We start from the raw sequence: 144,179 nt of genomic DNA on the forward strand, positions 1-144,179 counted from the left end.
CACTCTCTTCAAGGATGCTCGTAAGTATGTCTTTTCTTGTGACGAATGTCAAAGAATAGGTAATATTAGCAAATGTCGGGAAATGCCTATGAACTATTCACTTTTCATTGAACCATTTGATGTTTGGGGCTTTGATTATATGGGACCTTTTCCAAAATCCAACGGGTATACTCATATCCTAGTTGATGTTGATTACGTCACTAAGTGGGTAGAAGCTATCCCCACTAGTAGTGTTGATCACAACACTTCTATCAGGATGCTTAAAGAAGTTATTTTCCCTAGATTTGGAGTCCCTAGATATCTAATGATCGACGGTGGTTCACATTTCATTCACGGTGCTTTCCGTAGAACGCTTGCTAAGTATGATGTCAACCATAGAATTGCGTCTCCCTACCACCCTCAATCCAGTGGTCAAGTAGAGCTAAGCAATAGAGAGATTAAACTAATTCTGCAAAAGACTGTCAACAGGTCTAGAAAGAATTGGTCTAAGAAGCTCGATGATGCACTGTGGGCTTATAGAACTGCTTATAAGAATCCCATGGGCATGTCTCCGTACAAAATGGTGTATGGGAAAGCATGTCATTTACCTCTTGAGCTAGAGCATAAAGCTTATTGGGCAATCAAAGAGCTCAACTTTGATTTCAAACTTGCCAGTGAGAAGAGGTTATTTGATATTACCTCGCTTGATGAATGGAGAACTCAGGCATATGAGAATGCCAAGTTGTTCAAAGAAAAAGTTAAGAGGTGGCATGTAAGAGGATACAAAAGCGTGAGTTCAATGTAGGTGATTATGTCTTGCTATATAACTCTCGTTTAAGATTCTTTGCAGGCAAGCTTCTCTCTAAATTGGAAGGTCCCTATGTTGTTGAGGAAGTATATCGTTCCGGTGCTATCAAGATCAACAACACGGAAGGTAATTGTCCGAGAGTTGTAAATGGGGAAAGAATCAAGCATTATATCTCAGCTACTCCCATAAATGTTGAAAGCAATATTATCAATACCACAACTGCGGAAGAATACCTAAGGGATATTTATCAGCCTCTTTCAGACTCCGAAAATGAAGAGGTATGTGAAGTAGAAAACAGAGTCCAAAACTTTTCCAGTAGGAAATTTTCTCCGTTTTGGAATATTTGAAAAAATACAAAATTGGAAGTAGTCTAGAAAGTGCGCGAGGAGGCTACAAGCCTGCCCGGCGCGGGCCCACCCCCTGGCCGCGCCGGGGGGCTTGTGGCCACCTCATGCGCCTCCCGGACTCCGTTTTCGTGCGGAGTACTCCTTCTGGTCTGGAAAAAATCATTATATATACTCCCGTTTGGTCTGACCCGTGCATCACGCAGATTTCCTTTCTTTTCATTTCGAGCCTGTTTTCTGCCGCGGATTTAGGGCAAGATGTCTTCTCAAGATTCAGAGGGGGGGAGCTTTGTGGCAGATTACCTTGCTAATCCCAAGGTCTATGGGGACTTGGATCCTTATGGCTGGACCACTGATGAGCAAGAAGATTATGATCCGAAGGGGAAGTAACAAACAAGTTCCGGTGAAGAGGAGGCTCCTCTACCTCAACCTGGACACACGCATGTGGAGTTCAAGAAGTCAAGCCTCCCTGACTCAAGGAAGAAGTCTAAGACTTTGTTTATCCCTTCTCGTTTCTTGCAGGAGAGTAAGCAAGAATTATGCCAAAGGGTGTTGAAGCTTGAAGAGGAAAATGATGATCCGAGGGAGCAGAATTTTATGCTCAAGTGGAAATTAAACAAGCTCAAGACCTCTGCAACAACTCCTCCACCATCACCACCAAAGGAAGACAACTAAACATGGGTATGGGCAATCCCCTTGGCTTGTGCCAAGCTTGGGGGAGTTGCCCCGGTATCATATCACCATCACATCTTTTGCCTTTACCTTTGTTTTAGTTTTCCTTTTCAGTTTTCTCTTCCTCTTATAGATTAAAAGTCTTAGTGTTTTAGTCTTGAGTGTTGCTTTGTGTCACCCCCGATGTATTCGAGCTCATGAGCCATATAATAAAGAGTGTCTTAGTTGAAGGGCTTTGCCTCTTGCCATGATCAAAAGAGTGAGAAAAGAACAAAAGCATGAAAGATCATGTAATGATCTTATGGGAAGTGATGGCTTCACATATAAAAAGAATGATGATTGAAACTTGTTGAGGGTAGGCAAACGTAGACCTTGGTCATTCTTGCAATTAATAGGAAGTGATAAAGAAGGAGAGGTTCACATATAAATATGTCATCTCTGCCACCATCTATGATTGTGAACACTCACTAAACTATTGCATGCCTAGAAGTAGATGTTGGACAAGGAAGACAACATAATGAATTGTGTTTGCTTGGCTCCGAACAACTTTATATGATTAGAATTCCCTTAGCATGTGACGATTGCTTCCACCTCACATTAACCAAACCTCCCGCACTAAGTAGAGATACTACTTGTGCATCCATAAACCATCAACCCACTTTTGCCATGTGAGTCCACCATACCTACCTATGGATTGAATAAGATCCCTCAAGTATGTTGTCATCGGTGCAAGCAATAAAAATTGCTCTCTAATATGTATGATTTATTAGTGTGTGGAAAATAAGCTTTGTACGAACCTATGATGAGGAATACATAAAAGCGACAGACTGTATAATAAAGTTCTTTATCACAGGAGGCAATATAAAGTGGCATTCCTCCGCACTAAGAGTACACGCATCCAAACCTCAAAAGCGCATGGCAACCTCTGCTTCCCTCTGCGAAGGGCCTATATTGTACCTTTACTTTTTTCCCTTGAAAGAGTCATGGTGATCTTCACCAATTCCTTATTTCGCCTTTATCTTGGCTAACGTCATATGCTTGGGAAAGATCTATATTCATATGTCAACTTGGAAGTAAATATTCATGAATTATTATTGTTGACATTACCCTTGAGGTAAGAAGTTGGGAGGCAAAACTATAAGCCCCTATCTTTCTCTGTGTCTAGCTGAAACTTTGATCTCATGAGTACCACGTGAGTTGTAGCAATTGTAGAGAACGAAAGAATGATTGAGTATGTGGATTTTCTTTACAAGCTCTTATTCGACTCTTTCTGATGTTGTGATAAATTGCAATTGCTTCAATGACTAAAGGCTATCGGTTGTTACTTTTCGGTAAGGTTCTTGATCCATGCTTTACTTTGTGAAGGAATTATCACTTTAGCATGAGAGATTATATGTTGGTATGGTTGTTCTGATCATGATCATGATGCATGCATGTTCGTATCTTGTTTTGTCGACACCTCTCTCCCTAAACATGTGGACATATTTATTGAGCTAGGCTTTCGCTTGAGGACAAGCAAGGTCTAAGCTTGGGGGAGTTGATACGTCCATTTTGCATCATGTTTTCATGTTGATATTTATCGCTTCTTGGGCTGTTATTTCACTTCACGGTACAATACTTATGCCTTTTCTCTCTTATTTTGCAAGGTTTACATGAAGAGGGAGAATGCCGGCAGCTGGAATTCTGGCCTGAAAATGGAGCAAAGTTGAGATACCTATTCTGCGCAACTCCAAACACCGTAAAAATCAACGAGGATTTTTTTCTGGATTTATAAAAAATATTGGGCCGAAGAAGCGCCAGCAGGTGGAAACAAGCCTGCTTGGCGCGGCCACCCCCTGGTCGCGCCCAGGGGGCTTGTGGGAAGCTTGCTGGCCCACTGGCCCCCCTCTTCTGCTATATTAAGGGTTTTGTCCAGAAAAAAAATCAAGGAGGAGCTTTTTCATGGATTCGCCGCTGCCACGAGGCGGAACTTGAGCATAACCAATCTAGAGCTCCGGCAGGACGATCCTGCCGGGGAAACTTCCCTCCCGGAGGGGGAAATCATCGCCATCGTCATCACAAACACTCGTCTCATCGAAGGGGACTCGTCACCATCAACATCTTCATCAGCACCATCTCATCTCCAAACCCTAGTTCATCAGTTGTAACCAATCTCCGTCTCGCGACTCCGATTGGTACTTGTAAGGTTGCTAATAGTGTTAATTACTTTTTGTAGTTGATGCTAGTTGGATTACTTGGTGGAAGAGTTTATGTTTAGATCCTTGATGCTACTCATTACCTCTCTGGTCATGAATATGATTATGCTTTGTGTGTAGTTAGTTTTGTTCCTGAGGACATGGGATAAGTCATGCTAATAGTAGTCATGTGAATTTGGTATTCGTTCGATATTTTATGTGTTGTATGTTGTTTTTCCTCTAGTGGTGTTATGTGAACGTCGACTACATAACACTTCACCATTATTTGGGCCTAGAGGAAGCCATTGGGAAGTAGTAAGTAGATGATGGGTTGCTAGAGTGACAGAAGCTTAAACCCTAGTTTATGCGTTGCTTCGTAAGGGGCTGATTTGGATCCACTAGTTTAATGCTATGGTTAGACTTTGTCTTAATTATTCTTTCGTAGTTGCGGATGCTTGCGAGAAGGGTGATGCGTCTCAAACATATCTATAATTTTTGATGGTTTCATGCTGTTATCTTGTCATCTTTGGATGTTTTATGTACCTTTTATATCTTTTTTGGGACTAACTTATTAATTCAGTGCCAACTGCCAGTTCCTATTTTTTCTGTGTTTTTGGCTCTTTTCAGATCTGATTTTGGAACGGAGTCCAAACGGAATAAAATCCCCGAAATGATTTTTTTCCCGAACGGAGGAAGATCACGGGGCCTGTGGGCCAAGCCAGGAGGGCTGCAGGGAGCCCACAAGCCCCCACTCCGCCACCAGGGGAGGCGGCGGTGGCAGGGCTTGTGGCCTCCCTGGCGCCCCCCTGACCTAGATCTTTGGCCTATATATTCCCTAAAATATAGCAAAAAATAAGGGGATCCTCAAAAATACTTTTCCGCCGCCGCAAGCTTCCGTTTCCGCGAGATCTCATCTGGAGACCCTTCCCGGCGCCCTGCCGGAGGGGACTTTGGAGTTGGAGGGCTTCTTCATCATCATCATCGCCCCTCCAATGAATCGTGAGTAGTTCACTTCAGTCCTACGGGTCCGTAGTTAGTAGCTAGATGGCTTCTTCTCTCTCTTGGATCTTCAATACAAAGTTCTCCATGATCTTCATGGAGATCTATCCGATGTAATCTTCTTTGGCGGTGTGTTTGTCGAGATCCGATGAATTGTGGATTTGTGATCAAATTATCTATGATATATATTTGAGTCTTTGCTGATATCTTATATGCATAACTTGATATCCGTGTAAGTCTCTCCAAGTCTTGGGTTTTGTTTGGCCAACTAGATCTATGATTCTTGCAATGGGAGAAGTGCTTGGTTTTGGGTTCTTACCATGTGGTGACCTTTCCCAGTGACAGTAGGGGCAGGAAGGCACACATTGAGTGGCTTCCATCAAGGGTAACAAGGTGGGCTCTGTCGTTGATATGAGATTGTCCATCTACATCATGTCATCTTGCTTAAGGCGTTACTCAGTTCTTTTGGACTTAATACACTAGATGCATGCTGGATAGCGGTCGACGTGTGGAGTAATAGTAGTAGATGCAGAAAGTATCGGTATATTTGCTTTGGACGTGATGCCTATAGATATAATCATTGCCATAGATGACGTCACGACATTGCGTTGTTCTATCAATTGCTCGACAGTAATTTCTTCACCCATCGTCTACTTGCTTTCATGAGAGAAGCCACTAGTAAACACTACGGCCCCCGGGTCTATTCACATCTATCGTTTACACCTCCACTTTTACTTTGCTTTGTTACTTTGGTGCTTTCAGTTCTCACTTGGCGAAAAATCTATAAGGGATTGACAACCCCTTCATAGCGTTGGGAGTAGGTTCTTTGTGTTTGTGCAGGCTCTTGTGATAATCCTTCACTAGATCGATACCTTTGTTCTCAAACTGAGGGAAATACTTACCATCGCTGCGCTACATCACCCTTCCCGCTTCGAGGGAACACCAACGCAAGGCTCCAAGGCCACGGGGGAAATCCTTTGCATATTTTCCTAGGAAGTCCCTTAAGGCATAGCCGTAGCAGAAGGATTCCTGGTGCCGTCAACACACCTATTGTTGGCGCCATTGGAAGGTATTTTGTTGCAGTAGCAGAAGTATGTCTGGCGCCGTTGCCGGGGAAGGAGAGATCAAGATCTATCCAAGTAGGTCTCACAAACTCATCTCCTGCATTTACTTTTTTGCCAATTGCCTTTCGTTTTCCTCTCCCCCACTTCACATTTTCCATTTTCATTTGCCTTTCTCCTTTGCCGTTTTCTCTTGCTTTTGTCGTTTTACTTTGCCGGTTTTCTTGCTTGCTTGTGTGCTTGTTTGTTTGTTGAAGTCATCATGGCTGAAAACACCAAACTTTGCGACTTCTCGAGCACTAATAATAATGATTTTATTAATACTCCGATTGCTCCCGCCACTAGTGTGGAATCATATGAAATCAACGCAGCTTTGCTGAATCTTGTTATGAAAGAGCAATTCTCTAACCTTCCTAGTGAAGATGCCGCATCCCATCTCAATACCTTCATTGAGATTTGCGATATGCAAAAGAAAAGAGATGTGGATAATGACGTGATTAAGTTGAAACTTTTTCCTTTCTCGTTGCGAGATCGCGCAAAAACTTGGTTTTCTTCTTTGCCTAAAAATAGTATCGATTCTTGGGATAAGTGCAAAGATTCTTACATATCCAAGTATTTTACGCCGGCTAAGATCATCTCCTTACGTAACGGTATCATGAATTTCAAGCAACTTGATCATGAACACGTTGCACAATCTTGGGAGAGGATGAAGCTTATGATTAGAAATTGTCCCGCTCATGGCTTGAGTTTGTGGATGATTATACAAATCTTTTACGCTGGCTTGAATTTCGCTTCTCGCAATATCTTGGACTCCGCCTCAGGTGGAACATTCATGGAAATCACGTTAGGAGACGCTACAAAACTCCTAGACAATATCATGACCAACTACTCTCAGTGGCACACTGAAAGGTCACCTGCTAGCAAAAAGGTACACGCTACAGAAGAGATTAACTCGCTTAGTGCTAAGATGGACGAGTTAATGAATTTGGTTGCTAGTAGAAACGCTACTATAGATCCTAATGACATGCCACTATCTTCTTTGATTGAGAGTAGCAACGCTAGTTTGGACGTGAATTTTGTTGGTAGGAACAATTTTGGCAACAACAATGCTTTTAGAGGAAACTATGTTCCTAGGCCTTTTCCTAGTAACTCCTCTAACAATTATGGCAATTCCTACAACAACACTTATGCAAATCACAACAAATTACCCTCTGATTTAGAGAGTAATATCAAAGAGTTCATTAACTTTCAAAAGATTTTCAATGCGTCCATAGAGGAAAAACTTCTCAAAATAGACGATTTGGCTAAGAGCGTTGATAGTATGTCTTGTGATATTGATGCTTTGAAAGTTAGATGCGCTCCTCCCAAGGTCAACTTGGATGAAACTTTGAAAGCTATGCATATCTCCAAGAATGAGAGCAAAGAAAGAACCGCCCAAATTCGCGCTAGACATGAATGGTTTAAAAGGGTGCATTCTAGTGATGCAAATCACGAGGATCTTAAAGCGCTTGGTGTGTCTCCTCTTGAATCTTTGTTTTCGCGTGTCAAACCTATTTATGGAGGGGCTGGATATGAATCCACTTTGGTTGAAAAACGCCCCAATGATTCGGAGTCCACCTATCTTGATGATAAAGGTGTGGAGAGTGGAGTAGAATAAGTCAAAATTTTGGGTAGTAATGAAACTCCCACTTTGGATTTCAAGGAATTCAATTATGATAATTGCTCCTTGTTTGAATGCATTTCTTTATGCAATCCATTACAAACTCTCCACATGCTTATAGCCAAAGCAAAGCCTTTACCGCGCATATCGTAGATGCTATGATGAAATCTCTTGAAGAGAAGCTCGAACTAGAAGTCTCTATACCTAGAAAACTTCATGATGAGTGGGAGCCTACTATCAAAATCAAGATAAAAAACTATGAGGGCAATGCTTTGTGTGATTTGGGTGCTAGTGTTTCCGCGATTCCAAAGTCTTTATGTGATATTCTTGGTTTTCATGAGATTGAAGAGTGTTCTCTTAATTTGCATCTTGCGGATTATACTGTCAAGAAACCCATGGGAAGGATCGATGATGTTCTTATTTTTGCAAATAAGAACTATGTATCCGTGGATTTCATTGTACTTGACATAGATTGCAATCCTTCATGTCCCATTATTCTTGGTAGAACTTTCCTAAGGACTATTGGTGCTATCATAGATATGAAGGAAGGGAATATTAGATTTCAATTCCCTTTAAAGAAGGGCATGGAGCACTTTCCTAGAAATAAAATAAGATTGCCTTATGAATCTATGATGAGAGCTACTTATGGTTTGAGCACCAAAGATGACTATACGTGATTCCATCACCTTTTGCCTAGCTAAGGGCGTTAAACAAAAGCGCTTGTTGGGAGGCAACCCAACGAATCTATCCTTTTTCTTTCTGTTTTGTGTTTTCCACACTTTCATAATTCTGTTGTGATTGTGTTTTTTGTGTTTCTTTTTGCGTTTGCCCCAAGCAAAACCGTTATGATTAGTCATGGGGATGATCGTTTGGTCATGCTGGAAAAGACAGAAACTTTCTGCTCACGAAAAGAATTTTCATTTTTTTTCTGTAAGAGATTTTGAGTTGATTCTTTTTGCTGCTGATTTCTACACAAATTCTTCACACTGTAGTAATTGTTCAGAATTTCTGAAGTACCAGAAGTATACGAAATATACAGATTGCTACAGATTGGTCTGCTGTTAACAGATTCTGTTTTTGTTGTGTTGGTTGCTTATTTTGATGAAACTATGGATAGTATCGGGGGGTATTATCCATGGAAGATTTAAAATACAGTAATCCAACATCAGCATAAGTAGAATTTAAGTTTGCTACAGTACCTAAGGAAGTGGTGGTTTGCTTTCTCATACTAATGTTATCACGAGTTTCTGTTTAAGTTTCGTGTTGTGAAGTTTTCAAGTTTTAGGTGAAGTTCTTATGGACAAAAGGATAAAGAGTGGCAAGAGATCAAGCTTGCGGATGCCCAAGTCACCCCAAGAGATTCAAGGATGTCGTAAAAGCCTAATCTTGGGGATGCCCCGGGAAGGCATCCCCTCTTTCGTCTTCAATCCATCGGTAACGTTACTTGGGGCTATATTTTTATTCACCACATGTTATGTGTTTTTGCTTGGAGCGTCTTGTATCGTAGGAGTCTTTTATTTTTTTGTTGTGTCACAATCATCCTTGATGCACACCTAGAGAGAGAGACATGCGCTACCCGTGATTTTGTCGAGCTTCACTTCTATCTTTTGGTAGGCAATTCAACTCACATGTGCTTCACTTATATCTTTTGAGCTAGATACTTTTGCTCTATGTGCTTCACTTATATCTTTTAGAGCGCAGAGGTGCGTGGCTTGGTAGTTGATCTATGCTTTGAAAGTAGTCTCAAAAGGGGTAGTTATCCAAAGGGATACGAAAACTTCCACCTTCATGTGCATTGAATAGTTAGAGAAGTTTGCTTCATCTCAATTAGTTTTGAGTTGTGGTTATGGTAATATTGAAGTCATACTAGTAAGGTGTTGTGGATCTAGAAATACTTGTGTTGAAGTTAGTGATTCCCGTATCATGCACGTATGGTGAACCGCTATGTGATGAAATCTGAGCATGATTAGTCTATTGATTGTCATCCTTTGCGTGGCGGTCGGGATCGCGCGATGGTTTATACCTACCAACCCTTCCCCTAGGAGTATGCGTTGAATGCTTTGTTTTGATTACTAATAAAACTTTTGCAACAAGTATATGAGTTCTTCATGACTAATATTGGGTCCATGGTTTAGATGCACTTTCACCTTCCACCATCACTATCTTCTTAGTGTTGTGCAACTTTCACCGGTGCACAAAACCCACCACTAGCCTCCCTCAAAACAGCCACCATACCTACCTACTATGGCTTTTTCAAAGTCATTCCGAGATATATTGCCATGCAACTACCAGCATGACATGTGCCACCACGTCTACATTGTCATTGCATGATCGTAAGATAGCTAGAATGATGTTTCCATTAATGTTTATGCCATGCTAGATCATTGTCACGGTACACTACCGAAGGCATTCCATATAGAGTCATTGTTGCTCTAAGTTTTGAGTTGAAAGTGTCATGATCATCATTAATGGAGCATTGTCCCATGTGAGGAAATAAAAGAGGCCAAAGAAGCCCACCAAAAAAAAAGAGGCCAAAGAGCCCACCAAAAAATGAGAGAAAAAGAGAGAAGGGAGAATGCTACCACCTTTTCCGCACTTGTGCATATTAAGCACCATGATCTTCATGATAGAGAGTCTCTCGTTTTGTCACCACCATATAGCTAGTGGGAAATTTTCATTATATAACTTGGCTTGTATATTCCAATGATAGGCTTCCTCAAAATTGCCTTAGGTCTTCGTGAGCAAGCAAGTTGGATGCACACCCACTAGTTTTCTTTAAGAGCTTTCACATACTTTTAGCTCTAGTGCATTATTTGTATAGCAATCCCTACTCATTCACATTGATATCTATTGATGAGCATCTCCACAGCTCATTGATATGCCTAGTTAATGTGACTATCTTCTCCCTTTTTGTCTTGCAACCTCCACCACACTCTACACCACTTATATTGTTATAATCATGGCTCACGCTCATGTATTGCGTGAGAGTTGAAAAGGTTTGAGAAAGTAAAGGTGTGAAACAATTACTTGGCCAATACCGGGGTTGTGCATGATTTAAATTCGTTGTGCAATGATGATAGAGCATAGCCAGACTATATGCTTTTGTAGGGATAACTTTCTTTTGGCCTTGTTAGTTTGCTTGAATTATTATTGTTTCCACGTCAATAGCAAACTATTGTTTTGAATCTAATGGATGTGAACATTCACGTCACATAAGAGGAGTTACAAAGGACATCTATGCTAGGTAGCATGAAAGCATCAAAAATTCATTCTTTATCACTTCCCTACTCGAGGACGAGCAGGAGTTAAGCTTGGGGATGCTTGATACGTCTCAAACATATCTATAATTTTTGATGGTTTCATGATGTTATCTTGTCATCTTTGGATGTTTCATGTACCTTTCATATCTTTTTTGGGACTAACTTATTATTTCAGTGCCAAGTGTCAGTTCCTGTTTTTTCTGTGTTTTTGGCTCTTTTCAGATCTGATTTTGGAACGGAGTCCAAACAGAATAAAATCCCCGAAATGTTTTTTCCCAAACGGAAGAAGATCAGGGGGCCTGTGGGCCAAGCCAGGAGGGCTGCAGGGAGCCCACAAGCCCCCACTCCGCCACCAGGGGGAGGCGGCGGTGGCAGGGCTTGTGGCCTCCCTGGGGCCCCCTGACCTAGATCTTTGGCCTATATATTCCCTAAAATACAGCAAAAAATAAGGGGAGCCTCGAAAATACTTTTCCTCCGCCGCAGGCTTCCGTTTCCGCGAGATCTCATCTGGAGACCCTTCCCGGCGCCCTGCCGGAGGGGACTTCGGAGTTCGAGGGCTTCTTCATCATCATCATCGCCCCTCCAATGACTCGTGAGTAGTTCACTTCGGAGCTACGGGTCCGTAGTTAGTAGCTAGATGGCTTCTTCTCTCTCTTGGATCTTCAATACAAAGTTCTCCATGATCTTCATGGAGATCTATCGATGTAATCTTCTTTGGTGGTGTGTTTGTCGAGATCCGATGAATTGTGGATTTGTGATCAGATTATCTATGATATATATTTGAGTCTTTGCTGATTTCTTGTATGCATGATTTGATATCCTTGTAAGTCTCTCCGAGTCTTGGGTTTTGTTTGGCCAACTAGATCTATGATTCTTGCAATGGGAGAGGTGCTTGGTTTTGGGTTCTTACCATGTGGTGACCTTTCCCAGTGACAGTAGGGGCAGCAAGGCACACATTGAGTGGTTGCCATCAAGGGTAACAAGGTGGGATCTGTCATTGATATGAGATTGTCCATCTACATCATGTCATCTTGCTTAAGGCGTTACTCTATTCTTTTGGACTTAATACACTAGATGCATGCTGGATAGCGCTCGACGTGTGGAGTAATAGTAGTAGATGCAGAAAGTATCGGTCTACTTGTTTTGGACGTGATGCCTATAGATATAATCATTGCCATAGATGACGTCACGACTTTCCGCGGTTCTATCAATTGCTCGACAGTAATTTGTTCACCCACCGTCTACTTGCTTTCATGAGAGAAGCCACTAGTAAACACTACGCCCCCCGGGTCTATTCACATCTATCGTTTACACCTCTGCTTTTACTTTGCTTTGTTACTTTGTTGCTTTCAGTTCTCACTTGGCGAACAATCTATAAGGGATTGACAACCCCTTCATAGCGTTGGGAGCAGGTTCTTTGTGTTTGTGCATGCTCTTGTGATACTCCTTCACTAGATCGATACCTTGATTCTCAAACTGAGGGAAATACTTACCATCGCTGCGCTACATCACCCTTTCCGCTTCGAGGGAACACCAACGCAAGGCTCCAAGGCCACGGGGGAAATCCTTTGCATATTTGCCTAGGAAGTCCCTTAAGGCGTTGCGGTAGAAGAAGGATTCCTGGTGCCGTCGACACACCTATTTCTGGCGCCATTGGAAGGTCTTTTTTGCAGTAGCAAGGGGTTAATCATAACTGGGATGCTTGTCCAAGTAAGGGCAGTACCCAAGCGCCGGTCCACCCACATATCAAACTATCAAAGTAACGAAGGCGAATCATATGAACATGATGAAAACTAGCATGACAGAAATTCCCGTGTGTCCTCGGGAGCGTTTTTCCTCCTATAAGACTTTGTCCAGGCTTGTCCCTTGCTACAAAAGGGATTGGGCCACTTTGCTGCACCGTTGCTACTTTTATTACTTGTTGCTTGCTACGAATCATCTCACCACACAATCACTTGTTACCGACAATTTCAGTGCGTGCAGATTTTACCTTGCTGAAAACCACTTGTCAGATCCTTCTGCTCCTCATTGGGTTCGACACTCTTACTTATCGAAAGGACTACGATTGATCCCCTATACTTGTGGGTCATCACTGCGCTACTCTCCGGTTCGAGAGGGGGTGTAATTACCTCATCAAGTTCTACTTTCCTCCCACTTACTTCTTTCGAGAGAAACTCTTTCTCTAGAAAGGATCCGTTCTTGGCAACAAAGGTTTTACCTTCGGATCTAAGATAGAAGGTATACCCAATAGTTTCCTTAGGGTATCCTATGAATACGCATTTCTCTGCTTTGGGTTCGAGCTTTTCTGGTTGAAGTTTCTTCACATAAGCATCACAGCCCCAAACTTTAAGAAACGACACCTTAGGTTTCTTGCCAAACTATAGTTCATACGGTGTCGTCTCAACGGATTTAGACGGTGCCCTATTTAAAGTGAATGCTGCAGTTTCTAATGCGTATCCCCAAAATGATAGTGGTAAGTCGGTAAGAGACATCATAGATCGTACCATATCTAATAAAGTGTGTTTACAACGTTCACACACTCCGTTGCGTTGCGGTGTGCCAGGCGGCGTCAGTTGTGAAACAATTCCACACTTCCTTAGGCGTGTGCCAAACTCGTGACTCAAATATTCTCCTCCACAATCTGATCGTAGACACTTAATTTTTCTGTTACGTTCATTCTCAACCTCACTATAAAATTCCTTGAACTTTCCAAACGTCTGAGATTTGTGCTTCATCAAGTACATATACCCATACCTACTCAAATCATCGGTGAGAGTGAGAACATAACGGTAGCCACCGCGAGCTTCAACGTTCATTGGACCACACACATCAGTATGTATTATTTCCAATAAGTCGATCGCTCTCTCCATTATTCCTGAGAATGGAGTCTTAGTCATCTTGCCCATGAGGCACGGTTCGCATGTGTCAAATGATTCAAAGTCAAGAGACTCTAATGGTCCATCAGTATGGAGCTTCTTCATGCGCTTAACACCGATATGACCAAGACGGCAGTGCCACAAGTATGTGGGACTATCATTATCAACTTTACATCTTTTGGTACTCACACTATGAATATGTGTAACATCACGATCGAGATTCATCAAGAATAAACCATTCAACAGCGGAGCATGACCATAAAACATATCACTCATATAAATAGAACAACCATTATTCTCTGACTTAAATGAGTAGCCGTCTCGCATTAAGCAAGACCCTGATACAATATTCATGCTCAAAGCTGGTACTAAATAACAATTATTAAAGTTTAAAACTAATCCCAACTGTAGATGTAGAGGCAGCGTGCCGACGGCGATCACATCGACCTTGGAGCCGTTCCCGACGCGCATCGTCACCTCGTCCTTGGTCGGTCTTCGCTTATTCCGCAGTTCCTACTTTGAGTTCCAAATGTGAGCAACAGCACCCGTATAAAATACCCAGGAGGTACTACGAGCGCTGGTAAGGTATACATCAATAACATGTATATCACATATACCTTTAACGTTGTCGGCCTTCTTGTCCGCTAAGTACTTGGGGCAGTTCCACTTCCAGTGACCTTTTCCCTTGCAATAGAAGCACTCAGTCTCAGGCTTGGGTCCATTCTTTTTCTTCTTCCCGGTATTTGTCTTACTGGGCGCACCAACGGCTTTGCTGTCTTTCTTGAAGTTCTTCTTACCCTTGCCCTTCTTAAAACTGGTGGTCTTATTGACCATCAACACTTGATGCTCTTTCTTGATTTCTACTTTTGGAGATTTCAGCATCGAGTACAACTCGGGAATGGTCTTTTCCATCCCTTGCATGTTGTAGTTCAGCACAAAACCCTTGTAGCTTGGTGGGAGAGACTGGAGGATTCTGTCAATTACAGCGTCATCCGGAAATTCGACTTTGCTTTTTGTCAATTACAGCGTCATCCGGAAGTTCGACTCCAAGCGAAGTCAGACGACAGTGTAACCCAGACATTCTGAGTATATGCTCACTAACAAAACTGTTCTCCTCCATCATACATCTAAAGAACTTGTCGGAGACTTCATATCTCTCGACACGGCCATGAGCTTGAAAAACTAGTTTCAGCTCCTGGAACATCTCATATGCTCCATGTTGCTCAAAACGCCTTTGGAGCCCCGTTTCCAAACTGTATAACATGCCACACCTAACCAGAGAGTAGTCATCACTCTGCGTCTGCCAGACGTTTTGAATGTCCTGGGCCACTGCGGGAGCAGGAGGGTCACCTAGCGGTGCATTAATGACATAAGCCTTTTTAGCTGCTTCGAGGATGAGCTTCAAGTTGCGGACCCAGTACGCATAGTTGCTACCATCATCTTTCAGCCTGTTCTTCTCTAGGAATGCGTTGAAATTGAGGTTGACAGGTGCGTTGGCCATTGGATCTACAATATTTGTAAAGACAACTTTTAGACTAAGTTCATGACAATTAAGTTCATTTAATCAAATTAAGTGTGAACTCCCACTTAAATCGACATCCCTCTAGTCATCTAAGTGATACATGATCCATGTTGACTAACCCGTGTCCGATCATCACGTGAGACGGACTAGTCGTCATGGTGAGCAACTTCATGCTGATCGTATTCAACCATACGACTCATGTTCGACCTTTCGGTCTCTTGTATTCGAGGTCATGTCTATACATGCTAAGCTCGTCGAGTCAACCTAAGTGTTTCACGTGTGTAAATCTGGCTTTCACCCGTTGTATGCGAACGTTAGAATCTATCAGACCTGATCATCACGTGGTGCTTCGAGACAACGATCCTTCACAATGGTGGATACTTAGGGGAATACGTTCTCAAAATTTTATGAGGGATCATCTTATTATGCTCCCGTCGTTCTAAGCAATAAGATAAAAAAACATGATATACATCACATGCAATCATATAGTGACATGATATGGCCATTATCATCTTTGCTCCTTCGATCTCCATCTTCAGGCATCGCATGATCATCATTGTCACCGGCATGACACCATGATCTCCATCATCGTATCTCCGTGAAGTCATCACGTCAACTACTACGACCACTACTACTATAGCTAACCGTTAGCAATGAAGCAAAAGTAGTAAACACATGGCATTGCATCTCATACAATAAATTAAGACAACTCCTATGGCTCCTCCCGTTTGTCATACTCATCGACATGCAAGTCATGAATCCTATTACAATAACATGATCGTCATACATCACACATGTAACATCACAACTTTGGCCATATCACATCACATGTCAAACCCTGTAAAAACAAGTTAGACGTCCTCTAATTGTTGTTGCAAGTTTTACGTGGCTGATTTGGGTTTCTAGCAAGAACGCCTTCTTACCTACGTGACAGCCACAAAGATGATATGCCAAAGCTATTTACCCTTCATAAGGACCTTTTTCATCAAATCGAATCCGACTAGAGTGGGAGAGACAAACACCCGCTAGCCACCTTTATGCACGGTGTGCATGTTGGCCGGTGGAACCTGTCTCACATAAACGTACGTGTAAGGTCGGTCTCGGCCGCTTCATCCCACAATACCACCGGAAAAGAATAAGACTAGTAGCGGCAAGCAATTGACAGATCAGTGCCCACAACCTTTTGTGTTCTACTCGTGCATAGAATCTACGCATAGAAAACCTGGCTCGGATGCCACTGTTGGGTAACGTAGCATAAATTCAAAAATTTCCTACGCCATATTCAGATCTTCCTATGGAGAGACCAGCAACGAGAGAGGGGTGAGTGCTAGAACGCGGTTGATGGAGTCATATTCGCGGCGATTCAGATCGCGGTGTGATTCCGATCTAGTGCCGAACCATGGCACCTCCACGTTCAACACACGTGCAGCCCGGTGACATCTCCTGCACCTTGATCCAGCAAGGAGAAGGGAGAGGTTGGGGAAGATCTCTGGAAGCACGACGGCATGGTGTCGATGGAGAGACGAGGTCTCCCGGCAGGGCTTCGCCAAGCACCGTGGGAGAGGAGGAAGAAGAAGAGCAGGGCTGCGCCGAGAAAGAGATGGAAAACCGTATCTCCAAAGGCCAAAACCCCCACTATATATAGGGGGAAGGGAGGGGTGGCGCCCCCTTTAGGGTTTCCCCCTTGAGGGGGGTGGCAGCCCTAGATGGAAGAGGGGTGCGACGGCCAGGGAGGAGAGGGGGTGGCGCACCTCTAGGTGGGCCTTAGGCCCACCAGCGCCTAGGGTTTCCCCTCCCTCCCTCTCTGGTGCGCCTGGGCTGAGTGTGGGGGGGGCGCACCAGCCCACCTAGGGGTTGGTTCCCTGCCCCACTTGGCCCATGTAGCCTTCCGGGGCTTGTGGGCCCTCCCGGTGGGCCTCTGGAACCCTTCCGGTGGTCCCGGCACTTTGCCGGTGGTGCCTCAAACATTTCCGGCGTCCCAAACCCATCCATCCTATATATCAATCTTTACCTCTAGATCATTCCGGAGCTCCTCGTGACGTTCGGGATCTCATCTGGGACTCCGAACAACCTTCGGTAACCTCGTATAACAATTCCCTATAACCCTGGCGTCATCGAACCTTAAGTGTGTAGACCCTAGGGTTCGGGAATCATGCAGACATGACCGAGACACTCTCCGGGCAATATCCATCAGCGGGATCTGGATACCCATGGTGGCTCCCACATGTTCCACGATGATCTCATCGGATGAACCACGATGTCAAGTATTCAATCAATCCCGTATACAATTCCCTTTATATGTCGGTATAGAACTTGCCCGAGATTCGATCGTCAGTATACCTATACCTTGTTCAATCTCGTTACCGGTAAGTCTTTTTACTCGTTCCGTAGCGCATCATCCCGTGACTAACTACTTAGTCACACTGAGCTCATTATGATGATGTTCCACCGAGTGGACCCAGAGATACGTCTCCGTCACACGGAGTGACAAATCCCGATCTTGATTCGTACCAACCCAACAGACACTTTCGGAGATACCCGTAGTGCACTTTTATAGTCACCCAACTACGTTGTGACGTTTGATACACCCAAAGTACTCCGACGGTATCCGGGAGTTGCACAATCTCACGGTCGAAGGTAAAGACACTTGACATTAAAAAAGCTTTAGCATACGAACAACACGATCTAGTGCTATGCTTAGGATTTGGTCTTGTCCATCACATCATTCTCCCAATGATGTGATCCCGTTATCAACGACATCTAATGTCCATGATCAGGAAACCCTGATCATCTATTGATCAACGAGCCAGCCAACTAGAGGCTTGCTAGGGACACGTTGTGATCTATTTATTCACACATGTATTATTGTTTCCTGTTAATACAATTATAGCATGAACAATAGACGATTATCATGAACAAGGAAATATGATAATAACCATTTTATTATTGCCTCTAGGGCATATTTCCAACAATTTCCAATAGTCTCCCACTTGCACTAGAGTCAATAATCTAGTTACATTGGTTGCTGCTGGCCAGTTGCTACGTGAGAGGTCAGCAGGAGCAATCACACACGCTCGCCGCCGCTGGGTGAGCCCCCAAGGATGGGAGGAATTGTGCTGCACTGGGGCATCGGGATAGCTACGTTGATACATACACTGGGTTGGGCCATATCAGGAAAGTATCTAGGAGGTGTCCCCGCATATTGAGAATTAAATTTATTTTGTAAGTGATTGAAAAACCAACACGTATCGATTGTATCAGGGATGAATCCATATGAGGTACCACTAGTCGATGCGGATGCGCCAGCTCCAACATATATTGGTGTTCTTTAGCTGGAAGTTATGCTGTCAGGGTCCAAATGGAAATGATTGCAATATCCATCGGCCATAGCTATATTATCTGAGAGAGTGGATCTCCTCTTTTCACAATTTATTGTGGGTTTTGGGTTTTTCATGGATTTTAACTCAAGTGATACTGATCATTAACCATGGAAAGTAAACAAAAGGACTCCGGTAACTTAGTTGCAGGATATATGAAAGAATCTTAACTCGCTGCAGAGCCTTTTGGCTTTTCGTACTATTTAATTCTGGTCTAGCTAGAGCGTAATCATTGAAATTAAAGAACATGATTGTACGACCAGTATAAATATGCTAGTTTTAAAATAATCAAATGACAGAGTTGTATAAGTAAGATAAACTTGTATGATTCTTTAACTGGGTTGTAACATCGCCGACAAACATTTGATGCAGTTTTTGTCTATTTTAGTTTGCGTTAATTTATTTTGATACAAGGACCAAATAATGATCTACATAAAATGCAGATCTTGGCTGGTGTCATCTTATTCTGCTTGTGCTTGACAATAGGTTCTTTGTTATGTTGGCACATCTATCTCATATGTCATAACATGACAACAATAGAGGTAAGTTACTGTTCGAGGTATGCATTCATCTCATAGTCAATTGGTGGCTTTACCCTTATTTCGATATTATTTACTGCCACCTTGACATCAGTATCGAGAGGCAGTTAGAGCGAAGTGGCTTGCAAAGAAGAGTGGACGGAAGTATCGCCATCTGGTTCCTCGAGGAGGGGGGCGAATTCTCCACCAGCTGTGCCTACCGGCTCTTCTTTGCGGCTAACATTGATTTTGGATGTGCTTCTGCAATTTGGAAGGCCAAGGCTCCTCCTAGGCTCAGGTTTTTCATGTGGCTGGTGGTCCACGGTCGTTGTCTGATCGCAGACAACCTCGAACGCCGGGGATGGCCTAATCAAGGCACCTGCGCCTTGTGCGGTCTTGCTCTGGAATCATGCAGCCACCTCTTCGTGCACTGCTCCTTTACAACGGAGCTTTGGCAGCGCTTCCGGACCTGGGTGGGTGTACCCTTTCCGACCCCTGCTGCCGTCGACAAGGGTACGGAGGACTGGTGGCTTCGCACGAGGAATGCAGCCCCGGAACGGTTTAAGAGGGACTTTGATGCGGTGGTGATTCTGGTGCACCGTCGTCTCTGGAAAGAGCGTAATGCTCGTATCTTTGATGACGTCGCATCGTCTCCGGACAGGGTGGTCGAAGCGATCATTGAGGGTGTGCGATCCTGGCGTGAGGCAGGCTGCTTCGCCACCACCATAGCCTTTTAGATGGCATGCTCGCGTTGTGCTTGTGCTGCAGCAGCAGGTCTGAGTCATGGCTTGCTTGCCTTGCCGGTAGCGGCTCTTTGTTTTATGGCGTCCTGTGTTTCAGGCACTTGGCCTCGAGGCTTCGCTGTGGCACTTGCCTTGTTTGTACACCTGGCGGTCATCGCCGCTCTGTAACTATTCTTTCTAATCTTAATAAAGATCGACTTCGGCCTTTCGAAGTATCGCCATCGGTTTGATCAAGGCACGAGGAAGAATATTCAAATGGTAGTGCTATATATACGCAACAAAAACAACAAAAATGCAATCAGAATTTTAATTATGTCATCATCGAATTTTCAGTTTCTAAGCCATTGGATCTGGTGCTGAAAATTTTGCATGTTATTTTGACCTGTCTGTACAGATCATGGGTCCAAATGTTTTCTGCTGGCTTTGCCCCACTGCGATAGGACATCTTAAGGATGGCACCGAGTTCCACAACACGAACAACTGATCAAAGACCTAGAACAGCATTGCTGCATATATACAAGATGTAGATTGGTGAATTTATCTGCTGACAGAATTGATCATTTCTGCCATGGCGTTGTTGTCACCCAGGCAAAAGTAAAGAGCTTGGGAAAGTTTCACAATCTTGTAATCATCCAAAGCTTACCTCCAATCTCCATGTGTGTTCAAATTTATGCCAATGTAACCAGAATATGTCTGTCACAATTTGAGGTGTGAAAAACAGACTAAAATTTGAAATGTAGAAGAAAGCTTTGTTTGATATTCTTGATCCTGTTATTCTGACCCACCATGTCTGATATTCTTGATCCTATTTTTTTTTACTATTTCCTTTTTCTTTTTGTTTTCCATAGTTTTATTTGTTATTCCACCGGTTTTCTTCGGTTTTCCCTTTTTTCTTCATTTTGCGCTGGCTTTCATTATTTTCTCATTGGTTATTTTTTTCTTTGCTTGGTTATAGTTTTTTATTTTGTTTCTTCCTTTCGTTTCTTCCTTTCGTTTCTTTGGTTTTCGTTTGCTTTTCTATTTATTTCTTTGTCGGACATTGAAAGAGAAGTTGCTTACCATATAATTTTCACATGTAGTTGCTGGAAATGCTGGAACTATCAACAACATGATATGACCCGGATGGAAATGCATTGGACCTCAATTTTTTTTAATCTTTGGATATTGTTTTTTTGGATATTCATGTAAGAGAGTCCCGGAATAAAGTCAAACCGCCACACTCAGACTACCCACAATAAAAGTAACATAGGTAGTAACATAAATGTCACATAAACAAAAAATATGATGTGGCAACTAATTAATGAGAAGAAAGAGAAATTGAGTAACTTACCATGTTATTCATAGAAGGAGTAACATAACGGATACCAAGACAAGATGAGTCTATAGCCTAATAAATGAATGGATCAATGTTACTACCTCTATGTTACTATCCATTGAGTAGGTAGTAACTTAGACTAATAACATATGTATGTTACTACTCTTTATTACTCTCCATTGTGAGTAGTCTCACGAGATATCACCACCCCCGTGCAGGACTCTAAGAGACCCCTCAAGCCTGTCTCAAACGTCCGGGCAGCCCGCCCGGTCACAAAAAATCGTCCAGGTCGAATCCTTCATATCCATCTCAAACGTCCGGACTGACCGACACCTTTCATATCCATCTCAAATACGAGGACGATATGAGGGTTCGCGGACGCACCCGAACGCGTCGATCAGTCCGACACGTAGGACACGACCTCATCCCGGACCACAATTTCTTTTTCTTTACTCATTCATTTCTTTCTCTCTCTTCTTCTCCACCAATTATGTGCAAATAAAAAATATGAAAGGTGCGGATGAAAAAGTAGGTTGACCGATCGTGTCACCGGACGTTTGAGGGACCAGATTTGTAAGTTCCAGATATAAATACTCTAAGATATTATATTCTAGATTGATCAATCAAACACCTTTTTTTTCTGCGAAGATTGCCGAACGAGCACCAAGCAAAAAGTGCATGCATTGGCCCAGCCATCAACGCGAGTCATCAATTGCTATTCACAAAACAAGCAAACAATTAAGATTGCTCGACTTGGTTTTGGGAAAATCAGATTTTCATTAGATGTCTAATGCATCGAAACGGAGGAAGTAGCAGTAACTAGCTTAGCCAAATTCATAGCACATTACTTCGTTATTACTGTCCGCTCTTAATTCTTTTTTAAAAGATTTCAACAAGAAACTACTATATATGAATGTATATAGATATACTTTAAAGTATAGATTCACTCATTTTATTTCGTATGTAGTCCTTTATTGAAATTTCTAAAAAAGACTTATATTTATAAACGGATAGAGTTAATGAGAAGCAATAATAAATAAACCAATCCTTTAAATTTTTTCTTGCCAAATGCAATGCCAGAACTAATAGTTTAGTGGACAGGGACTCAAATATAAACATACACAATAGGATACTAGAAATAGCGACAACAAGTAAAGTAGGAGTATAATCTAACGTAAAGACGGACAATCAGCAAACACATGCCCAGATTTTCGGCAGTTTTGACAGACACCGAAACCTCTCCACCCGGCATACTCAGCAGGCTTTGTTGGACAGTCCCGTGGCCGGTGTCCACCGTTGGGACACGACGTGCATACCAAAAGTATCTGGGGGCTGGCACAGTTGAGACTGTGATTCGGGTTGTTTGGATCGCCATGGCCGGCCCCGCCGCATGTCGTACATCGCGGACCAAAAACAAGACTAAGACAATCCTTCCAGTAGTGACCGAGCTCGCAACACTTGAAGCACACTGGCCCGGCGGGTGTCGTGCAGCTGCCCCGTGTGTGTCTCGTTCCTGAGCAGCGTAAACACGGTAGCCTTGGGCAATCTGCTCTGATGTGACCTGGGTCTTGGCACTTGTTGCAGTTCTTTGTTTTTTTGTTGCTACCAGATGAACTGCTTGTGAGCGCGGCCTGACTGTTGGTTGGGGCTCCAGCCGCCATGATGTTGCCGGGGGCGGGCAGGGGAACGCCGCCATGGGAGCCGCCCCCGAGAGCACCGGCCGCAGACAGAACGTGACTCATTGGGGCGGCCGGCCGCGTGTTGACGACGGCGGGCGGGGCCACGCGAGGCTGATACGCTCGCGCCTGGTTGCTTCCTGCGGAGAGCCGCAGCACGGGGGCCGCCAGGTGCCGGTTGCTGCCTGCTGGAGCCTGATATGCCGTATGCCCTGGCGGCCGGTTGCTTCCTGAGGCGAGCCGCGGCATGGGGGGCAGCGGCCGGTTGCCGCCTGCTCGAGCCTGATACGCCATAGGCGGAGGTGGCAGCGGATTGCTTCCTGACGCGACCGGCGGCGACGAGTTCCCCAACTGGTGGGCGGAGGCGCGCGGCGGCGGCTGCGGGTTCCCGATCTGGGGGACGGGGGCGCGCGGCGGGTTCCCCATCTGGGGGACGGCGGCGGGGGTGGGGGCGCGCGGCGGGTTCCTGATCTGGGGGGCGGCGGCGGGGGCGAGGGCGCGCGGCGGGTTCCCGACCTGCGTGACGGCGGCGAGGGCAGGGGCGCGCGTCGGGTTCCGGATTTGGGGGACGGTGGCTGGGCTGGGGGCGCGCGGCGGGTTCCCCATCTGCGGGACGGCGCGAGGCCGATAGCCGCGACCCTTCGGGTGTAATGGCTCCAGACTGGAAAAAACAAATTTTGTTTGGTTCGGGTGTGTAAAGCATACCTGGCCAAACGGGCCGGCCCGCTACAATCGTGTCAGGCACGGCACGGCATGCCTGAGCCTGATTATTAAACGGGCCGTGCTGTGCCGGCCCGCGTGTCAGGTAGCCAGACCCAAGCATGGTACGTCCTTTAATTGAGCCGGTCCGTTGACACGCCAGGCCCGCTAGCCTGCTAGGATTTTAATAATTTAGACCGCAATTCGGGTTGATTTCGTTTAGTTTGGCTATTATTTAGACCGATTTTGATATTTTAGGTTGTTTTTTGGTTAATATTAACCTAATGAGCTTTATTTTTATCTCAAATATATATATATATAATAAAAATAAAAACGTTAAAACGGGTCATGCCGTGCCGGCCCGCGTGCCCAGCCTTCAGGCTCAAGCACGGCCCGAGGCGTGCCGTCTGTCTGGCACGACCCGTTTAAGTCGTGTCGGGCCCGGCCCGTGTCGTGCCTGGCCTGCGGGCAGTCGGCCCGGCCCCGTGAGGCATGACCTATCTGGCCACGTATAGTGTAAAGCAGATCTGGTCAAACGGGGCGGCCCAACTGCCCGCAGGCCAGGCCCGACACGGGCCGGGCCCGACAGGACTTAAACGGGCCGTGCCTGGACCTGGAGGCGGGGCAGGCGGGCCGGCACGGCACAGCCCGTTTAACGTTTTTTATTTTTATTTTTATTTTTTACTAGAAAAAGAGCCCGTGCGTTGCAACGGGATCAGACCATACAACACGACTTAACCTAATAATCATGACTTGAGACTTTTTTTAAAATCACTGCATAAATAAAATCTAAAAATTGTTAAATCAGTAAAATAACATCATATTTAGATTTTCCGCATCACTATAGATTCAAATTACATTATAAATAGAAAATTTTAAAATTAAATAGGTAAGATACATTATACTTCGATTCAATACATTTTTTGAATGAAAGTTCATATGTTATAATTTAAAATTAAAGTTACAGTTTAAAGATATAATTTTTTAAAGTATTTGTTAATTATAATTGTACCGCTGATTAATTAACAACATGGATCGACCTCGTTATAAAAAATGGATTATACGCTATCGATTAAAATTACAGCATAAATATAATTTTAAATTTGTTAAATAGATAAAACAACATTATATTTAGATTATGCGCATCATTATTGATTAAAATTACATTATAAACAGAATTTTAAAAAATAAAATAGATGAACTAACATTATATTCAGATTCTACATATTTTTCTAATAAAATTTCATATATAATAATGTAAAATTGGAGTTACTGTTTAAAATATATGATTTTTAAAGTATTTTGCACTTATAATTGAATTACAGATTAATTAATTAAAAACTATAGGGGTGTTTTCGAAAACATATGGAAAATGTTTGGTTTTTTTACTCAAGTATGTACTGCGGGTTTATTTTATGAAAACTGAAGGAGGTTTCTACAAAAATTTCAGAAAACGATTCGTTCTCTCACTTAATTATGTACTACGGGTTTATTTCAGAAATTTACAAGGGGTTTCCTGTAAAAATACAAAAACGATTTGTTTCTCACTTAAATCTGGACTACGGGTTGATTTCGGAAAACTTCAGGGGGTTTTCTGCAAAACGACCACGACGACAGAAGCACTCCGTGCTTTATTATTAGGAAGAGTTATATATGAGATAAAAATAAAGCCCAATAGGTTAATATTAACCCAAAAAACAGTCCAAAATGTCAAAACCGGCCCAAGTAATAGTCGAACAGGCCAAAATCGACCCAAATAGCGCCCTAAAATATTAAAATCCTAGCAGGCGAGCGGGCCTGGCGTGCCGACGGGCCGACCTGATTAGAAAGCGTACCGTGTTTGGGCCTGGTTGCCTGGCATGCGGGCCGGCACGGCATAACCTGTTTAATAATCAGGCCCAGGCATGTCGTGCCGTGCCTGGCACGATTGTGGCTGGCCGGGGCGTGCCGTGTCGAGCCGGCCCGTTTGGCCAGGTATGGTGTAAAGAAAATGAGCACATATTTCTGACTTCAAAGATCAAGAACAGATAGACCATTGACCCTAATCTTGAGATCTGCAGGAGACGATTGACGTAGGAGGAAGAGATCAATACGGAGATGGGCCTTGATGCTCCACGTCGGCGGCTTCAACGGTCCATCCTCCTCCTCGTCGTCGGCGGCTGGTGTGGTCGTTCCCGGCAACTGATGTTGCGAGGTCGTTACGGCGATTGGATCAAGAGAGGACTGAGGGGAGGCAGCAACGCTGGACTCAAAGCGGGTCAGGGGAGGTGGCGCTGCTGGACTCGGAGGGAGGCGACGACGGCAGATCGAGGGAAGGAGGTAGTCGGGAGGCAGGAGGAGGGCTCGAGGTGAGAGGAGAGATGGAGAGAGTGAGAAGGAAACATTTACCGATGGGGCTTAGGGGTATCGATCGATAGCTAACCTGGACCTGATTATAGTGTGACTTGATTATAAAGGGTTGTCACCAAACACACGTAACGAGATCTGTTTACGGTGTAAACAGGTGACAGACGAAAATTGCTGAAACAAACACCTCCTAAGCTCGATTTCGTTTTACGGGATTGCTGAGATTTACTTTGACCTCATTCACGTGCTCAACCGATGCTCGTTTGGGAGTAGTTGTTTGGCATGCAGCCCACTCGTGTTCTAACTGGATTTTCTTAACATTTTTTGTTATTGGCTTTTTGGCTTAACTAAATTGGGTTGCATTATATCATTTTTGAATATTCGGCATTATCTAGTTGTACATTTTTTGTTATTCCATGTTAAATTGTTTTGTTGGGTTGGAGAAGGTATTGCTATTCACATTATTTTTGTAAAACGTCACTTAAGTTGCATGCTCTCATGACGTGCAACTAAAGTCTAGTGATGGATAATGGTTACATTTTGTCCTTTCAAAATTATTTTAATGAGTTACACATCCGCCAGCCATGACAACCAAGTGGGTATTTTTTTTCTCTTTTGTTGGTCACTTCTTGCATTGGTCCGTCCTTTTTTCATTTTATTTATGCTTTTTTCCTTGCATTATTCTGCTATTTTTCTATATTGTATTCATTTTTTTCTTGTATTTTTTGGTATATTTGGTGTTATCTCTGTGTAAATTTTTGGTTGGCTCAAGTTATACTTTTCCTCAAGGTGTTTCATTGGGCGGGGTGGGGTTGATATTTTGCATTTTTTTATACAATGACACCTGAGTTTATATTTATATTTTTGTTAAATCCTTAGTCTTTCCTCATGTGTGTGCCCCGTGTGCAACCGCATGCGTCGACGTATCCCTTGTGTAATTGCATTGGTTCATCTCCTCACCGGTTGCAACACCAATATATCTACCTTTTCTTTTCGTATTACACTTTTTTTATTTTTAGCTTTAATTTGTTTCATTTATTTTTATTTTTTATTTTCTGTTTGTACGAGGAACACAAGTGTGCGGTTTTAGTATTTTATGTTTTTTTATCACGTAAACACTCATAAATGTGTGAGTTGCGTGTCTATCATTAGACATGTAACTACAAATATCGAACCCCGACTACGGTTCTATGGGCATAAAACGACTACAACTTGGGATGGGAGAGTTGTTCTATGGCTAGTTGCGTGTTCATGACTATATATGCAACTGCAAGCATTGTAACTGACTTCAACTGACCGGATACAAAGCGACTACATTTGAGGTTGGAAAGGAGTTGTCGGGGCTAGTTGCATGTGTGCCACTAGACATTCAACTTCAAGCATTGTAGACTGATTGCAATTGCATGGATATAAAGTGACTATAATTGGGTTTGGGATGCGAGTTGTCGGGGCTAATTTCATGTCCGTCACTAGTCATGCAACTGCAAGAATTTTAACCCGACTAAAACTGGACGGGTACAAACGACAAAAACTACGACTGGGAGGGGATATGTTGTGATAAGTTGCATGTCCTCCATTAAACATAAAACTGCAAACTTTGTATCCCGACTAAATAGGGGTCAAGAGGGTGGTTGTTGTCTCAGTTGCATTTCCATCACAATACATGCAACTACAAGAATTGTAACCCCACTACAACTTTAGGGGCACACACATGACTACAACTGGGTCTGGTGAGGAGTTGTCGGGCTAGTTGCATGTACATCACTCACATGCAACTACAAACATTATAACTGACTGCAACTGCATGGGCACACTATTGGCGCAATAATTTTCCTCCTTGTGTTTTGGAATTTGTTGACATAAATAGTAAGGGACTGATGTGTTTGCTAGTGCACATAGAGTAACAGGTCCATAGAGTTTCGATGTGTTTGGTTCAAACTCTGAAGATAATTTATTGCGTTGCAGCGATAGTTATCATCAAAGATTATGCTGACAGAAGTGACTTCTAAAAACTGTTAACGCTAAGCAATCGGTTTAGTGACTGTCCGAAGGATATGAATGCAGCCTAGAAGATGAAGACAAAGTGAAGACATGGTTTTTTGTTTCTTTCTTCTCTTTCTCTTTTGTTGAGTCCTAGGACCATCATACTACTAACAGGGGTATAGTGTTCAAATGCTTTTGATTCACCGATGCTAAATCCAATCCTATGTGAGTTGAGAGAGAAATATCTTTGTGCTCTGAGCTAATACTTGCCAGAAAGAGACTATTTTCTTCTTCATTGTGAGAGATTTGTCTCGTACCCAGGAGTTAGCATTACTTGTTCCTCAAGTAATGTTATTGTTGCTCCTAAAATCCGACCGTTGAGAACGTGTCGGTTGGTCATTGGTTGAATCGCGTGTCCAAAATGGCCATTTACCATCAGGGAAGGACGAGGCTATAAATAGCCACCCCGCATCGACTTTGTCTTATGGCTGCTCCATTTGATTCCGAGAAGTTTGTGAGCAACCCTCTCTCCTGAGTGATTTGAGTTTAAAATCCACCGAGAGCTGTCACCTATGTCCAACCAAACAGAGGAGATACTTTCCTCTTTTGGTCTAATTCCTGGGCACTAGGCGACTGATACGTCTCCATCGTATCTACTTTTACAAACTCTTTTGCCCTTGTTTTGGACTCTAATTTGCATGTTTTGAATGGAACTAACCTGGACTGACGCTGTTTTCAGCAGAATTGCCTTGGTGTTATTTTTGTGCAGAAATCAAAGTTCTCCAAACGTCCTAAAAATTTACGGGGAGCAGTTTTGGAAAATAAGAAAAATATCTGCGCCAAGTTCCACCTGAGGGGGTGGGCCAGTGGGCCACAATCCCTGGCTCCTCCACCACCCCCCGTGGTGGCGGTGGGCAGGCTTGTGGGGCCCACACGGCTCTGCCGCCCCCAACCTCAGGTCTATAAGTCCCCTTTCGTCCGAGAAAAAATAAAAAGAGAAGTTTTCGTCGCGTTTGCGATCCGGAGGCGCCGCCACCACCTGTTCTTCAACTGGAGGGCAGATCTGGAGTCCGTCTTGGGCTCTCGGGAGGGGAAATCGTCATCATCAACCTTCTTCCCTCTCCAATTCCATGAAGCTCTTTGTCGTTCGTGAGTAATCTATTCGTAGGCTCGCTGGGCGATGATGAGTAGGATGAGATCTATCATGTAATCGAGTTAGTTTTGATGGGGATTGATCCCTAGTATCCACTATGTTCTAAGATTGATGTTGCTACTACTTTGCCATGCTTAATGCTTGTCACTAGGGCCCGAGTGCCATGATTTCAGATCTGTAATTATTATGTTGTCACCAATATATGTGTGTTTTAGATCCGATCTTGCAAATTGTAGTTACCTACTATGTGTTATGATCCGGCAACCCCGGAGTGACAATAACCGGAACCACTCCCGATGATGACCATAGTTTGAGGAGTTCATGTGTTCACCAAGTGCTAATGCGTTGGTCCGGTTCTTTATTAAAAGGAGAACCTTAATACCCCGTAGTTTCCTTTTGGACCCCGCTGCCACGGGAGGGAAGGACAATAGATGTCATGCAAGTTCTTTTCCCTAAGCACGTATGACGACACACGGAATGCATGCCTACATCACATTGACGAATGGGAGCTAGCCACATATCTCTCCGTGTTATAGCTGTTGCATGATGAATATCATCCAAACAAATCACCGACCCATTGCCTACGAGTTTGTCCTACTGTTGCTACTGTTGTTACTTGTCTTGCTCTGCTGTTGCTACTGCTGTTGCTACTGCTGTTACTTCTCTTGCTCTGCTGCTGCTACTACTGTTGCTACTGCTGTTACTTGTCTTGCTCTGCTGCTACTATTGCTACTCTTGTCGCTTGCTACTGTTGCTACTTGCTACTGTTGTCACTACCGATGTTCCTTGCCACTGCTGTTACTCGCTACTTTGTTGTTACTACTTTGCTCGCAGATACTAATCTTTGAGGTGTGGTTGAATCTGATAAATTCAGCTGCTAATACTTGAGAGTATTCTCTCACCTCCCGTCATGCGAATCAACAAATTTGGGTCGAATACTCTACCTCGAAAACTGCTACGATCCCATGCGCTCGTGGGCGTCAACAACATTCTTCTAGTTTCGATTGCTGGGGAGTGCTAGCAGCATTCTTCTAGTGTCGTTGCAAGAGGAAGAACAATTGACATCAAGCATTTTTCTGGCGCCGTTACCGGGGAGGTATTGCTATATTCTCTGAGTCACTTGGGATTTATATCTGCTGATCACTATGAAGAATCTGAAGGATCCGAAGACCAAAGTCTTGCCCTCAACTACGAGGGGGGGTAAGGAATTGCCATCTAGCTCTGCACTTGATTCACCTTCAGTTATGAGTAAGTTTACGACATCACCTCCTGCTAGAAATCTTGATATGTCGCCTGTGCTTGATGATGCTTGTGATACTACTGCTAGAGATGCTATGCTTGATACTATGCCTGATACTGCTAGAGATGCTATGCTTGATACTATGCCTGATAATACTATGCTTGATACTATGCCTGATACTGCTAGAGTTGCTATGCTTGATACTGCTAGAGATGCTATGCCTGGTGATGCTATGCTTGATACTGCTAGAGATACTACTTTGCCTGATGTTCCACTAGGAGTGTTCCTTGATGCTCATATTGCTAGAGTTACTGCCAATGCTCGTGATGCTTCTGAAACTACCGATACTATTGAGATAGAACCTGCTTTTGCTCCTGCTAGATCTAGCTCTCCTAGATATGAATTGCCTGATATACCTGAGAGTTACGTTATGGAGGGAGAGATAGATGAGGATTTTATTGCGTGTAAGGATGCCTATGACGCTGAGAAATTACTTGCCAAGTGGAAGGAAAAATCTCGGGAAGCTAAGATGAAACATGACCCGAAGTTTGCTACTTCACCTATCTTTATCACCGATAAGGATTATGAATTCTCTGTCGATCCTGAGATAATCTCTCTAGTTGAATCTGATCCTTTTCACGGTAATGAGTCTGAGACGGTCATAGCCCATCTTGCCAAACTACACGATATAGCCACCCTTTTCACTAATGAGGAGAAGATCCGCCACTACTATATCCTTAAGCCGTTTCCTTTCTCTCTAAAGGATGATGCTAAAGCATGGTTCACTTCTCTTGCTCCTCGATGTGTGCGTAGTCCCCAGGAGATGGTCTATTACTTCTATGAGAAATATTTCCCCGCCCATAAGAAGCAAGCTGCATTGTAGGAAATATATAACTTTGCTCAACTCCAAGAAGAGAGTCTTCCACAAGCTTGGGCGAGGCTCTTCCAGCTACAGAATGCTTTGCGTGATCACCCTCTTAAGAAGAACGAGATACTTGATATCCTCTATAACGGACTTACCAATGCCTCTAGAGACCACCTAGATAGTTGTGCCGGTTGTGTTTTTAGGGAACGAACTGTAGAACAAGCTGAGACTCTACTGAATAACATCTTGATCAACGATAATGCTTGGACTATTCCCGAACCACCTCCTAAGCCAACTCCTAAGAAAAGAGGTATTCTATTCCTCAGTCCCGAAGATATGCAAGAAGCCAAGAAATCTATGCAAGAGAAAGGCATTAGATCTGAAGATGTCAAAAATCTACCACCTATCGAAGAGATCCATGGTCTCGATACCCCGATACAGGTAGTAGAAGTGGATTCTCTGCGTAGATTTGATGAGAGTGATATTCCTTTTGACAAACCTCCTAGCCTATGCTTTGATGAATTTGACAACTTTGTTGCCAAACAACAGAGTTTCAATGATTATGTCAGCACACATTTGGAACAAAGTACTCGTATGCTTAGCCATTTAAGTGCTTGTGTAGACAGAAATGTCAACGATCTGAAGCTTCTGAGTAAACATGCCTCTATGATTACTACTCAGGTAGAACAAGTACTTAAAGCTCAGAATGACTTGCTCAATGAATTAAATGACAACTCTGTTAGAGTCATTACTAGAGGAGGCAAAATGACTCAGGAACCTTTGTATCCTGAAGGTCATCCTAAGAGAATTGATCAAGATTCTCAAGGAATCAATGCTGATACACCCAGTCATCCTAAGGAGAAGAAGAAGGATGATAGAAGCCTGCATGCCAGTTCAGCAAATACTGCCACACCGGAAGAACCTAATGATAATTCTGCGTCTGATGCAGAAACACAATATGGTGATGAACATGATGTTGGAAATATGCCCTAGAGGCAATAATAAAATGGTTATTATCATATTTCCTTGTTCATGATAATCGTCTATCGTTCATGCTATAATTGTATTAACAGGAAACAGTAATACATGTGTGAATGAATAGATCACAATGTGTCCCTAGCAAGCCTCTAGTTGGCTTGCTCGTTAGTCAATAGATGATCATGGTTTCCTGATCATGGGCATTAGATGTCATTGATAACGGGATCACATCATTAGGAGAATGATGTGATGGACAAGACCCAATCCTAAGCCTAGCACTAGATCGTATTGTTCGTATGCTAATGCTTTTCTAATGTCAAGTATCTTTTCCTTCGACCGTGAGATTGTGCAACTCCCGGATACCGTAGGAGTGCTTTGGGTGTATCAAATGTCACAACGTAACTGGGTGACTATAAAGGTGCACTACGGGTACCTCCGAAAGTGTCTGTTGGGTTGGCACGAATCGAGATCGGGATTTGTCACTCCGTGTGACGGATAGGTATCTCTGGGCCCACTCGGTAGAACATCATCATGAGCTCAATGTGACTAAGGAGTTAGTCACACGATGACATGCTACGGAACGAGTAAAGAGACTTACCGATAACGAGATTGAACAAGGTATAGGTATACCGACGATTGAATCTCGGGCAAGTTCTATACCGACAGACAAAGGGAATCGTATACGGGATTGATTGAATCCTTGACATCGTGGTTCATTCGATGAGATCATCGTGGAGCTAGTGGTAGCCACCATGGGTATCCAGACCCCGCTGATGGTTATTGGCCAGAGAGGTGTCTCGGTCATGTCTGCCTGTCTCCCGAACCCGTAGGGTCTACACACTTAAGGTTCGATGACGCTAGGGTTATAGGGAATTGTTATACGAGGTTACCGAAAGTTGTTCAGAGTCCCGGATGAGATCCCGGAAGTCACGAGGAGCTCCGGAATGGTCCGGAGGTAAAGATTGATATATAGGACGGATGGTTTCGGACACTGGAAGTGTTTCGGGCATCACCGGTAACGTACCGGGACCAGTGAAGGGGGGCAACGACCCCGGGAGGTAAGGTTGGCCAAGTGGGGGTGGGAATCAGCCCCTAGGTGGGCTGGTGCGCCTCCCCACTCAGCCCATGGCGCAAGGGAAAGAAAAGGGGGGCAAACCCTAGGCCAGGTGGGCCTAAGGCCCACCAGTGGGTGCGCCAACCCCTCCTCCCCCTCTGGCCGCCGCACCACCCATCTCGGAGGGCTGCCGAACCCCCTAGAGTGGGAACCCTAGGGGTGGCACCCCCTCTCCCCTTCCCCTATATATAGTGGGCACTTTTGGCCTTTGGAGAACACAGTTTTCTCTCTCTCTCGGCGCAGCCCTGCTCCTCTCCCTCGTCCTCTCTGCCGGCGCTTGGCGAAGCCCTGCCGGGAGACCTCGTCTCTCCACCGACACCACGCCGTCGTGTTGCTGGACTTCTTCCCCAACCTCTCCCTCCTCCTTGCTGGATCAAGGTGCGGGAGACGTCACCGGGCTGCACGTGTGTTGAACGCGGAGGTGCCGTTGTTCGGCACTAGATCGGAATCGCTGCGAGTACGACTCCATCAACCGCGTTCTAGCAACGCTGCCGCTTAGCGATCTTCAAAGGTATGAAGATGCTCTTACCCCTCTCTCGTTGCTGGTCTCTCCATAGGAAGATCTGAACATGTGTAGGAATTTTTTTGAATTTATGCTACGTTACCCAACACATGAACCTGGTGACAATATGGACAGTGATGTTCATAATAATGCTCAACCTAGCAATGTTGAGGATGTGGAGATTGAACATACGGTTAATCCTGATAACCCACAACCTAAGAAATACGACAAGAATGACTTCACTGCTAGGAAGCATGGTAAAGAAAGGGAGCCATGGGTTCAGAGACCTATGCCCTTTCCTCCTAAGCCATCCAAGAAAAAGGATGATGAAGATTTTGAGCGCTTCGTTGAGATGATAAGACCCATCTTTCTGCAGATGCGGTTAACTGATATGCTCAAGATGTCTCCGTATGCCAAGTACATGAAAGATATCGTGACTAATAAACGGAAGATACCAGATCTTGAGATCTCCACCATGCTTGCCAACTACACTTTCAAGGGTGGAACTCCTAAGAAACTTGGTGATCCCGGAATGCCCACTATACCTTGCTCCATTAAAGGAAACTACGTAAGAACTGCCTTATGTGACCTCGGAGCCGGTGTTAGTGTTATGCCGCTTTCTCTTTATCCTAGACTTGAGTTGGATAAGTTGACACCTACTAAAATTTCTCTGCAAATGGCCGACAAATCAACTTCTTTCCCTATCAGCATTTGCGAGGATGTGCCTGTTGTGGTTGCTAACACCACTATCTTAACAAACTTTGTTATCTTGGATATTCCCGAGGACGATGCCATGGCTGTCATCCTCGGAAGACCCTTTTTAAACACTGCAGGGGCTGTTATAGATTGCAACAAAGGCAATGTCACTTTCCATGTCAACGGTAATGAGAACACGATGCACTTTCCGAAGAAACGATATCAAGTACATTGCATCAATGCTATTGAAAAGACTTCATCGATTCTCATTGGGAGCTTTGAATGCCCTATTCCTCGTGTCAAGATGAAGTATGATTTGCTCGTTGGGGAGATACATATTCCCATTGAGGTGACTTAGTGGCTATTCAAAAATTCTCTGTCCTCTCTTGCGATTCAAGAAAGTTTTGTCATAAGGACTTGATCAATCCCATTGACGGATTTCTTTCGATGACCATGAAACGGATGAATCAAAGAGTCACATACCTCTGTGTTGAGCCTTCATTTTCTTTTGCTTAGAAGAAAAATGACAGAATTAGTTTAGTTTTTCCTGTTTTCTATTTTAGCGTCCCGGAGAAAAATACCTCGAAAATAAAACTTCTCCGATGGTCCTGAAAAATTAGTATGATTTTTTTCTGGAATTTTTGAAAATTTCTAGGTCTCAGAGCTGGCTTGGGGGCCTGACCAGTGGGCCACAAGCCCTGCCACCGCCACCTACCCCCTGGTGGCAGAGTGCAAGCTTGTGGGGCCCACAGGGACCCCCTCCACTCATTCCAGCTCCCAGCCTCTTCTTCCACCTCCAGAAAAAATTATTTCGCAGCTCCAACCCGTGTTCTTGCTCATTTGGCTGTGATTTTCGATCTCCTTGCTCAAAGCACCATTCTTCGAACCGTTTTGGGGAAATTACTCCTTGGTAAGTGACTCCTCCATTGGTCCAATTAGTTTTTGCTCTAGTGCTTTATCCTTCGCGTATTCTTGCTACCTTGGTGACCCTGTTCTTGAGCTAGAAATGTTGATTTTAGCTGGTCCCAAGTAGTTTTAGCGCGTGATACGGTCTCTAGGCACTAGTAGGAGTAGTTGCTACAAGTTGGGTTAATCTTCATTCACTTTTCTTTCGAAGTGTCTAAAAATTTCAGAATTTTTCAGAGCTAGAAAAAGGAAAAGATGAGGAGGTTCTTGAGAGGCTCTTCAAGCCGTAACCCCAAGGAGGATGAGAAGAACCACCCCAAGTATGTAGTCCCTCGAGTCACAGAAGTTCGAGCATGCGAGTGGCCAAGTGATGAATTTTTGCGCGCCGCTGGACTTTATGAAGACTTTTATTACTTGGTGGAGAATGCAGGTCTTACTGCGTTCGTTGAAGATAAGTGCTCACAATACCTCCTCCTCACCAATATTTTCGTTCAAAGCTTCAACTTTTATTCGAGGAAGAATCCTCCCATGGTTGAGTTCATGATATACGATGTGCCCAAGTGCATGACGCTGCAGGATTTTTGCAATGTATGCAAATTACCTTATGTCGGGGATATCCGTGACCTTCGTCCACGGGACTTGGAGGATTTCATTGGTTCTATTACTGTTGGAGAGGAGAGAGGAGTGTCTCGCGCTAGAATTGCTAGCATACATTTTCCTGTGCTTCGGTACTTCTCATTATTTGTGGGAAAATGTTTGATTGGCCGTGGGGAGGCTGGATCACTTAGTTCTCGAGACCTTCCGGTTTTACGCGAAGGCCTTTATAACGATAAGACTTATAGCTTGGGCGCTATAGTAGCTCAACGGTTGAACCTGAACCGTTCTAAAGGTGTCGTCTATGGAGGTATCTATGCTACCCATCTTGCCAGACACTTTGAGATACCCATTAGACTGGGAGAGGAAGGAGAGATGCTTCTCCCTGAGAAATATCTGGATTATGACAACATGGTTCGCCATGATTTTCTGGATAGAGATGCTAGTACACGGATGATTTATAACCTGGTGTTTAGTCAGGGTACTCGAGAGACTTACTTTGCCTGCTCCTTCTTTGTTCGATCTTCATGCAGGCAGGTACACTATTATGCCCGCGGACATCTACGCATATTGGGGCTTGGCCCAATCACAGGCGCCCGTGCCCGAGCCGCCAGTCGAGTACCAGACACCAGTTTATCAGTGGGAGCCAGAGGAGCTCACACAGCAGTGGCATCCACAGTCTGCTCCGGAGTATCCTGGAGCTGGTTATTTCCCACCTTGGGAGTAGACCAAGCTAGGCCAAAATCCTAAGCTTGGGGGAGTACGTGTTCTCCCCGACTTTACATTCATGCTTATGCTTTCACTTTGTTAGCCGGTGTTTACACTTTGCCACTGTATTATCCATGCTAGTTTATTTTCGTCTTCTTGTTTTCTTGTTTTGTGTCCTTTTGAGAAAACCCCAAAAAGATTTTTTTTCTTTCTTCTTTTGCTTGTTGGGAGCTTTCCCGTGTAAATAGTTTTCTTTTTCTTTGTGTCAAGGTAGAAGATATTGGTTACAATGTTTAGTGGTTCTTGCATGCTTACCTATTTAGCTTTCAAATAGCCATATTACTTTGTCTTCTCCTTTGTGTTTGCCTGCAGATTCAACTTAGTCCAATGTGCTTATTATCATTTTCATCGTTCGATCGTGCAAATGAAAGGCAACAATGATGATATATGATGAGGTGACTGAGACTGAAAAACTGGTATGAACTCTATCTATTTTGTTTTTGTAAATATGACTAGCTTGTCGACCCAGATTTAGCTTTGTTGTGAGAGAACCATGTTTGCAATCACAACTTAGAGATCATAGTTTCCGATGCCATGCTTATTTAGCTGAGAGCTTATAATGGGTTGTCTTGAATGCCAACACATAGATTTTGAGATGACTATGATGTAGTATGATAGGATGGTATTCTCCTTTGAATGTTTCAAGTGGCTTTACTTGGCGCATGTTCATGCATGTAGCTGAAACAAAATCAACATAGCCTCTATGATGTTCGTGTTCATGGTGATTTATATCCTGTTCATGCTTGCATTCAATGTTAGTCAAACTCATTGCATCTTGATGACTGTTGTCGCTCTCTAGTTGGTCGCTTCCCAGTCTTTTGCTAGCCTTCACTTGTACTAAGCGGAATACTGCTTGTGCATCCACTTTCATAAACCCAAAGTTTTTTCCATGAGAGTCCACCATACCTACCTATTTGCGGTATCTACCTGCCGTTCCAAGTAAATTTGCATGTGCCATTCTCTAAACCTTCAAGAAATAATATGTTTTGCATGCCCGAACCGCTCATGTGGTGACATAGGGCTATTGGTATCTTCCATGCTAGGAGTGTTATCCTCGACATGTGTTTATTCACTTTCATTCACGCGAAAGGGGCCCGTAATTGGAATGCCCAGTTCCACGCTTAAATCGAAAACATAACTGTAAAACAAGACTCCCCCCGGATTGATGTTAGTATGGACGGTACCCGAGGATTCGGCAAGCCGTGGAGTGTGATTGATTGGTGGTGGGGGAGTTAAAACTTTACTTTTCTGTTTGGGAACTGCCTATAGCATTAGTAGCATGGAAGATATTGAGAACTCTTGGTCATTGCGTTGACAATGAAAGCATGCCACCCAAAATTATTATCTCTGTTTTCAAAGCTTGAACTCTGGCACCTCTGCAAATCAATGCTTCACTCTGCGAAGGGTCTGTCTATTTATTTTCCTGTTGAGTCATCCTCCTCTTATATAAGCACCAATTAAAGAGCACCTCTGTCATTTTTATGCTTTGCTTTTGATTGATATTGAGTATGACTATGACTGGATCTTCGTTGCTATGAATTACAATGTTTAGTCAGCCCTTGATCTTTGAAAGTGCTCTGCATTTATGTTTTGCGGTCTCGAAAAGAGCTAGCGAGATACCACCTATTCATATTGCTTCATACTTGTTTTGATTGAAGTGTTGGTATTTGAAACTCATTATTATTTGCTCGTTAGCTGATTATGCCATTGATATTAGTTTACCGTGAGACCTTTTTGTCATTTGCTTATGTGGTTAACTTGTGATCTCGCTGAAATTCTGGTTATGAGTTAGACATAGTTGCAACAAGATCAAACAGAGTTTGTCAAAGTTTTTCTTTCTCTCTCAGTTTGTCAACTGGGTTTCTTGAGGACAAGCAAGGTTTTAAGTTTGGGGGAGTTGATACGTCTCCATCGTATCTACTTTTCCAAACTCTTTGGCCCTTGTTTTGGACTCTAATTTGCATGTTTTGAATGGAACTAACCTGGACTGACGCTGTTTTCAGCAGAATTGCCTTGGTGTTATTTTTGTGCAGAAATCAAAGTTCTCCAAACGTCCCGAAAATTCACGGGGAGCAGTTTTCGAAAATAAGAAAAATATTTGCGCCAAGTTCCACCTGAGGGGGTGGGCCAGTGGGCCACAAGCCCTGGTCCGCCACCACCCCCTGGTGGCGGTGGGCAAGCTTGTGGGGCCCACAAGGCTTTGCCGCCCCCAACCTCAGGTCTATAAGTCCCCTTTCGTCCTAGAAAAATAAAAAAGAGAAGTTTTCGTCGCGTTTGCGATACGGAGGCGCCGCCACAACCTGTTCTTCATCTGGAGGGCAGATCTGGAGTCCGTCTTGGGCTCTGGTGAGGGGAAATCGTCGCCATCGTCATCATCAACCTTCTTCCCTCTCCAATTCCATGAAGCTCTTCGTCGTTCGTGAGTAATCTATTCGTAGGCTCGCTGGGCGGTGATGAGTAGGATGATTTCTATCATGTAATTGAGTTAGTTTTGATGGGGATTGATCCCTAGTATCGACTATGTTGTGAGATTGATGTTGCTACTACTTTGCCATGCTTAATGCTTTTCACTAGGGCTCGAGTGCCATGATTTCAGATCTGAAATTATTATGTTGTCACCAATATATGTGTGTCTTAGATCCGATCTTGCAAGTTGTAGTTACCTACTATGTGTTATGATCCGGCAACCCCAGAGTGACAATAACGGGAACCACTCCCGGTAATGACCATAGTTTGAGGAGTTCATGTGTTCACCAAGTGCTAATGCGTTGGTCCGGTTCTTTATTAAAAGGAGAACCTTAATATCCCGTAGTTTCCTTTTGGACCCCGCTGCCACGGGAGGGATGGACAATAGATGTCATGCAAGTTCTTTTCCCTAAGCACGTATGACGACACACGGAATGCATGCCTACATCACATTGACGAACGGGAGCTAGCCACATATCTCTTTGTGTTATAGCTGTTGGATGATGAATATCATCCAAACAAATCACCGACCCATTGCCTACGAGTTTGTCCTACTGTTGCTATTGCTGTCACTTGTCTTGCTCTGCTGCTGCTACTACTGTTGCTACTGCTGTTACTTGTCTTGCTCTGCTTCTACTACTACTGTTGCTACTGCTATTACTTGCCTTGCTGTGCTGCTACTGTTGCTACTCTTGTCGCTTGCTACTGTTGCTACTCTTGTCGCTTGCTACTGCCGTTACTACCCTCTTCTACTGCTGTCACTACCGCTGTTCCTTGCCACTGCCGTTACTACCTTGCTTGCAGATACTAATCTTTCAGGTGTGGTTGAATCTGATAAATTCAACTGCTAATACTTGAGAGTATTCTCTCACCTCCCATCGTGCAAATCAACAAATTTGGGTCGAATACTCTACCCTCGAAAACTGCTATGATCCCACGCTCTGGTGGGCGTCAACAACATTCTTCTAGTTTCGATTGCCGGGGAGTGCTAGCAGCATTCTTCTGGTGCCGTTGCAAGAGGAAGAACAGTTGACATTAGCGACTCAACCCTACCCCTAGCTCCTCGGTTCCAACGACTGTTCTCCTTTGTTATTGATACATTCTGCACTGTTGAGGAGGTTTTCCAAGCTTTTGAGACAAATAACATGACCAACATGTTTCACTTGCTTCTTTCCGACAGGGCCTTCCAGGAGTTGGAGACAGTCACGTGCTTACTCCAAAACCTTAATAGAGAACAGTTTAGCAAAGATGTCTGGCTTTGGAGTAGTGACAGTAAGGTTTACTCTGCTAAGAAATACTACCTTCATGTCCATCAGCCCATTATACCCAACCCTCTACTCAGTTGGATTTGGAAGAGTTGCTGCACCATGAAGATCAAAATGTTTGCCTGGATGCTCATTATGGATAGGTTGAATACCCAAGATATGCTTGAATGACGCCACTGGAAAGTTTCCGATTCAAACCTATGTGTTCTTTGTCATGCCAAGATCAAAGGGGAGAGGGATCACCTCTTTTTCAACTTTCTATTCAGCACCATGTGGGACACTTCATTTGCAGCCAGGAAAGATTTTCAGCATCCTTTCTTCTCTGAAGTAGTGTTCACTGCTTGCTGGAATATTTGGACAGTAAGAAATGCAAGGATTTTCAACAATTAGTGTCCCAGGTTCAATAAATGCAAGTCTAGCTTCACTCCTGATATCTCTCTTTTACCCTATAGGATTAAGGCTAGATTTAAGGAAGATCTCCTTAAGTGGATCTCCTTCCTACCTCCTTGAGGTTTGTATATCTGCACCCATCCCTATTGTATATTCTAGTCCTCTCATGTACATAAACTCTCTTTATGTTGGAATAAAAGAAAAGGTTGTGGGGTGATTCCCTACAGTAGTTGGTCAAAAAAAATCCACCGAGAGAAAACTCTAGAGACGAAAAATTAGATAATGGTTTTGCATCACTTGAATTTAAGTCTAGTATGCTCCATCTATTACTCTTGAGAGTTGCGAACTCTCTAGATGGTTAGGTGTCATAATCTACAGAAACCAAGAGTAATCTACAGAAACCAAGGTTCGGAGATTGTCTCAAGTATCAACCATGAGTGATCGATATTCGTTGGCAAACCAATTATCGAGGAGAATAGGGTGAAGAGAGTTTATGTTTGGTGTTAAGTCACAACCCCTTGATACGTCTCCAACGTATCGGTAATTTATGAAGTATCCATGCCATATTTTTCCTATGTTTACAATACTTTTATATGTTTTTGATGCAGTTTATATGATTTCTTTAGAACTATCCCAAATTGACTCTATTTTCAGCAGAATTACAATGGTGTTGTTTTTGCACAAAAGATAAAAGTTCTCGGAATCACCCGAATTTTTTGAAGTTTTTTCTGGATATTTTTTAATACGAGAGCTAAGAACCACCTAAGGGCCACACGCCAACATGGCGCACCCATCCCCCTGGGCGCGCCATGTTAGCTTATGGGGCCGAGTGTCAATGACAAGGAGGGAGTAGTTCACCCTAGGGGCCGAGGGTATGTACCATTAACTATGTGTTTGATCTCTCTCTCTCTCTCATGTTCTTGATCTGTCACGATCTTAATGTATCACGTGCTTTGTTAATATAGTTGGATCATATGGTGTTTATCCCTTGCTTTCTTGATGTGATGAATTGAATCTTTCCCTTTGAGATTTTGTTACGTTGGATGTAATATTGGATTTGAGATCACTTGATATTTGTTTTGGTACTGAACCAGCGGATTCCCATGGTGACAATGAGATAATCTATTCATAGGGGTTGATACAAGTTCTTCTCCTACTTTCTTCGATAGAAGTCTTGGGATACTCTTTGAAGTTCTTTGTGTTGGATTCAATATGATGAATCTAAAATTGTTTGATGGATGTTGAGTAATTAATCCACACATACTTGAGGTTACATTGGAGTATCTAGGTGACATTAGGGTTGATTTATATGTATCATAGGTGTTATTTTACTATGAACTCCGGGGATGTTTGTGACATCTATAGGAACTACCCAATAGATTGATCGAAAAGGATAAATTTGAGGTGGTTCTACTATCTACAACAACTTCATCTTATGTTCTCTGCTACTTATGAACTTTGGAGTGATTCATTGTTGCATGTTGAGGGATGATCATATGATTCTATTATGTTAGCATTATTGAGAGATTGCACTAGTGAAAGTATGAACCCTATGCCTTATTTCCAAGCATCTATACAACGTATTGCTCACTGTTTGCCACTTAATACCTTGCTATTTTTATATTTTCAGACTACAAATACCTATATCTACTATCCATACTACACTTGTATCACCATCTCTCCACCGGCCTAGTGCACCTATGCAGTTTGGCATTGTATTGGGTGTGTTGGGGACACAATAGATTTCTTATATCTGATTGCAGGGTTGTTTGAGAGAGACCATCTTCATCCTACACCTCCCACAAATTGAGAAACCTTAGGTCATCCACTCGAGGGAAATTTGTTGTTGTCCTACAAAACACTGCACTTGGTGGCCCAACATCGTCTACAAGAATAAAGTTGCGTAGTAGACATCAAGCTCTTTTCCGACGCCGTTGCCGGAGAGATGATTGCTTGAAGGTATATATATTTAGATCTTGAAGTTAAATATTTAAATTTCTTATTTTTCACTAGTTTGGTTTTATAAAAGAAAACTACAAAAACTGGAATTTAGGTTGCCTCAATTGCTTCACCTTTTTAATGTATTTCGTGAAAATGATGGTTCAGAAAATTGTGCTCAATTGTTAGAGGAAGAATTTATAAAAATGCTTAATGTGAATTCGTTGAATGATGAGCATGATAGTAATATTGTTAGTATGAATTATCTAACTATACATAATGCTAATGATGATTGCACTAGTCATGATAAAAATATTTCCTATAAGCATGTCAATTTTTGTGGAGTGAATAAAATTTCTGAAGACATGCCTTATAGGGATGATAGATTTTGTAAGAAGCATAAATATGATAAAACCAATTGGTGGCTTAAAGGGATAGATGAATTTGATACGAAATTATGCTCCCTTCATCCCATTACTTGTGAACTTTGTATTAGGGTTGGTCATCTTAATTTTCAATCCACATTTTTTCATGATCGAATCTTGACCAAATATTGTAATAACTTGATCACCCTTGAACTTTATAATGAAATTTATTTGTTTTGGGGGTGGGAAGAATTGATAGAAAAATAGTTGGTTTGAAGCATTCTTATTCATGGACTGTTTCCAACCAATCTACAAGAGATGTATATGTTTTGCATAGTAAATTGCAATGAGAATGCTTATATTTCCAACTATAGAAGGACGGGAAAACCAATAGAATATAAAAGGAATACTAATGAAAGGGCAAAGGTCTGCCAGTATGCTCCTAGTGTTTCTCATAATAAATCAGGTTGCAAGGAGGAGCTTCCCATCGAACCAATCTCTTCAATAAGAAGCTCGGAAAAATACTTAAGCCCACGCAAAATGTGGTAAATAAGAAGAAGAGAAGAAAACGCAAAGGTAAAAAGGTATCTCTATCAAGTATTTTTGCTCCTATCATTGTTGAGAATGAATCCGAAAGTAGTGTGGATGATGATACACTTGATGATTATTTTGCTATGCCTACTACTTGTTTTGATGGTTATGATTGGGAAGATAATGATACTCCTTATAATATTGAAAATATTTTTGGCACTAACTTGGAATGTATTGATGGTAATTGTTACGATACTGGTGTCATTCTTACTATGGATCATAAGAGTGATTATGCTAATGATTTGCGAAATCACAAGCTTGGGGATGCTATGCTTAATGAGAATGACATATTTGAGAATATTTTTGCTCCAGTTAATGTGTGTCCCAAGCTTGGGAAGCTATGCTAAATGAGGATGATATTTTTAGTTCCCCCACTTTTAATGATCAAATTTATTATGATAGTATCCCTCCTATTTATAATGATTGCAATTATTATGGAAGTGGGTTTTGTGACAACCTAGCATATTAGGGATGATAGACTACATATGTCAATAAGGAATTCCTGCTATTCTGAGAGCCCATTTGAACAAAACTCCCAGGTTAAGCGTGCTTGGCTTGGACTAGTCTAGTATGGGTGACCGACCGGGAAGTTTGTCCCGGGTGTGCATGAGTGAGAACAAAGTGCGCACAAAAGACTAGTAATGATCCGTGGGGCCAGTCTAGATTCCGCGAGGAGTAACGACCACCAGCGGGTGTGTTCGGGGCATTACAAGTTGGTATCAGAGCCGACCCTCGCAATTACACAGATGTTTGTGGACAGGTGCACGATCATGTTGTTCATGACGTTTGTGACCCATCATGGCACATGGCATGGCACATGTACTGGACTGGATAAATAGGCGTTTATGCCAAGAGGGAACGTTCACTACTCATATCAATAAGGAATTCCTTCTTTTTTGGGAGCCCATTTGAACAAACTCCCAAGTTAAGCGTGCTTGGCTTGGAGTAGTGCTAGGATGGGTGACCGATCGGGAAGTTGGTCCCGGGTGCGCATGAGTGAGGACAAAGTGCGCAGAAAAGACTAGTATTGATCTGTGGGGCCAGTCTAGATCCCACGAGGTGTAACAACCACCGGCGGGTGTGTTCGGGGCGTTATAGGTTTGTAAGAGTGTCATCTTTAGGTGATTGTTATCCCACTACTTTGAAGGGTGTTTGTGACGCCGCCATTTTGATCGTACGCTAATCATACACGCAAATGCATACAAACAAGATTAGGGACTCAAGGGAAGATATCAGAACACAACTCTAGACACAAATTAAGCTCATACGAGCTTCATATTACAAGCCAGGGGCCTCGAGGGTTCAAATACATAAGCTCGATACAAACTAGTTAGTGGAAGAAAATAATATGTGAGTAGACACATAAGTAAACAAGTTTTTCCTTGGGGAGCCTAGTGGGGCTGGGGTGGGGGAACATGGGCCTTTGCCCCTTTTTTAAACAAAAAAATTGTGTTAAGTTTTATTTAAAACCGTTTTGCAAATTTTTAAACACCAAAAAGATTTAGTAAAAATATGGTAGCTTTCCCATTATTACAAAAGTAATATTAGGAAGTACCACAATAAGTTTGGGGGCATTTTGAAAATGTTTGGAATTTGCAAATATTAAAAGGGGATTTAATAATTGATCTGGCCTTTGTTAAAATGCTTTAGAGGCACCAAAATATTTTAAAAAAGGTGGTTTTAATTTTTTAAATACAAGGGGATTATTTGCAACCCAAACATGATGTTTGTTTTAAGGCTTGCAAAAATATTTAAACCACATATTAAAAGGATTTTGAGTTTCAATAGGAATTTAATATGATATAGTATTCCATTGTGATGAAACATGGTTTAGCAAAAGCATTAGCTTGACCTCATGATTTACTGTAGTTTAATTACATGCATCACTTTAGTAGAAAATCAAGGTGTTATAGTGTTGAATCTTATCATAATGATAAAAGTGGATTTGGAGAGGTCATGACTTTATTTAGGCGTTGTTCGCAGGTACTCCACTCCACAGCTCCATTCCCGGAGCTGGTGGAGTTATAGTTGAAATTTGCGGAGCGCCAGTTTACTGGCTCCACAACTCTCCGGAGCTGGTGGGATTCCGAACGGCCCGTGAGTAATGATTCCACTATCTTGGAAGATGTTTCAATTGATTATGATGAGAACAAAGTTGCTACTTATGATGATTATTGCCATGATACTTATGTTTTAAAAACTAGATATGATTATTATTATAAGAAATGTCATAATTCGGAATACCCTTTTTCTAGACATTACTCTTTTAATGTGGAACCAATTTATAGTATTCAAGTTTCATTCTACACTCCCACTATTATGTATGAGAAATATGCCTATGTGGAGAGTAATAAATTTTTTATGCTTGTGGGTCATGAAGATAATGCTTTATGTGATAGTTATATTATTGAATTCTTTCATGATGTTACTAAACATTATTATGAGAGAGTAACATATGTTGGTTGGTGTTGCAATAATATCAAGTTTTCTCTCTATATGTTCAAATTTTGAAGTTGGACTTGTTTTGCCTTCCTATGCTAGTTGATTCTTGCTACAATAAATTGTTTGATTGAAAAATCCCTATGCATAGGAAGTGGGTTAGACTTAAATGTTCTTGCATTCTGATTCATGATGCTCTCTTGCATGTTTCAATTATTACTCTTATGTGAGCATCGTCGAAATCATCATGCCTAGATAAAAGGCATTAAAGAAAAGCGCTTCTTGGGAGATAACCCAACACTTTTCCTTTATGTTTTTGTGTGTTGGCATGATTAAGCTACTGTTGTATTCATGTTTTGTGTCTTCTATTTTAATGTTGTTCCCAGTAAAGCCTTTGGGATAGTGTGGATACTTGTTGATTTGATTATGTAGAAAATAGAAGCTTTACCTCCAGTATATGAATTATAAGATTTTATTGGAGAATGAAAAAAAATCTGAAATTTTTGCACAGTTTTTCTATGCAAATTATCCGCTTTGTTCTATTTATCAGAATTTGTAGAGTCAGGGAAGTATGGTGTTCATTCAGATCTTCACAGACTGTTCTGTTTTTTACATTCTTTTTTGCATGCAGAGTTTGCTTGTTTTAGTGTTTCCATAACTTATATTTAGTGATATAACTTATGGGAATGATCGAATACAATAGTTATTATGTGATAACGATTATGAATCTTGTCCTGACCGTACTTAAATGAATGATCTATCTTTATTACACTAACCCATCTCACGAAGTTTCATTAAGTTTTGTGTGATTGAAGTTTTTATGTTTTAGGTGAGATACCGATATGAGGTGAATAAGGAGAATCAGGAACTTAAGATTGGGGATGCGCAAGACACCCCAAGGTAATATTCAGGGACGGAACCAGGCTAGGATTGAGTCCTGAGCCTGGTTCAGAGCTATAGTGTTCAACAATATGTAACAGTGCAAAAAAGCTATAGTCAATGAAGGAATAAATCTTCATTCCCCGAGTCAAGGCCCCCCAGGCATGGGTCCTCTCTCCGCCATTGGTAATATTCAAGGAAGACTCAATCGCCTGAGCTTGGGGATGCCCGGTAAGGCATCCCCTCTTTCCTTTCCAACATTATCGGTATATCTTACTTGGAGCTATATTTTTATTCGTCACATGATATGTGCATTGCTCGGAAAGTCATTTTATTTCTTTAGTATTTGCTTGATGTAACTTATATTCATGTTATTCAATATAAACTTCCAAGAATTGCCATTAGAATGATTTAATTGCATCTGTGATGTGTGCTATACAAAAACATAAACTTGTGCTCTAGTATTTGAATTATGAGGTTTTATTGGAACGTGGAAAGTTTCTAAACCTTTTTACTCAGTATTTTCATACAACTTATTTGTCACTTCCGAATTTTTGGAGTTACATATGTACACTCTTTAAATTAATTTCTAGAGATTGTTCTGTTTGGATAGATTGTTGTCATAGTTTTGTTATCTACTTATCTTAGAGTTTTCATGGATTATATTTGTAGATATAAATTGTGGAAATGATAGCATACAATACCTAATGTTTGAAAATTATTATGCAACTTGTCTTGGGAGTACATGAAGTGTTGATATATTCCTATGTGTATTAAACTATCTCACGAGTTCCTTTCAAGTTTTGTGTGGATGAAGTTTTTGAGACTTAGATGAAACCAGGATATGAGAAGATTGAGCGAGATACAAAAGCTCAATATTGGGGATGCCCAAGGCACCCCAAGTAAATATTACAAGAATTTTCAAGCATCTAATCTTGGGGATGGTACGCATACCACCTCTCTTCGTCAACAACTATCAGTTGGCCTATGTTGATCCTAAGTTTTTATTCATTCACATGGAAAGTGATATTGTTAGAGTGCATTTTTGTTTTATTTCTTGTTTGAATAAAATTCTCATATCTGAAAACATTTATTGAGAGAGAGTCCTGACATTGCTACCTAATTATTTGACTACTCATTGATCTTCACTTATATCCTTTGAGAGTAGTTTGATGTTTACTCTTGTGCTTCACTTATATCCTAAGAGTAAATTGTGAATAAACGAAATATCATAAATATGAAATTATCAATGTGATTTTTTCTTAGTAGTATCACATTTTTTAGAAAGTAAAACCTATTGAAGTTTGTCAGTCACAACATTGGTCATACAAGAAAGATAACTTTCACTTACAAATATATTATCTTGGACATCTTTTATGATTGTGAATACCCATTAATTATTTTCAACCTTGATCAAATAGTTGATGTTGGACAAGGAAGACAACGTAATGGTTATGTTTGGGTATATTTGCATAAAAGTTATATTGTTATGGATCCTCCAACATATGGTGCTTGTTTAGAACCTTTTGCTAGACAAAACCTCATACTAAGTAGAGGTAAAAAAAACAAGAACTCCCCCTAGAAAGTTGATTCTTTGGAGGGCACCCGTGGATATGGCTAGCCATGGAATGTGATTAAATGGTTGAGAGGGAGTAAATTTAAATTCTTCTTGGGAACCGCCAATAATGTGATTAGCATGGAAGATATTGGAATCCCTTGTTGAAATGTTGACAGGAAAGGCACACGACCCAAAATATATTCATCTCTTTGATTTACATAATGAGCTCTGACACCTCTACAAATCCCTGCTTCCCTCTACAAAGGGACAATCTATTTACTTCCATGCTATTTTGTAGCGACCCGACTCAAGACGAGTCAAGCCTCTGTGTTTCTGTGCCATCCCTGGATCAGTATGCTGGCACACACAGTACATCAATGTATATATCAAAGTGCAATCACATGTAAATAGCGTAAAACTGATATATACCTTAAATATCTCAGCGGAAGCGGTCAAGGGAGTGGAGTCCCAATAAACACCAACGGCAAGTTGAGTGTAGACCGTAACCCTGAATCGTACTCTTAGTCGCCGAAGAAAAATATCGGACACATAAGACGTTGCAGCCGTGTAGGTCAGCATATTGAATATGCCGGCAAGTCACATAAGAGAGGGGTGAAATGTAATCATCTATACTATATGCAATAAGTTTTTTGCGAAAAGCAAGTTTTCTCCTACATCAAGAGAGGGCTAAAAGCAAAATGTTACTACATAGTTGGTTGTTAACGAGATGGTTCCGCCAACCAGTTCTCGTACCCGAGTTGTCAATAATTACCCTCATCAAATATATATAATGGTGTTGAGAAATCCAGATAACTTCAGTTCCTTTGGCTCAAGTTGTCCATGACCGTGGACACGGCTAATCGATTAGGTTTGAGTACTCTGCATAGTTTTGCACACGTTCCCCACAAGATTTGATCGCCTCCGTGTATGTCCTCGCACTTCAGGGTGTTTGAAGACCGGATGATCAAAACATGGTCTTTCAACGGGTCCCTCTGAATCCCTGTCGGTGCCCATCCATTCCTACCGTTCGTCTACATCTGGTAGCACCGCCTATCCAGAGTCGCCGCGTTGTCCAACCAAGCCAGAGCCCATAATGACTTGTGGCTGTGCAGGTAAGCCTTGGGTCTTGAAAATATCCGTCCGTCTCTTTGAGCCTGGGTGAAGCTTTCCGCAGGATGACATGGCCTCTCCAGCATCTCGGGCATCCACTAGGTTCTCTAGGGAGCCGATCAACCGTCCTTCACCCAGAGTTGCATTGCGTCCGAGGTCTTGAAAATCTTGTCTTAGCCGGTCTTGATTATTATATCAACCTCACATTACTCGTGATATGCACTCAACCGAAATCCCGTCTACTCAAGCATAGCAATATGAAATTGTCGTCCCGGGGCCAAGTATCGGGGTTGTTGTCTGCCTACCACATGTTACTACAACTATTACTAAAGTTTCCAAGTACCTAAGCAGCATGCAAATTTGGGCATAGGATGGTAGAACTACGATGCATAAAAACATAGGTGATAGTATGATCAAAGTGACTTGCCTGTGATGTTGACGAAGAAGAATTTCTCGAGAAAATAACTTGATAGACTACTCGTCACTCTCCGATGAAATCTATATAACAAACATATCATTCACATAAGCACTCATACTAGCAATCATTCTAGCAATCAAAACAAAAGAGAGAGCGAATAAAAATCCGAAAGAAACTTCACTAAAGCTAGGAGTCTTCTACTACGTCAAACACTAAATAGTTTTTGTCTAACAGAAAATAATAAGAAGGAACTAAGATATAAGTTTAACTAAGATAAAATAAAGTGTTTTTCACAAAACTATTTGAAAGTATTCCCAAACGGGATTTGAAAGAGTGATGAAAACAATTGCACGTTACTACGGGACTAGAATTGTTTTCATGAAAACAAATAAAAAATAAATTCAACACTTGTTGCAAAACTACTGTTAACTAACATAAACAAAACAATAGTAATGTTTCTGAAATAATAAAGAAAATATTTTAAAACAAAAGTAGAAAATGAATTAGCCGAATTCCTAAAAGCGGTGAAACAGAAATTGTTTCACATGAAACAGTGAGTTAAAATACTCAAGAAAATCTGCAATTTTTACCACTGATACATAAGATCACTAGTGATCAGTACCAAAATGAATGAAATTAAAAGCTATTTTTAAACTCCTGGAATAAGCAAAACAAGGTTTAAACTAAATCTGCTCTAACTGATGTTTACAAATTTCAAACATAGACAAATTATATGTTTTTAAAAACTACAGGATATTTTTGAGCTACTGGAAAAAGAATCAATGTCATTGGACTTAGGGATAAAAAGTTGTGGCCAAAACAAGATTGAAACTTGCTGTTTTTGTAATTTTTGACAGAAAAACTGCAGCTAACTAGTACTAACAGAGGGTATACGTGGCAAGATGTTATTGGCTGAGAGGGGTGTTTGTTGTTGCGCTATGGGCAAACGGCCGAGCTCTAACAAAAGTGCTGGCTAATCTTAAGTGAAAATAAAACCCACTGGTTTTCTAAGATAAACCGAACAGGTATCTAGTAATCTAATCTAGACCATACGCCTGAGATCTAACGGCTAAGAAGCAACAAAAGAAAAACAGAGAGGGGAGGGGAGGAATACCGTGCTGGCTGGGGGTTGCTCCGGCGAGGGAGAGGCTGGCCGGCGAGGGAGAGGCTCCGGGGCGGTGGAGACGTGGGGCGGCGGCGGCGGGGAAGTCCTCCTCCTCGCGGGAGGCGGCGGCGGGGGTGAGAGGGCTCGGGGCTGCTCCTGGGCGGGTTAGACGAAGGGTGGCAGCAGCCTTGCTGATGCTGCTGCTGCTCCGGCGGGGGGCGGCGAGGGGAGAGGGGAGGCGGCGGCGGGGAGTTAGGGTTGGGAACGGGATCGGTGGAGGGGCAGGGTTTATATAGGCCATGGGGAGGCAGAGCTATGGAAGGTGAGGGAGAAGACTAGGGAGGAAATCTCGGTTCCTGGTGCAACTCGGTTTCGGGAGCAGAAGAAAGGAAGGTGAGGAAGGTAGGAGAAGAAAGGGAAGGCCGACGGGGCTTGGCTGGGGCAGGGACCCGCAGGTCAGTGGCAGGGGCGGGGAAATTTAAGGAAGGGAGAGGGAGTACTCGGGGGAAGGAAATCTCGAGTTGGGAGGGCTCGGCTCGGCAGCAGAAGAAATGAAGGGGGAGGTAGGAGGAGACCGCGGGAGGGAGAGGTGTCGGCCAGTGGGCCCCTTGGGCAGAGAGAGGAGGGAGGTAAGGAGGGGGTCGGTTGGCCTATTCCTAGGGATTTCAATCCCGGGTAAGTGGGGATTCGGCCTAGTGGCTAAGATGCGCCCAGGGCGGCGGTGGTAAAAAAATAACCCTTCCTTATATCTAACCTTTTCCATAACAGAAAACAAAAGCTAAAAAAAGGAAATAAATCAAAATATCTATATATGGTATTATATATCAAAAAAATCAGAAAAAGAATCTCTACCCGAATAACATTTTTTAAAGCCAAAATAAAAACTTTTAAAAAATGTTTTTTTTTCAGAAATTCCCAATTTTATTTATTTCTTTTTGCAATTATTTTTGGAAAAGAACTTTGGGTTTTCTTGCTCAAATATTTCAGAGATTTGCCCGCACTTTGGAGTGTCATATTCCTCCTCTCTCTCTCTTGCGTGCAAGAGAGTTTTCTCCGGACATTTCTCGCGCGATGGAAATGCAAAACAAAAGACGAAAGAATTTCCCGGCATTTCTTGCACGAAAAAACAAATAAAATGCAAGGGAATTCAAATGTAAACATCTCCATTCAATTCCTTTATAGTTGAAGAAGTCATTTCTTCTTCTCTCTTTGCTTTTTTTAAAAAAAATCTTTAATTTGAATTCACCGGAGAAGGGGAAAGTCATTTTATTCCCTCTCTTTCAAAAGTTTCGAAAAGTTTCAAATTTCACACAATTTTCAGTCACTCAGCAAATAAACAAACAATCATTCTATTAATTATATTAACATTCCAAAATTTATAATTTTGGGATGTTACAAACTACCACACTTAAAATGAATCTCGTCCTCGAGATTCGAAGAGGCTAGAAAGAAAGGTTAGGGTTTGGGGGTCTTCTAACAAATCCAACCTCCGGCAAGGTGGGGTGCTACCACACTTAAAATGAGAGATACTGGTCCCTCAAAATGCTTTAACAATCCTCTGGGGTTTTGGCAACTGACATCGCACAGTCTTCATATTAAATCCTTTGGTGATGCTCTTCCGTTGATATAAGCTTCTTCCGTCACTGGGTCTTCTTAACTGACAGTCTCGAGGTCATTTCTAAATAACATATCGATGGTTCTCGTGGTGGTCTACCATTTGTGGTTATCCTGCACAGAGAGGGGTCTTGGTTTCATCCTCACCGTAAAATTTCCTACGCGTGACAACAAGTGCCATGTACATGGGCTTTTCTTATACCACTCTAAGGCTTAAACAAAAGCTTCAAAGAACGTCGTCTCTCTATATGGGTAAGTCTCTCAGATTTACCATTCCGAATAGCAAGATAAATGATAAGAGTAAGTCGTCATGGTGATCAATCCATTCCGCACCCAAATCATTTCTCTGTATAAGGTTTAGCGAATCTCGCATTCTAACACTTGGGCATCCTCACAAGCATTGCAGAATTTCTCTTGTCCACGAACGAAGTTCGGATAATCTATTGGTTCTGCAAGCCGAACGAAACATCTACCGTATCTTCACAACTCTCAGGTTTTCGTATGCTCCTAAGAAAACGTTTGCTGATCCATCATAGCTTCTTCCATAAATCATATTCATTTCATAATCAATCCTTATTACATCCTTAATTTATCCTGAAAAACTCCAATTCAAAAGTACTTTATTACAAATGCTGCCATCCACATTGTTCGGTATGGTCGAGCATTTCTGCCAACTTTATTCATCTATCTCTCTTGGGGGTACTTTAGTTCCACTCGAACCTTCCAATGTGCTCCTTGAAATCATCCATCTTTTGCTTCATCAGGGTGGTCATGAGCTTCATCTCCGTCATCTCCGCACGTACCTCACTCAGGTATTCCTGGGTATGACGGAGTCTTGCTTCAAGTATTTCTCCAATCTGACGTATGGCTTCCATGGCAGCTTCACGAACAGCATCAAAGAAGGTTGCTCGTGGTACACGTGAAATGAAAAAGTATCGCCCCATAGTCTTTGGACAAACTCCTTTCACATGGTGGAGGTGTACTTCCACGTACCAAAGTTCCACTCCATTTTCCACAAATGGGTAGCCTTTGTAGACTGCATCTACTTCAAGATGAATGTGCTTCATCATGTCCTTCAGGATTTTCGGGTAATCATGATCACTGGTCAGGGTCATGATCGTTTCGGGGCCCTTGAGGAATGACTCGTAGAGAGTTGCCATCTGCAGGTGTCAGTAAATAGGTACTGAGAGGAATGTATGTGTCTCCTTGGTAATCATGGTACACTCCTACTCAATGGATCCTGTGGGTTTACCGATTACTACCACACTTAAATGAATTATACTCATGCCTGCATAGACCATATTTTCTCATATCCTCATAATTGTTCAGAGAGCTTTGCTCGTAGAGAAACAGCGCATACAGTTTCAACATAGACAATCGTGAGACAATAAATTCCATTTATTCATGATGTTATTTACAATCTCAGGGACTTCTGTTACAAAAATTTCACTCCATGATCTTATGAAAAACAAGAGTGCTTCGGATTACACTTATTGCCATGGTCGAAACTTAAATTACTCCATTCTAGCTTTCTTCCTTTGTGGACAATCGTTGGCAAAATGTCCTGCTTCCTTTCAACAAAAACAAATGATTTCTGACAAGTCTCGAGGCTTCTTAGCTTCTGCTTTTGCTCCTTGGATTCCCGGCTTCCTTCCTGAGCACATGTATTTGTGGTGGCCAAATTTCATACACTTGTGACATCTGACATGAATCAGGTCTACATCTGCACAGATTTGGTTCTTCCGAGGGTACTTTTTCTTCTTTCCGGACTCCTTTATTTTGGCCAGTTCTTCTATTTCAAGTGGATCAAACTCCACTTCTTCCGTCGGGAAGTTTCCCAGATACTCTTGGCTTCTCTTCGTGCAGTCCTGTGAATAATGTCCTTCTTCTCCACATGAGTAGCATGCATTGGAGAAAAATCTGGTCAGACCTTGTCCATCAGGGTCTTCAATATTTTCGTTCATCACCGGCTCTTCTGGAATCTTCTTCTTGAGTGTTTCCTTCACTGCATCTTTCTGCTGCTTGACAACTTGTTGTACCTTGGGGTAAATGTGACACTGAGCTGGGTAGTGGGTGGTTTCTTCACACAAGAAACAAGTCACCTGACTAGTTGGGCATTCCTCAGCTGGGTGATTTTCTTCACAATGGGTGCATCCATCCTTGTGTTCTTCCTGGGTGTGTCCTATTTCTCCACAGATCTTGCATGCACAAGTCTTCTCCTTTGGATTGTCATAGCACTTCTGAATGAGACGGGATCTTAACAGAGTCTTCTTGAATTCGTCCCAAGTTTCTGCTCCACTAAATCCTTGTATGGCATGATGCATTTTCCACCAGATTGCAGCACTTTGCGTAAAGTACTGGAGAGCGTGCTCCACTTCATACTTCCTTGAGATCAAGTTTCTCCCAAAGTGGTTCTCCATGTTTTGAATCCATATATCCGCCTCCAGCTGGGTCATTGGTCCAGAGACTACAAGTCCAGCTTCATACTCCATCTGGTAGGGTTGAGGTTTTGGGGATGAGACGGGTAAGAGAGGGAGAGAGATACACACAATACAAACAATATTTTTGAGAATAAATTTTTGTTGTGGCCGTCGGAAAACACACACCAATGACGGCTCACAATTCATCGTATCTAACGTGGGTATATAATTGGGGTTTGGACTTCTAAGGGTCATATAAATATTCGAACACTTCAGGTTCTTCGAATTCTTCTGGTCTTGAGAGTCTTCGATGAGTGTAGCTTCAATTCTTCAAATGCATGGTGAAATCCTCTTTACTTTGAAGTAGAACTCCGTTGATTCTTCATGAGGTCAAAGGGGTAAGGGGATTGTCTAACTATTTGAGGTGAGAGAGAACGTTTTATGAAATCAGAAAAGATGAGAAGGTGTTCTTTTGAAAATAAAATTTTGAGAGATCCTATCCTAAGAAATTTCCAGTTTCTAGGGTCACGTCCTACAGTCAACATGTGCTCTGATACCATTACTGTAGCGACCCGACTCAAGACGAGTCAAGCCTCTGTGTTTCTGTGCCATCCCTGGATCAGTATGCTGGCACACACAGTACATCAATGTATATATCAAAGTGCAATCACATGTAAATAGCGTAAAACTGATATATACCTTAAATATCTCAGCGGAAGCGGTCAAGGGAGTGGAGTCCCAATAAACACCAACGACAAGTTGAGTGTAGACCGTAACCCTGAATCATACTCTTACTCGTCGAAGAAAAATATCTGCAACATAAGACGTTGCAGCCGTGTAGGTCAGCATATTGAATATGCCGGCAAGTCACATAAGAGAGGGGTGAAATGTAATCATCTATACTATATGCAATATGGCAGGTGGGGCTATAAGTTTTTTGCGAAAAGCAAGTTTTCTCCTACATCAAGAGAGGGCTAAAAGCAAAATGTTACTACATAGTTGGTTGTTAACGAGATGGTTCCGCCAACCAGTTCTCGTACCCGAGTTGTCAATAATTACCCTCATCAAATATATATAATGGTGTTGAGAAATCTAGATAACTTCAGTTCCTTTGGCTCAAGTTGTCCATGACCGTGGACACGACTAATCGATTAGGTTTGAGTACTCTGCAGAGTTTTGCACACGTTCCCCACAAGATTTGATCGCCTCCGTGTATGTCCTCGCACTTCAGGGTGTTTGAAGACCGGATGATCAAAACATGGTCTTTCATCGGGTCCCTCTGAATCCCTGTCGGTGCCCATCCATTCCTATCGTTCGTCTACATTTGCTAGCACCGCCTGTCCAGAGTCGCCGCGTTGTCCAACCAAGCCAGAGCCCATAATGACTTGTGGCTGTGCAGGTAAGCCTTGGGTCTTGAAAATATCCGTCCGTCTCTTTGAGCCTGGGTGAAGCTTTCCGCAGGATGACATGGGCTCTCCAGCATCCCGGGCATCCACTGGGTTCTCCAGGGAGCCGATCAACCGTCCTTCACCCAGAGTTGCATTGCGTCCGAGGTCTTGAAAATCTTGTCTTAGCCGGTCTTGATTATTATATCAACCTCGCATTACTCGTGATATGCACTCAACCGAAATCCCGTCTACTCAAGCATAGCAATATGAAATTGTCGTCCCGGGGCCAAGTATCGGGGTTGTTGTGTGCCTACCACATGATACTACAACTATTACTAAAGTTTCCAAGTACCTAAGCAGCATGCAAATTTGGGCATAGGATGGTAGAACTACGATGCATAAAAACATAGGTGATAGTATGATCAAAGTGACTTGCCTGTGATGTTGATGAAGAAGAATTTCTCGAGAAAATAACTTGATAGACTACTCGTCACTCTCCGATGAAATCTATATAACAAACATATCATTCACATAAGCACTCATACTAGCAATCATTCTAGAAATCAAAACAAAAGAGAGAGCGAATAAAAATCCGAAAGAAACTTCACTAAAGCTAGGAGTCTTCTACTACGTCAAACACTAAATAGTTTTTGTCTAACATAAAATAATAAGAAGGAACTAAGATATAAGCTTAACTAAGATAAAATAAAGTGTTTTTCACAAAACTATTTGAAACTATTCCCAAACGGGATTTGAAAGAGTGATGAAAACAATTGCACGTTACTACGGGACTAGAATTGTTTTCATGAAAACAAATAAAAAATAAATTCAACACTTGTTGCAAAACTACTGTTAACTAACATAAACAAAACAATAATAATGTTTCTGAAATAATAAAGAAAATATTTTAAAACAAAAGTAGAAAATGAATTAGCCGAATTCCTAAAAGCGGTGAAACAGAAATTGTTTCACATGAAACAGTGAGCTAAAATACTCAAACAAATCTGCAATTTTTACCACTGATCCATAAGATCACTAGTGATCAGTACCAAAAGGAATGAAATTAAAAGCTATTTTTAAACTCCTGTAATAAGCAAAACAAGGTTTAAACTAAATCTGCTCTAACTTATGTTTAAAAATTTCAAACATAGACAAATTATATGTTTTTATAAACTACAGGAAATTTTTGAGCTACTGGAAAAAGAATCAATGTCATTGGACTTAGGGATAAAACGTTGTGGCCAAAACAAGATTGAAACTTGCTGTTTTTGTAATTTTTGACAGAAAAACTGCAGCTAACTAGTACTAACAGAGGGTATACGTGGCAAGATGATATTGGCTGAGAGGGGTGTTTGTTGCTGCGCTATGGGCAAACGGCCGAGCTCTAACAAAAGTGCTGGCTAATCTTAAGTGAAAGTAAAACCCACTGGTTTTCTAAGATAAACCGAACAGGTATCTAGTGATCTAAACTAGACCATACGCCTGAGATCTAACGGCTAAGAAGCAACAAAAGAAAAACAAAGAGGGGAGGGGAGGAATACCGTGCTGGCTGCGGGTTGCTCCGGCGAGGGAGAGGCTGGCCGGCGAGGGAGAGGCTCCGGGGCGGTGGAGACGTGGGGCGGCGACGGCGGGGAAGTCCTCCTCCTCGCGGGATGCGGCGGCGGGGGTGAGAGGGCTCGGGGCTGCTCCTGGGCGGGGTAGACGAAGGGTGGCAGCAGCCTTGCTGGTGCTGTTGCTGCTCCGGCGGGGGGGGGGGGGGGGGGGGGGGGGGGCGGCGAGGGGAGAGGGGAGGCGGCGGCGGGGAGTTAGGGTTGGGAACGGGGTCGGTGGAGGGGCAGGGTTTATATAGGCCATGGGGAGGCAGAGCTATGGAAGGTGAGGGAGAAGACTAGGGAGGAAATCTCGGTTCCTGGTGCAACTCAGTTTCGGGAGCAGAAGAAAGGAAGGTGAGGAAGGTAGGAGAAGAAAGGGAAGGCCGACGGGGCTTGGCTGGGGCAGGGACCCGCAGGTCAGTGGCAGGGGGCGGGGAAAGTTAAGGAAGGGAGAGGGAGTACTCGGGGGAAGGAAATCTCGAGCTGGGAGGGCTCGGCTCGGCAGCAGAAGAAATGAAGGGGGAGGTAGGAGGAGACCGCGGGAGGGAGAGGTGTCGGCCAGTGGGCCCCTTGGGCAGAGAGAGGAGGGAGGTAAGGAGGGGGTCGGTTGGCCTATTCCTAGGTATTTCAATCCCGGGTAAGTGGGGATTCGGCCCAATGGCTAAGATGCTCCCATGGCGGTAGTGGTAAAAAAATAACCCTTCCTTATATCTAACCTTTTCCATAACAGAAAACAAAAGCTAAAAAAAGGAAATAAATCAAAATATCTATATATGGTATTATATATAAAAAAATCAGAAAAAGAATCTCTACCCGAATAACATTTTTTTAAAGCCAAAATAAAAACTTTTAAAAAATGTTTTTTTTCAGAAATTCCCAATTTGCTTTATTTCTTTTTGCAATTATTTTTGCAAAAGAACTTTGGGTTTTCTTGCTCAAATATTTCAGAGATTTGCCCGCACTTTGGAGTGTCATATTCCTCCTCTCTCTCTCTTGCGTGCATGAGAGTTTTCTCCGGACATTTCTCGCGCGATGGAAATGCAAAACAAAAGACGAAAGAATTTCCCGGCATTTCTTGCACGAAGAAAACAAATAAAATGCAAGGGAATTCAAATGTAAACATCTCCGTTCAATTCCTTTATAGTTGAAGAAGTCATGTCTTCTTCTCTCTTTGCTTTTTTTAAAAGCTTTAATTTGAATTCACCGGAGAAGGGGAAAGTCATTTTATTCCCTCTCTTTCAAAAGTTTCGAAAAGTTTCAAATTTCACACAAGTTTCAGTCACTCAGCAAATAAACAAACAATCATTCTATTAATTATATTAACATTCCAAAATTTATAATTTTGGGATGTTACATATTTACTTTTCATGTTGAGTCATCTTCTTATTACAACGCCAATCTATTATTTGGCAAGCATCATGTGGTGGGGAAAGATCCAAACACATATATCCAGTCAAATATATTTGATCATGATTCATTATTGTTGGCAATTATATTCATGATACGTATGCTGGGAGGCGAAACATTGAGCACATATCTTTCTCTCTGTTGGATGGATGTTGTTTGTTCTAAAAATATGCTTTGAGTATTAGCAATCATAGAATACTATATGATAATTGAGTATGCGGAGCTCTTACTTAGACTTGATGATGCATTGAAATTGTTTGATGACTAATAACATATGCTATGAAGTTTCAAGAGAACGAATTGTTTGAACCATGGCATGTGAATTAACTCCTACTCTATCATAATGAGTTTCATGAGAAAAGTTGCTGTTAATGATGCTAGAATAAGTGACTGAATTATCATTGACCAAAATTATACACTATGCTAGCATTCACACTTCATAAAATATTTATTTTATAGTTTACCTACTCGAGGACGAGTAGGAATTAAGCTTGGGGATGCTGATACATCTCCAACGTATCGATAATTTATGAAGTATTCATGCCATATTTGCCTATGTATACAATACTTTTGTACGATTTTGATGCACTTTATATGATTTATTTAGAATTAACTCGGACTAACGTTGTTTTCAGCAGAATTACCATGGTGTTATTTTCGTGCAGAAAGTAAAAGTTACCGGAATCGCCCAAAACTTTTTATATTTTTTTGGAGAAAATAATAAATACCAGAGGGAATAACCACCTGAGGGGATCCACTTGTGGACCACAAGCCAATATGTTACGCCCACACCCCCGGGGGCGCGCTTTGTTAGCTTGTGCTGCTGACGTGGCTCCGACTGACGTGATTCTGACGCTGAAAATTCCTATAAATCCCAAAAGCCCAGAAGATAACCTAGAACTCCTGATCCACCGCCACATGCCTCTATACCAAAGAAAACTCATCCTGAGCCTTGTTTCGGCACCCTGCCGGAGGGGGCAATCAGCACCGGAGGCCTTCTTCATCATCTCGATGGTGTCCATGACGAGGGGGGAGTAGTTCACCCTCAGTGCTAAGGGTATGTACCAGTAGTGAAGTGTTTGATATCTCTCTCGTGTTCTTTAGATGTGACAATCTTGATTATCACAGGCTTTATTAATATAGTTGGATCATGTGGTGTTTGTCCCTTGATATCTTGATGTGATGAATTGAATCTTTCCCTTTGAGATTTTGTTATGTCGTATTGAATATTGTATTTTCTTTCACTTGATGTATGTCTTGGTACTCAACTTGCAGATTCCCATGGCGATAATGGGGTAATCTATGCATAGGGGTTGATACACAATCTTGTCCTATTTTCTCCGATAGAAATCTTGGTGTACCCTTTGAAGTTCTTTGTGTTCGATTGAATATGATGAATCCGAATTTTTTTGATGCATGTCAAATAGTTAGCCCACGGATACTTGTGGTGACATTGGAGTATCTTGGTGACATTAGCGTTGATTTATATGTATCATTAGTGTTATTTTAGTATGAACTCTAGGGTTGTTTGTGACACCTATAGGAATAGCCCAATATATCGACCGGAAAGGATAACTTTGAGGTGGTTCTACTCCCTACAACAATTTTATGTTATGTTCTCCACTAGATATGAACTTGGGAGTGATTCTTTGTTGCGCGTTGAGGGATACTCATATGATTCTATGATGTTAGCATTGTTGAGAGATTGCACTAGTGAAAGTATGAACCCTAGGCCTTATTTCCAAGCATTTATACAATGTTTTACTCTTTGTTTCCCACTTTCTACCTTGTCGTTTTTATATTTTCAGATTAAAAAAACCTATATCTACTATCTGTACTACACTTGTACCACCATCTCTTCGCTGAACTAGTGCACCTATACAATTTTCCATTGTATTGGGTGTGTTGGGGACACAAGATATTTCTTGCATTAGATTGAAGGGTCGTTTGAGAGAGGCCATCTTTATGCTACACCTCCCACAGATTGATAAACCTTAGTTCATCTACTTGAGGGAAATTTGATGTTGTCCTACAAAACTCTACACTTGGAGGACCAACAACGTCTACAAGAATAAAGTTGCGTAGTAGACATCACCCCTCCAACGAGATGCTGTCTTTTTGTAGAAGGGCAAACTGGTTTATCAAACACCTTGTCGCCTTTGAGCGCACCCTAGTGATCTCTATTTCTCCTGTCATTCCTTTTAGGGTTGTATTAAAATTATTGAACATGTGATTTCTTTCGATGCATGAGTTTAATTTATTTTTATATCATAGTTATCACTCATTGTAGCTTAGTTTTATCTCATTCCACTCCTAGGTTCCGAGTGTTTTAAAGTTTCTGAAAGAAAATTTAAACTCCCATTCACCCTCTCTGGTAGACACACTTTGTTCCTATAATTGTTATTAGAGCAAGGTACGCCTTGACTCTGTTCATTTTGTTCTAACAACCTAGGACTTTTAAGTATGTCTTCAGTTAGCTACAAATCGCACTTAAAGATTGCCATCTTTGATGGGACGGACTATCCCTTTTGGAAGGAGAATATGAAGATTCGCCTCCGAGCCATTGATGATGATATGTGGAATGTGGTGCAAAATGGATTCACTATGGAAGTGCCTCAGGTCCCCACTAATCACGAGAATAAACTCATTAAGATGGATGCTCAAGGCAAAGATGAAATTGGTGGTCATCTCTCTCGTTCTCTATTAGTTTGTTATCGTTAATGTAAAACTACAAAGGAATTATGGGACATCCTCGAGAAGATTAATGAGGATCTTTCAACTCACGAAGAGGCACACATTGGCACACTTCATGCATAGTTCATCCGATTCAAGAGAGTTGGAAATGAAAGTTGTCAGCAAACTTTTGATCGTCTAGGTGACATTTTAAATGAGCTACAATGTCTCGATGCAAAGGATATAACTGACCACAAAGTTGTGAAAAAACCGCTCCGGTCCCTAGTGTCATGGGAATAAACCTGACAGTAGAGGTGTAGGGTACGAATGGAGAGGGCAGAGTGCTAGCTACGGCAAGATTGTATGCAAGATGTATGAGTTCAGGCCCCTCTCTTGGAGGTAATGGCCCTATGTCTCATGTGCTCAGGAGCTCCTGCAGGGTGGTTTCATGTAGTACAGGGGGTGCGAACCCTTGTGCCAGAGGGGAGGGGTGGCTTATATAGAGTGCGCCACCTATCATCAATACCTCACCATCTAAGGGCTCGATCAATATGAGTTAAAGATATACGTTACAGATAATGTAAGTGGGTAACAAATGCTACTAAAGACCATCGGTTGAATGTATGTCCGTTGGCTATCGTGGGTGACTTCTGATCTTCAGTGCCGAGTGGAATCTTTCCGAGTGCTTTGGGTTATTGAGTGGATGTAATTTTAATCCGAGTGGCTTCGTACCGAGTGACTTTTAGATACCATCTTCATCCAGTCGAAGTCTTCTGTCTCGTCCTTGTCCTAATAATGAGGTGCCCTTGGATAGGACATATAGGTTAGGCTTATGACCCTACCCTAGGTACATATCGCCATCATTATCCCCCGAATGGACCGGGGTTCGAGTGAGGAAGGATTCAACGTAAATTCTTGTCGAGTCGCTCTGATCTTGATCTTTTTCCTGAGATTGAGAAAACTTTGGGTCGACTGAAATCTTCGTCATTCTCCTTGATCGATTCTGTTCTGAAGTTTTCCCGAGTGGTTTCGGATGCTTGGGCTTACTCCGAGTGACTATTGGTATCTTTTGATATGCCTGATCACTGTGGCGGGTCAGGATCTTCCGAAATTCGAAATTTCGGTTTCCGCGCGACTCACGATGATGACGCAACTATCACGCAAGTTGAGCATCGACACCTCGATTATTGCGTCGTAATCATCGCTGTTGGGGAACGTCGCATGGAAAACAAAAAATTTCCTACGGGCAGGAAGACCTATCATGGTGAAGTCCATCTACGAGAGGGGATTTCCGATCTATGTACCCTTGTAGATCGCACAGCAGGAAGCGTTAAGAAACGCGGTTCATGTAGTGGAACGTCCTCACGTCCCCCGATCCGCCCCGCGAACCGTCCCACAAACCGTCCCGCAATCCATCCCACAATCCGCTCCGATCTAGTGTCGAACGGACGGCACCTCCGCGTTCAGCACACGTACAGCTCTACGATGATCTCGGCCTTCTTGATCCAGCAAGAGAGATGGAGAAGTAGATGAGTTCTCCGGCAGCGTGACGGCGCTCCGGAGGTTGGTGATGATCTATCTCAGTAGGGCTCCGCCCGAGCTCCGCAGAAATACGATCTAGAGGAAAAACCGTGGAGGTATGTGGTCGGGCTGCCATGGCAAAGTTGTCTCAAATCAGCCCTAATACCTCAATATATATAGGAGGGAGGGGGAGGGACCTGCCTTTAGGCTCAAGAGAGCCCCAAGGGGTCGGCCGAAGGGGGAGGAGGATTCCTTCTCCAATCCTAGTTGACTAGGATTGGAAGGTGGAGACCTTCTCTATTTTCCCACTACCCCTTTTTTTTTCTTTTCTCTTTGATTTTCTTTATCTCCTGCGCAACGGCCCTCTTGGGCTTGCCCACCATCCCACTAAGGGCTGGTGCGGCACCCCTAAGGCCTATGGGCTTCCCCCGGGTGGGCTGGCCCCCCTGGTGAACATCTGGAACCCATTCGTCACTCTAGGTACATTTTCGGTAATGCCGAAAACTTTCAGTAATCAAATGAGGTCATCCTATATATCAATCTTCGTCTCCGGACCATAACGGAAACCCTCGTGTCGTCCGTGATCTCATCCGGGACTCCGAACAACATTCGGTAACCAACTATATAACTCAAATACGCATAAAACATCACCGAACCTTAAGTGTGCAGACCCTTGCGGGTTCGAGAACTATGTAGACATGACCGAGGGACTCCTCGGTCAATATCCAATAGCGGGACCTAGATGCCCATATTGGATCCTACATATTCTACGAAGATCTTATCGTATGAACCTAAGTGCCAAGGATTCATATAATCCCGTATGTCATTCCCTTTGTCCTTCGGTATGTTACTTGCCCGAGATTCGATCATTAGTATCTGCATACCTATTTCAATCTCGTTTACCGGAAAGTCTCTTTACTCATTCCGTAATACAAGATCCCGTGACATACACTATGTCACATTGCTTGCAAGGCTTGTGTGATGTTGTATTACCGAGTGGGCCCCGAGATACCTCTCCGTCACACGGAGTGACAAATCCCAGTCTTGATCCATACTAACTCAACAGACACATTCGGAGATACCTGTAGAGCATCTTTATAGTCACCCAGTTACGTTGTGACGTTTGATACACACAAGGTATTCCTCCGGTGCCAGTGAGTTATATGATCTCATGGTCATAGGAATAAATACTTGACACGCAGAAAAATAGTAGCAACAAAATGACACGATCAACATGCTACGTTCATTAGTTTGGGTCTAGTCCATAACATGATTCTCCTAATGATGTGATCCCGTTATCAAGTGACAACAGTTGCCTATGGTCAGGAAACCTTAACCATCTTTGATCAACGAGCTAGTCAACTAGAGGCTTACTAGGGACAGTGTTTTGTCTATGTATCCACACAAGTATTGTGTTTTCAATCAATACAATTATAGCATGGATAATAAACGATTATCATGAACAAATAAATATAATAATAACTAATTTATTATTGCCTCTAGGGCATATTTCCAACAGCCTCCCACTTGCACTAGAGTCAATAATTTAGTTCACATCACCATGTGATTTCAACGAATCCAACACCCATATAGTTCTGGAGTCTGATCACGTCTTGCTCGTGAGAGAGGTTTTAGTCAACGGTTCTGAAACTTTCAGATTCGTGTGTTCTTTACAAATCTTTATGTCATCTTATAGATGCTGCTACTATGTTCTATTCGGAAATACTCCAAATATCTACTCTACTATACGAATCCGTTTCACTATTCATAGTTATTCGGATTAGTGTCAAAGCTTGCATCGACGTAACCCTTTACGACGAACTCTTTAACCACCTCCATAATCGAGAAAAATTCCTTAGTCCATTTAGCTACTAAGGATAACTTTGACCGCTGATCAGTGATTCAATCCTGGATCACTTTCTATACCTCTTAACAGACTTGCTGCAAGGCACACATCAAGTGCGGTTCTCAGCATGACATACTTTAGAGTCTACTATTAAGGCACAGAAGACGACCTTCGTCTATTCTCTTTATTCTGCCGTGGTCGGGTTTTGAGTCTTAGTCAAATTGACACCTTACAACACAGTCAAGAACTCCTTCTTTGGTGATCTATTTTGAACTCCTTCAAAACCTTGTCAAGGCATGCATCTTGTTGAAACTTCTATTAACAGTTTCGATCTATCTCCATAGATCTTGATGCTCAACGTTCAGGTAGCTCAATCCAGGTATTCCTTTGAAAAACTCCTTTCAAACAACTTTTATGCTTCACAGAAATTCTACATTACTTCTGATCAACAATATATCAACCACATATACTTATCAGAAATTCTATAGTGCTCCCACTCACTTCTTTGGAAATACAAGTTTCTCACAAACCTTGTATAAACCCAAAAGCTTCGATCAACTCATCAAAGCATATATTCCAACACCGAGATGCTTGCACGAGTCCATAGAAGGATCGCTGGAGCTTGCATACTTGTTAGCATCCTTAGGATCGACAAAACTTTCCGGTTGTATCACATACAACCTTTCCGTCGAGGAAAACAACATTTTGACATCCTATGTGCAATATTTCATAAATAATGCAACAAATCCTAACATAATTCCAACAGACCTTTTAGCATCGCTATGAGTGAGAAAGTCTCATCATACTCAACTCTTTGAACTTGTCGGAAAACATCCTTGCGACAAGTCGAACTTTTCTTAATGGTGACGTTTCACCATCATCGTCTGTCTTCCTTATAAAGATCCATCTTTACTTAATAGTTCTACGACCATCAAGTAGTTCTTACAAAGTCTACACTTCGTTCTCACACATGGATTCTCTCTCGGATTTCATGGCCTCCAGCCATTTGTCGGAATCCGGGCCCACCATTGCTTCTCCATAGCTCGCAGGTCATTGTTGTTCAACAACATGACCTCCAAGACAGGGTTACCGTACCACTCTGTAGTAGTACGCGACCTTGTCGGCCTACGAGCTCTTTAGTAACTTGATCTAATGCTCAGTTATCACTATCATCAGCTTCCACTTCAATTGGTGTACGCGCCATAGGAACAACTTCCTGCGCCCTGCTACACTCTAGTTGAAGTGATGGTTTCAATAACCTCATCAAGTTCTACCACCCTCCCATTCAATTCTTTCGAGAGAAAACTTTCCTCGAGAAAGGACCCGTTTTCTAGAAACAAACATTTTGCTTCCGGATCCGAGATAGGAGATGTATCCAACTATTTTGGACATTGTACGAAGATCCATTTATCCGTTTTGGGTCCGAGCTTATTAGACTGAAACTTTTTTCACATAAGCATCACAACCCCAAACTTTCAATCAACGACAGCTTAGGTTTCTCTAAACCATAGTCTATACTGTGTCATCTCAACGGAAATACGCGGTGCCCTATTTAAAGTGAATGTGGTTGTCTCTAATGTATAACCCATAAACGATAGTGGTAATTCGATAAGAGACATCATAGTATGCACCATATCAAATAGGGTGCGGCTATGACGTTCAGACACATCATCACACTATGGTGTTCCAGGTGGCATCAACTACGAAACAATTTTCATTTTGTCTTAAATGCGTACCAAAAACTCGTAACTCAAATATTCATCTCTATGATCATATTGTAGACAGTTTATCCTCTTGTCACGACGATCTTCACTCTGAAATTGCTTTGAACTTTTCAATATTTCAGACTTGTGATTCATCAAGTAAATACTCTTGTATCTACTCAAATCGTCAGTGAGGTAAGAACATAATGATATCCACTGCGTGCCTTAGCACTCATTGGACTGCACACATAAAAAAAATGCATTACTCCCAACAAGTTACTCTCTTGTTTCATGTGGCATGTTTTGGATGTCTCAAGTGATTCAAAATCAAGTGAGTCCAAACGATCCATCTCTATGGAGTTTCTTCATGCATTTTATACCAACAGGTATGGTTTGCATGTCCCAAACGTTTAAAAAATGAGCGAGTACAAAGATCCATCGGCATGGAGCTTCTTCATGCATTTTATACCAACATGACTCAAGTGGCAGTGCCACAACTAAGTGGTACTATCATTATTATTTTGTATCTTTTGGCACCAATATTACGATCATGTGTAACACTACGATCGAGATTCAATAAACCATTGCGGGTAATTACTCAAGCAAATATAATAACTATTATTCTCTTTAAACGGATAATCGTATTGCAATAAACACGATCAAATCATGTTCATGCTCAACGCAAACACCAAATAACAATTATTCAGGTTTTACCACCAATCTTGATGATAGAGGGAGCGTGCGATGTTTGATCACATCAACCTTGGAAGCACTTCCAACACGTATCGTCACCTCGCCTTTAGCTAGTCTCCGTTTATACCGCATCTTTCATTTCGAGTTACTAATCACTCAGCAACCGAACCGGCATCCAATACCCTCGTGCTACTAGGGGTACTAGTAAAGTACACATCAATATCATGTATATCAAATATACTTCTGTCGACTTTGCCAGCTTTCTTATCTACCAGGTATCTAGGGTAGCTCCGCCTCAGTGACCGTTCCCCTCATAACAGAAGCACTTAGTCTCGGGTTTGGGTTTAATCTTGGGTCTCTTCATTAGTGCAACAACTGTTTTGCCGTTTCACGAAGTATCCCTTCTAGCCCTTAGCTTTCTCGAAACTTAGTAGTTTTACTAACCATCAACTATTGATGCTCCTTCTTGATTTCTACTTTTGCAGTGTCAAACATCGTGAATTGCTCAACGATCATTGTATCTATCCTTGATATGTTATAGTTCCTCACGAAGCTCTCACAGCTTGGTGGCAGTGACTGTGGAGTACGATCACTATCTTATCTGGAAGATTAACTCCCACTTTATTCGAGCGATTTTCATACTGCTACGGCAACAAAAGACCTTCCAACGGTGCCAGAAACAGTGCTGACGGGACACTGTTCTTTACTCCTCAGCAACAGCACCAGGAATCCTTCTGCTACGGCTACGCCTTTAGGGACTTCCTAGGCAAATATGCAAAGGATTTCCCCGCGGCCTTGGAGCCTTGCGTTGGTGTTCCCTCGAAGCGGAAAGGGTGATGTAGCACAGCGGTGGTAAGTATTTCCCTCAGTTTTGAGAACCAAGGTATCGATCTAGTGAAGGAGTATCACAAGTGCCTGCACAAACACAAAGAGCTTGCTCCCAACGCTATGAAGGGGTTGTCAATCCCTTATAGATTGTTTGCCAAGTGAGAACTGAAAGCAACAAAGTAACAAAGAAAAGTAAAAGCGGAGATGTAAACGATGGATGTGAATAGACCCAGGGGCCGTAGTGTTTACTAGTGGCTTCTCTCATGAAAGAAAGTAGACGATGGGTGAACAAATTATTGTCGAGCAATTGATAGAACCACGCAAAGTCGTGACGATATCTATGCATTGATTATTTCTATAGGCATCATGTCCAAAACAAGTAGACCGATACTTTCTTCATCTACTACTATTACTCCACACGTCGACCGCTATCCAGCATGCATCTAGTGTATTAAGTCCAAAAGAACAGAGTAACGCCTTAAGCAAGATGACATGATGTAGCTGGACAATCTCATATCTACGACAAAGCCCATCTTATTACCCTTGATGGCAACTACACGATGTGTGCCTTGCTGCCCCTACCGTCACTGGGAAAGGTCACCACACGGTAAGAACCCAAAACCAAGCACTTCTCCCATTGCAAGAATCATAGATCTAGTTGGCCAAACAAAACCCAAGACTCGGAGAGACTTACAAGGATATCAAATCATGCATATAAGAAATCAGCAAAGACTCAAATATATATCATACATAATCTGATCACAAATCCACAATTCATCGGATCTCGACAAACACACCGCCAAAGAGAATTACATCGTATAGATCTCCATGAAGATCATGGAGAACTTTGTATTGAAGATCCAAGAGAGAGAACAAGCCATCTAGGTACGAACTACGGACCCGTAGGTCTGAAGTGAACTACTGACGAGTCATTGGAGGGGCGATGATGTTGATGAAGAAGCCCTCCAACTCCAAAGTCCCCTCCGGCACGGCACCGGGAAGGGTCTCCAGATGACATCTCGCGGAAACGGAAGCTTGCGGCAGCGGAAAAGTATTTTCGTGGATGCCCTGATTTTTTCTGGATTTTTAGGGAATTTATAGGCCAAAGACCTAGGGCAGGGGGGCGCCACGGAGGCCACAAGCTTGGTTGACGCGGCCTCTGTTGGGTAACGTAGCATAAATTCAAAAAATTTCCTACGCATATTCAGATCTTCCTATGGAGAGACCAGCAACGAGAGAGGGGTAAGAGCATCTTCATACCTTAGAAGATCGCTAAGCGGAAGCATTACTAGAACGCGGTTGATGGAGTCGTACTCGCGGCGATTCAGATTGCGGTGTGATTCTGATCTAGTGCCGAACTACGGCACCTCCGCGTTCAACACACGTGCAACCCAGTGACGTCTCCCGCACCTTGATCCAGAAAGGAGGAGGGAGAGGTTGGGGAATATCTCCAGCAGCACGATGGTGTGGTGTCGATGGAGAGACGAGGTCTCCTCGCAAGGCTTCGCCAAGCACCGACAGAGAGGAGGAGAAAGAAGGGCAGGGCTGCGCCGAGGGAGAGGGAAAAATCGATGTCCCAATGGCCAAAAGTGCCCACTATATATAGGGGAAGGGGAGAGGGGGTGCCACCCCTAGGGTTCCCACCCTAGGTGGTGCGGCAACCCCCCAGATGGGAGGTGCGGTGGCCAGAGGGGGGAGGAGGGGTGGTGCGCACCCCTCGTGGGCCTTAGGCCCACCTGGCTTAGGGTTTCCCCCCTTTTCTCTCCCCTGCGCATTGGGCTGAGTGGGGAGGCGCACCAGCCCACCTAGGGGCTGGTTCCCTCCCCCACTTGACCCATCTTACCTCCCGGGGTCGTTGCCCCCTTCGGTGGACCCCCGGGGCCACATCCGATGGTCCCGGTACGTTACCGGTGATGCCCGAAACACTTTCGGTGTCCGAAACCATCCGTCCTATATATCAATCCTTACCTCCGGACCATTCGGGAGCTCCTCGTGACGTCCGGTATCTCATCCAGGACTCCGAACAACTTTCGGTAACCTCGTATAACAATTCCCTATAACCCTAGCGTCATCGAACCTTAAGTGTGTAGACCCTACGGGTTCGGGAGACACGCAGACATGACCGAGACACCTCTCCGGCCAATAACCATCAGCGGGGTCTGGATACCCATGGTGGCTCCCACTTGCTCCACGATGATCTCATCGGATGAACCACGACGTCAAGGATTCAATCAATCCCATATACAATTCCCTTTGTCTGTCGGTATAGAACTTGCACGAGATTCGATCGTCGGTATACCAATACCTTGTTCAATCTCGTTACCGGTAAGTCTCTATTTACTCGTTCTGTAGCACGTCATCGTGTTACTAACTCCTTAGTCACATTGAGCTCATGATGTTGATCTACTGAGTGGGCCCAGAGATACCTCTCCGTCACACGGAGTGACAAATCCCGATCTCGATTCGTACCAACCCAACAAACACTTTCAGAGGTGCCCGTAGTGCACCTTTATAGTCACCCAGTTACGTTGTGACGTTTGATACACCCAAAGCACTCCTACGGTATCCGGGAGTTGCACAATCTAACGGTCGAAGGAAAAGACACTTGACATTAGAGAAGCTTTAGCATACGAACAATACGATCTAGTGCTACGCTTAGGATTGGGTCTTGGCCATCACATCGTTCTCCCAATGATGTGATCCCGTTATCAATGACATCTAATGCCCATGACCAGGAAACCATGATCATCTATTGACTAATGAGCTAGCCAACTAGAGGCTTGCTAGGGACACATTGTGATCTATTTATTCACACATGTATTACTGTTTCCTGTTAATACAATTATAGCATGAACAATAGACGATTATCATGAACAAGGAAATATGATAATAATCATTTTATTATTGCCTCTAGGGCATATTTCCAATAGTCTCCCACTTGCACTAGAGTCAATAATCTAGTTACATTGTGATGTATCGAACACCCATAGCATTATGGTGTTGATTATGTTTTGCTCGTGGAAGAGGTTTAGTCAACGGGTCTGCAACATTCAGATCCGTGTGTACTTTACAAATCTCTATCACTCCACTCTGGACATGGTCCTGAATGGAGTTGTAGCGGCGTTTGATGTGCTTCGTCTTCTGGTGAAACTTGGGCTCCTTGGCTATGGCAATGGCCCCAGTGTTATCACAAAAGAGTGTCATTGGACCTGACATGCTTGGAACCACTCCAAGGTCAGTGATGAGCTCCTTCATCCAAATTCCTTCATGAGCCGCTTCTGAAGCAGCTATGTACTCCGCTTCACATGTAGATGCTGCCACGACTTCTTGCTTGCTGCTGCACCAGCTCACTGCCCCACCATTCAACACATATACGTATCCGGTCTGTGACTTAGAGTCATCCGGATCTGTGTCAAAGCTAGCATCGACGTAACCCTTTACGACGAGCTCTTCGTCACCTCCATAAACGAGAACCATTTCCTTAGTCCTTTTCAGGTACTTAAGGATATTCTTGACCGCTGTCCAGTGTTCCATACCGAGATCACTTTGGTACCTCCCTACCAAACTTATGGCAAGGTTTATATCAGGTCTGGTACACAGCATGGCATACATTAGAGAGCCTATGGCTGAAGCGTAGGGGACAGAACTCATCTTCTCTCTATCTACTGCCATGGTCGGTGACTGAGTCTTACTCAATCTCATACCTTGTAAAACTGGCAAGAACACTTTCTTTGAGTTTTCCATATTGAACTTCTTCAATATCTTGTCAAGGTATGTACTTTGCGAAATACCTATGAGGCGTCTCGATCTATCTCTATAGATCTTGGTGCCTAATATGTATGCAACTTCTCCAAGGTCCTTCATTGAAAAACTCTTGTTCAAATAGGCCTTTATGCTCTCCAACATTTCTGTATTGTTCCCCATCAATAATATGTCATCCACATACAGTATGAGGAAAGCTACAGAGCTCCCACTCACTTTATTGTACAGACAGGCTTCTCCGTAAACCTGTATGAACCCAAACGCTTTAATCACCTCATTAAAGCTAATGTTCCAACTCCGAGATGCTTGCACCAGCCCATAGATGGAGCGCTGGAGCTTGCACACTTTGTTAGCACCCTTAGGGTCGACAAAACCTTCTGGTTGCATCATATACAACTCTTCCTTAAGGTTCCCGTTAAGGAACGCTGTTTTGACATCCATTTGCCAAATTTCATAATCATAAAAGGCGGCAATTGCTAACATGATTCGGACTGATTTCAGCTTCGCTACAGGAGAGAAAGTCTCGTCGTAGTCAACTCCTTGAATTTGTCAAAAACCCTTTGCCACAAGTCGAGCTTTATAAACGGTTACATTACCGTTTGCATCAGTCTTCTTCTTGAAGATCCATTTATTTTCTATGGCTCGCCAGTCATCGGGCAAGTCCACCAAAGTCCATACTTTGTTCTCATACATGGATCTTATCTCAGATTTCATAGCTTCAAGCCATTTGTTGGAGTCCGGGCCCGCCATAGCTTCTTCATAATTCGAAGGTTCACCGTTGTCTAACAACATGATTTCCATCACAGGGTCGCCGTACCACTCTGGTGCGGAGCGTGCCCTCGTGGACCTTCGCGGTTCAGTAGTAACTTGATCCGAAGCTTCATGATCATTATCATTAACTTCCTCTTCAGTTGGTGTAGGCGCCACAGGAACAACTTCCCGCGCTGCGCTACTATCCTGTTCGAGAGGGGGTGTAATTACCTCATCAAGTTCTACCTTCCTCCCACTTACTTCTTTCGAGAGAAACTCTTTCTCTAGAAAGGATCCGTTCTTGGCAACAAAGGTTTTACCTTCGGATCTAAGATAGAAGGTATACCCAATAGTTTCCTTAGGGTATCCTATGAATACGCATTTCTCCGCTTTGGGTTCGAGCTTTTCTGGTTGAAGTTTCTTCACATAAGCATCGCAGCCCCAAACTTTAAGAAACGACAACTTAGGTTTCTTGCCAAACCATAGTTCATACGGTGTCGTCTCAACGGATTTAGACGGTGCCCTATTTAAAGTGAATGCTGCAGTTTCTAATGCGTATCCCCAAAATGATAGCGGTAAGTCCGTAAGAGACATCATAGATCATACCATATCTAATAAAGTTCGATTACGACGTTCAGACACTCCTTGCGTTGCGGTGTGCCAGGCGGCGTCAGTTGTGAAATGATTCCACACTTCCTTAGGTGTGTGACAAACTCGTGACTCAAATATTCTCCTCCACGATCAGATCGCAGACACTTAATTTTTCTGTCACGTTGATTCTCGACCTCACTCTGAAATTCCTTGAACTTTTCAAATGTCTCAGATTTGTGCTTCTTCAAGTAGATATACCCATACCTACTCAAATCATCGGTGAGAGTGAGAACATAATGATAGCCACTGCAAGCTTCAACGTTCATTGGACCACACACATCAGTATGTATTATTTCCAATAAGTCGGTTGCTCTCTCCATTATTCCTGAGAATAGAGTCTTAGTCATCTTGCCCATGAGGCACGGTTCGCATGTGTCAAGTGATTCAAAGTCAAGAGACTCTAACAGTCCATCAGTATGGAGCTTCTTCATGCGCTTAACGCCGATATGACCAAGGCGGCAGTGCCACAAGTATGTGGGACTATCATTATCAACTTTACATCTTTTTGTACTCACACTATGAATATGCGTAACATCACGATCGAGATTCATCAAGAATAAACCATTTACCAGCGGAGCATGACCATAAAACATATCACTCATATAAATAGAACAACCATTATTCTCTGACTTAAATGAGTAGCCGTCTCGCATTAAGCAAGACCCTGATACAATGTTCATACTTAAAGATGGTACTAAATAACAATTATTAAGGTTTAAAACTAATCCCGACGATAGATGTAGAGGTAACGTGCCGACGGCGATCACATCGACCTTGGAGCCATTCCCGACGCGCATCGTCACCTCGTCCTTTGCCAGTCTCCGCTTATTACGCAGTTCTTGCTTTGAGTTGCAAATGTGAGCAACAACATCGGTATGAAATACCCAGGAGCTACTACAAGCGCTGGTAAGGTACACATCAATAACATGTATATCACATATACCTTTAACGTTGCCGGCCTTCTTGTCTGTTAAGTATTTGGGGCAGTTCCGCTTCCAGTGACCCTTTCCCTTGCAATAAAAGCACTCAGTCTCAGGCTTGGGTCCATTCTTTTTCTTCTTCCAGGCATCTGGCTTACCAGGCGCGGCAACGGCTTTGCCGTCTTTCTTGAAGTTCTTCTTACCCTTGCTCTTCTTGAAACTAGTGGTCTTGTTGACCATCAACACTTGATGCTCTTTCTTGATTTCTACTTCTGCAGACTTGAGCATCGAGTACAACTCGGGAATGGTCTTCTCCATCCCTTGCATGTTGTAGTTAAGCACAAAGCCTTTGTAGCTTGGTGGGAGAGACTGGAGGATTCTGTAAATTATAGCATCATCCGGAAGTTCGACTCCAAGTGAAGTCAGACGACCGTGTAACCCAGACATTTTGAGTATGTGCTCACTGACAGAACTGTTCTCCTCCATCTTACAGCTAAAGAACTTGTCGGAGACTTCATATCTCTCGACACGGGCATGAGCTTGAAAAACTATCTTTAGCTCTTGGAACATCTCATATGCATCGTGTTGCTCAAAACACCTTTGGAGCCCCGTTTCTAAACTGTATAACATGCCACACCTAACCAGAGAGTAGTCATCACTCCGTGTTTGCCAGACGTTCAGAATGTACTGGGCTGCTGCGGGAGCGGGAGGGTCACCTAGCGGCGCATCAAGGACATAAGCCTTTTTAGCTGCTTCAAGGATGAGCTTCAAGTTGCGAACCCAGTCCGCATAGTTGCTACCATCATCTTTCAGCTTGTTTTTCTCTAGGAATGCGTTGAAATTGAGGTTGACGTTGGCCATCTATGATATTTATAAAGACAACTTTTAGACTAAGTTCATGACAATTAAGTTCATTTAATCAAATTAAGTATGAACTCCCACTTAAATCGACATCCCTCTAGTCATCTAAGTGATACATGATCCATGTTGACTAACCCGTGTCCGATCATCACGTGAGACGGACTAGTCACCATGGTGAGCAACTTCATGCTGATCGTATTCAACCATATGACTCATGTTCGACCTTTTGGTCTCTTGTATTCGAGGTCATGTATGTACATGCTAAGCTCGTCGAGTCAACCTAGGTGTTTCACGTGTGTAAATCTGGCTTACACCCGTTGTATGCGAACGTTAGAATCTATCACACCCGATCATCACGAGGTGCTTCGAGACAACGATCTTCCGCAACGGTGCACACTTAGGGGAATACGTTCTCGAAATTTGAAGAGGGATCATCTTATTATGCTACCGTCGTTCTAAGCAACAAGATGAAAAACATGATAAAAAATCACAATGCAATCATATAGTGACATGATATGGCCATTATCATCTTTGCTCTTTCGATCTCCATCTTCAGGCATCGCATGATCATCATCGTCACTGGCCTGACACCATGATCTCCATCATTGTGTCTCCGTGAAGTCGTCACGCCAACTACTACTATCACTACTACTATAGCTAACCGTTAGCACTGAAGTAAAAGTAGTAAGCACATGGCGTTGCATCTTATACACTAAATTAAGACAACTCCTATGGCTCCTTCGGGTTGTCATACTCATCGACATGCAAGTCGTGAAACCTATTACAATAACATGATCATATCATACATCATACATGCAACATCACAACTTTGGCCATATCACATCACATGTCAAACCCTGCAAAAACAAGTTAGACGTCCTCTAATTGTTGTTGCAAGTTTTACGTGGCTGATTTGGGTTTCTAGCAAGAACGCTTTCTTACCTACGTGACAACCACAACGATGATATGCCAAAGCTATTTACCCTTCATAAGGACCCTTTTCATCAAATCCAATCCGACTATAGTAGGAGAGACAGACACCCGCTAGCCACCTTTATGCACGGTGTGCATGTTTGTCGGTGGAACCAGTCTCACGTAAGCGTACGTGTAAACTCGGTCCGGGCCGCTTCATCCCACAATACCGCCGGAAAATAATAAGACTAGTAGCGGCAAGCAATTGACAAATCATCGCCCACAACCTTTCGTGTTCTACTCGTTCATAGAATCTACGCATAGAAAACCTGTCTCGGATGCCACTGTTGGGTAACGTAGCATAAATTCAAAAACTTTCCTACGCATATTCAGATCTTCCAATGGAGAGACCAGCAACGAGAGAGGGGTAAGAGCATCTTCATACCTTTGAAGATCGCTAAGCGGAAGCGTTACTAGAATGTGGTTGATGAAGTCGTACTCGCGGCGATTAAGATTGCGGTGTGATTCCGATCTAGTGCCGAACTACGACACGTGCAGCCCGGTGACGTCTCCCCCACCTTGATCCAGCAAGGAGGAGGGAGAGGTTGGGGAAGATCTCCAGCAGCACGACAGCGTGGTGTCGATGGAGAGACGAGGTCTCCCGGCAGGGCTTCGCCAAGCACCGACAGAGAGGAGGAGAAAGAAGGGCAGGGTTGCGCCGAGGGAGAGGGAAAAATCTATGTCCCAATGGCCAAAAGTGCCCACTATATATAGGGGAAGGGGAGAGGGGGTGCCACCCCTAGGGTTCCCCCCCTAGGTGGTGTGGAAGCCCCCCATATGGGAGGTGCGGCGGCCACACGGGGAGGAGGGGTGGTGCGCACCCCTGGTGGGCCTTAGGCCCACCTGGCTTAGGGTTTCCCCCCTTTTCTCTCCCCTACGCATTGGGCTGAGTGGGGAGGCACACCAGCCCACCTAGGGGATGATTCCCTCCCCCACTTGGCCCATCTTACCTCCCGTGGTCGTTGCCCCGCTTTGGTGGACCCCCGGGGCCACCTCCGGTGGTCCCGGTACATAACCGGTGATGCTCGAAACACTTCCGGTGTCCGAAACCATCCGTCCTATATATCAATCTTTACCTCCGGACCATTCCGGAGCTCCTCATGATGTCCGGGATCTCATCTGGTACTCCAAACAACTTTTGGTAACCTCGTATAACAATCCCTATAACCCTAGCGTCATCGAACGTTAAATGTGTAGACCCTACGGGTTCGGGAGACAGGCAGACATGACCGAGACACCTCTCCGGCCAATAACCATCAACGGGGTCTGGATAACCATGGTGGCTCCCACTTGCTCCACGATGATCTCATCGGATGAACCACGATGTCAAGGATTCAATCAATCCCGTATATAATTCCCTTTGTCTGTCGGTATAGAACTTGCCCGAGATTCGATCGTCGGTATACCAATACCTTGTTCAATCTCGTTACCGGTAAGTCTCTATTTACTCGTTCCATAGCACGTCATCGTGTGACTAACTCCTTAGTCACATTGAGCTCATGATGATGTTCTATCGAGTGGGCCCAGAGATACCTCTCCATCACACGGAGTGACAAATCCCGATCTTGATTCGTACCAACCCAACAAACACTTTCAGAGGTACCCGTAGTGCACCTTTATAGTCACCCAGTTACGTTGTGACGTTTGATACACCCAAAGCACTCCTACGGTATCCGGGAGTTGCACAATCTCACGGCCGAAGGAAAAGACACTTGACATTAGAAAAGCTTTAGCATACGAACAATACGATCTAGTGCTACGCTTAGAATTGGGTCTTGTCCATCACATCATTCTCCCAATGATGTGATCCCGATATCAATGCCATTTAATGCCCATGACCAGGAAACCATGATCATCTATTGACTAACGAGCTAGCCAACTAGAGGCTTGCTAGGGACACATTGTGATCTATTTATTCACACATGTATTACTGTTTCCTGTTAATACAATTATAGTATGAACAACGATTATCATGAACAAGGAAATATGATAAAAACCATTTTATTATTGCCTCTAGGGCTATTTCCAACAGCCTCCCCCTTGACCGCGGCAACAGGGCTTGTGGGATCCCTGTAGGCCCACTTGCTTGGCCCTAAAGCCTCCCGATCTTCTTTCGTTCTGGAAAAAAATCATTTTGGGGATTTTATTCCGTTTGGAATCCGTTCCAAAATCAGATCTAAAAAGAGTCAAAAACACAGGAAAACAGGAACTGACACTTGGCAGTGAGTTAATAAGTTTGTCCCAAAAAAATATATAGAAGGTAAACAAAACATCCAATGTTGACAAGATAACAGCGTGAAACCATAAAAAATTATAGATACGTTTGAGACGTATCACGTACTCAGACAATCTGAGCACACGCTCAACGATTGAGTTTTTTTCCTTTACTTCGTGGACAAAGAATCTTGTCGGAGGTCTCATACCTCTTAACAAGGACACAAGCATGAAATCATAATTTCTTCTCTTTAGAACATCTCTTATGTTCCGTGACGTTTCAAAACTTCTTCGGTGCCTTGCTTCTAAGCCATTAAGTATTTTGCACTGAACTATCGCGTAGTCATCACAAACGTGTATGTCGGATGTTCACAACATCCACAGACGACGCTCGAGGTGCAGCACACCGAGTGGTGCATTAAGGACATAAGCCTTCTGCGCAGCAATGAGGACAATCCTCAGTTTTACAGACCCAGTCCGCAAAGCTTGCTACTATCAACTTTCAATTAAATTTTCTCTAGGAACATATAAAAACAGTAGAGCTATAGCGCAAGCTACATTGTAATTCGCAAAGACCACTAGACTATGTTCATGACAATTAGTTCAATTAATCATATTACTTAAGAACTCCCACTCAAAAAGTACATCTCTTTAGTCATTTGAGTGGTACATGATCCAAATCCACTATCTCAAGTCCGATCATCACGTGAGTCGAGAATAGTTTTAGTGGTAAGCATCTCTATGCTAATCATATCAACTATACGATTCATGCTCGACCTTTTGGTCTCTTGTGTTCCGAGGCCATGTCTGCACATGCTAGGCTCGTCAAGTTTAACCCGAGTGTTCCGCGTGTGCAACTGTTTTGCACCCGTTGTATGTGAACGTTGAGTCTATCACACCCGATCATCACGTGGTGTCTCGAAACAACGAACTGTCGCAACGGTGCATAGTCCGGGAGAACACAATTTGAGCTTGAAATTTTAGTGAGAGATCACCTCATAATGCTACCGTCGTTCTAAGCAAGATAAGGTGCATAAAGGATTAACATCACATGCAATTCATAAGTGACATGATATGGCCATCATCAAGTGCTCCATGATCTCCATCACCAAAGCACCGGTATGATCTTCTTGTCACCGGCGCCACACCATGATCCCCATCATCATGATCTCCATCATCGTGCCGCCATCGAGGTTGTCGTGTATGCTATGCTATTACTACTAAAGCTACGTTCTAGCAATATAGTAAACGCATCTGCAAACACAAACGTTAGTTTAAAGACAACCCTATGGCTCCTACCGGTTGCCGTAGCATCGACGTGCAAGTCGATATTAACTATTACAACATGATAATATCATACATCCAATATATCACATCACGTCGTTGGCCATATCACATCACAAGCATACCGTGCAAAAACAAGTTAGACGTCCTCTAATTGTTGTTGCATGTTTTACGTGGTTGCCATGGGTATCTAGTAGGATCGCATCTTACTCATGCAAACACCACAACGGAGATGTATGAATTTCTATTTAACCTCTCTCCAAGGACCTCCTCGGTCAAATCCGATTCAACTAAAGTTTGAGAAACCGACACTCGCCAGTCATCTTTGAGCAACGGGGTTGCTCGTAGCGATGAAACCAGTCTCTCGTAAGCGTACGAGTAAGTCAGTCCGAGCCGCTTCGATCCAACAATACTGCGGATTCAAGAAAAGACTAAGGAGGGCAGCAAATCACACATCACCGCCCACAAAAACTTTTGTGTTCTACTCAAGATCATCTACGCGTGAACCTGGCTCATGATGCCACTGTTGGGGAACGTAGCATGGGAAACAAAAATTTTCCTACGCGCACGAAGACCTATCATGGTGATGTCCATCTATGAGAGGGGATTTCTGATCTACGTACCCTTGTAGATCACACAGCAGGAAGCGTTAAGAAACGTGGTTGTTGTAGTGGAACGTCCTCACGTTCCTCGATCCGCCCCGCGAACTGTCCCATGAACCGTCCCGTGATCCGCCCCACAATCCGCTCCGATCTAGTGCCGAACAAACAGCACCTTCGCGTTCGGCACACGTACATCTCGACGATGATCTCGGCCTTTTTGATCAAGCAAGAGAGACGGAGAGGTAGATGAGTTCTACGGCAGCGTGACGGCGCTCCGGAGGTTGGTGATGATCTATCTCAGCAGGGCTCCGCCCGAGCTCCACAGAAATACGATCTAGAGGAAAAACCGTGGAGGTATGTGGTCGGGCTGCCATGGCAAAGTTGTCTCAAATCAGCCCTAATACCTCAATATATATAGGTGGGAGGGGGAGGGACCAGCCTTGAGGATCAAGAGAGCCCCAAGGGGTCGGCCGAAGGGGGGAGGAGGATTCCTCCTCCAATCCTAGTCCAACTAGGATTGGAAGGTGGAGTCCTTCTCTATTTTCCCACTTCCCCCTTTTTTTTCTCTTTGATTTTCTTTATCTCCTGCACAAGGGCCTGATACGTCTCAAACGCATCTATAATTTTTGATGGTTTCACGCTGTTATCTTGTCAACTTTGGATGTTTTATATACCTTTTATATCTTTTTGGGACTAACTTATTAATTCAGTGCCAAGTGCCAGTTCCTGTTTTTTCTGTGTTTTTGACTCTTTTCAGATCTGATTTTGGAACGGAGTCCAAACGGAATAAAATCCCCGAAATAAATTTTTCCAGAACAGAAGAAGATCGGGGGACTTGAGGGCCAAGGCAGAGGGCCCACAGGGAGCCCACAAGCCCTGTTGGAGCAACCAGGGGGGCCCACGGCAACCAGGCTTGTGGCCTCCCTGGCGCTCCCCTGCCCTAGCTCTTTGGCCTATAAATTCCCTAAAATCGCAGAAAAAATCAGGGCATCCACGAAAACACTTTTTCGCCGCCGCAAGCTTCCGTTTCCGCGAGATCTCATCTGGCGACCCTTCTCGGTGCCCTGCCGGAGGGGACTTTGGAGTTGGAGGGCTTCTACATCAACATCATCGCCTATCCAATGACTCGTGAGTAGTCCACTTCAGACCTACGGGTCCGTAGTTAGTAGCTAGATGGCTTCTTCTCTCTTGGATCTTCAATACAAAGTTCTCTATGATCTTCATGGAGATCTATCCGATGTAATCCTCTTTGGCGGTGTGTTTGTCGAGATCCGATGAATTGTGGATTTGTGATCAGATTATCTATGAATTATATTTGAGTCTTTGTTGATTTCTTATATGCATGATTTGATATCCTTGTAAGTCTCTCCGAGTCTTGGGTTTTGTTTGGCCAACTAGATCTATGATTCTTGCAATGGGAGAAGTGCTTGGTTTTGGGTTCATACCGTGTGGTGACCTTTCCGAGTGACAGAAGGGGCAGCAAGGCACGCATCGTGTTGTTGCCATCAAGGGTAACAAGATGGGCTTTCATCATAGATTTGAGATTGTCCATCTACATCATGTCATCTTGCTTAAGGCGTTACTCTGTTCTTTTGAACTTAATACACTAGATGCATGCTGGATAGCGATCGACGTGTGGAGTAATAGTAGTAGATGCAGAAAGTATCGGTCTACTTGTTTTGGACGTGATGCCTATAGATATAATCATTGCCATAGATAACGTCACAACTTTGTGTGGTTCTATCAATTGCTTGACAGTAATTCGTTCACCCACCGTCTACTTGCTTTCATGAGAGAAGCCACTATTGAACACTACGGCCCCCGGGTCTATTCACAACTATCGTCTCCACCTTTACTTTTACTTCTCTTTGTTTACCTTTTGCTTTCAGTTCTCACTTTGCAAACAATCTATAAGGGATTGACAACCCCTTCATAGCGTTGGGTGCAAGCTCTTTGTGTTTGTGCAGGTACTTGTGACTTGACGCGATCCTCCTACTCATTCGATACCTTGGTTCTCAAACTGAGGGAAATGCTTACCGCCGCTGTGCTACATCACCCTTTCCTCTTCAAGGGAACACCAACGCAAGGCTCCAAGGCCGCGGGGAAATCCTTTGCATATTTTCCAAGGAAGTCACTATAGGCGTAGCCCAAAGCAGAAGTATTCCTGGCGCCGTTGCCAGGGAAGGTATGTTGTCCCAGTAGAAGGGCCCTCTTGGGCTTGCCCACCAGCCCAGTAAGGGCTGGTGCGGAACCCCTAAGGCCTATGGGCTTCCCCCGGGTGGGCTGCCCCCCGGTGAACATCCGGAACCCATTCGTCACTCCCGGTACATTCCCGGTAATGCCGAAAACTTTCCGGTAATCAAATGAGGTCATCCTATATATCAATCTTCGTCTCCGGACCATGCCGGAAACCCTCGTGACGTCCGTGATCTAATCTGGGACTCCGAACAACATTCCGTAACCAACTATATAACTCAAATACGCATAAAACATCACCGAACCTTATGTGTGAAGACCCTTGCGGGTTCGAGAACTATGTAAACATGACCCGAGGGACTCCTCGGTCAATATCCAATAGGGGACCTGGATGCCCATATTGGATCCTACATATACTACGAAGATCTTATCGTTTGAACCTCAGTGCCAAGGATTCATATAATCCCGTATGTCATTCCCTTTGGCCTTCCGTATGTTACTTGCCCGAGATTCGATCGTCAGTATCCGCATACCTATTTCAATCTCGTTTACCGGCAAGTATCTTTACTCGTTCCGTAATACAAGATCCCGTGACATACATTAGTCACATTGCTTGCAAGGCTTGTGTATGATGTTGTATTACCGAGTGGGCCCTGAGATACCTCTCCGTCACACGGAGTGACAAATCCCAGTCTTGATCCATACTAACTGAACGGACACCTTCGGAGATAACTGTAGAGAATCTTTATAGTCACCCAGTTACGTTGTGACGTTTGATACACACAAGGTATTCCTCCGCTGCCAGTGAGTTATATGATCTCATGGTCATAGGAATAAATACTTGACACGCAGAAAAACAGTAGCAACAAAATGACACGATCAACATGCTACGTTCATTAGTTTGGGTCTAGTCCATCACATGATTCTCCTAATGATGTGATCCCGTTATCAAGTGACAACACTTGCCTACGGTCAGGAAACCTTGACCATCTTTGATCAACGAGCTAGTCAACTAGAGGCTTACTAGGGACAGTGTTTTGTGTGTGTATCCACACAAGTATTGTGTTTCCAATCAATACAATTATAGCATGGATAATAAATGATTATCATGAACACAGAAATATGATAATAACTAATTTATTATTTCCTGTAGGGCATATTTCCAACAATCGCCACGCGTCACGTCTCCACTGATAGCGGGATACTTTGAGATTTGGAGATCCCACCAGTCCGTGACTCAGTCGGCTCCTTATATAAATGTAACCGTGGCTAGGGTTACGGTTGGGCCTTGATCTTTTCCTGCTCTTCTTCCTCCTTAGACTCGCCAGCCTTGCTCAATCTTCTCCTTGCCTCCATAGCCATGACGAAAGCCAAGACCTCCAAGCTTGAGCATGCCAAGAAGAGCGGCAAGGCGAAAAAAGCCGGTCGGACTGCATTGCCACCAGGGTGGATACAAGGGGATTTTCTCTCGTCCAATGTGAGGAGGGAAGATGTTTTGGATCTTGTGGAACACGGGATGGTGGTGGAGAAATCCTGAAGACTGCCTGAGGGGGAGCTTGAGCCCGCAACTCGTGAGGGGGAACGGGTCCTCCTCACCACTCATGTAGAGCGAGGTTTCTCTCTTCCTCCACATCCTTTCTTTCATGGTTTCCTCTTCTATTTCGGGATTCAACTCCATCATCTCCCTCCCAACACTGTCGCATATATATCTGTGTTCATCACCTTGTGTGAGTGCTTCTTGGGATGCCCTCCTCATTGGGGTTTGTTCAAGAAGATATTTACTGCTCGGTCTGAGACGGTGAAGAAAGCGAATCCTGGGGACACCCGGACCAACGTTATCTAGTTGTGCGGTGGCCTGGGAATTCGGAAGAGGAATAGGAGTACCTATTCTCCGATGACTCTCCTTGAATCGGTTAGGAACTGGCAGGCGTCATGGTTCTACTGCAATGATATTGCCGCCCCAAACATGTCGACTGGCCTTCCTCCCTTACCTTAGATCGTCCAACTGCCCCTAGGGATATTGACCGTATTCGAGGATGAAAAGGCAGGAGTGGAGATGTTGGCCGGGAAGTGATCAACTTAGTCAAAAATGGGCTGACTGGTTAGGACTTGCTGGAAATATTTCTCAGTCGATGCATCCAACCTCTTCAAGCAAGGGACCATGCCATGTGGCATTACGCTGGTTCCGAAGACTCCACCCGGTCGCACCTAGAGGAAGTCGATGAGGAGACGGTAAGCCAGTGGATCAGAAGCATCACTGGTCTTTGCGACAACCCCATGGGATCTAGACGAGAGGCACCCTATTCTGTTGAGAATAAGCTGCGGAAGCTGGTATGTTGCCTCTTCTCTGATTGTATTTATGTCTTTGTCGAGTGATTTGTATTCGTACGACTCACTCTCTTACCTTTGAACTTTGCAGGAATGGACCAACCTGCACTCTCCTGTGCCTAACGGGGATCAGTTCGACCTTGGAGGAGAAAGTGAAGGTGGGAGCCCTGATAGTGAATATGCAGACGACAATGAAGAGAGCGAAGACACTTCAGAAGATAGTGAGGAAGAAGAACAATCTCCTTCACACCGAGATCCACGAACCAAGCAACGCCACGACCCAACAGTTGCACCAAGTAAAACAGTCGCCTCTAGAAGCAGAAGCATGAAGCGGGACCGAGCCGTCGCGCCTGACTGTGTGGAGAAGACCGCAAAACAGCCGAAGCCTGATACGCCGAAACTCCGGAAGGCTTTACCGCGAATGAGAATTGCCGTGCCGGTTACCTCAGTGTAAGTGCTTGCCTTTTTTATCTTGCCATGGTGTCCTTTCAAACTTCTGTTGACTGAGTGCAATTCATATGGCAGTGCTGCTACCTCGGTGTCGACTCGTGTCGAGCTGGGAGAGGATCGTATGGACCTGGACGCAGTGCATCAGCTCACGCCTCGACGAGGTATGATCAACCTTAGCCTCACTCCATGTCATATATCAAATCAAGACTGATTTGGCCATCACCATTTTAGCTTCGGGTGTCATTTTCTTGGATGACGATCCAGAGCCTCAACATACATCTATGGAACACACTCCTGCTGAGCGAGTTACAACTGCATTGCCTATGACGCCTGCGTCGACTGCTCCTCCAGTCGGTTCGGGTGCTATGGCAACGGCCCCTCCGATTGGATCAACTGTTGTGACGACTGCACTGAGTGCTCCTCAAGTAACCCAAGCTACCCCTGTCATGATGACCACTTCTTCATCAGTTGCATTCCCTATGCATCGCGTCCCAGAAGACCAAACTGACACTGCCAAAGAGGCGATGATCCAGGCCAATCTGATGATGCAACACACAAAGGAGGTGTCCGAGGCCAGCAAACTGGCGTATGATGCCATCTCGGCACTTGAAGCAAACATCTGAGTAAGTTGCACTGTAAGTTATTTTCTGATTGAGTCTCTCTTGTCAATCCGATTGGAATGTTGTCAATCTTCTCAATCTTGCTTTATTACTTTACACCCACTGGCGGTTTGCCATGTAGTAGGTTGCCTTTACTCCAGTGGGGGCACACTTAGTGAACCCACTGGGTGTAGTCCCCGAGACTGCTGTTGAATGCTTGCATCATCAGGACTCAGAAGTTTTAAGATGTATACTCTATTTGTCACTCAGCCAGGTCGGACCTGACCGAGTGTTTTTGTCTTCCAGTGGGGGCATGTGACATCCTCAGCTTTTGCTACAGTGGTCACACGCTAATGATGCCACGTCACCGTAATTATATCGTTGATCTCGTCTTAGTTGAAACCGAGTCAAAGTTTGAAGTTTAAAAATAAATCAAATGGGAAATTTTTTATAATGTTTAAAATAAAAATTGTCGGGGAAGTTATTAGAAATTTTCTAATAAGTTATAAAAGCGAATCGGGCATTTTAAAGTTATTACAATCCCTATATAATTAAAACAGGAGCTATATATATATAAAATAAGATTAAAAGAAAATATTTAAAAAAAGAAAAAAAGAAAAGAAAGAAAGTCCCTAGCCCAACTCGGCCAAATTGGCCCAGCCGGCCAGGCCCCCAACCGGCCACCCTAGGGCCAGCCCTAGCGGCGCCCCGTGCCTCTCCCGTTCCCTACCGCGCCGCCAGGACGAGGGGCGTCATATCCCACTAACCCTCCTGGCGCTCATGCCTCTCTCCCTCCCCTGATCCCACCTACCGCGCCCCCTCGTCATGCCTCCCACCAACCGCTCGAGCCTATGCCTCCCACGCCCGTCGCCCAGCGCCCCACCCAGGATCCCCGTCCCCCCAGCGCCGCCGCCTTCCCCATCCAGCACCACCTCCGCTATCGGCCCCCATGTGCCTCCCTCACCGGTGCTCCCCCCACTCCTTTCAGCCCGTCTCGCCCGACCCCCCATCCTCCCGCTCGCCCCCTCCACCGCCCTGCCTCACCAGTTCCCTCCCTTCCCTCATCAGGTCCCAGCGACCGCCCCCTCGCCGGCCCTCCTACGACCGCGCCAGGGCTGCCCCTCGCCCCAGCACCCCGTGTACCGCGGCGCCCCTCCGGCGCCCCCCATTCGGCCGCACGCCTCCTGCTCGAGCCCCGCGGCCAGCTCGCCGTGCCAGGACCTCCCCTGGCCGGCCACAACCACCGGGACCGGCCCCTCGTCACCCCTGCATCGAGCTCACCCTCGCCCTTGTCGGAGTGCAGCACCCCGTCGACGTCGCCGACCTCCTCACCTCGTCCCCGACGGCTCCACTAAGCCTCGCCGAACCCGCCCCCCTACTACGTGGGTGAGAACACCCCTCTCATCCTCTCTCCGTCCCGGTTCCATTCTGGCGATTGCCGCCGCGTTCCGACGCCGTTTGGCTCCGGTAGGAGGAGGTGGAGATAGCCTCCTCTCTGTGTGTTGAGAGTTCTTGTTAGCTAGCACACAGGTTAGAGATGAGAGAAAAGAAAATAATAAGAAGAAAAATAATGTATATGTGTATGTATGTATTAATGTATGTATGTATGTATTGCGTATGTATGCATGTATGTAGAAGAAAAAGAAAAGGCACAAAATAAAAAAGTAAAAAAATATATATGTTTTTATTAATAAAGTAAACAAATAAATAATTAGATATATTATTTAATTATTTAGTTTATTAATGAGATAGATAAATCAGTAATATGTTGATATAAATAAATAATTAACTTATTAGAGTATGACACGTGAGTCCCCCACTAAATTAATCTGGTTAATTAATATTAAACCTAATTAAAAACTGAGTCTATGACACACGGGACCCAGTGGTCAGTTGACCAGTCAACTCCTGATGTGAGCATGACATCGTATTGATGTCATAATTGCATTTAATCAGATTAATTAAATCTATTTTAATTCCTAAATATTGAATAAAACTTTAAAGATTAATATAAAATAATTAGTAAGTCAGATCAACATATTTTCAACACGAAAGTTGATCAGCAGAACGAGACGAACCCGGATACACGGTCCATTCGTCTGTCACGCGTCCCTAGCATAGCAAACATGGAACTTTTCCATCGTTTTCAGTCTGACCGGTAGTAGCCAAAGACCAGGAAAATATCATCAGATATTCTTCCGACCCGTCTATGACGGATGTTACTGCGTTAGCTCATACCTAGCCTGCATATTTCCATGTCATGCTTAGTGTTGCACCTGTTGCTATTATTTATTGTTTCTCCCCCTCTACTTACTGGTAGACCCCGAGACTGACGCTGCTGCCGGGTACATCTACGACCCTGCCGACCAGCCTTTTGCCATAGAGCAGCAAGGCAAGCAAACCCCCTTGATCATCCCTATATCGCCTATTCTTTCTTCCTCATGCATGCATTAGAATTTTGCTACTGTTGTAGTTAGCTCCTATATCTGATGCATAGCCTAATTTTGATGAACTGCTATTTTCAGTATCGCACTTTAAACTGTTTAGTATAGGTGGAGCAGTCATCCCCTCTCACCCCGTAGTCCAGTTGCCCTACTTTGTTTTCAAGTCTCGATCCCTGATCGACGAGCCAGAACCGACACAACACTTACATCCCCCTTAGTTGTGCGACACTACAGAGATACTATCGGGTACCGAGGGTGACACCTCGCGAAGTACTCCTCATGATATCTCTATAGTACAGCTAGTCGGTCATGGTTATCGAGGGTGATTCCTCTTTCACCATTCCCGATGATGCCTCTGTCGTGCAACCCCTCAAGTGTGGGACCCTCGAGGGTGATTCCTCTAGGTCCACCTTGACGGATACATTGTTTGTAATCCAACAAGGGTGATACCTCAGATTCCCCCTGATGTTCCAACCACCCAGTTACTTGACCATGTTACTGGGATCTTTGATGAATAGATGTTAGGCGGGTGGATTCCCGTATCTTTGTGTCGTTGACTTAATTAAAATGATAATGGATTTGGGTATTTGATCTGGGTTGGTCGGAAGGCTTTATTAGGCACTAACCGTCTGCGTGGGAAGAATTATGGGTACTCGACTTCGCGGTATCAGCCGAAGCTCTTCAGACGTCAGCAATGGAGCGGCACGCGCCCGAGTGGTCCCGAGATGCATCGTGCTTGTGATTAAGGGATGCTAGGACTGACCTCGGCCACCCATGCATCGTGTAGGAGCGCGGAGGGCAAGTGGGCCCATGAACCCTTTCTGCTTAGGAGTTAGACCGGCGGGCTGGCCTCTGTGCTGAGTCTTAGGTGGGGTTGCGACGTGTCGATATTCCGAGGCCGGGCAGGACCCAGAAAAGTGTGTCCGACCAGAGTGTTATCGAGCACGTCGGGGAATATGTTGTGCACCCCTGTAGGGAAGAACTTATCTATTCGAATAGTCGTGTCCACGATTACACGACGACTTGGAGTTGTGCCCTGATCTTATATAACTACAATTGTTACTTAACTGGAATTAGCTGCCCCGGGATTGCTTCCTCGCAGGGGGTCGAGGGAGGATCTCTGGGCATGACCTCATATTAATTTTTCTGCAACAATATGACTATTATATTTGTGTTACCCTGTTCTACTCTCGTCTATTGCTGCAAGACCCTGAAGATGCTAGTCTTCGATAGGACTAGGCCTTCTCTCTATTCTCGCATTGCTGCAGTCAGTCTACATATAACCCCCTTCTTTGATACTGATGCATACTTAGCATAGTTCTGATGCAAGTCTTGCGAGTACTTTGGATAAGTACTCACCGTTGCTTTGCTCCCCCTTTGTCCCCTTGATCCGTTGCTGCGACCAGATGATGGAGCCCAGGAGATGGAGTTTCCTCCCAACGCCCGCCACCCCGATGGTGACTTCTTCATGGAGGCCGCTGAAGACCAGGAGTAGTTTAGGAGGTTCCCAGGCAGGAGGCCTCGCCTCATTCGATCGTGTTTCTTTTGTGCTTGCCTTCTCTAAGGCACCCCATGTTTATGTCTGTACTCATATATTGTTGCTTTCGCTGACTCGTGTGTCTATCGAGCTTCTATATTCTAGCCCTCGAGGCCCCTGGCTTGTAATATGAAGCTTGTATTATTTTATTTGTGTCTAGACTTGTGTTGTGATATCTTCCCGTGAGTCCTTGAGTTTGATCGTAAGCATTTGCGTGTATGATTAGCGTACGATTAAACGGAGGGTGTCACAGGGCACTCTTAGTGCACCCACTCGGTGTAGTCCCCGAGACCGTTGTCGAGTGCCTGCCTAGGCAATGGTCTTATTGAGAATTAGCAAATATAGGACTCGGGAAAACTGGTCTCGCCGAGTAATTTTGTATCTAGTGGGGGCACGCTAAGTGCACCCACTTGGTGTAGTCCCTGAGACTAGTGTCTATCGTTTACGAAGGGCAGTAGTCTGAAGAACTTGGGTGGGTGAGGTGGGCCGCTAATGTCGAATGACTTTTAGTTTTCCCGCTCGGGAGTAGAAAAATAATCATGTCGAATGACTTGTATTTCTCCACTCGGAAGTAGAAAAATACTTGTGCCGGATGAAACTGACTTTTCCACTCGGATATTTTTCAGAAGGCTTGCGGGATTGGGTCACAGTACACCTAGATGGAGTCTGAGAAAACAAACTGAAGCTGGTGTGTGATGCAATGAAAAAGGTGCTGGAGGACAAGGATCTAGTCCTTGCCAAGCTGAAGGAGAAATCCAAAGCGGATGAACTGAAGCTTGCGGACTTTGATAAGTTGATGGCAGAAAATGAAAAGATGAAGAAAGAAAGAGACGAATGGGCGAAGAAGCTTAACTCCATGGCAAAAAGGGGAAATGCCCTAAAAAATTTTGTAAAAGATTTCCTGGCGAGGATGCTTGAGTCCCTCATTGGTATGTTCTCTTTGCCGAGTGGGTCTTAGCATATTTCGTCGACTCACATGCAACTCATATTTCATTTTTCTTCTTCTACTACAGAATTCTGTCCTGATTTCGAAAAAGAGACCTTCGAGGTGGAGCCGTTCCTCTGGATGCTGTGATGGAGCGCCTGGGTCGGGTTCCTGAGAGAGTCCAAGCGTGGAAGAAATCAGCCGCTCGGTGTGGGGCTGATGTTACTCTCTCTCGTCAGGGTCCACTGTAAGGAGGCGAGGGAGGAAAAACTGAAGATGCTCCAGGTAGAAATACCAAGAAGCTCTAGTTCGAAGATTTTATGGAGACTTTCATCAGAGCTGCGACTCGCATTGCTGATGGAATCAATCTCAATACCTTTGTTGAGCCAGCAAGTCCTGGAGGTCCTTGAAGAGAAAAACTGATGTTATTCTTAAAAACTTTAAAATTGCCTCAGTATGCCGAGTGGTCGATGTATCACTTAAACTTCGTTCGGGTGCTGATCCCGAGTACTTTATGGCCGCAAGGATAACTTTGATCCGTGTTAAACTCTTTTGAGTTTATCTGTGTTTGATATTTGCAAGATTTGCTTGGTTTCCTACGAGTGAATAGATTGCTATTCATTCGGAACAAAGTTGTTTGCTTAGGTGAATCATGTCCAGCTAAGCCCCCGAGTGTAAGAATTTCTCTTCACTCGGAGCACGTTTCGTACTTAGGTGAAGACTGGTTTGCAGCTAAGCGTACGAGTAGATAGTTTTTATCCACTCAAAAAAGTTTGTTAACTTAGGCGAATCTTGTTCGCAGCTAAGCCCCCGAGTGTCAGGGTCGCTCTCCACTCGGAGTACGTTTCGTACTTAGGCGAAGACTGGTTCGCAGCTAAGCGTCCGAGTGGATAGTTTTTATCCTCTCGGAAAAGTTTGTTAACTTAGGTGAATCTTGTTCGCAGCTAAGCCCCCAAGTGTGAGGATCTCTCTCCACTCGGAGTACATTTTGTACTTAGGCGAAGACTGGTTCGCAGCTAAGCTTCCGAGTGGATAGTTTTTATTCACTCGAAAAACTTTGTTAACTTAGGCAAATCTTCTTCGCAGCTAAGCCCCCGAGTGTGAGGGTCGCTCTCCACTCGGAGTACGTTTATACTTAGGCGAATACTAGTTTGCAGCTAAGCATCTGAGTGGATAGTTTTTATCCACTCGGAAGAGTTTGTTAACTTAGGCGAATCTTGTTCGCAGCTAAGCCCCCGAGTGTGAGGATCGCTCTCCACTCGGAGTACGTTTCGTACTTAGGCGAAGACTGGTTCGTAGCTAAGCGTTCGAGTGGATAGCTTTTATCCACTCGGGAGAATTTGTTAACTTAGGCGAATCTTGTTCGCATTTAAGCCCCCGAGTGTGAGGATCGCTCTCCACTCGGAGTACGTTTCGTACTTAGGCGAAGACTAGTTCACAGCTAAGCATCTGAGTGGATAGCTTTTATCCACTCGGAAGAGTTTGTTAACTTAGGTGAATCTTCTTCGCAGCTAAGCCTTCGAGTGTGAGGACCGCTCTCCACTCGGAGTACATTTTTTGGGCGTGTAGCCACTCGACCGGAATCGACTAAAACCGAAGAAGCTATGACATGGAGAAGCAACTTTGTTCAGCAAACTTTGTGTGTTACATCGAATAAACCAGTAATCAAGCATAAAAATGCTTCAGTAGATCCGCATTCCATGCATGCGGTTCGTCTATCCTCTTCTGAAGAGTCTAGAGTCGGTCATCTCCATTGTTTGACACCTTTGTAATGATGAAGGGCCCTTCCCAAGCAGGAGCTAACTTATGAGGCCGTTGCTGATCCACTCGGAGCACTAGATCTCCTTCATGGAATGCCCGACTCCTTACATGCCTTGAATGAAAAGGACGCAAGTCCCGTTGATAAACCATGGATCGAACCAGCGCCATATCGCGTTCCTCCTCCAGAAGATCTACTCCATCTTGACGTGCTTGTTCGGCTTCAGCTTCTGAATATAAATCCACTCGGGGGGAACTATGAATCAAGTCACTCGCTAGAACAACTTCGGCTCCATAGACCAAGAAGAAAGTGGTTCGCTCTGTCGTCCGGTTCGGTGTTGTCCTCAAACCCCAGAAGACAGAGGGTAGCTCAGTCACCCAAGTACCTGCGGTATACTCAAGGTCTCTAATGGGTCAAGGATTTAATCCTTGCAAGATCAGACCATTTGCTTGCTCTGCTTCACCGTTGGTTTGCGGATGAGCAACAGATGCATAATCCACTCGGGTCCCTTGGTTAGTGTAGAAACATCTGAATTCGTCTGAGTCGAAGTTTGACCCATTGTCTGTGATGATGCTATGCGGGACTCCATACCGGAATGTAATTTCCTTCACAAACATCATGGCTGTGCGGGCATCCAACTTCTTGATCAGCTTGGCTTTAATCCATTTGGTGAACTTGTCGACCGCGACGAGCAAGTGTGTGAAACCACTCTGACCTGTCCGGAAAGGTCCGACCATGTCCAAACCCCAAACAGCAAACGACCAAATGAGAGGAATCGTCTTCCGGGCTGATGCAGGTTTGTGAGACATGTTGGAGTAGAAATGACAGCCTTCACAACGGTCGATGAGGTCTTTGGCCATTTCATTAGCGCGAGGCCATAAGAATCCAGATCGGTATGCTTTGGCAACAATGGTCTGAGAGGACGCATGATGACCACAGGTCCCCGAGTGGATTTCTTCCAGACATCCTGTAAGCTTCTGCACATCATGCACTCGCACAAGGCTCTGCATTATGATGATGGCGCCAATCTTCTCAGGGTTAACGTCGATCCCTCGTTCGGAAATGAGAAAACCAAGTAACTTTCCCCGAGGAACGCCAAAAGTGCACTTAGCTGGATTGAGCTTGATGTCATATTTTCTTAAATTGGCAAATGTTTCTGCCAAGTCAGTCAGCAGGTCGGAACCTTTGCGCGACTTGACAACAATATCATCCATGTACGCTTCAATATTTCGACCAATCTAGTTGAGCAGATACTTCTGGATCATGCGCCTAAAAGTTGCACCAGCATTCTTCAGATCGGAAGGCATAGTGATGTAACAGTAACACCCGAAAGGTGTGATGAAGGTTGTTTTTATTTCATCTGGACCAAACAGACGGATTTGATGGTAACGAGAGTAAGCATCCAAAAAATATAAATGCTCGCATCCCGCAGTTGAATCGACAATCTGATCAATGCGGGGAGCGGAAAGTGGTCCTTCGGACATACCTTATTAACGTTTTTGAAGTCGATAAAAATGCGAGTGCTCAGCTAGCTCCCTGGGTGCACCCGGCATGTCAGTAGGCTTCCATGGAAGATGTCCCAGTTCTCACGGAGGAACTGGGTGAGCTCGGCTTCCTATTTGCTGTCGAGTGTCGTTGATATGTTGGTTGGAGCCGCATTGGGATCACTCAGATGAACGTTCACTGGCTTGACCTCTCGTGCCGACTCAAAAGCGGACTTAGAAGTTGGCTTCTAAGCACGCATCAGGTCAGCTAGGTCGGCGGTCTTCCGGTACCCTTCCAATTCTACCACGGCCATCTGCTGGTCTACAATCTTCGACCCTTGCTATAAACACTCTTCGGCCCTCTGCCGATTGCTTGAAACAGTGATAACACCTTTAGGCCCTCGCATTTTCATCTTCAGGTACACATAACATGGTCTGGCCATGAAACGTACATAAGCAGGACGACCCAGAATAGCATGATATGCACTCTCAAAGTCCACCACGTCAAATGTCAGTTTCTCTCTGCAAAATTTTTGGTCGGAGCCAAAAACAACATCCAGTCCGATCTGACCGAGTGACTTGGCCTTCTTACCTGGGATTACTCCATGAAAGGACACGGACCTCTTGCTAAGTCGGGACACCGGAATGCCCATCCCCTTGAGAGTTTCTGCATATAAGATATTGAGCCCACCCCTGATATGTCCATTTTGCATCATGCTTTCATGTTGATATTTATCGCTTTATGGATTGTTATTATACTTTGTGGTACCATACTTATGCCTTTCCTCTCTTATTTTGCAAGGTTTATTTGAAGAGGGAGAATACCGGCAGCTGGAATTCTGGACTCGAAAAGGAGCAAGTCTGAGTCCTCTATTCTGCGCAACTCCAAATGCCCTGAAAATCAACGTGGAATCTTTTGGGAATATATAAAAAATACTGGGCGAAAGAAGTGCCACAGGGGAGCTGCCAGGGGCCCACAAGCCTGGTGGCCGCGACCTCCCCCTGGCCGTGACGTCATGGCTTGTGGGCACCCTGGTGGCCCACTGGCCCCCCTCTTTTGCTATATGAAGGGTTTCGTCCGGAAAAAAAATCAGGGAGGAGCTTTTTCGTGGATTCTCCTCCGCCACGAGGCGGAACTTGAGCAAAACCAATCTAGAGCTCCGGCAGGACGATCTTGCCGGGGAAACTTCCCTCTCGAAGGGGGAAGTCGTCGCCACCGTCATCACCAACACTCCTCTCATCGGAGGGGACTCGTCACCATCAACATCTTCATCAGCGCCATCTCATCTCTAAACCCTAGTTCATCTCTTGGAACCAATCTCCGTCTCGCGACTCCGATTGGTACTTGTAAGGTTGCTAGTAGTGTTGATTACTCTTTGTAGTTGATGCTAGTTGGATTACTTGGTGGAAGAGTTTATGTTCAGATCCTTGATGCTACTCATTACTCCTTTGATCATGATTATGATTACGCTTTGTGAGTAGTTACTTTTGTTCCTGAGGACATGGGATAAGTCATGCTAATAATAGTCATGTGAATTTGGTATTCGTTCGGTATTTTGATATGTTTTATGTTGTCTTTTCCTCTAGTGGTGTTAGGTGAATGTCGACTACATAAGACTTCACCATATTTGGGCCTAGAGGAAGGCATTGAGGAGTAGTAAGTAGATGATGGGTTGCTAGAGTGACAGAAGCTTAAACCCCAGTCCATGCGTTGCTTCGTAAGGGGCTGATTTGGATCCACTAGTTTAATGCTATGGTTAGACGTTGTCCTAATTCTTCTTTCATAGTTGCGGATGCTTGCGAGAGGGGTTAATCATAAGTGGGATGCTTATCCAAGTAAGGGCAGTACCCAATCGCCGGTACACCCACATATCAAACTATCAAAGTAACGAACGTGAATCATATGAACATGATGAAACTAGCATGACAATAATTCCCGTGTGTCCTCAGGAGCGTTTTACTTCCTATAAGACTTTGTTCAGGCTTGTTCCTTGCTACAAAAGGGATTGTGCCACTTTGCTGCACCGTTTCTACTCTTGTTACTTGTTACTTTTCACTTGCTACGTTTCTCCTCACTACACCATCACTTGTTACCGCTACTTTCAGTGCTTGTAGTTATTACCTTGCTGAAAACCGTTTATCAGAGCCTTCTGATCCTCGTTGGGTTCGACACTCTTACTTATCGAAAGGACTACGATTGATCCCCTATACTTGTGGGTCATCAAGACTCTTTTCTGGCGCTGTTGCCGAGGAGTGAAGCGCCTTTGGTAAGTGGAATTTGGTAAGGAAACATTTATATACTGTGCTGAAATTTATTGTCACTTGTCACTATGGAAACTGTTCCTTTGAGGAATTTGTTCGGGGTATCGTCACCATGAATGGAAGCACGAGGAGTTGCTCCTCAACCTAAGGTACCTACTGAAAATATCTTTTATGAAATTCCTTCGGGTATGCTTGAGAAACTGCTGGCTAATCCTTTTACAAGAGATGGATCTTCACATCCAGATTTGCATCTAATCTATGTAGATGAAGTTTGTGGATTATTTAAGCTTGCAGGTTTGCCCGAGGATGAGGTAAAGAAGAAAGTCTTTCCTTTATCTTTGAAGGATAAGGCGTTGACATGGTATAGGCTATGTGATGATACTGGATCATGTGACTACAATCGGTTGAAATTGGAATTTCATAAAAAGTTTTATCCTATTCATTTAGTACATCGTGCTCGGAATTATATTTATAACTTTTGGCCTCATGACAGGGAAAGCATAGCTCAAGCTTGGGGAAGGCTTAAATCAATGCTATATTCATGCCCCAATCATGAGCTCTCGAGAGAAATTATCACTCAAAACTTTTATGCTCGGCTTTCTCATGAAGATCGTACCATGCTTGACACTGCTTGTACCGGTTCTTTTATGAAGAAGGATATTGACCACAAGTGGAATTTATTGGAAATAATCAAACGTAACTCTGAGATTGGGAGCTTGAAGAAGGTAAGGAGTCAGGTACGAATTTCCAGTTTGATTGCGTTAAATCTTTTGTTGAAACAAGCACTTCTAGAGATTTTAGCGCTAAGTATGGACTTGACTCTGAGATTGTAGCTTCTCTATGTGAATCTTTTGCTGCTCATGTTGATATTCCCGAAGAGAAGTGGTTTAAGTATCATCCCCCTGTAGAAGTCAACATAGTTAAACCCAATCTAGTTGAAGAGAAAGTCATTGCCGATAATGATCCTATTGTTCCTTGTGCCTACACTGAGAAACCACCTTACCCTGCTAGGAAAAAGGATTATTCTAAAGCTCCAACTGTGATACGTAGGGGTTACATTAGACCACTTGCACCCCCTGAGGAAATTAGAGTTGAACCTAGTGTTGCTATTATCAAAGATCTCTTAGCCAAAGACATAGACGGGCATGTTATCAAATTATGTGAGAACTCCGCTAGAATTGCTAAAGCTCACGCGAAAGACAAATACGAACATGTAGTTGGCCTGCCCGTTGTTTATGTCAAGATAGGAGATCACTCTTATCATGGTTTATGTGATATGGGTGCTAGTGTTAGTGCAATACCGTGGTCCCTTTATGATGAAATCAAAGATGAGGTTGCACCTGCTGAGTTACAACCCGTTGATGTCACTATTACGCTAGCTAATAGAGACACTATATGCCCTGTGGGAATTGTGAGAGACGAAGTATCCTACTGATTTCCTCATCCTTGCTACTGCACAAGATAGCTTTTGTCCCATCATATTTGGAAGGCCCTTTCTCAACACTATCAATGCTCATATTGATTGCACTAAACAGACTGTCACTGTTAGTTTCGAGGGTGTGTCTCATGAATTTAACTTCTCCAAGTTTGGAAGACAACCCCATGAAAAAGAGTCGTCTAGTAGGGATGAAATCATTGCTCTTGCCTCTATTGCCGTACCTCCTACGGATCCTTTAGAGCAATATATCCTTGAGCATGAAAATGATATGCATATGGATGAAAGAGATGAGATAGAGAAAATTGTTTTAGAACAATATCCTATTCTTAAGAATAATCTGCCTGTTGAATTGCTTGGGGATCCTCCCCCACAAAAGGGTGATCCTGTGTTCGAGCTAAAACAATTACCAGATACTCTTAAGTATGCCTATCTTGATGAGAAGGATATATATCCGGTTATTATTAGTGCTCACCTCTCGAATCACGAAGAGAAGGAGTTATTAAAAACTTTGAGGAAGCACCGTGCTGCTATTGGATATACTCTTGATGATCTTAAGGGTATTAGTCCCACTCTATGTCAGCACAAGATTAAAACCAATCCTGATTCTAAGCCAGTTGCTGATCATCAACGGAGATTAAATCCTAGGATGAAAGAGGTCGTGAGAAAAGAAATATTAAATCTTCTGGAAGCAGGAATCATTTATCCTGTTGCTCATAGTGATTGGGTAAGTCCAGTACATTGCGTACCTAAGAAGGGAGGTATCACCGTTGTTCCTAATGATAAGAATGAACTAATCCCACAGAGGATTATTACTTGCTATAGGATGGTGATAGACTTCCGGAAACTGAACAAGGCAACCAGGAAAGACCATTATCCTTTTCCGTTTATCGACCAAATGCTAGAAAGGCTATCTAAACACACACACTTCTGCTTTCTAGACGGTTATTCAGGTTTCTCGCAAATACCTATTGCACAATCTGATCAGGAGAAAACCACTTTCACCTGCCCCTTCGGTACCTTTGCTTATAGACGTATGCCTTTTGGCTTATGCAATGCACCTGCCACCTTTCAAAGGTGTATGATGGCTATATTCTCTGACTTTTGTGAAAAGATTGTTGAGGTTTTCATGGATGATTTCTCCATTTACGGTTTTTCCTCGACGATTTCCTCAGCAACCTTGATCGAGTCTTACAGAGATGCAAAGATACCAACCTTGTCTTGAACTAGGAGAAGTGCCACTTCATGGTTAACGAAGGCATCGTCTTAGGACACAAAATCTCTAAGAAAGACATTGAAGTTGATAAGGCTAAGGTTGACGCAATTGAGAAAATGCCTTGCCCCACAGATATCAGAGGTATACGAAGTTTCCTAGGTGATGCTGGTTTCTATAGAAGGTTCATTAAAGACTTCTCTAAGATTTCTAGGCCTCTTACCAACCTCTTGCAGAAGGATGTTCCTTTTGTTTTTGATGAAGATTGTGAGGAAGCTTTCGAAATATTTAAGAAGGCCTTGATAACGTCCCCTATTGTTCAACCAGCTGATTGGAACTTGCCCTTTGAAATCATGTGCGACGCTAGTGATTATGCTGTTGGTGTTGTTCTAGGACAAAGAGTTGACAAGAAGTTGAATGTTATTCACTACGCTAGTAAAACTCTAGACATTGCCGAGAGAAACTATGCTACTACGGAGAAGGAATTTTTAGCAGTCGTGTTTGCATGTGAAAAGTTCAGATCTTATATAATTGACTCCAAAGTCATTATTCACTCTGATCAAGCTTCTATTAAGTACCTTATGGAGAAGAAGGACGCTAAGCCTAGGCTAATCAGATGGGTTCTCCTGCTACAGGAATTTGATTTGCACGTTGTTGACCGAAAGGGTGCTAATACATACCACCCAGTTTCACCTACCAGCAAAAGAAGAAATTCTTCTTTGATTTCAGACACTACTTTTGGGATGATCCTCACCTTTATAAGGAAGGAGTAGATGGTGTTATTAGACGTTGTGTGCCTGAACATGAACAGGGACAGATTCTGCAGAAGTGTCATTCCGAATCCTATGGAGGACACCATGCCGGAGATAGAACTGCTCATAAGGTATTGCAATCAGGTTTCTATTGACCCACTCTCTTCAAGGATGCCCGTAAGTTTGTCTTGTCCTGTGACGAATGCCAAAGAATAGGGAACATCAGTAAGCGTCAGGAAATGCCTATGAACTATTCACTTGTCATTGAACCATTTGATGTCTGGGGCTTTGATTATATGGGACGCTTCCCGAGTTCCAATGGGTACACTCACATCTTAGTTGCTGCGGATTACGTCACTAAATGGGTAGAAGCTATCCCCACTAGAAATGCTGATCACCACACCTCTATTAAGATGCTTAAAGAAGTCATCTTCCCAAGATTTGGAGTCCCTAGATATCTGATGACTGATGGCGGTTCACACTTCATTCATGGTGTTTTCCGCAAGATGCTCGCTAAGTATGATGTCAACCATAGAGTTGCATCTCCTTATCATCCCCAGTCTAGCGGTCAAGTGGAGTTGAGTAATAGGGAGATCAAATTGATCTTACAAAAGACTGTCAATAGATTTCGAAAGAATTGGTCTAGCAAACTTGACGATGCACTATGGGCTTATAGGACTGCTTATAAGAAACCCATGGGCATGTCGCCGTATAAAATGGTTTACGGTAAGGCCTGTCATTTACCTCTTGAGTTAGAACACAAAGCTTATTGGGCAATCAAAGAGCTCAACTTCGATTTCAAACTTGCCACTGAGAAGCCGTTGTTTGATATCAGCTCATTAGATGAATGGAGGGCCCAGGCATATGAGAATGCCAAGTTGTTCAAGGAAAAGGTTAAGAGATGGCACGATAAAAGAATACAAAACGTGAGTTCAATGTAGGTGATTATGTCCTGCTATACAATTCTCGTTTAATATTCTTCGCACGCAAGCTTCTCTCTAAATGGGAAGGTCCCTACGTTGTCGAGGAAGTATATCGTTCTAGTGCCATCAAAATCAATAACACGAAAGGTAATTTTCCTAGAGTGGTAAATGGGCAAAGAATCAAGCATTATAGCTCTCGTACTCCCATAAATGTTGAGACCAATATCATCAACATCATAACTCCAGAGGAGTACATAAGGGATGTTTATCAGCCTGTTTCAGACTCTGAAAATGAAGAGGTATGTGTTTCGGTAAGTAATTAGACTCCAAAACTTTTCTAGTAGGAATTTTTTTCTGTTTTGGAATTTATGGAAAATTATAAAAATAAAAAGCAGTCCGGAGAGCGAACGAGGCGGCCACAAGCTTGGTCGATGTGGCCTACCCCCCTGGTCGCCGCGACAGGGCTTGTGGGCACCTCGTGTGCCTCCCGGACTCCGTTTTCTTGCGGAGCGCTGCTTTTCGTCCAGAAAAAATCATTATATATACGCCCGAGGGTTTTGATCTCCGTATCACCCAGTTTTCCTCTGTTTTCGTTTCAAGCCTTTTTCTGCTGCAGATCTAGACTGCTATGGCGTCCCCAAAAGCTCCGAAGGACAAGGTCTTTGAGAAGGTTATCAATACTTACCTTGCGGAAGTGTTGCAGCACCCTCAGTCTATCAAGATGAGTGAGGCGATGCTGCACATCCGTGATGTTGCGGGGCCTAAGAAGACCGGAACCGTGGAGACGAGGCTTAAAGCAATGGAGCAACAAGTCTTCAAGTGCCAAGGGATGGTGGAGTGTGGACTCAACGCCAACCACATGATGATCACGGAGTTCACCAACAAGCACAAGATGGATGCCAATGACATTGGGAAGCACCTCTCCAGGCTCTATGACAGGGTTGATCAACTCCAGGGCCAGATCTATGACCTGTAGAACCAAAACTGTGAGTATGAGTATAGATTTAAATCAATACGGTTGGCTGCAGATTTGAGGATTCCGGCGACTCGTTCATCCTGCCATGATGGAGCACCTATGCCTTGGAAGATGGAGGATCAAACTCATGTTGCAACTCCTCCATCACCACCGAAGGAAGACAACTAAGCATTGGTATGGGCAACTCCCTTGGCTTGTGCCAAGCTTGGGGGAGTTGCCCTGGTATCGTATCACCTTTATATCTTTTGCTTTTACCTTTGTTTTAGTTCTTTCTTTTTCAATTTTTACTTTCTTCTCTTAGTGGAATAAGTCTTTAGTGTTTAGTTTGAGTCTTTTGCCTTGTGTCGCCCCCAATGTATTCGAGCTTGCGAGCTATATAATAAAGAGTATCTTAGTCAAGGCTTTGTTTTGTGCCGTGATCAAAAGTATGAAAAGAAAGATAACATGAAAGATCATGAGATGATCTTATGGAAAGTGATAGCTTCACATATAACAAGTTTGATGATTGAAACTTGTTGAGAATAGACCAACATAGACCCCAGTCATTGTTGCAATTAATAAGAAGTAATAAGGAAAGAGAGGTTCACATATAAATATATCATCTTAGACACTTTCTATAATTGTGAGCACTCACCAAACTATTACATGCTTAGAAGTAGATGTTGGACAAGGAAGACAGCATAATGAATTGCGTTTGCTTGGTTCCAAACAATGTTATAGGATTAGAGATCCTTTAGCATGTGACGATTGCTTCCACCTCATATTAGCCAAAACTCCCGCACCAAGTAGAGACACTACTTGTGCATCCATAAACCTTCAACCCAGTTTTGCCATGAGTGTCCACCATACCTACCTATGGATTGAATAAGATCCTTCAAGTAAGTTGTCATCGGTGCAAGCAATAAAAATTGCTCTCTAATATGTATGATCTATTAGTGTGTGGAAAATAAGCTTTCTATGAACCTGTGATGATGAGACATAAAAGCGACAGACTGCATAATAAAGTTCTTTTATCATAGGAGGCAATATAAAGTGATGTTCCTCCGCACTAAGAGGACACGCATCCAAACCTCAAAAGCACATGACAACCTGTGCTTCCCTCTGCGAAGGGCATATCTTGTACCTTTACTTTTTTCCCTTGAAAGAGTCATGGTGATCTTCACCAATTCCCTCTTTTGCCTTTGTCTTGGCTACCGTCATATGCTTGGGAAAGATCTATATACATATATCAACTTGGAGATGAGTACTTATGTTTTATTATTGTTCACTTTACCCTTGAGGTAAATGGTTGGGAGGCAAAATTATAAGCCCTTATCTTTCTCTGTGTCCAACTGAAACTTTGATACCATGAGTACCACGTGAGTTGTAACAATTGTGGAAAACAAAAGAGATGATTGAGTATGTGGATTTGCTTTACAAGCTCTTATTTGACTCTTTCTGATGATATGATAAATTGCAATTGCTTTGGACTGTTGTTGGCTACTTCTCGGCAAGGTTTTTGTTTCATGCTTTGCTTTGTGAAGGAATTGTTACTTTCCCATAGGAATCTTTATGATGTATTGCTGTTCTATGTGTGATCATGATGCCCCCATGTACGTATTATGTTTTATCGACACCTTCATCCCTAAACATGTGGACATGTTTATGGATCTTGGTTTTCATTTGAGGACAAGCGAGGTCTAAGCTTGGGGGAGTTGATACGTCCATTTTGCATCATGCTTTCATGTTGATATTTATTGCTTTATGGACTGTTATTATACTTTGTGGTACCATACTTATGCCTTTTCTGTCTTATTTTGCAAGGTTTATTTGAAGAGGGAGAATACCGGCAGCTGGAATTCTGGACTGGAAAAAGGAGCAAGTCTGAGTCCTCTATTCTGCGCAACTCCAAATGCCTTGAAAATCAACATGGATTTTTTTGGGAATATATAAAAAAAGCTGGGCGAAAGAAGTACCAGAGGGGAGCTGCCAGGGGCCCACAAGCCTGGTGGCCGTGGCCTCCCCCTGGCCGCGACGTCAGGGCTTGTGGGCACCCTGGTGGCCCACTGGCCCCCTCTTTTGCTATATGAAAAGTTTCGTCCGAAAAAAATTAGGGAGGAGCTTTTTCGTGGATTCTCCGCCGCCACGAGGAGGAACTTGAGCAAAACTAATCTAGAGCTCCGGCAGGACGATCCTGCCGGGGAAACTTCCCTCCCGGAGGGGGAAATCGGCGCCACCGTCATCACCAGCACTCCTCTCATCGGAGGGGACTCGTCAGCATCAACATCTTCATCAGCACCATCTCATCTCCAAAGCCTAGTTCATCTCTTGTAACCAATCTCCGTGTCGCGACTCTGATTGGTACTTGTAAGGTTGCTAGTAGTGTTGATTATTCTTTGTAGTTGATGCTAGTTGGATTACTTGGTGGAAGAGTTTATGTTCAGATCCTTGATGCTACTCATTACACCTCTGATCATGATTATGATTAGGCTTCGTGAGTAGTTACTTTTGTTCCTGAGGACATGGGATAAGTGATGCTAATAATAGTCATGTGAATTTGGTATTCGTTTGGTATTTTGATATGTTGTATGTTATCTTTTCCTCTAGTCGTGTTATGTGAACGTCGACTACATAACACTTCACCATATTTCGCCTAGAGGAAGGCATTGGGGAGTAGTAAGTAGATGATGGGTTGCTAGAGTGACAGAAGCTTAAACCCCAGTCTATGCGTTGCTTCGTAAGGGGCTGATTTGGATCCACTAGTTTAATGCTATGGTTAGACGTTCTCTTAATTCTTCTTTCATAGTTGCGGATGCTTGCGAGAGGTGTTAATCATAAGTGGGATGCTTGTCCAAGTAAGGACAGTACCCAATCGCCAATCCACCCACATATCAAACTATCAAAGTAAAGAACGCGAATCATATGAACATGATGAAACTAGCATGACAGAAATTCTCATGTGTCCTCGGGAGCGTTTTACTTCCTATAAGACTTTGTTCAGGCTTGTCCCTTGCTACAAAAGGGATTGGGCCACTTTGCTACACCGTTGCTACTCTTGTTACTTGTTACTTTTAACTTGCTACATTTCACCTCACTACACCATCACTTGTTACCGCTATTTTCAGTGCTTGCAGTTATTACCTTGCTGAAATCCGTCTATCAAAGCCTTCTGCTCCTTGTTGGGTTCGACACTCTTACTTATCGGAAGGACTACGATTGATCCCCTATACTTGTGGGTCATCAACCCCCTCCATCCATCAACACTTTATGAAGCCGAACACCTTCGACAACTGGATCGACTACCAGAGCCTGGCGACCTGGAGACGGAACAACAGCTGGATGGTCCGACTAATCAAACGTGATGGGAGTCTGCGACCATTTCAGGTACGTTGGGGTGGTTGGTACTGCCATGTTGACGTCCCTGTTAATGACTTCCAATCGACTTTTACTCTCTATATCAGCAAAAATCATCAGGGTTGCATTGACCATGGAGAAATCTTCCTTGTCCTCATTATCCACTCCTTCTTCAGACTCTTTTCCACTCAACTGACCCTTGAACTCTTGGAGCAACAATCGACACTGTGGGTGGAATGCTTTGGCAATATCAGATTGCCTTCATCATCATTCTTCGTGTGAAAAACACACGACTGATCCAAAACATCCGACTGCATCTTGGATTTCTTTGAAGGGAATGGTGCCTTGGTCTTTCCCTTAAATTTTCTGCTACCAGAGCGGTCTCTTCTGCTGGGGTTGCAGTTTCAACCTTCCGCTTCTACTTCTGATTGGAATTAGCATCAGTGTTGTCGACTGCTTTACCCTTGCCGCTACGGAGGCGGTCTTCTTCTTCTCTGTTTGCATAACGGGTGGCTATCTCCATCATTTTAATCACTGACATGTCGCCTGAGCGACCAAACTTCAGATATAGCTCTCGATACCTGACACCTGCCTTGAAGGCACAAACCGCTTGGTGCTCGGTAACATTCTCGACCGTGTCATGAAGGGTGGTCCAGCACTGAATGTAATCGCGCAAAGACTCACTCGGCTTTTGTATGCAGTGTTGTAGCTCAGAAAAGCCAGCAGGACGCTTGCACGTGCCCTCGAAGGTCTTGATGAACACTCGGGCCAGATCTGCGCAACAATATGTACTTTAAGGAGCCAATTGATTCAACCATGCACGAGATGAGCCATCCAGCATCAGGGGCAAATGCTTCATTGCAACATTGTCGTTGTCGCCACCAATCTGTACTACAACTCGGTAATCATCTAACCAAGTCTCAGGCCTGGACTCGCCTGTGAACTTACTGACTCCAGTCGCAAACCTGAAGTTAGGAGGGGTATCAACAGAGCAGATTGCTCTACTGAAACACTCGGGACCAGAGAAGGCGGTTCCATTTCCACTCGGTTGATCTGTGTAAAGACCTTCCAGGTAGGCTCTGCCTCTGTCAATCCTTCTCTGCGGAAGCACATCTCTTGCATCAAATCCGGGGTTCTGCTCATCACCGAATGGGCACCGGTCATCATAGTGTCGGGGCACATATGAGCCGCTCCTCGGAGGATAATGTACTTGATGGCGGTCATCACGATGATGACGAGGGGGAAGCTGATTCCGACCCTGGGCTCTGTGTTGATACTCTCGGTAACCTCCATCTCTGTGATGCTGGGGTGAACCTGGACTGTATACTGACCAGACTATCTCTGCCCTTAGCGAATTGCTAGGCAATCTATTGTTCGACTGTGAAACAACCGAATTCTGCTGCTGTGCTGCTTGAAGCAAAGCGCGAATATGTTCTAAACCTCTGTCTGCCTCTGAATCTAAAGGCTGGATTGAATCTGCTATTTTGGCTGCAGCTGCGACATTAAGTACCGGAGTACGATATACCTCAGTATTGGCGCGATGGTCGCCTGAGAAGAGTTGTCGCTGACGCCGACTGGAAGTTCGATGATAGCGTCGATCGCGTCCACAAGACGGTTCGCCAACCTCGTGCTCGCCGCGACCGAACCCGGGTGGGATCTCCGGATCCCGCCATGAAGACCTCTGCTACTCGATTGCAGCTCTCACACTCGGAAGGAACGTCAGACTGGACTGACGCCGAGTGGATCGAGCTCTGAAAGGGTATAACAGGCTCGATAGCTGCATCCTGAGGGTTTGACGGAGACAACACCTGACGAGCCACCGCGTGCTTCACCCACCGCTGGAGTCGAGAGCGACCGGATCTCTTGCGGTGACGTACAACAGAGAGAAGAGTCGGCAACGGGGTCGACGGCTGCAGAAAGAGAACACCGAAGGAGATTGCACGGAAGTGCGTCCCTCCACAGACTGGAAGCGTCTCGATGTCGAGTGGCGCTTCTAGGAGCCATGCCGAGTCATCGACGACGAAGATGAGGGCGCCAAAATGGATCTCACTGCCCATGAACAAACTGTCGCCAGAAGACATGATGAAGAGTGAAAAATACAAACTTGCCGGAAGTCGCTTAGACGCCTGCCCCATGGTGGGCGCCAACTGTCGTGGGAATAAACCTGACAGTAGAGGTGTAGGGTACGAATGGAGAGGGTAGAGTCCTAGCTACGGCAAGATTGTATGCAAGATGTATGAGTTCAGGCCCCTCACTTGGAGGTAATAGCCCTACGTCTCAGGTTCTCAGGAGCTCTTGCAGGGTGGTTTTGTGTAGTACAGGGGGTGCGAACCCTTGTGCCAGAGGGGAGGGTTGGCTTATATAGAGTGCGCCACCTTTCATCAATACCTCAACATCTAAGGGCTCGATCAATATGAGTTAAAGATATACGTTACTGATAACGTAAGTGGGTAATAAATGATACTAAAGACCATGGTTAAACGTATGTTTGTTGGCTGTCCTGGGTGACTTCTGATCTTCAGTGTCGATCGAAATCTTTTCGAGTGCTTTGGGTTGTCGAGTGGACGTAATTTTAATCCGAGTGGCTTCGTACCGAGTGACTTTTAAATACCATCTTCATCTAGTCGGAGTCTTCTGTCTGGTCCTTGTCCTAATAATGAGGTGCCCTTGGGTAGGACATATAGGTCACGCCTATGACACTACCCTAGGTACATATCTCCATCACCTAGACAATTCATTGGACACTTTGGTTTTGATGATTCATGAATGAACTGACTTTATAGTTCTTGACTCTACTGATATCATGGAAAAACGCAATATTGATGACCCACAAGTATAGGTGATCGATCGTAGTTCGTTATATAAGTAAGAGTGTTGAACCCAACAAGGAGCAGTAGAAAATGATGAGCGGTTTTCAGCAAGGTAATTTCTGCAAGCACTGAAATGGCGGTAACAAGTTGTTTGATAGCAAGATAATTGTAACAAGTGACAATTAGCACTAGTAACAATAGGTCCATCAAGGTAGCCCAAATACTTTTGTGGCAAAGGACAGACCAGAACAGTTTCTTATATTAGGCAAAGCGTTCTTGAGGGCACGCGGGAATTTCATCTAGGCACTTTCGTCATGTTGGGTTAATTCGCATTCGGTACTTTGATAATTTGATATGTGGGTGGACTGGTCCTTGGGTGCTATTCTTACTTGAACAAACCTCCCACTTATGATTAACCCAATCGCAAGCATCCGCAACTACGAGAAAAGTATAAAGAATAAATTCTAACCATAGCATTAAACATAGGTATCCAAATCTGCCTGATACGTGTCCAACGTATCTATAATATTTGATTGTTCCATGCTATTATATTATCTTTTTTTGAATGTTTTATGTGCATATATATGTTGTTTTATATTATTTTTGGGACTAAATATTAATCTAGAGCCTAGTGCCACTTTCTCTTTTTTCCATGTTTTTGAATATTACAGATAAGCAATATAAAACAGAGTCCAAATGGAATTAAATCTCCGGAAAGATTTTTCTTGGACCTGAAGACACCCGGGAGACTTGGTGTAGGGGGCAAGGCACTTGCCGGGAGGCCCCAAGCCTGCATGACGCGCCTTAGGGGGATGGCCGCGCCCCCGTGGCTTGTGGGTCCCCTGCAGGCCTCCTAACCCTATTCTTTGGCCTATATATTCACAAATATTCCCCTATCGCTAAAAAGAGCCACAAAATTACTTTTACGCCGCCAGGAGCCTCTGTTCCCAAGAGATCCAATCTGGGAGCCTTTTCCAGTAAGCTCCGAGAGAGGAAATTGATCACGAAGGGCATCTACATCAACTCCGTTGCCCCTCCGATGTTGTGTGAGTAGTTCACCACACACCTACGGGTCCATAGCTAGTTTCTAGATGACTTCTTCGATCTCTTTGATCTTCAATACCATGTTCTTCATGATCTTCATGGAGATCTATCCGATGTAATACTCTTTTGCGGTGTGTATGTCGAGATCCGATGAATTCTGAGTTTATGTTCAGATTATCTATGAATATTATTGGAGTCTTTCCTTAATTCTTATATGCATGATTTCATATCTTTGCAAGTCTCTTCGAATTATTGGTTTGGTTTGGCCAACTAGATTGGTAATTCTTGCAATGGGAGAAGTCCTTAGTTTTGTGTTCAGTCTTGCGGTGTCCTCACCCAGTGACAGTAGGGGTAGCGAGGCACGCATTGTATTATTGCCATCAAGGATAAAAAGATGGGGTCTTCATCATATTGCTTGAGTTTATCTCTCTACATCATGTCATCTTACTTAATGTGTTACTCTGTTCTTCATGAACGTAATACTCTAGATGCACGCAGGACTCGGTCGATGTGTGGAGTAATAGTAGTAGATGCAGAATCATTTTGGTCAACTTGATACGAATGTGATGCCTATATGCATAATCATTGCCTTAGATATCTTCATAATTATTCGCTTTTCTCTCAATTGCTCGATAGTAATTTTTTGATCCACTGTATTATTTTCCTTTATGAGAGAAGCCTCTAGTGAAACCTATGGCCCCGGGGTCTATTTTTCATATCATTTTTTCAGATCTATAAACCAAAAATACCAAAAATATTTTGCTGCAATTTATTTACTTTTGTTTTACTTTGAGATATATCAAACTTTTTTATCTATCTCTATCAGATCTCATGCTTGCAAATAACTCTGAAGGGATTGACAACCCCTTTATAGCGTTGGGGTGCAAGTATTTGATTATTTGTGTAGGTACTGCTATTCGAACCTTTCTTGTTCCTCCTACTAGATTGATACCTTGGTTCTCAACAAACTAAGGGAAGTACTTATCTACTTTCCTGCATCACCCTTTCCTCTTCAAGGGAAAACCAACGCAAGCTCAAGAGGTAGCAAGAAGCATTTCTGGCGCCGTTGCCAGGGAGGATACATAGGAAGATCATGCTTAACAAGTATCCATCACAGACTCATCTCTTGCATTTACTTTATTTGCCATTTGCCACTCGTTTTCCTCTCCCCCACTTCTAAAACAATTTTCAGAAAATACCAAAAAGATTTGCCTTTTTATTCGCCCTTATCCGTTCGTCTTTTTCGTTTGCTTGTTTCCATGGCTCAACCCCAAAGTTTTGATCCGCATCTTGAGAAGTTAGAAGATATTGAAAATAATGCTAAGGGGTTATGTCACTTCAATTTGACCACAATAGTTTCTTTAGGAACGAGCTTAAAGAACAAAAATTTATGCTTGATTTCATGAATAAAGAGCTTGATGATATGGTCAAGGAATTTTATGGTTTGAAATGTCAGTTCGCTCACCTCAAAAATTATTAGGCTAGATATCTGACAAACAAGCCACTTAAGTTAATAAAATGGCCACGAAGCTAGAATCTTTAAGCATTGATGAAGATCTAAAAGTGATAGGTGTGGCACCTATTGAATCTTTGTTTTCTAGCGTAATTCTTGAAAAAGATGGGACTGGAGATGATTCAACTTTTGCTAAGAGGCGTCCCAATGATTCAGAGTTCATTGATCTTAGTGATAAGATTGATAAAAGTGGGATGGAAGAGGTCAAAAATTTAAATAGCAATGAGCCCACTCTTTCGGATTTCAAGGATTTTGATTATGATAGTTGCTCTTTAAATTATTGTGTTTCCTTGTTGCAATCCATCTTGAATTCTCCACATCCTTATAGTCAAAATAAAGCTTTTACTAAACATATTGTGAATGCCATGATGAAATCTTTTGAAGAAAAAATTGAGTTAGAAGTCTCTATACCTAGAAAGCTTTATGATGAGTGGGAACCTACTATTAAGATTAAAATCAATGATTATGAGTGTCAAGCTTTGTGTGATATGGGTGCTAGCGTTTCCATGATCCCGAAAACTTTATGTCATGTGCTAGGATTCCATGAATTTGATGATTGTTCCTGAAATTTGCATCTAGCGGATTCTACAATTAAGAAACCCGTGGGAAGGATTAATGATGTTCTTATTGTTGCTAATAGAAATTATGTGCCCGTAGATTTCATTGTTCTTGATATAGATTGCAATCCTAGATGTCCTATTATTCTTGGTAGACCCTTCCTTAGAACGATTGGTGCAATTATTGATATGAAAGAAGTTAATATTAGATTCCAATTTCCATTAAGGAAAGGCATGGATTACTTTCCTTGAAAGAAAATAATATTACCTTATGAACCTATTATGAGAGCTACCTATGGATTGCATACCAAAGATGATAATACCTAGATCTATTGCATTATGCCTAGGAAGGGGCGTTAAACAATAGCGCTTGTTGGGAGGCAACCCAATTTTATTTGTTTTGCTTTTGTTTTTTCTTCTGTTTTTTGAGTGCTTCACATATTATTACCTCTGTAATAATTGTGTTTTCTTGTTTTAATTAGTTTTTGATCCAATTAAGACCTTTCGGATTGTTTATGATGCTTGCAAGTTGATTTTGCTGAAAACAGAAACTTTCGCTCTCACTCCAGGAATTTTATAAATTACTGGAACGTGCTTTTGATCTTAATTTTGTACACAAGATTGGTTTACAAATTTCCCAAATCGTCCTAATTTTTTTTTTTTTTGGAGTTACATAAGTATTCGAAGTAAACAGATTGCTAGTCTGTTCTGTTTTTGACAAATTCTGTTTTCTTTGTGTTCTTTGCTTATTTTGATGAATCTATGGTTTGTACCGGGGGGTATGAACCATGTAGAAGTTGGAATATAGTAAATATTACATCAATATAAATAAAGAATGATTTCACAACAATACCTAAAGTGGTGATTTATTTTTCTTATACTAACGGATCTCATGGGTTTTCTGTTGAGTTTTGTGTTGTGAAGTTTTCAAGTTTTGGGTAAAGATTTGATGGACTATGGAATAAGGAGTGACAAGAGCCTAAGCTTGGGGATTCCCAAGGTACTCCAAGTAATATTCAAGGATACCAAAGAGCCTAAGATTGGGGATGCCCCGGAAGGCATCCTCTCTTTCGTCTTCAATCCATCGGTAAATTTACTTGAGGCTATATTTTTATTCACCACATGATATGTGTTTTGCTTGGAGCGTCTTGTATGATATGAGTCTTTACTTTTTATTTTTCCACAATCATCCTTGCCGCACACATCTTTTTAGAGAAAGACACACTGAATTGTGAATTTATTAGAATACTCTATGTGCTTCACTTATATCTTTTGAGCTAAGAAATGTTGTTCTAGTACTTCACTTATATATTTTAGAGCACGACGGTGTTGTGGAATTATTAAACTCTCATACCTCACTTATATTATTTTGGGAGTTCTTTAAACAACATGGTAATTTGTTTAGGTTATGAATTTAGTCCTAATATAATGCGCATCCAAGAGGTATATAATAAAAACTTTCATTTTAAGTGCATTGCATATGATGAGAAGTTTGATTCCTTGCATATTGTTTTGAGATATGAGATGGTGACATGAGAGTCATGCTAGTAAGTAATTGTGAATTAGAAAAAAAATACTTGTGTTAAAGATTCATTCCCGTAGCATGCACGTATTGTGAACCGTTATGTGATGAAGTCGGAGCATGATTTGTTTAATGATTGTCAACTCTTGTGTGGAGGTCGGGATCGTGCGATGGTTAACTCCTACCAACCCTTCCCCTAGGAGCATGCGTATAATACTTTTCTTTGATGACTAATAGGCTTTTGCAATAAGTATGTGAGTTCTTTATCACTAATGTTGAGTTGATGGATTATACGCACTCTCACCCTTCCACCTTTGCTAGTCTCTCTAGTACCGCGCAACTTTCGCCGGTACATTAAACCCACCTTCCTCAAAACAGCCACCATATACTTTCCTCAAAACAACCACTATACCTACCTATTATGGCATTTTCATAGCCATTCCGAGATATATTGCCATGCAACACCACCGTCCCGTTTTTATGACACGCACCATCACTTCCATATTGCTTATAGAGTCATACTTTGTTCTAGATATCGAGTTATAATCTTTCGAGTTGTAAGTAAATAAAAGTGTGATGATTTGCATTATTAGAGCATTGTCTCGTGTGATAAAAGTATGACGGAAGCTATGATTCCCTAAAATTGGGATGAGTCTTCGTACTTTACAAATAAATAAAAGAGGCCAAAGATGCCCACAAAAAAATAAAAAAAATAAAAAAATGAGAAAAAATGAGAGAAAGAGAAGGGACAATGCTATTATATTTTTCCACACTTGTGGTTCAAAGTAGCACCATGTTCTTCATAGAGAGTCTCCTATGTTGTCACTTTCATATAACTAGTGGAATTACATATTTTGCACAACCACTTAGTTTTCTTTTTGAGCTTTCATACACTTAGAGCTCTAATGCATATATTTCATGGAAATACCTACTCACTCACATTAATATCTATTGATGGGCATCTCCATAGCCCGTTGATATGCCTAGTTGACGTGAGACTATCTTCTCCTTATTCCTTTGCAACCTCTACCACACTCTATTCCACCTGTAGTGCTATATCCATGGCTCACACTATATTGCGTGAGAGTTGAAAAGGTTTGAGAACATAAAAAGTGTGAAACAATTGCTTGATTTTTATCGAGTTTGTGCATGATTTAGATACTTTGTGTGGTGAAGATGGAGCATAGCCAGACCATATGATTTTGTAGGGATCACTTTCTAAGACCATGCTATTTCGAAAGGAAGCAATTACCTTATTAGTATGCTTGAAGTATTATTGTTTTTATGTCAATATAGACTTTTGTTTTGAGTCTTACGGATCTGAATGTTCAAGCCACAATAGAGAATATTACATGGACAAATATGTTAGGTAGCATTCCACATCAAAAATTCTGTTTTTATCATTTACCTACTCGAGGACGAGCAGGAATTAATCTTGGGGATGTTTGATACGTCTCCAACGTATCTATAATTTTTTATTGTTCCATGCTATTATATTATCTATTTTGGATGTTTTATATGCATTTATATGTTGTTTTATATTATTTTTGGGACTAACCTATTAATCTAGAGCCTAGTGCCACTTTCTGTTTTCCTTGTTTTTTAATATTGTAGATAAGGAATATTAAACGGAGTCCAAACGTAATAAAATCTCCAGAAAGATTTTTCTTGGACCAGAAGACACCCAGGAGACTTGGAGTAGGGGGCAAGGCACTTCCCGGGAGGCCACAAGCCTGCAAGGCGCGCCCTAGGGGGCTGGTCGCGCCCCTCGCTTGTGGTTCCCCTGCTGGCCTCCTAACCTTATTCTTTGGACTATAAATTCCCAAATATTGCCGTATCACCAAAAAGAGACACAAAAATACGTTTATGCCGCCCGGGCCTCAGTTCTCGAGAGATCCAATCTGGGAGCCTTTTCCGGTAATCTACCAAAGAAGGAATAGATCACGGAGGGCATCTACATCAACTCCATTGCCCATCTGATGATGTGTGAGTAGTTCACCATAGACCTACAGGTCCATAGCTAATAGCTAGATGGCTTCTTCTCTTTCTTTGATCTTCAATACCATGTTATTCATGATCTTCATGGAGATCTATCCGATGTAATACTCTTTTACGGTGTGTTTGTTGAGATCCGATGAATTGTGAGTTTATGTTCAGATTATCTATGAATATTATTTGAGTCTTTCCTTAATTCTTATATGCATGATTTCATATCTTTGCAAATCTCTTCAAATTATTGGTTTGGTTTGGCCAACTAGATTGGTAATTCTTGCAATGGGAGAAGTGCTTAGTTTTGGGTTCAATCTTGCGGTGTCCTCACCCAGTGACAGCAGGGTAGCGAGGCACGTATTGTATTGTTGCCATCGAGGATAAAAAGATGGGGTTTTCATCATATTGCTTGAGTATATCCATCTACATCATGTCACCTTACTTAATGCGTTACTGTGTCCTTCGTGAACTTAATACTATAGATGCAGGAAGGAGTCGGTCGATGTGTGGAGTAATAATAGTAGATGCAGAATCGTTTCGGTCTAGTTGTTACGAATGTGATGCCTATGTGCATAATCATTGCCTTAGATATCTTCATAATTATTCACTTTTCTCTCAATTTCTCAACAGTAATTTGTTCACCCACCGTATTATTTTCCTTTATTAGAGAAGCCTCTAGTGAAACCTATGGCCCCCGGGTCTATTTTCCATATCATATTTTAAGATCTATAAACCAAAAGTACCAAAACTACTTTGCTCCAATTTATTTACTTTTGTTTTACTTTCATATCTATCGAACTTTTATATCTATCTCTATCAGATCTCATCCTCGCAAATAACTCTGAAGGGATTGACAACCCCTTTATAGCATTGGGTACCAGTGTTTGATTATTTGTGTAGGTACTGCTATTGGGGCCTTGCTTGTTCTTCCTACTAGATTGATACCTTGGTTCTCAACAAACTAAGGGAAATACTTATCTACTTTGCTGCATCACACTTTCCTCTTCAAGGGAAAACCAATGCAAGCTCAAGAGGTAGCATTGCCACTTACGGAATAGCGCATAAACTGGGGTTTAAGTTTGTGTCACTTTGCAACCCACCATCTAATTACTACTCCACAATGCATTCTCTTAGGACCAAAGGTGGTGAAGTATTATGTAGTCGACACTCACATAACACCACTAAGGGAATCACAACATCCACATCATCAAAATATCGAACAAATATCAACTTCACATGGCTACTTGCAACATGACTTCTCCCGTGGCCTCAAGAACAAAAGTAACTACTCACAAGTGATAAACATGCTCATGACCACAGAGGTATTAAATAGCATATTGGATCTGAACATATGATCCTCCACCAAATAAACCATAAATCATCAACTACAAGATGTAATCAACACTACTAGTCACACCCCATGTACCAATCTGAGGTTCCAGTACAAGATTGAGCACAAGAGATGAACTAGGGTTTTGAGAGGAGATGGTGCTGGTGAAGATGTTGATGAAAATTGGCTTCCCCAAGATGAGATGGTTGTTGGTGATGACGATGGCCTCGATTTCCCCTCCGGGAGGAAAGTTCCTTCGACTGAATCGCTTCGCCGGAGGGCAAAAAGCTCTTGCCCAGGTTCTACCTCGAGACGACGGCGCTTCGTCCGGAAAGTCCTCCTCTGATTTTTCAGGGTAAAACAGAATTTATATCAGAAGATGGTCGCCAGAGGTTGGCCAGGGGCACACTAACCACCTGGTCGTGCGAGGGGGCTGGCGCACCGTGGTGCCTAGTGGGCGCCTGGTAGCTCCCCTCTAGTACTTCTTTCCTCCAGTATTTTTCATGTATTCCAAAATAAATCTCCGTGAAATTTCAGCCCATTTGGAGATGTGTAGAATATGTATCTTTGACGTAGCTTTTTGAGGTCCAGAATTCCATCTGCCGACATTCTCCCTCTTGGTGTGAACCTTGCATATTATGAGAGAAAATGCATTAGAATTACTCCACAAAGTGGTATAATGCATAAAAACACTATAAATAATAGTAGTAAAACATGATGCAAGATGGACGTATCAACTCCCCCAAGCATAGACCTTGCTCGTACTCAAGCGAAAGCTGATAACGAAAATCATGACCACATGCTTGGAGAAAGAGGTGTCGATAAAAATAAAAAACGGACATAGCATCATCATGCTCATTATTATAACAACAAATAAATCTTTATAAACACTTCATCACAACATTTCCATCATATAACTTTCATCGTAAAAGAATCTTATAAACGAGTAACAATTCATCACAACATGGAAGTATGAAGCATAAACTCTGTAGAAAACTAACAAACTATGTTTTCAGTCAACTTTGCAACACAGTTCATCATATTTTCACGAAGGTTCACATCAGAGCTTTTATGCAAGTCTACATACTCAACCATCATTTAGTCTTGTATGATTGCTAACACTCATCGCATGCATATGACAAACGGTTTCAACTGGACACATAGAAAGATAGGGGCTTGAAGTGTCGCCTCCCAACGTGTTCACCTCAAGGTTGATGTCAACAATAATAACCCATGCTCACTCACATTCAAATAGATATATTTGTATAGATCTTTACCCACTACATGATGCTTGCAAATGAGAAAAAAGGTGTAGAGAGGAATACGTTGACTCTTGCATAAACGTAAAAGATAGGCCCTTCACAGAGGGAAGTAGAGGTTGTCACGCGATTTTTGGTTGTATGCCAAATCTCCTAGTGTAAAGGAACGTTACATTATATTGCCCCATATGATGGCAACCTTTATTATGCGGTCTGTCGCTTTTATTATTGCCATCATAAGTTCGTACAACACTTAATTTCCCTTACACTAAATGATCAAATACGTTTAGAAGCAATTTTTATTGCCTTGTGCACAGATGACAACTTACTTGAAGGATCTTACTCAATCCATAGGTAGGTATGGTGGACTCTTAAAACATGGATTTGGGTATAAGGCTTTGGATGCACAAGTAGTATCTCTATTTAGTGCGGAGTTTTGGCTAGCAAAGATATTGGGCAAGCACCACATGTTAGAGGATCTATAATAATATAACTTTTATGTGAATGTGAACAAACATAAATCATTAAGTTGTCTTCCTTGTCCAATGTCAACAGTTTTGACATATTATAATTAATGGGGCTCACAATCATAAAATATGTCAAGGATGGTGTATTTGCATGTAAATCTTCTCTTCCCTTATTAATTCTTTCATGGGTTGCATCACCAACCAATGCTATGTTTGTCAACCTTCAATTTTTTTACTACTTATACTTTTCCTTATGTGGTGTCACTACTTACTATAAGATTAGCATATGATGTTTTTCAATATTTTCCTCTATTTTGATTGCAACAAGAAAGTAAATAAGCAAAACTCAAACTAAACTTTATTATATAGCTCTCACTCGATTACATAGGTAGATAGGTAGATCATGAAACTAGCACTCGAAAGGATGGATCAAACTAAACTTTTATTTGACTAAATCACGAAATAGATAAAGATCAAACTCAGATGGATAAACAAAATAATAGTGATGGTGATACGATACCGGGGCACCTCCCCCAAGCTTGGCACAAGCCAAGGGGAGTGCCCATAGACGTGTACTCAAGTCTCCTTCTTTGGTGATGAAGATGGAGGTGGTGGTAGTGTAGATGATGAAGTAGCGTCAAACTTGTCCTCCGACTTCCATGGAAATGGCTCACCATTATAAGAGGACGCACGAGTCTCCAGAGTCCTGCAACTGGCAGCTAAAGGCATACCTTTAAACCTTGCTTCATACTCCAAGATTTGGTTTTGAAGATCAAAGATTTTGCCTTGCAGAAAATTGATTTTCTCGTTGAGGGTGAAGACGATATCCTTCAAGGTCCTTCCATCCACCTTTTGATCATGGGTGAATTTCGTGATCATGGAGTGGTTAGCGCCGACTCCTTGCTCCACGATGCTTTGGCACCTGAAGATCTCCTGTTCCACTGCCTCAAGCCTAGCTTCCACGATTCCCATCTTCTTGTGCCCTTGAACAACTCGGATGTGAAGCACGCCCTCACGCCTCTCAATGATTTGAGGGTGCTTCATCACCTTCGACAAGTAGGGATTGATGACCCTCTCAAAGAACTTGTCTTTGGAGGAGCTTGATGAAGCCATGGTGATCTAGATCTGTCAGAAAAATAAAACGAAACAAGAACATAGGATTTCTTCGTGGTACTGGGGTCAAATCATTGATATATATATATATATATATATATAGGAAATATGTGTCCCACAAGAAAACGGAGCCACGAATGTTCCCGAAGGGCCCACTAGCCACCAGGACGTGCTAGGTGGGGTTGGCGCGCCTTGGTGCCTAGTGGACACCCGGGTTTCCTTCCCATGTGTTTATCAATTTCCTATTTTCTAAAATTCCAAAACTCACAGAAAATATTTTTGTGGATTTTTCAGAGTCCGATTAATTACCATATCACATCCTCTTCCTTTTAAGGGTTCTGGAGTGTTCTAGAAGGTCTCCTTTATGTGTTCCTCTGGTGTCATGGTTTGAATAATATTTGCTTCAACACTATTAGGTGTACCTGAAATATAGTGCTTTACTCTTCCATTGACCACCTTCGGGTTAGTGCCTTCGGGATTGTTGATCTTAATGGATCCACACCGATAAACTTCTTCGATGATATATGGTCCTTCCCATTTGGAGAGAAGTTTTCCCGCAAAAAATCTAAGACGAGAATTGTACAATAGAACATATTCACCAACTTTGAATTCTCTCTTTTGGATTCTTTTGTCATGCCATCTCTTAACTTTTTCTTTGAATTGTTTGGCATTTTCATAACCTTGGGTTCTCCATTCATCTAATGAGGTAATGTCAAATAACCTCTTCTCACCAGCAAGTTTGAATTTATAGTTGAGTTCTTTAATTGCCCAATAAGATTTATGTTCTAACTCAAGAGGTAAATGACATGCTTTTCCATCAACCATTTTATAAGGAGACATTCCCATAGGATTTTTATAAGCTATTCTATAGGCCCACAATGCATCATCTGATTTCTTAGACCAATTTTTCCGGGACCTATTGACAGTCTTTTGCAATATTAATTTTATTTCTCTATTGGTTAATTCTACTTGACCACTAGATTGAGGATGATAGGGAGATGCAATTCTATGGTTAACATCATATCTAGCAAGCAATTACGAAAAGCACCATGAATAAAATGTGAACCACCATCAGTCATTAAGTATCTAGGGACTCTAAAACATGGGAAAATAACTTCCTTAAGCATTTTCATAGAGGTGTTATGATCATCGCAATTGGTTGGAATAGCTTCTACCCATTTAGTGACATAATCAGCACCAACTAAAATATGTGTATACCCATTAGAGGAAGGAAAAAGTCCCATATAATCAAATCCCCAAACATCAAATGGTTCAATAACAAGTGAATAATCCATAGGCATTTCCCGACGTCTACTAATATTACCAATTCTTTGACATTCATCACAAGAGAGGACAAACTTAAGAGCATCTTTGAAAAGAGTAGGCCAGTAAAATCTAGTCTATAATACCTTGTGTGCAGTTCTATCTCCTGCATGGTGTCCTCCATAATCCTCGGAGTGACAGTTCCGAAGGATTTGTCCCGGTTCATGCTCAGCTATATAACGTCTAATAATACCATCTACTCCCTCTTCATAAAGATGTGGGTAATCCCAAAAGTAAAGTCTTAAATCAAAGAATAGTTTTTTTCTTTTGCTGATAGGTGAAACTAGGAGGTATGTATTTAGCAACAATGTAATCAGCATAATTAGGAAACCACATTGTGTTATTAGAATCATTGATCACAACTAGTTTTTCATGAGGGAAGCTATCATCAATAGGTAGTGGGTCATCAAGTAGATTTTCTGACCTAGATAAGTCATCAGCTATGGGGTTCTCAACTTCTTTCCTATCAATGATATGCAAATCAAATTCTTGTAGCAAAAGAAACCACCTAATAAGTCTAGGCTTAGCATCTTTCTTTTCCATAAGATATTTAATAGTAGTGTGATCAGCGTGAACAATTACTTTAGAATCAACAATATAAGATTTGAATTTATCACAAGCAAATACAACTGCTAAGAATTCCTCTTTAGTGGTAGCATAATTCCTCTGGGCACTGTCTAGAGTTTTACTAGCATAATGGATAACGTTTAATTTCTTATCAACTCTTTGTCCTAGAACATCACCAACATTATTTTCACTAGTATCACACATAATTTCAAAAGGCAAGTTCCAAATGTTTCAAAGGCTTCTACACAATCATCATCAAAAACGAAAGGAACATCCTTTTGTAATACATTAGTAAGAGGCCTAGAAATTTTAGAGAAGTCTTTAATAAACCTCCTATGGAAACCAGCATGACCAAGGAAACTACAAATACCTTTAATATCTTTAGGACATGGAATCTTCTCAATTGCATCAACATTAGCCTTGTCCACCTCAATACCTCGTTCAGAAATTTTATGACCCAATACAATACCTTCATTTACCATAAAGCGACACTTCTTCGAATTCAAGACACGATTAGTTTGCTCACATCTCTGCAAAACTCGATCAAGGTTGCCTAAGCAATCGTCAAAAGATGTTCCATAAAAGGAGAAATCATACATGAAAACTTCAACAATCTTTTCCCAAAAATCAGAGAATATAGGAGTCATACATCTTTGAAAGGTAGAATGTGCATTGCATAATCCAAAAGTCATACGTCTATAAGCATAGGTTCAAAAAGGACAAGTAAAGGTGGTTTTCTCTTGATCAGGTTGTGACACAGGTATTTGAGAGAAACTAGAATAGCCATCTAGAAAGAAAAAATGTGTGTGCTTCGATAATCTTTCTATTATTTGGTCTATGAAAGGTAAAGTATAATGATCTTTTCTAGTAGCTTTGTTTAATTTTCTATAATGAATTACCATTCTATAGCCAGTCACAATTATTTCTGGAATGAGTTCATTTTTATCCTTAGGAACGAAAGTAATACCTCCTTTCTTAGGAGCACAAGGAACGAGACTTACCCATCTACTATCAGCTATGGGATAAATTATACCTGCTTCCAAAAGCTTTAATATTTCATTTATTACCACTTCTTTCATTTTGGGATTCAGTCTTCATTGGTGATCAACAACAGGTTTTGCATCTGGTTCCATATTAATCTTGTCCTGACAGAGAGTGGGACTAATTCCCTTAAGAACGTCAAGAGTATACCCAATAGCAGATCGGTGCTTCCTTAAAGTTTTTAACAACCTTTCTTCTTCATGCTTTGTAAGGTTAGCACTAATAATAACATGATATATCTTATTTTCATCAAGCTAAGCATATTTCAAAGTGTTAGGCAATTCCTTTAAGTCAAACACAGGATCACCCTTGGGTGGAGGAGGACCTCCTAGAGTTTCCACAGGCTAGTTGTGTTTAAGGATATGCTTTTTCTCAAAGAACATATTATCTAGTTCATTTCTTTCATGCATATGCATATCATTTTCATGGTCTAGCAAATATTTTTCTAATGGATTAGTAGGAGGAATGACAATAGAAGCAAGACCAATTATTTCATCTTTACTAGGTAATTCTTTATCATGGGGTTGCTTACTAAACTTGGAGAAATGAAACTCATGAGACATACCACCAAAAATAATATTGCCAGTTTCCTTTTTGGAGTCTATTTGAGCATTGACAATGTTCAAGAAGGGTCTACCAAATATTATGGGACAAAAATTATCTTATGGTGAGCCAAGTACGAGAAAATCAGTAGGGTATTTTACTTTTCCACACAAGACTTCAACATCTCTAACAATCCCAAGTGGTGTGATGGTATCTCTGTTATCAAGTTTATCAGTAACATCTATGTCTTCTATTTCAGAGGGTGCTATCTCATGCATAATTTCTTGATATAAGGTAAAAGGAATAGCACTAACACTAGAACCCATATCACATAAACCATGATAGCAATGATCTCCTATTTTGACTAAAACAACAGGCATGCCAACAACGGGTCTATTTTTATCTTTGGTATCAGGTTTGGCAATTCTAGCAGCTTCATCACAGAAATAAATAACATGCCCATCAATATTTTCGACCAACAGATCTTTAATCATAGCAGCACTAGGTTCTACCTTAATTTGCTCAGAGGGTTTGCTTGTTCTAACACGACTTTCATTAACCATGGTTGAAGCTTTAGCATGTTCCTTTATCCTAACTCGGAAAGGTGGTTTCTCAATATAAGCAGTAGGCACAAGAGGGTCAACATTGTAAATGATAGTTTCATCCTCAACTTTAATTGGTTCTTCAAATTTTTCCTTAATAGGTGCATGATATTTAAACCCTTTGTCTGTAGGGAGATGAACATGAGTGGCAAAGGTTGCACAGAATGAGGCTAGAATCTTAGAGTCAAGTCCATATTTAGTGTTAAAATCATTGAAAGCATCAATGTTCATAAAAGATTTGACACAATCAAACTTAAGTTTTATACCCGACTCTTTACTTTCGTCGAGTTCCCAATCTTCAGAGTTGCGTTTAATTCTTCCCAAAAGATCCCACCTAAATTCAATAGTCTTCTTCATAAAAGAACAAGAACAAGAAGTATCGAGCATGGTTTGATCATTATGAGAAAGCTGAGCATAAAAATTCTGAATAATAATTCTCTCGGGAGCTCATGATTGGGGCATGAATATAACATTGACTTCAGCCTCCCCCAAGCTAGAGAGATACTTTCTCCTTAACGAGGCCAAGCATTATAGATAAAATTCCGATCACGATGAACAAGATACATAAGATAATTTTTTGTCGAAACTCCAATTGCAATCAATTCCACTTCCAAGATCCTTCAAATTTTGAATCGCTGAGGTCAATCCGGTGGCTTCAAAAAGGCTAGCAAGACATTGATGACGATGAGCTGAAAGAAACGGACGTTGAATTAGCCGACGACGAAGATTGAAGGCGGATCCAAAATAACTCGCCTAGCAAAGAACTAGCCCCCAAGCATCTTTGTACCCAAAAAAATCTTGAATATTTGATAACTCCTGATGTGAGTTTGTAATAGGGGTAGTAGAAACTCTGAGATGTTTTTTTTGTGACGTCGTGCACGTTGGTTTGCACTTTTAGCTTGCTGCTGTAAAAACTGTTACGATATTCTATCATGCTGATCCTTTTACCAAAATTCTTGTCCTTACTTGGATCTCATCGATTTTTTCAAATAGGCAAGAACAGTTCGTCAAAAAGACTTGCTTGTAGGGTCCGTTGAATTCTTCCACAATAAGACTTTGAATTGGTCATGATATGAGCACATTTTTTTATAACCCAGTAGCTCATGATGAGTTGGTAAAAATGGTGCTTGTACCTAAAAGGTTAAGACGTAATGCCTTGCAAAAAATCAGGTATATTTAATAGGCCGGCTGAGTGAGACATGGTAAAAAGAAGTAAGACTTTAAGCCTGCAAACAAACTTGATTTGCGAGGCCTGCCTTTTAAATTTCTCACAACATTGTTGTAAATGTACAATTTTTGAACTAGTCATAGTGTCACTGCAGTTGTCGTAACCCGGTCATTCATGATGAGATAACTCCAAATAGTACTTGTCTCTGAAAAATTAGGACGTAAAATCACGCACGAAACAAAGCACAATTTATAGGCCGGCTCAATGAGACACGGTAAAAGAGACCGGATTTCGAGGCTCAGGACTTGCATTAGTGAAGCGGGCATGATAACACCTGGTTTATCCTAGCTTAAGTATGTCGGCTCTCACGTGACAAACCAATGTTTTAACCTTGTTGATTCAGGGTCCACAATGGATTTACACTACTAGGGAAAAGCCTAGCAGTAGCGCGGGTTAAAGGGCTATCTGTAGCGCAGGTGATGATGAGTTGATGGATATACTTCTCGCCCCTCGTTGGTTACCCCAAGTGGAACATGGAGATGTTGTCAGCAGCAGATTTCTCTTACACGGGGACTGTAAGGTTTATCGAACCAGGAGGACTCCGAGGATCAACAAGTAGGTGTCCGCTGCTCTGGCGCTAGCAGAATACGTGGACCTGCACACACAACAATTAACTTTGCTCCCAACAAGTTCAGAGAGGTTGTCAATCTCTCCGGACTTGTAGTTTGAAAGGATCAAAACACAAGTGGGAATAGTGATAGTGATTGCAACGGAAAAATAAATAAAAGCAGTAAATGATGGAGCTGTAAACAATGGTGGTAATATGGACCTGTAACGCCCAAGATGCGACCCTATCCTTATTTTGGCACAAGGGCCTCGACAGGGATAGAAGCGCATCTCATCGTTTCGCAAGAATGGATATCATTACAAGTACATGTACCGAAGAGAAGAGTATATGGAATTGGCTTACACTCGCCACAAGCTACATGAGAGTCACGTCAGTACAATACATAAATATCACGAAGAAGAGCAGGGTCCGACTACGGAAGAAAACAAACGTTAAAAGAACGACGTCCATCCTTGCTATCCCAGGCTGCCAGCCTAGAACCCATCGTAGATCGATGACGAAGAAGAAGAAGAAGAAACTCCAAATGAACAATCATCGCGCTCGCGTCTAAATATCCTTTAACTGTACCTGTAACTGGTGTTGTAGTAATCTGTGAGCCAGACGGGACTCATCAATCTCATTTCCAAAGGTATCAAGACTAGCAAAGCTTAATGGGTAAGGTACGGTAAGTGGTGAGGCTGAAGCAAGCGACTAAGCATTTATATGAGGTGGCTAACTTACGAGTACAAGAATAAGAGGGGGTGATCTACGCATAGCGGACGTGAACTACTAGTTATCAAATGAATGATCCCGAATAGCTACTTACGTCAAACATAACCCCACCATGTCCTCGATCGGAGAAGGAGCTCACGAAAGAGACATACACGGTTCCGGACTCAGTTGGCAAGTTATAATTAAGTTAACTTCAAGTTATCTAGAACCGAGTGTTAAACAAAGTTTCCACGTTGCCACATAACCGCGGGCACGTCTTTCCGAAAGAATTAACCCTGCAGGGGTGCTCCAACTAGTCCATCGCAAACTACCACACGCTGTGACGGAATGACCTCGATCAGGGAAACCCGTGATGTCCACGGGTTCCTATTGGAAAACCCCAACCTCGAGTTAGCTCAAAGCATCCTCGGAATCCCTCGCACAAGACGCTCGATAAAGGAAAAACAAGTCCAGCAAGGCCGCCCGGCGTGTCGATGATCCTGATAGGAGCCGCGTATCTCGTTTTCAGGACACGACGGATAAGCACACCGTGCGGTGTCCTGATAGACATCACCCGAGTTGCCCCGGGTTGGCCCCGCAAACGGCTCTGTTTTGGACCAGCACCATCAGCACTGGCCCTCCCTGTATTATGTTGACTTACTTCTCGGGTAGCGCTAACTCCCTATGTTTTTCAGTATAAACAGAACTGTTATGTTGGGAAAATATAGTACCAATGTTGGGCCTTGCCAGACGAGCTTTATCCCAAAACGAGAATCTAGGGGGTCCCCATAACAACCCCAAGCATGTTAGGAGCCCTCATTTATGGAACATAACACCGATAGCCGAAACTAAGGGGGCAAAGGTGGAACAAAATACCAGGCTAGAAAGGCCGAGCCTTCCACCTTCTACCAAGTATATAGGTGCATTAAATTTGATAGCATTTAATAGGGTGATATAACAAAGGACCCATGTTATCACATGGAAGCAACTGCACATGCAACTAGCAACGCTAACACATGGATAAGAAAGCAGTAACATAGCCAATCACTGGTTTGCTAGGTTGTGAACAGGTTGAAGGTTTTCATGGCAATGTTGAGAGGCCGATATTTAACATGTGGTAGGCAACGAGACATAGCGATAGAAACGAAACAACTAGAATGGAAATGATAGTAATGGTATCTGGGGAAATGGTCATCTTGCCTGAGATCCCGCTTGGAAGAAGAATGACTCCGTGAAGCAGATGAACCGATGTAGTCAAACGGGTCCTCACTTTCCGACACGCTTGCGAAACTCTATCGAGACGAAGCAGACCGGAAACAAGAATCAACAGACGATATTCACCATGCGATGCACAACACAATGATGCATGAGCGGTTACATTTATGCACGGTATGACACGCAATCCACTCCAAACAAACACTACACATTAAGTGAAGTTCAATATGCAACGAGTTGCATATTGACGAAATTCCACATACGTTTTATCTAGTTCTATCATGATTAGGTACACGACAGTATTAAATGTGGTTAAACATGGCAAAAGGTGAAGCATAATTAAACTACCTATCTAGGCATTTTAAATGAGGTCGGAAACGACTCATAGCATCTCCAAAGTGACCTCATATGTTAATTTATAATTTTGTTCAGATCTGAACTAACACGTTTTAATATTTGTTAACCAGCAAAATAAATAGGTTCACGTGATTCTACGTGTGATTCCAATAAATTTACACATAGAGAACATCTCCAACGGAGCTACGGTTCAAAAGATACGAACACCGTAAGATATGATGGCATGAATGCAATATGTATGCAATGACAGTCACAAGCATCCCAAAACATACAAACAGAAAGATAATATGAACCTGCACAAGATTCTAAACAAGTTTCATATAGGACACGATCAAAACGGAGCAACGGTTTAACAACTACAAGCTACACAAGAAATAGCTACAATCTGCCCAAAACAGCAACATGGCATTTTCTACACCCCAAAACAACAAGCTACATAAATCTAAAATGCTCAAACAAGACATGAGGCGATAGTGGTCAAGATGCACTACAACATACTACTAATAACATCTAGCATGGCAGCATGGATCACTAGGAAAAGAACTCACAAAATGGCATCTCACACACAATTTCAGACTTAGTGAAAATAACATTGTTGACTGTGCAGTTTTCTATCTAAAGGCATATTGATAGCAGCAAAAGTATATGCTATAGGGCACCGAATGGCATGAAAATTTACATCATGCTAGAGAATCTTAAGGACTAGAACTAACTCCATTGCACCAACCCCAAAGTAGTTGTAGATCACTAGCAAAACTCATGGCAATACAACAACAAAATATTACAGATCTCGGACTTAGAAATATTTCAGCATCTCCAAAACAACACTATTTCCTAGCACGTTGGCAACAAGAAAACAACACCTAAACATGGATTTCTATTGCAACCAAAATTACCTGGGGCTAGCATACATATCCAAGGGCATATCTCTAGTTCGCAACTAAATCATGTCATGCACAGAATAAATCCCACAAAGTAAACAAGAGGACAACATGGCAAAATATAATGTATGCAAATTTACTCGGAAGGCAAAACTAAATGTACAGTTAAATTCTATGGATTTTTCTACCCCGAAAACATATATAATATGTGGGGTTCAAAAATAAAACTAGCGCCACACATATATGCCAGAATATGTCCTAAACACGACATAGCAAACTAGCGAGGGAACCTACATGCAAAAATGCAAACAACTACTCTAAAATACATGGCAAAGGGTCCCGAACAACATGAACATTTTATCTACGGGATTTGAACAATCGGGACGCGCACAAAAATAACTACGGGAATATAACTCTGATAGGACAGCACACAAATCTAGGCAAACAGCAGGTCAAACCACTTCAAACATGCATGCAAGGTGCAAAATAATGTTCTACGCAAAAAAACTAATCAAGTTTCATATATAATACGTCGCGATACGATGTACGGTTTAATATCTACAGACGTTTTAAAATATCTATATTTCCTGAAATATTAATTCACGAAATATGCTACACGGGCCAAAACTACTTAATGGGTTGAATCTGGTGCGCAAGTTACCTACCTAACGCCTACGGCGCCAAATACAGCAGGGCAGGGAGGTCCTCACCTCATGGGCCTAGCCCAGGTCAGAGAGGCTGGCTTGGGGGCGGTGGTCGACTGGGCCGAAGGGGGCTCGGGCCGAGGCGTCTACTGCTGGCGCGTCCCACGTGGGCGAGGCCAGCCCATGCGAGGCTAGCGCTCGGGCGAGGTGACCCAGGAGCGGGTCAACACGGTGATAGGAATGGGCCAAGGGGTAGCTTGGCCTGGCCTGGCCCATGCGCTAGGGCGAGCAGACATGGGACTCGAGCGCGAGCTCCTCCCGTCGTGCCCCTCGCGCAGGAGAAGACGGCAGCGGCTCGTGGCAAGGTCTGACACGAGGAGGGGAGGTGGCCGGGACGCCGTCAGAGGCCAGATCCAGGTGTGGCTCACCGGATCCGTGCGCGGCAGCGACACACGGTGGCGAGGCAGGACTTGCCGGCGCGGGGCACGAAGGCGGCGGATCTCGGGCATGGCCGGTGGCTTGGCTACTCCTGTGGGCGGCGGGGCAAGCATTCTCCGGCGAAGAGGCAGCGAGGCGGGATGCTGCTGCCAGCGGTTGAAGGTGCGGGGTAGCACGCGGGACAAGGGCGGCTCGGCACAGTTGGTGCTGCTGCTCCTCGGGGATTAGGTAGGGAGGTGGAGCGGCCGATCCGGGACGGGAGGGCCGGCTTCGGGCTTGGGCGGGCCCTGGTCGGCTGGACTGAGGAGAGAGAGGTGGGAGGTGGCGACTAGGGTTTGAGGGGTGGTGCGGATTTCGAGGCACGGAGGGAGAGACTAAAAGGGAAGGGGAATCCCTTCCTTTTATAGCCGGGGTAGCTAGGGTTTGCCAAATGGGGCATTTTCGAACCCTCCAATCTCTCGATTGGACGGCTCCGGTTGCGCCCTAAGGTTAGGTGGATGTGTAGAGTGGCTAGCCGGAGATGAGAGGGAAAACAGGCACCCAACAACGTGATTTACAAACACCAAAAAAAACGTGTGACGAATAGCCGAAGACGGTGCCACCACGGTCGACCATTCGGGTACCAGACGAACTCCGGTTGTGAAGAAAATTGGCAGGCGGCCTACCTATATTAAAATAAGACCACACGCAAAGTTTCATCCCAATCCAAGAATATTTTATACACACTTTTAAAAACAGGATTTAAACGATGACGCAGGTGTGTGCGTGTGTGGTTGGTCTCAAAACGGGCAACGACGAGAACGGACAGAACCGGCAACTACTAACGGATGCAAGTTTGAAAACTGGCGGCAATTGAGTGCCGATGCAATGCAGATGATGCGCATGATGCGATGATGATGCGACAATTAAAAATAAACACACGCCAGCAACGGAAAAGAGGGGAATCTTCTGGAGCGTCGGTCTCGGGCTGTCACAGGACCAGAGTCACACAATGTTCACTAGTGATGTCTCTCTCCGAAAAGACGATAAACAAATATGCCAGGTAAACAAATTCCACTGTGCAATTGACAAAATTATAAACGCACCGCAATTCTTATCATGCTACAAGAAAGTTAGAGGCTCAAAAGTAATGGGCAGTACGCCAAGACAAGTAAACCGTTTATCCATCAACATCTACTCTCTAATCATCCACCTTGACATATCTATCCAGAACATCTCACTGGTATAAAGTTGCGAGCCCCACCCAACGTGTAAACTCAAAGCAACATACAACTGCATTAACGAACTTTGTGTAAGGTAAACAATCCTTGCAACCGTGGTCACAAGCATCGTTGTTTTCTCCCTCGTGGCAATAGCACATCCCCTAGTCTCATGTTTCTGTCACTCAAGCTAGACATCAGGGGGCATGAACCCACAATCATGCATAACGCTCCCTCTTGGAGTTACAATCTACTACTCGACCAAAGCAATAAAAAGCAATGGACAACATGCATGAATGAATCAAGAACATAATATAAAAGGAGATACAAATATATAACTCATCACAATCTGAACATAATCTCATAATCCATGAGATCCCAGCAAACACAGCATAGCAACAGGTAAATTACATAGATGCCTTGATCATGTAGGGCAACTCACAAGGGCGAAGCATTGAAGCACAAGATTGGAGAGAAGACATCACATAGCTACTGGTCATGGACTCATGGTCCAAGGAGGACTACTCACGACACGTCCGGGAAGCGTCCATGGTCGTGGAGAAGCTCCCGGAGGTCAATCCTCCCTCCGAAAGGGTGCCGGGAAGAGGACTTCTGGCGCTCCCGATCTCCGAAGCGGTGCGGCGGCGGAATGGTGGAGAAATTCGTGATCCTGGATCTTGTGGTAGGGTTTTCCGTTGGAGAGGTAAATATAGGCCGAAGGAGGGCACCAGAGGAGTTGGGCCCCACCGAGGCGGTCTGGTGGCGCGGTCAGGAGGGGGGCCGCGCAGGGTGGTCGTCTTGGCAGGCCCTGGCTCTCCTCTAGCCCACCTTGATGCCTCTTGAAGCTTTCGTTACGCTGATTTTTATATATTTTTCTCGGGATTTTTGGGGCTCTGGAAATTGTGGTAAAAGTCCGTGCAAAAAAATACATTAGTAGACAGAAACTGGCACTGGGTGCACTGAGTTAGTAGGTTAGTCCGAATATTTGTAAAAATGTATGAAAGTGTAGCAAAAACATATAACAATGTCACCCAAAAGAGCATGAAACAAACAAAATTCCTGCTAACACACATGGAACGTATCAACATCCCCAAGCTTAATTCCTGCTCGTCCTCGAGTAGGTAAATGATAACACAAATAATTTCTATGGTGACATGCTAACACACATATAAGAACTTCAAAGTAAAGCAAGTAAGATATGCAATTCAAGTCAAGACAATAACAAGCAAGAGTCTATATCTAGTATTGAAATTAGCAAAGTAAGAACATAAAGGTGCAAGAGCTCTCGTTGTCCGTGACTCGAATGTCTCCAAATGGTGTTTGCGTGCAAGAAGTGGGAGATGGGTTTAGAGAAGAAAAAATATAGTTTAATTGAAAACTCAATCAACTAGAACTTCACACTTGGTCTCCTTCAGAATCTTATTTTGACTCATCCCCAAACCACTAGTCAGGCACAAGTCAAAATGATCCTCTCCCTTTCGACTTTGAGCACTCATGCAGTGGATGAGCGCAAGCAAGATATGTTGGCACTTAGGATGATAAAGAGAATAATGATGGGGAAGGAAGACAAAAATGGTGTGAAAGGCTCACATCAATTAGGACAACCATAGGTGAGAGAAATCCAAATGATAGATATGATGTGAGGAGTAGGGATTGCCATGCAACGGATGCACATATGAGCTAATGTAAGCTCTCCAATGGAACTAGTGGGGTGCATCCAACTTGCTTGCTCATGAAGACCTAGAGCTCATTTGAGGAGGCTCATCATTGGAATATACAAGCCAAGTTCTATAGTGTAAGGGTCCCCACATAGTTATGCCTGAATGATAATCTATATGGAGTACAGATATAACAATTGAGTACGAGTGTGGATCTTTTGAAAGGAATAGTAGTGTTTCCCGCTTCTCTCTTTTTATATCTTTTTTCTTTCCTTTTTTTGTTTTTGTGGCCTCTTTGGCTCCTTCTATTTATCTCTAGTTTGTCCTCTTTGGGATCTTTTCATGTGTCCTCTTTTGGGATCTTTTAATTTGTCCGTTTTGGGGTCTTTTCCTCACTTAAGGGCAACACTCTATGTTTTACAAGAATAAAAAGAAGATCTTCACACTTTATAAGAAGTACTCAACATAAAGACAAATGAAAACTATCATGATGTATGCAAATGTATGCCTCTGCTGGTGTAGCAGGATATGCAATGAAACTAGCGCGACATGTAGCAATAATAAGGGCAAGGCCCAACTAGCATGGAGCTCCTCGATCAAGCAAAAGCATGTATGACATGAAGATCAAGTCATGAGATGGTGGATGTTGCATGGCAATGTATCTCGGAAAGGCTATGGAAATGCCTTAATAGGTAGGTATGGTGGTTGTTTTGAGGAAAGATATAATGAGGCTTATGATGACAGAGCGTATCATGCCATGTCTTTGGATGCACCGACGAAGTTTGCACCAACTGTCAAGATGAGAAAGGGTAATGCACGATACCAAAGAGGCTAGCAAAATATGTATGGTGGAAGTGCCAACAATCGAACTCGCATTAGTCTGAAGAACTCATGCACTTATTATCGACAACTCTCTATCTAGTCAGGAGATTCCAAATAGACAAGTACCACGAGGAGGAGTGTTTGGGGGTTTGGTTATCCTTGTGCAACCTTGACCCATGATAACGTGAGGGTACTCTATATATTCCAACCCCTCCAGAGGTTAGCGATCCATCTAGTAGCTAGAGTTCTCAACTATGTTTTTTGGAAATACGCACGGATTTCCCGAAATACGACACCAATCACCAATAGGCTCAAGCTCTTGACACCAATAGTCCAAACATTGCTCAAATCAATACCTCAAAACTATTGCAAGTTACTACTGCACTTAAATAGCAACCTCAGTTACCTACTCATGCAAGACACACAACTCAGTGCAACAAGCCAACTCTCTAAACAAGATAAGCATGATAACTCAAGAGAGTTCCAAAAGCAACCTAAATAATAGCTCTTAAAAGATAAAGCATGAAAACTAAGAGCTAAGCATGACAGCAGCTATGAAAAGATAAAGAACACACACAAAAAATAAGCATGAAAACCTATGTTGTGTTCTAGGGTGGAGTGGAGCGTGTTTCTCTCCCAAACAAAAAAGGCTAGGTTCCAACTTGTTATGAACAACAAGCAAAACTAAAACAAACTAAAAATAAAGAGCGGGATGCTCCAAGAATAGCACAAAACATATGAAGTGATAAAAATATAGCATGGAGAAGGACGAACTAATGATTGTTGATGGAGAAGGGGATGCACGGGGGCATCCTGTGACGCCCCCGGTTTAATCGTACGCTAATCGTACACGCAAATGCGTATGATCAAACCCAAGGACTCATGGGAAGATATCACAACACAACTCTAGACACAAATAAAACAATATCAGCTTCATATTACAAGCCAGGGACCTCGAGGGCTAGAATACGAAAGCTCGATAAACACACGAGTGAGCAGAAGCAACAATATCTGAGTACAAACATAAATTATGGGGTGCCTTAGAGAAGGCTAGCACAAAAGATACAAAGATCGAACAAGGTGAGGCCTCCTGCCTGGGAACCTCCTAACTACTCCTGATCATCAGCGGCCTCCACGTAGTAGTAGGCACCGCTGGGGGAGCAGTCGTCGTCGGTGGGGGCCTCCATCTCCTGGGCTCCATCATCTGGTCGCAACAAACGGATCAAGGGGACAAGGGGGGAGCAAAGCAGCGGTGAGTACTCATCCAAAGTACTCGCAAGTCTTACATCAGATCTATTCTAAGTATGCATCAGTATCAAAGAAGGGGGGTTTTATATGTGGACTGACTGCAGAAATGCGAGAATAGAGAGAGAAGGTCTAGTCCTATCGAAGACTAGCATCTTCAGGGTCTTGCAGCAATAGACGAGAGTAGAACAGGTAACACCATTAATAGTCATATTGTTGCAGCATTATTAAAGTGAGGTCACGCCCAGAGATCCTCCCTCGGCTCCCTACGAGGGAGCAATCCCGAGGCAACTAAAGATCCAGTTAAGTAACAATTGTAGTTGTATAAGATCAGGGCACAACTCCAAGTCGTCCTGTAACCGTGGATACGGCTATTCGAATAGTTAATTTTCATCCCTGCACGGGTGCACCACATGTCCCGTCACGCTCGATAACACTCAGGCCGGAAACACTTTTCTGGGTCCTGCCCGGCCTCGGAATATCGACACGTCGCAGCCCCACCTAAGACTAATCAGAGAGGCCAGCCCGTCGGTCCAAATCCTAAGCGCAAAGGGTTCATGGGCCCAGTTCCTCTCCGCGCTCCTGCACGATGCGAGGGCAGCCGACGTCAGTCCTAGCACCCCTTAATCACAAGCGCGATGCATCTCGGGACCACTCGGGCGCGCGCCACTACGTTGCTGACATCTGAAAAGCTTCGGCTGATACCGCGACGCCGAGTACCCATAATTCTTCCTGCGTAGCCGGTTAGTGCGAAAAGGTCTCCCAACAACCCAGATCAAATACCCAAATCCATTAACATTTTAATTAGGCCATCAACACAATGTCGCGGGAATCCACCCGTCTTATCAACTAAACACCAATGATCCCAGTAACATTGTAGAGTAACTGTGTGGTTGAAACATCGGGGGAATCCGAGGTATCACCCTCGTTGGATTCCGAATGATGTATCCATCAACGTGGGCTTAGAGGAATCACCCTCGAGGGTCCCACACATGAGGGGTTGCACGACAGAGGCATCGTTGGGAATGGTGAAAGCGGAATCACCCTCGATAACCACGACCGACTAGGTATACCACACAGATATCATCAGGAGTACATAGTGAGGTGTCACCCTTGGTACCCGATAGTATCTCTGTAGCGTCGTAGAACTAAGGGGGTGTATGTGATGTGTCGGGTCTGGCTCGTCGATCAGGGATCGAGATTTGAAAGCAAGCGGGGCAACTGGACTACGGGGTCAGAGGGGATGACTGCTCCACCTATACTAAGCATATTAAAGGTACTGGACTGAAAGTAGCAGTTCATCAAAAATAGGCTATGCATCAAATATAGGAGCTAACTACAACAGTAGCAAAATACTAATGCAAGCAGTAGGAAGAAAGACATAGGCGATATATGAATGATCAAGGGGGGGTTTGCTTGCCTTGCTGCTCTACGGCAAAGGACTGATCGGCAGGATCGTAAATGTACCCGGCAGCGGCGTCAGTATCGGGGTCTATCGGTAAGAAGAGGGGGAAGAAACAATAAATAATAGCAACGGTGCAACACAATGCATGACATGGCAAGATGCAGGCTAGACATGAGCTAACGCACCAACATCCGTCATAGACGGGTCGGAAGAATATCTGACGATATTTTTCGGGTCTCGGGCTACTACCGGATAGATGGAAAATGATGGCAATTTTCCATGTTTGCTATGGTAGGGACGCGTGACAGACGAATGGAACGTGTATCCGGGTTCATCTCGTTCTGCTGATCAACTTTCATGTTGAAAATATTTTGATCTGACTTACGTATTCTTTTATATTAATTTTTAAAGTTTTATTCAATAATTAGGAATTAAAAACAGATTTAATTAATTTAACTAAAAGCAATTATGACATCAGCATGATGTCATGGTAACATCAACAGTTGACTGGTCAACTGACTAGTGGGTCCCGAACATGAGAGGCGCAAGTTTTAATTAAGATTAAATATTAATTAATCATATTAATTTAGTGGGGGACCCACGTGTCGTGCTCTAATGATTCTAATTACCCAAATAATTAATTAAATAATATATCTATTTATTTATTTAATAAAAACATTATTTTTATTTTTATATTTTAATTTTCACTTTTTCTCAAAAGAGGTTGTGGGGCCTCCCTGTCATAGAGAGTGGGGTGAGTTGGCCCCACCGGTAAGTGGCTTAGGCCACATACACATTTTACCTATAGATACATATCCACACAATTAACGTATTCCGCCATATACCGACATACATAAATACATACATACGTGGATCTCATACATACAAAATACGTACGACATCTAATACATACATACATACGCAATACAACATTTATTTTTATTTCTTTCTTTCTCATCTCACCACTCCAACCTCTCTGTTAACAGAGACTCTCAACATTACAGAGAGAGATACATCTCCAATATCGTCTAATTGATCCTAACGGCGTCGGAACGGAGTGCCGTTTGCTGGAACGGAACCGGGACGGTGCGGGGAAGGAGATGGTGGGAGGAGCCCGAAGAGGGGCTCACCGACGTTGACGAGAGGGCCCAGTGAAGCCGGAGTTCTCGGGAGGCGGAGGATACGGCGAGGAGGAGGACAAGGCGGTGACGGTGCCGGTGAGGTCGTGCCAGCGAGGGGGAGCCGGCCGGAGGGTCGCCGAGAGGTGCCCCGGTGAGGAGGGGCCCCCGGAGATGTGAGGGTCGCCGGAGGGGCTCCCGGGGCCGCGGTGGGGCGGTGCTCGGTCGGGGAGATGGAGTTCCTGGGGGTGTGGAGGTCGGCCGGCGGGGCTCCTCGGGCCGACGGGGCTGGTCGACCAGGGGGTGAGGGAACCGAGCGGAGGGTGATGGCAGGGGGCCACTGGCGGTAGGATGGGGAAGGCCGACGGGGGTGGGGGTGAGCTCGGGGTGAACTGGGGCCGACGGGGGGGTCTGGGAGGCGAGGTGGGAGGCTCTCGAGGCGAGGTGGATCTGGGGCCGATGGGGGGGGGGTCTGTGCGTGGGGGTTGTGGGGTACCGAGGGGAGGAGTCTCGGTTGGTGGGGTGTCGTGGGAGGGGGAGAGATCTCGCGGGGGGGAGGGGCGGGTGGTTGGTGGGAATCGGGATGAGGGGGAGAGGCCGAGAGAGGGTGCGCAGGGGTGGGGTGGCGGCGGCCGCTGGGAACGGGGGAGAAGTGGCGAGCTAGGGTTGTCGTGCGGGTGGGTGGTGGCATGGCCGGCTCGGCCACTAGGCCTAGTTGGGCCAGGGGGTCTTTTTTTAATTATTACTTATTATTATTTTTATTTATTTTTATTATCCTATTTTATTTACTTTCTTTTATAATTTATTATATATACTTTTAATTCTTTCTTTTATTTATTTCTTTTCCATTTACTATATTTCTTTTATTTATTTTATTCAAAGCTTCACTTTTAAATATATAGGGTTTATCAATAATTCCTCAAGTGCCCGATTTGATATTATAATCCGCTAGGGAATTTTTATAACTCCCCGACGTTTTTATTTCAACAACATAAAATATTTTCTCGTCCAACTTTAATTTTAAGTTCCGAACTTTGATTCGGTTTCAACCAACACGAGATCATTGATATAATTAACGATGACGTGGCATCATTAGCGCAGGATCAACTCTCGCTTAATTACAATCATCACTGTAGCAAAAGTCGAGGATGTCACACATCCCCAAGCTTAGACGCTTGAGTCTTCTTGAATATTTATTGGGGGTGTATGGCGGCATCCCCAAGCTTGAGCGCTTGACACTCCTGGATCTTCTTTCATCATCTTCTATCGCATACTTAAAAACTCCCTTCATACGAAACTCATCATAAGCTGATTAGAGTGGTTAGTGCCCATAATAAAATAATTTATTCTCTACTGGAAATAAATATTTTCATGAAGAGCTACTATTTCTCAAGATTGCCAAAAGGTTATTGCAAAGAAAAAGCAAGATTAAGAATTGCAAAACTATGAAAACGCAAAACGTGGCAGAATATGTGATAAGAAGAACATCAGGTAGTAAATAATTTTTTCGGGGCACTTATGCAACTCAAATCAAAAAACTCAGAACAGATGCTAGAAATAAAATTATATAGAGCATACTCTCAAAAACATTCAGATCAAAAAGATGATCTGGTGATTTTAGGCGAATTTCTCCGTCAAGCATGGAAAATCTGTTTCTGCACAGCATGTCACAACTTTTGAACTTTCTTGCAATCGGAGGCTAAAACTTATCACAAATCTTGAAAATAAAGATACAATGATGTTGCTACAGTAGTAACAAGCATCAAGACCACTAAAACTGAAAGTAAAAAACAAATTGGGTTGCCTCCCAACAAGCGCTTTCTTTTATGCCTTTGAGCTAGGCATGATGCAAAAAATATCAAGTTGTATCAATTGAACCATCACAAAGATCATCAAAAAGATCTTCAATAGTATAACTAATCTTAAGAGGACTCTCAAAGAGAGGACTAGTGGCAACACTTCTAGGGACAAAAGAAAAGGTAGTAAGATCAATTGGACTTTCATTTCTAATTCTATTTAAGACAGGTATCTCTTCCAAGGTCTTCGCAGTTTCAATACCCTTAGCAATAGGTATACTCGTTTTGGGTTGAGGAACCTTGGGTACGTGAACGAACTTTGGTCCCTTCCTTGCGGGGTTTCTACATTTTTAGTCTTGATGGAGGGTAGAGTAGTTCCTAAAGTTTCAATAATATCCTCGATTTTATCAATCCTAGAAGGATCCACATCATGCGATTTAAGGGTCTCCAAAGTTTTGTAAATTTTGTGCATGGAGCTATCAACTCTATTTAAGTTCCCTTGAATCCTACGATCTACTTCATTTATTTTACCCATGCTTGGCATCTCTAGCTCTATATTCTCAAGTTTACTCATTATGTGAGCTAAAGTGATATCATCCTTTTAATGGGGAACGTTGCATGGGAAACAAAAAATTTCCTACGCACATGAAGACCTATCATGGGGATGTCCATCTACGAGTGGAGATTAGATCCACGTACCCTTGTAGATCGCACAACGGGAAGCGTTAAGAAACACGGTTGATGTAGTGGAACGTCTTCATGTCCCTCGAACCGTCCCACGATCCGTTCCGATCTAGCGTCGAACGGACGACACCTCCGCGTTCAGCACACGTACAACTCGACGATGATCTCGGCCTTCTTGATCCAGCAAGGAAGACGGAGAAGTAGATGAGTTCTCAGGCAGCATGACGACACTCCGGTGGTGGTGATGATCTACTCCTGGAGGGCTCCACCCAAGCTCCCCAGAAATCCGATCTAGAGGTAAAACTATGTGGTATAGGCTAGAGTTGCACGTGGCAAAGTTGTGTCTCAAAAACCCTAAACCACCACTATATATAGGAGGGAGGGGGAGGGGCTAGCCTTGAGGAACAAGGCACTCAAGGTGCGTCGACCGCCAGGAGGAGGAGGACTCCTCCTCCAATTTGGTTTGGGAAGGAGGAGTCATCCTCTTTCTTCCCACCTCCCTCTTTCCTTTTTCTTTTTCTTTTCTTTTGGTATTTTCCTTATGTGGCGCCATACCCCTCTTGGGCTGAAACCACTAGGCCACTAAGGACTTGTGTCACCACCCTAGGGCCTTGGGCTCACTCCCGGGTGGGTGGGCCCCTCCCAGTGAACACCCGAAACCCATTCGTCACTCCGGGTACACTGCCGGAATTGCCCGAAACTTTCCGGTGACCAAATGAAACCATCCTATATATCAATCTTCGTTTACGGACCATTCTGGAAACCCTCGTGACGTCTGTGATCTCATCCGGGACTCCGAACAACATTCGGTAACCACACATATAACTCAACTATACTAAAACATCATCGAACCTTAAGTGTGCACACCTCGCGGGTTCGAGAACTATGTAGACATGACCCGAGGGACTCCTCGGTCAATATCCAATAGCGGGACCTGGATGCCCATATTGGATCCTACATATTCTCCGAAGAACTTATCGATTGAACCTCAGTGCCAAGGATTCATATAATCCCGTATGTCATTCCCTTTGTCCTTCGGTATGTTACTTGCCCGAGATTCGATCGTCGGTATCCGCATACCTATTTCAATCTCGTTACCGGCAAGTCTCTTTACTCGTTCCGTAATACAAGATCCTGTGACTTACACTTAGTCACATGGCTTGCAAGGCTTGTGTGTGACATTGTATTACCTAATGGGCCCCATGATACCTCTCCGTCACACGGAGTGACAAATCCCAGTCTTGATCCATACTAACCCAATGGACACCTTCGGAGATACCTGTAGAGCACCTTTATAGTCACCCAGTTATGTTGCGACGTTTGGTGCACAGAAGGTATTCCTCCAGTGACAGTGAGTTATATGATCTCATGGTCATAAGAATAAATACTTGACACGTAGAAAACAATAGCAATAAAGCGACACGATCAATATGCTAAGTTCATAGTTTGGGTCTAGTCCATCACATGATTCTCCTAATGATGTGATCCAGTTATCAAGTGACAACACTTGTACATAGTCAGAAAAACTTGAATATCCTTGATCAACTAGCTAGCCAACTAGAGGCTTGCTAGGGACATTGTTTTTCTATGTATCCACACATGTATCTATGTTTTCATTCAATACAATTATATCATGGATAATAAATGATTATATTGTAACCGGAAATATAATAATAACTATTTATCATTGCCTCTAGGGCATATTTCCAACACCTTTATGTCAATAATAGGTGGGATTCCGACAAGATTTTCCATAACGTTAAGAGCCTCCCAAACGGTAGCTTCCAAGAAATTCCCACCTATTGATGTGTCTATAACAAACCTATTCCAAGAAGTAATACCAACATAAAAATTTGTAAGCAAAATAGTGGTGGATTGCTTCTTGGTGGCTCTATCTTGAGAATATTTTATTCTATACCAAGCATCTTTCGAACTTTCTCCAACCCTTTGTTTGAAGGTAAGAATCTCTCCTTCGGGTGCAACATCAAAGGCCAAGGACTTAGACATACTGACTAAACAAAGCAAAGTAACTACTCTTTTTTTGTAGTTTTAGGTATAAGACTTTAAAGCAAAAACTAGAAAGAAAACTAACAAGACTAAAAAGCAAAGGTAAAAGATAGTCCCCGGCAACGGTGCCGGAAATTTGCTTGATGACAAGTTGATGGATATACTTCTCGCCCCTTGTTGGTTACCCCAAGTGGAAGGTAGAGATGTAGTCAGAAACCGATTTCCCTTACACGAGGACTGTAAGGTTTATCGAACCAGGAGGACTCCGAGGATCAACAAGTAGGTGTCCGCTGCTCTGGCGCTAGCAGAAGACGTGGACCTGCACACACGACAAATAACTTTGCTCCCAACGAGTTTAGAGAGGTTGTCAATCTCTCTAGCCTTGTAGTTTGCAAAGGATCAAAACACAAGTGGGAATAGTGATAGTGATTGCAATGGAAAAGTAAATCAAAGCAGTAAATGATGGAGGTGTAAACAATGGTGGTAATATTGACCAGAGTCACATGATGTTCACTAGTGATGTCTCTCTCCCAAAAGACGATAAACAACTATGTTGGGTAAACAAATTACAGTTGGGCAATTGACATAATTATAAACGCACCGCAATGCTAATCATGCTACAAGAAAGTTAGAGGCTCAAAAGTAATGGGCAGTACGCCAACAAGTAGGTCGTTTATCCATCAACATCTACTCTCTAATCATCCAACTTGAGATATCTATCCAGAACATCTCGTTGGTATTAAGTTTCGAGCCCCACCCAAAGTGTAAACTCAAAGCAACGGACAACTGCATTAACGAACTTTGTGTAAGGTAAACAATCCTTGCAACCGTGGTCACAAGCACCGTTGTTTTCTCCATGGTGGCAACAACACATCCCCTAGTCTCATGTTTGTGTCACTCAAGCTAGACATCAGGGGGCATGAACCCACAATCATGCATAACGCTCCCTCTTGGAGTTACAATCTACTACTCAGCCAAAGCAATAAAAAGCAACAGAGAACATGCATTAATTACTCAAGAACATAATATAAAAGGAGAACCAAATATATAACTCATCACAATCTGAACATAATCTCATAATCCATCGGATCCCAGCTAACACAACATAGCAACAGGTAAGTTACATAGATGCCTAGATCATGTAGGGCAGCTCACAAGGGCTAAGCATTGAGGCATAAGATTGGAGAGAAGACATCGCATAGCTACTTGTCATGGACTCATGGTCCAAGGAGGACTACTCACGGCACGTCCGGGAAGCATCCATGGTGGTGGAGAAGCTCCGAGAGTTCAATCCACCCTCTGGTAGGGTACCGGGAAGAGGTCTTCTGGCGCTCCCGATCTCAGAAGTACTGCGGCGACAGAACGGTGGAGAAATTCGCGATTCTAGATCTTCTAGTAGGGTTTTCTGCCACAGAGGTAAATGTAGGCCGAAGGTGGGCACCAAAGGAGGTGGGCCCCACCCAAGCGGCCTGGTGGCGCGGCCAGGAGGGGGGCTGCGCAGGGTGGCCGTCTGGGCAGGCCCTGGCTCCCCTCTGGCCCACCTTGATGCCCCTTGAAGCTTCCGTCGCGCTGATTTTTATATATTTTTCTCGGGATTTTTGGGGCTCTGAAAATTGGGGTAGAAGTCTCTGCAAAAAAAGACATCAGCGGACGGAAACCGGCACTGGGTGCACTGAGTTAGTAGGTTAGTCCAAATATGTGTAAAAAGGTATGAAAGTGTACCAAAACATATAACAATGTCACCCAAAAGAGCATGGAACAAACATAAATTATAGATACGTTTGGGATGTATGAGCAGGGAGCCGCGCTAGTGATAAGACGCTACAGCTAACCTTTAGCAGTATTGTGTGTCAACCAACGCTATGATATCTAGGTTTAGTAGTAGCGTCTGTCCAAAAGCACGTTGCTGTTAACTAGTTGTAGCAACCTTGTACAAACAACACTACTGCCAAGGCATCGCTACTGCTAATGATATTCACGTGCTACTGCTATTAGTTTATGATTTTTTTCTGCTCCATATTTTGTGTTGCTGAATTTTGTTTAGGGTTTTACACAATAGTCTCTAGCGTATCATACACATAAAAATATGATCATATCATACGCATACAAATAGTCTCATTAAATCGAACATGTCATCATCATAATCATCATCCAACACAAAATAGTGATACAAGTTATGACATGTCCCGAATAGTTGTAACTACATCGCCATCCATCTAAACAATGACATAGACGAGAAGAACTATCACTATGAGTGAGAGCGAAACTATGGAGTACATGAGGTGACGGTTATGATGCCTCTCTCGCATTAGCGTGAACCTCAAGTAACTAGCTTCTCCTTCGTGTCTGCTTTTGAAGCCTTTATGGCTGGCGCCCGAGAACCACTACACTTGGGCCTGCCACTCGTGCCACTCGTCGTACACTCCCGGAACCTTCCCTATGTAAACGACATAGAAGTGCTTCTTCGCCATCAAGGATCTAGGTACCTGTTAGAGATGCATCTTCAAAAAGAGAATGTACAATCATATGCAACAAAATATACTTGAGCAACACGAAAATAAAGGGTATGAAAATAGATGCAACATATAGTAAACATAAATAATGAACACGGGTCATCGTACCCAAACGAACAAAGTAACATTACACAAGTTTGACAGGGACTATGGACATCACAAAGTTCCATCACTACAGAAATCATACAAGTTCAACCCACACATATCATCATCATCGGCATCCTAAATCACTAGAATTTCCATCCATCAATATCATCGAGGATGGACCCTAGCTTCTTGAACGGCATGAGGTCCTGTCGTTGCATGCCTACGCGAGTTCGGACGTCAGCTTGCGATATAGGGCCATGGTGGAACATCGCCTG

Source organism: Hordeum vulgare, chromosome 5H (genome assembly GCF_904849725.1).
Source record: "Hordeum vulgare subsp. vulgare chromosome 5H, MorexV3_pseudomolecules_assembly, whole genome shotgun sequence".
Taxonomy (NCBI): Eukaryota; Viridiplantae; Streptophyta; class Magnoliopsida; order Poales; family Poaceae; genus Hordeum; species Hordeum vulgare.